Raw genomic sequence first — 132,683 nt, 5'->3', positions numbered from 1 at the left:
ATCAGAGATCAGACTAGAACATGACTTTATAAACTTACATTCGTTATCATCATTTTTTAGGAATTATGCAAATACAGGTGCACAACCTTTTATCCGAAGATCCAAATAACGAAAACCTCCGAATAGCGGCCATTTTTTCGGTCCTTGAAGAAAGGTCCTTGAAAACGTTCACCGAGGGCGGCCCGCAGAGGTGACAGCGGAACCTCCGGTCGGTCCTCGAAGAAAGGGGAACTAAATCCCCATTCATAAAAGAGAAGGTGAGGGTATATTGCGCGGGAGGGTTAATAATTGACAATATGCTGCTGCCTGCCCGCTGAGTTAAAAAGTTCCCACGGTAGACTCACGATACACAGTGTTTCGTGAGTCTTGCGTGGGAACATTTTAACTCAGCGGGGCAAGCAGCAGCAGATTGTCGCTCCCTTCAGTTTCACCCCACCTACACCCCTCTGCTTCCCGGCCATGTGTGTGACCCCTTCCCTCCCCTCTCCAGCTCCCCGCTCATTGCACCGACGCGGGGGCTTTGCACTGTCTTCAAGTCGGCGATGCCAGCAGGACCAAAGATCTTATAGCTCCGCTATAGGATCTTTGAGCAGGACCGTGCCAGTCACCGGAGACGTCAGGACCAACGGGACACCGACCCCCAGGCCCACTGCAAGCACGGAGATCCCAGAGACCCACAGCCAGCAGCAGCCCAGCCCCGTTCCAACTCCAGAGGAAAACTGCAAACTGGCCGGAGACGTCAGGACCACCAGAAGCCGTTCCCCGAGCTGCGCCCCCTCATCGGGACACCGACCCCCAGGCCCACTGCAAGCACGGAGATCCCAGAGACCCACAGCCAACAGCAGCCCAGCCCAGCCCCACTGCAACTACAGAGGAACCTGGGTTGCGGATGATGGGGCGCAGCTCGGGGCGTCGTAGGGGCCCATCGGGGAGCGGGTTCCTGTTGGTCCTGACGTCTCCGGCCACCTGCCATCCTCCGGGAACTGTACCGCCCTTGCAGGAGAGTGGGGTTGTTTGTTGTTGCAGAGGGAGGGGGCAAGGGCGGTACAGTTCCCAGTCTTAGCTCCAGTCCAGGGGGGTGGCCGGAGACGTCAGGACCAACGGGACACCGACCCCCAGGCCCACTGCAAGCACGGAGATCCCAGAGACCCACAGCCAGCAGCAACTCCAGCCCAGCCCCGCTCCAACTCCAGAGGAACACGTAGGGGCAGAAGCTGATGGTGTGCAAGGTACGTCTTGTTCTTGGGGTGGCGGATGAGGGGGCGCAGCTCGGGCTGTGGGCAAACTGCCACTTGTCGCCGTAGCGGCCCATCGGGGAGCGGATTCCTCTGGAGTTGGAGGGGGAGGTGGGGGGGGGGTATTGTGCTGTTTGATGCCCCTGCTATCCCAGGGACAGGGAGACACAGCGGCTTTTTAGACTGGTGGGCAATCACTTCCAAAGTTCTGCCCACACAGTCAGTACACCTCTCCTACACTGCATTTCATACAGACATTTATTCTGCTAGAAAAAACTACATTGAAGACGCAAACTCGCGACCGAGTAACTGCCGGGATCAAGGCGCAAACTCGCGACCTTGCGGATATGAGCCGAGCACTCTACCACTGAGCCAGCCATTAAAATCTACGCTAAAAAATTTCCATTCCGAAGACCGACAAATTCTGAATTACGAAAAGTGTCTGGTCCCAAGGCTTTCGGATAAAAGGTTGTGCACCTGTACGTTGATGGTTGTTCGGAAAAAATTTGCCGGACTGAAGTCTGGAATAGACTCATTCTCTTATGGGGCAAGCTATGCTTATACAATATCTGCTGGCACTATAAACAGTAAAGTGACTTCATTGAAACATAGAGCAACTCATCCATTCCTTCTCTCTAGAAATGCTGCCTGTCCCGTTGAGTTACTCCTGCATTTTGTGTCTATCTTCGATTTAAACCAGCATCTTCAATTCCTTCGTACACAACAATAAATATTGTTATTGTACCTGTCTCTCCTCAGGTAGCTTGTTCCATATACCCACCACTAAGTTGCCCCTTGGGTTCCTCTCCAATCTTTCCCCTCTCATCTTAAGCCTATGGCCTCTGGTACTGATTCCCCAACCGGGATAAAATAATCTTTTATTTTCCCTTGATTCTTTTATACACCTCTATAAGATCAGTCTCTTGCACTCCAAGAAATAAAGTCCCAACCTCTCCCTATAGTTCAGACCCTCTGTTGCAGTCCTGGTAATATCCTCAAATCTTCTCTGCACTCTTTCCAGCATAATGATGTTCTTTGGTATAGCAGGATGATCAAAACTGAAGACTACTCCAAATGTGACCTCACCAACATCTTGTACAAATGTAATATAACATCCAAATTCTATACTCAATACTCTGATTGATGGAGGTCGATGCACCAAAAGCTGCCTTTACCACCCTATCTACCTGTCTTGACCGGGTGGATGTGGAGAGGATAGTTCTTCTTGTTTGAGAATTTTTTAATTAAAAAGTGGTGTCCCTTTAAATTATTGCAATGATGTTAGTGCAATCAAGAAAGCCAAAGTAACTGCATGGTTTTATAAGCTTTCTTGATGTTTAATTTAATCTTGGCTGATTTGTATCTAACTGCATTTATCTGCCTTTAAGTCTTGAGTTATTGTCTAAGAATATTCATTGTTTTTTATTTTGAAAATTCATATAATGATAAATCTACAGCCTTTCTCAGGAGGGAACATTTTCATTGTTCCGTTTTGTGACATATGACAAACAAATAAAACACTTGAAATTTATGTTGGGGTGTGGGTGGCAGGGGAAGTGCCCAAATATTTCTCCAGCAAGACTAAATTCCAATTTTAAAATTGTCTCCCCTTATTGCACTTAAGTGCTAGTGGTAGTCAGTTCTGTGTGGTCTTTGTTCTTTCAAAAAATAATTGACTCAAAACACAAGCAGTCTGCTGGAGGAACTTAAGGGCATGTCCCACTTTCAAGACCTAATTCACGACCTTTTGTACTCGTGGACATTTTGCATCATGTTAAAAAAATGCCCCGACATACTTGATGCCACGAGTACCTACAACTAGCGTCATGACCTGCTACGACCTACCTACGACCACATGACGACCATGCTGCGAGTATGAGTCAAGGGCAAACTCGGCAGAGGTCGTGAATTAGTGGGACAGGCTCTTTAGCTGGCCAGGCAGCATCTGTGGAGATATATAGACTGTGGGTGTTTGGGGTCAGGAAAATTTATCAGGATGAATTTCTCAGAATCTTGACCTGAAATGTCCACTGTTCATTTTCTTCCACAGATAATGCCTGACCTGCTGAATTCCTCCAGCAGATTGTTACTCCAGATTCCAGTATCTCCAGTCTCGTGTTTCCATTTGACTAGGTCACCTGCTTTCACCTGCATGCTCTCTTTTGTATGTGCTGTGGGGACATAATCCACATTTATGAAGCCGGTCTCATTCTAACCCAATAAGTTCTGGTATTAGTGTGGCACATACTTCCAAATCAATATAAATTGTTTGATGTGACAGAGAAATGAACTGCAGAATGGAACGGTTTGGCCAAAGTTGATAAATTCTTCCCATTTGTAACCCAGCCCTCTTGCAATGATAGCAACTATTTGGGACTGATGATATTGAATTGTTATGTGTGCTATTCATCCATTATTTTTCTTTTAAGATTGTGCTTTCAGATATTAATGCTATCAAGTACATATTGAGCATAGGATTTTTGAAATATGACTGACCAATGTTTTCCTTTAAATTTCAGAAAAAGAAGGTCCTGAGAAAAAGAAAATGAAAAGGGAACCTGTAAACAAAAAATCAGTTCCGATTTGCAAGGCCACACTTGGCGGCATACTTATTGGGTATCCACTGTCGGAACGTCAACAGATGGCTCTAGTGATGCAGATGACTGCGAGAGATAACAGTCCAGGTCATACCAACCATATTTTTGATTTTTCTTGTCATCTTGTGCAATAATTCGTAAGGGGCAAAATTTCTAAAGTTTTTCAAATTTTTCTTTGTTGAAATGGTATAACTAAAATAATGCTTTGCTATTTCTGTTCAAATAAGTAAACATGGTGTCCTGTGTAAATGCACCAATTTGATCAAACAGGAGTTGAATTGAAAATGAAATCAAGTGAGAAAAAGCTTATTCTTTATAAAATAGTAAGCTTTTGGTAAACTCAGATATTCTGGTTGATATATTATCATTTTTATTCTGGGGTTATCTAATGAGTCCATGTTTGCTTCATTGACTTCCATTTTCTTCCCTTGTGAAAGTGCTGATTCTCTCACAGAGGTACTGTCCTTAAGCAGCCTTTGGTTTGGAATTTAAATGCCAGTTAAAGTTCCTTATCTTAATTCGCTGATGAAACGTGGAATGTTGTATCTTAAAGCTATGGGACCTGCAGTCATCATGAATCAGCAATTTCAACCATTGTTTTATCTTGCAAGCATTTTTGTGAAAACTTTGTGGTTTATTCAATTTACTATATGCTTCTTGGAGATAACTGAGTTTTTATTCCTAGTGTGAGCTCTCAATTTCATACATCATTGATTCTTGAGATCAAATTACTGCAATGTGGGAGGGATATCCTGTTTAATTTACTGCTATCATTTTAAAGGGGCAGGCCAACTTCTCTAAAATTTAAGGCTTACAAAATATAGGTCAAAAGGAAGAAAAATGCAGATCTTTAAAGAGGAGGTGATTGAGGGTAGGGCAGTGGATGTTGTCTCCATGGACTTTCAGGAATTTGATATGATCCCTTGTGATCTAGAAGATTAAGATACATGAGATCCAGGGTAACTTGGTAGTTTGGATTCAAAACTGGCTTACTCATAGAAGACAGACAATAAAACCCTCTTGACTCGTGAGAGGAGTGGTGGAAGGATGTCTTTCTGCCTGGAGATCTGTGACCAGTGGTGCTCCACAGGGATCAGTGCTCGGACATCAGCACTGAACAGCCATGATCACAATGAATGGCGGTGCTGGCTCGAAGGGCCGAATGACCTCCTCCTGCACCTGTTTTCTATGTTTCTATCTGCTATTTATGATATAGATAAATGACTTAGAAAAAATATATATTTAGGTTAGTTATTAAGTTTGCAGACGACGCAAAAATTGGTGGAGTTGCAAACAGTGCTGAAGGCTATTAAAAATAAGATATCGATCAATCACAGATATAGGAGCAGGAAAATGGTAGATGGAATGTAATCTGAGCAAGTGTGAGGTGTTGTACTTGGGGAAGTCAAATGGAAAGGGAAAGTATATAGTTAATTGTACAGATTAATGATGTACAGAGGAAAATTTGGGTCCAGGTGCATAACTCCCTGAAAGTGGTAACACAACTAGATAGGATGGTAAAGAAGGCCTATGATGTGCTTGCCTTCGTCAGTCAAGCCTTTGATAATATGAGTCAGAAAGTCATTGCAGCTTTATAAAACTTTGGTTTGATGCAGTTGAAGAATTTGTGTGCAGTTCTAGTCACCCCATTGCAGGAAGGACATGCAGACTTTGTAGAGGGTGCATGAGGTTTACTAGAATGCTGTTTGGATTGGAGGGTATTAACTATAAGGAGAGGTTGGATAAACAGATTATTTTCTCTGGAACATCAGTGGCTAATGGGAAACCATAAATAGAAGTTTATAACATTTGAGGCATTGATAGGGTAGATGGTTTGGAAACCTTTTTCTCAAGATGCAAATGTCAAATACTATAGAGCATAGCTTTAAAGTGAGAACAGGAAAGTTTAAATGAGATTGAGGGGCAATCTTTTTGCAAAGGAAGTGATGGGTGCCTGGAATGCACTGCAAGGGTTGATGGTGAGTAAGCAGATAAGACGGTGGCTTTTAGATAAACACCTGAAAACACAGCAAATGGAGGGATATTGGTAGAAGCGATTAGTTTAATTTGGGGTTGTGTTTGGCACAGATATAATGTGCCGTTCCTGTGCTGTACTGTTCTTTGTCTGATTTGAATAATCCTTCTGAAAGGGCTAGGAAACAGTAGCAATTCACACAAACAACTGGAGAGGGATTGAAATTTAACAATCCATTGAGCTAGCTTCTGTCACTTAAATATTTCACACACTTCATAGATGCAGTTATTATTCTGGGCAACCAAGTCAGTGACTGACAAAAATAACATTATGGATCTAGTCCATTTGTCAATGTTTACAGACTGGTGAATACACAAAGTAAAGTGAAGTTTGTACAGAATATTTGGTATTGACCTTCATTAATGCTAAAAGTTTAGGAGGTTAAAGAAGGGATTCCCTGTGAAATCAGTACCACTTAATCTGTGTCTTACATAATTGGGGAAAAATAATTGCCTTTTCCTGATTATGTAGATACAGATTTTTGTGTCGCACTTGGATCTCTTGTAATATTGATTCTTGCTCAGCCAGGCTTTGATTCTTAAGTTCTTTATCGTCCATTATCATTTGTTTTTATTTTGGTGCCAAATTGTGTTTTCACTTTTTTCATTGCGCTCACTCTCCGCATTCTTTACTGGACCTGCATTGTAATAATGATCATGTTTCTTATTGAGAAAATATTCATTTACCACAAATGTTTTCTGATATTAGGTAGTGTTTGCTTGCTTATTTACTTTCAATTATGACTTCAGCTTACTGGGTTTTTCAAAACTCAGTTCCCATGCTTATAAACTAATAAAGTTCACCAAAATTACTGGAAAATAAATATAATTGTGAATGTTCAGTTCATGAGTCTATGTCAATGGGATATGAAATGTTCTATGAATACTTTGTGTACCATTTAAATTACATTCAAAGGTGCATGACTTTGTTTTGACTGCTGAAGAACAAAATATGGAGAAAAGGGTTCACAATTTCCACAGTTGTTACTGAGAGCTGCTTTAAATTTGGTGTGGCCTGGAGACAAAAGGAGCCAAAACAGGTAGTAATATGTCACAGTGTAAATTTTGAACTGCACCTAGTTTGGTTACTGTGCCAGTGAAGGATGTCCAACATTATCCAAAGATTGCATGCATTACAATCTAAAGTTATTAGCATTAGTACTCAGATAATAATGAACATCAACCCAGAACAATGGCCACTAAATTCGATAAAGCCAGTATATGTAATAATAAAACTTAATTAACCTTCTTTAAGAAATTTCCGCTTTTAATTTATTTGATCGAGGAACAGCAGGATAATTATGATTGCTCATCCAACTCCCGACTACACTGAGCACAAATTTAAGATTGCTTCATTGTATGGGGTTCAGTGAAGGTTATTTCCAAGAAACTACTTAAGCCAATCTATATATTTTATCACTTCACTAATTGTCTATTCAAGGAGATTTGTGCTTAAACCAGCTATATTTATTTTGGTAAAATGCTGGTCACTTTCATAGGATCATACAGAATGGAAAGGTCTTTGACCCAATTCATCAAAGCTGACAAAGATACCCAATCTAAGCATTTGCCTGCACCTCGCCCATATCCCTCTATACCATGCCTATCTATGTACCTGTCCAAATGTCTTTTAAATGTTATTGTACCTGCCCTATCTACTTCCTCTGGCAGCTTGTTCCATATACCCATCACCGTATGTGAAAACGTTGCCATTTGGGAGCTGATTAAATCTTTCCCCTCTTATCTTTAATATATGCCCTCTAGATCTTGATTTCCCCCAGGCAGAAAGATGGTGCATTCATCCTATCTATGTTCTTCATGATTTTGTAAACCTCTAAGATTACCATCAGTCTCATGTGCCCCAAGGAATAAAGCCCTAGCTTGCCCACCCTCACCCTATAGCTCAGGCCTTGAATCCTGGCAACATACTTAGATCCCTTTCCAGCTTGCTGGGATCTATCTGAGAGCAAAGTGACCAAAACTGAACATACTATTCCAAGTGCAGCCTCTTCAACATCTTGTCTACCTGTGATACTACGTTCAGGTAGCTATGTACCTGTATTCCTATATCCCTCTGCTCTGCAACACTCTCTTGGTGCTCGATCGTTTACTTCAATATAATATGGTATTGTGGTAAATGTGCTGAATGACTGAGGAAGAAATATGTTGATTGTTATCAGAGGACAGACAGCCTGAATCTTTTTCCCCAGGGTGCAAATGTTGAAGGCTAGAGGGCTTAGCTTTAAGGTTAGAGGGGCAAAGTTTAAAGGAGATGTGTGGGACAAGTTTTTTTACACTGAGTGGTGGGTGCCTGGAATGTGCTGCCAGGAATGGTGCTGGAGTAAGTTACAATAGTGTCATTTTAATGACCTATGGATAAGCAAATGGATACGTAGGAAATGATGGGATACGGATTGCATGCAGACAGAGGCGACTAGTTTAATTTGGCATCGTGTCTGACAAGGGTGTTTTGGGCTTAAGAGCCTGTTCCTGTGCTATACTGTTCATTGTTCAAATACACAAATTTGGCTGAAACCCAATCTTCCTTTCTTTCTCATCTGATACAACTTCAAGTAGTATTCGTAATAGAAAACCCCTATTTGTACATCGTATGAACATAAATGGAAGTAAGAAGAGGGCATTTAACCTCTTCTCCAGTTCTGTCGTCTGATACAATGCCAATTTCTTACACTAAACCCAGATTCCATGATTCCATCAATGTCCAAAAAATTACCCATTTTTGTCTTAAATATACTTGCAGGCTGAGTCTTTAGAACACTCTTGGATAGAGAATTCTTAAGATTTACTATCCTAATAAATTTCTTCCAATCTCAGGCGCAAATTGTTATCCTCTTATTTCAAGAGTGACATCTGGGACTGTACAATCCACCCAAAGGAATGGTCAACCATTTATCTATCCTATCGATCCCTCAATAAATCGCTACTCGTTCCTCTAAACCAGGGGCCTCCAAACCTTTCAGCATGAGGGCCACATTATAAATTTCGCACATTTTTGCTGGCCGTACGCTCACGCTCACTCACTCACTCACTCACGCACGCACACCACACGCACCCGCACCAGCGCGCACACCCGCGCACTCATCCACACACACCCGCACACTCATCCACACACACACACACACGCACACCCACTCACACGCACACCCCCCCCACTCACACACCCCCCCCACTCACACACACACCCCCACTCACACCCCCCCCCCTCACACACACACCCCCCCTCATACACACACACCCCCCCCTCATACACACACACCCCCCCCTCATACACACACACCCCCCCCTCATACACACCCCCCCCCCCTCATACACACACACACCCCCCTCATACACACACACACCCCCCACCTCACACACACACACCCCCACTCACACACACCCTACTCACACACACCCCCCCCACTCACACACACCCCCCCCCCACTCACACACACACCCCCCCACTCACACACACACCCCCCCACTCACACACACACACCCCCCCACACACACACACTACGCCCACTTACACACACACATGCCCACTTTCACACACACACACGCTCACTCACACACCCACACACACCCACACACACGCCCACACACACACACCCCCACTCACACACACACACACGCCCACACACACGCCCACTCACACACACACCCCCCACTCACACACACACACACGCACACACACACACACACACACACTCGCTCACTGGGGCTGCCGCTGTCGCCAATCTTCACTGTCTCCCCGGGGCCATCGACGGTAACCTGTCAGCAGCTGCACACAAAACCTCAACTTGATAGCCTACGGCAAACGAACGTGTAAGTTCCCGTGCTACCACAGAACCCGCTAAATCGCCCGCCGCATGGAACGTGTTAAGGGCTTGCTGCGGGCCGGATAAAATCTTGTGGCGGGCCGAATGTGGCCCGCGGGCCATAGTTTGGAGTCCCCGGCTCTAAACTACAGAGAGTATAGGTTCTGTCGCAATCTTATCTCGCAGGATTCTGTGAATATTTTGTGTACGTCTGTTGTATCTAAATCCATCTTTCATTAGGGAGAACAGACCACGTGGCTTAGGCTTAGGCTTAGGCTTAATGAATTGGGTCAGACTATTCTCATCATTGGGCTTGAGGATCCTGACCTGCTGCTGTATAATTTAAAGCTTAGGCCCAGCTACGTTGTTGGGGAATTTCTTGATCTCAAATATGAAATTCCAAGGAATGCTGAAGATTAGACTTCTGATAAGCAATTCTTAAGTAGGTCATTTGACCAGCTGATTTTAAGTCTGTTCTCTCTGCTATTTTTTGCATTGTAACTTTTTAATATAACTCCATTTATATTGTTTTTGTCTTGATCTTGACATTTGTTTTTGCATAAAAACAATGCCTTAGCAAATTTAGAAAATGTAGTTCCTCTTGTATTGGAAGCATCTTTCAAGACACCTTTTTTTTAAAAGCATGTGAAAAAATTAACATTGTTTTCAGTAAAATATTATTTGCAGAATGGTAGAATTGCAGTTGAATACTGTAGTAACATAGCCAGTTCTGGTAAAGGTAATCAATGTACAAATAGCTTTACTTGTGCCTTTGAGTCTTTGTAAAACTGGATCCTGTCATCGACCTTAAGCCCACATGTCTGACTGCAGAGCAAACTACATCATCCCACTGTTTGTTGCATTTACTAACGCAGACGGGCCAATCTTCCCCCAGGAGTCAGTCTTCCTTCAGGCTAGTTAATGACAGCCTGTTTATCTCTGTAGTAGGGAATGCAAGGCTACAGTGATAGCAATTGAGACTTCAACAAAGTTTATAATTAAAAAGGAAAGGAACTACAAGGAGGCATATTGGACTGGGTTTCAACACTGGTAAACTCGTGTGTATCAACATATGGAATCATGTTGGAAGAAGTTAAATATAAAATGTTAAAATTTGAGAATTTAGCTTTCTAACTTGACTCTAAAAGTGATAAGATGTGCATTTTAACGTGTGCAAAGCATTTGACAAAGTGTCAACCACACAAGCTTAAAGTGCCTTGGGATGTTTCATTGTGATAGTTTCATTACATTTTAATGGAAATGTGTGTCATTATACAATAATTAGAAATCTCAACAAATTTGCAGGCATTGTCAAGCTGGGAGTAGTAGTTAAACATGAGGCTGTAATTGGGGATCTACAAAATGACATCAAAAAGTCCAAGTGCTGGTAGCGCCAGATAAAATGTAATATAGATAATTGTTGGGTACCACGCAAAAATGAGCAATTATATTCTCCACTAAATGGTATTCATTTTGTTTGGTTGGGATAAAGTGTTTTACCATATTTCAACCGTGGCAATCACTGAGCTGTAACCAAAATAAAAACCCTGCAAATCGAAGAGAACTAGAACAAACATTTTAGTTTAATTTAAAGAATTTGCATTCAAACAGACCCTTCGGCCCACCGCCCACACCAGCCATTCACACTAGTTCCAGGTTGTCCCACTTTCTCATCCATTTTCTACAAACGATGGTTAATTTACAGAGGCAAATTAACCCACAAACATTCACGTCTTTGAGTTGTGGAGGGAAAAGCGGAGCACCCGGAGGAAAGCCACAGGTGGGAATGCGAGTACTCCATACAGACATCACCCAAGGTCAGGATCGAACCCAGGTCTCTGGCACTGATAGGCATTCCTGATGACAGAAAGGTTAAATTACAGCCGAAAGATTTGGACTTCTCAGCATTTGATAGAAGCAACAAAACAATGATATAATCAATAAATAAAGTTATGTAAAGTCCAAGGAGCAATCATCAATTTCCTGTTCCAGCATTATTCAAATTCAATGCTAAAAATACGTTATGTGGGATTTTTTTTCCTGATAAACTATAGGGTAGAACATTCTGAACTATCATACCTTCAAAGAGAAAATGTATTATGACAAGAAAGTGAAAATTCTCTCATTTAGGTTGTTTTTATTCCGTTGATATTTAATTAAAATAATCCTGAAATTAAAATTACAGTTAGAGTTGCCGCTGTTATAGTAAGAAACAGTATGAATATGTATTAACATATCTTTTAACTTGTTCTTTGTTAAATACTGCAATTAGAAGTTACAGTAATGTATATGTGCAATCTTTATTACAGTAAGACCTCTTGCTCACTTACTAAATGACAAAATCTTAATTAAGTAAACTTAATACCAATATAATCTCACTCTGATGATAATGAACCTCAAATTGTTCCAAGGTTCATCTGCATGGGAAAGTCTTTCAAAGGCCTTTGGATATAAATTCTAAATGGATCTTTTGTTTCATGAAGAAATTCCTTCTGACATCAGTCATCTTTTTTGTACAAGAACAGTGCAGTAAAATCTGATTTCTCAGTTCTGAATTTTTTAGTACAAATCCAATTAAATATGTTCTTATTTAGCAAATTGGTTTTCATTTTGACCAAGTAATGATTTATACAGTATATTGTTATAAATTGGGATGTGTGGCACATCAAAATCACTACAATAACAGTTGGAATGTTGCATGCAATTTGAGCAGCAGGCTGCCTAAAATAGTACTTTGGTAATAGCCCTGTCCCACATTACGAGTTCATTCAAGAACTCTCCCGAGTTTAAAAAAAATCAAACTCGTGGTAAGCACAGAGAATGAACGTAGTGGTTACATCGGAGCTCGGGGACGTCTCTTACCGGCTCGTAACGCTAACGGCAGGTACTCGAGAAGACTCGCTAACGGCAGGTAAGCACCGGAAGACTCGTGAAGATTTTTCAACATGTTGGAAAAATGTCCACGAGAGCCCCGAGTACCGAAGATTGGCCATAACCGTAAATCTCCCAGTTCGAATCAGGGCAAACTCGGGAGAGCTCTTGGAATGAACTCGTACTGTGGGACAGGGCTTTAAAGGAGCATATTAGAGCAACCTTTACCTTTTTCAAAATGTAATAAACTGTGCCATTCTATCTTGCACAACCTCCACTTTACCTTCTAATTTCCCCAGTCAACTAGTCAACTGTTGTGTGTGCTCCTCTCTGTGAGCTTGTTGAATATTGGTCAATTATTAAACTCCCTTATTCACCTCCCCCCCCCCCAATGTAAATCCATGGTTGATTTCTTACCAATCAGCAAAGGTAGTGCGATCGGACTGAGTACTATACATCCGCACTAGAGTTCCCATGTAGATCTTTTTAATGCGCCACTGGAGAATCATTAAGAATAATTGCTGTGAATAATTCACATTTCTTATTGGCTCAATGCCTTTCTACTGTGAATGACTGTGCAAGAGTTATGGAAACTAGTGTACTTATGTCAACAGTTCATGTTCCTTCTTCAGAAGAACTTTACAACTGGCAAAGTAAGGAGATTTTTGTGCCTTCAGCCTGAGCTGAGTTTGAACTCGTTTTCCAGAATTGACACGACAGCATGCTCATGTGCAGCACAATTTAATTATTGGTATTTCAGCTTTAAAAATAAGCATTGTGTAAGAAAATCTTTTTGTATTTGTGGTCCTAAATGATTCCTCTTGTGTGCCTCTACACCGCTGTGTGCTTCTTGTGTTACCTTTCTGCTTTTGCGGCATATTTTCATTGACCATCCAAATTTAGAAATATGTATGAATTCGCATATTTACAATTCAGTCCTTTAATTGTTTTATCTATGAAATGTTATTGTTTCATTTATGAATTTTATTTTCTAGGCAGCTGGTATTTTGCTGGTGTTAGCATTTCTAAACAAATGTATATCTTTATTAAAAAGCAGAAGAATGTAGTGACAACAATCGACTTAATTTGATGAAATGTGGTTTACACCTTCATTTCACTGAATCCCCAATTTCAGATAGTTTTGGAACATTATTGATGTATGTTTATTATCTGTTCTATTGATCATTGGTAATGCAGATGCTGGGAAAATAAATCTGCTGGTAAGGTTGAGTAAAAAATATATGCTTTTGAGAAAAATTTTAATGGGCGGCACGGTACCTCAGCGGTAGAGTTGCAGCCTTACAGCGCTAGAGACCTGGATTCGATCCTGACTATGGGTGCTGTTTGTACGTTTGTTTGTATTTTCTCCGTGACTGGGTTTTCCCTGGTGTTCCGGTTTCCTCCCACACTCCAAAGATGTACAGGTTTGTAGGTTAATTTAGCTTTGGTAAAATTGTAAATAGTCTTGAGTGTATAGATAGTGCTAGTGTAAAGGAATCACTGGTTGGCGCAGACTCGGTGGGCCAAAGGGCCTGTTTCCGCGCTGTATCTCTAAACTAAAAACAAATAGCTTTACAGTATAACCATCCTGCTAACTTTTCTAAGCTTCATGTTGGAACTTAAATCTAATAGTATTAATCTTGCATTTGCGTAATTTATAACATTAACTGATCAAATATTTGTATTTATTCTTAATAGATTCTACTCCAAACCACCCATCTCAGGCAACACCAGGACAGAAAAAGACTCCAAGTTCCTCATCTCGACAAAAAGACAAAGTTAATAAACGAAATGAGAGAGGAGAAACACCATTGCACATGGCAGCCATTCGTGGTGAGACTAAGCAAGTCAAAGAGCTTATTAGTCAAGGTGCTGATGTTAACGTTAAAGATTTTGCTGGTGAGTCAAAGAATGGCCTTAAATTTTATTATGTGAAATACCTGGAGGATTTTTGGCATTTTGTTTCTATGATGTCTTTCACTTGCTTTCCTCTCTCAATGAGTTTGTCTCAGTGATAGCTGAGTCTGCAAGTTCAGTTTTTGATCAGCTATGTTGGCTGATCTCAGTTACAGCAGTATTTACCCAACCTTTCTCACTATTAGGGAGGAAATAAATAATCAGCCAGTTCCCATTTCTTGTGATGCAGATTCCTATAAGCAAGTTCGGTATTCCGACTGCGCATGCTCAGATCATGGGTCACAAGCGAAACACACACTCGGCAGCCGTGCCGCGGCATGCACATAGACCTATGCCTCATCCGCAGCCAGGATTGATCCCGGGTCTCCGGCGCCGCAATCTCTGTCGAACCTCCACTGGACAATCCCTGTCGCCTCCCGAGTGCCACACCCTTGCCCAGGGGCGGCCAGAGACGTCAGGAGTTAGACAGGTGCGGCGCCCACAGCCAGCGCGGAGAAGCAGCGCTAAATCCAGTTCAGCTCTGCCTGTTCTGCCGGGTTAACCTATAGCCCTGCCTGGACTTACGGGAACGACGGCCCAGGCTTACAGCCGGCACGGAGAAGCAGCGCTAACTCCACGGCTCCGGGCTGGTGGCCCGTCAGTCTAGGCGAGGCTGTAGGTTAACCCGGCGAGACAGGCAGAGTTGAGCTGGATTTAGAGCTGCTTCTCCGCGCTGGCTTTAAGCCTGGTCCGTCGTTCCCGTAGGTCCAGGCAGGACTGGTGGGTTCACAGGCAGATTTGAGCTGGATTTAGCACTGCTTCTCCGTGCTGGCTGTAAGCCTGGGCCGTCGTTTCCGTAAGTCCTGGCAGGGCTGTAGGTTAACCCGAAAAACAGGCAGAGTTGAGCTGGATATAGCGCTGCTTCTCTGCGCTGGCTGTGGGCCTGAGGGCACCGCTCCCGTCTGACTCTGGGCACTCTCGGGAGGGGACGGGGATGGTCCAGTGGCGGTTCGGCAGCGATTACGGTGCAGGAGACCCGGATTCGGTCCTGGCTGCAAAGGAGGTGCAGATCTGTGTCCATGCCGCAGCACGGCTGCTGAGAGTTTTTATCACTTGTGACCTTTGACAAATCCCATGATTCCTTGCATTTTTCGGAATACCGAACTCACTTATTGGAATTTGCACGTTAATGACAATAGGATCAGAATCGCTTGTCCACTCCTATGGTAAAGCCTCTTTTCAAACTTGCACATGAATAGAAACTGCATATAAAAGTTAATGGAGACCAACCAGTCTCTTTGGAGATTGCCAAAGATTGGGATAGACAAGTCTAGTTCAAAAATGAGTTGTTACATTTGAAAACCAAATTCAGTGACAGTTTTCTCCCAGCTGTTATCAGGCAACTGAACCGTCCTATCACGGACTAGAGGGCGGTCCTGACCTCCCATCTACCTCATTAGAGACCTTCTGACTACCTTTAATCAGATTTTTCTGGACTCTATCTTGCACTAAACATTATTCCCTCTATCCCGTATCTGTGCACTGTGGGTGGCTTGATTGTAATCATGTAGTCTTTCCGCTGACTGAAAAGCACGCAACAACAACAAAAAATCATTGTATCGTGGTACATGTGACACTAAACTAAATTAAAACAGAGTAGCATAATTGACTTCACCTTTGAATCATAAATGAGGCATAGACCTTTGGGCATGGGTGGCTAAAAGTCACACTTTTAAAACCTGATTGACTGTGATGCATTAACAATGCACATCAGTACATTAACACAGTTTATGCCACAGTTTATTCAACACAATTCGTCCAGTGGTATAAACTCCATTTGTTAGGATTCAAAATGCTTTTTGCCCTGGACAATGTTTGTGAAATTTGCAACTGGTTGCATGCTGTTGGTTTAAAAAAAAAACGTATTTATTGGATTCAAAGCGGCATTGAAAATGCTCAACGCTTCCCAAACACTCGTTTGTGTTCATATTCATTCAAACGGAAGGTGTTATTGGTAAACGCTGTGTGCTCACTTTGTCTTGCAGATTGTGTACATAGTTAATATGTCTCCACTGTAAACTGCTTGAACTTAGAATTTCTGACGATAAAATAAAGCTGTAATGAAGGTCTCAATTCTTCTATGAACATCTCCATGGCACCCTCTGCAGGCGATAATAAAATTGAATTCTTCCAAATTTGAGCTTTTGAAAGATGCAAGTGGTGTGGAGGACGTCAGACCTGTATTTAGGACACAGATGCCAAAAATATTTTGTTCAGCAGGTGATTCTAGTAGGAATTATTCCTCATCCCCTTCTGATTGATAGGATGGCTAAACTGCACATGATTAATACCTGAGGAGTCTGCAGTAATATAAATTGGGGGGAAATTTGGAAAATAACGTTCACTTTCACCAAGCCATTTATATGGATATTTTGATTCTAGTAAGGCTGAAGTGTGACTACATTCCAGAGAATCTCAAACTTGGTGGTTAACTTCTGACATTTACAGCAGAATCAAAGTAATATGGAGCATTGTAATGTTACGATAATAAGATTTTTAATGAATCATAAACTGGCTTTGTCCCTCTGTTCTGCCTCCCTTCTTCCAACCGGTAACCATATTCAGTTAAAGCCAAGGCAAGCCAACATTAATTCGCACAAAACTTTGATTACCCCTAACCCCAGTCTTTGCCATCCTGTCCCTCATAAACCCCTCTAACTTACCCACCCCTGATAACCATACTGTAGTCACCTAGCTTCTCCTTGCTGCCCCTGTTAAATAACATTAGTCACCCTTCTGTCTTCTAAAACATCACCTATGCCTAAAAGATGAAGCCGATATCTATGCTAGACGATATCCATGCAGTTGGCCTCGGCAATTTCTTCCCTCGGTTTCCCACAAGGCCTGAGTATTCACAAGGTCAGGCCTTGGGCATTTATATATCTTAATGCACTCTAAGACTGCCAATCCCTCCACTATAGTAATCTGTATATGATCCAAGACATCACAGCTTATTTGCCTCAATTCCTTATCCTCCATGTTCTTTACCACAGTAAAAAACGATGAAAAATATTAATTAAAAATCTCACCCATCGCTTCTGGCTCCACACATGGCAAACATGCTGATCTTTAATAAGACCTATTCTCTCCACAACCATCTTATTAATATACCTTTGGAGTGTCGAGATTTTACCTAGCCTGCCAGATCCATTTCATGCCTTTTTAACCTCATGATTTACCTCCTGCATATCTTATACTCGGCAAGAAGTGCAGGAGCTGATGCTCACATGGTTTAAAGGCTCAACAGCAAGCAATATTTCCCTACACTGAAAAGCAGTGTGCAGATTTAATCAATTTTGTGATCCTTGCCATAATTCTTCGAGTTAATCAGAATGTATTTGTCAAGCACTGGATTCACAAAGTCAGTAATTAAAAAAGTGAATTAAGGTTTATTTTTAAATCCTCATTTAAACTGTGTAAAATAATTGTTTTTTTCTTGTTTGCTCTAACCCCATGCAATCTTAGACTGGACTCCACTACATGAAGCTTGCAATTTGGGTTATTATGAAGTTGCTAAATTGCTGATACTTGCAGGAGCTGATGTAAATACCCGGGGTCTTGAAAATGATACTCCATTGCATGATGCTGCAAGCAATGGACATAGAGATGTACGTATTGCCATTTGTTAGCTACTTATTTTGTTGCATGAAGTTGAATTTTAATGTAATAGAGTCAGGAGTGTCGTATTGTCATATATCCTGAAACAGAACAATTAAATTCTTACTTGCTGCAGCAGCAGCACAACAGATTTGTAAACATAGATACAAAACCCTTCGAAGGGTTCTGAACCAAAACATCTCTTATTTTTATCCGGAGTTGGTGCCTGATCCGTTGAATTACACCTGCATTTTGTGTCTATCTTTGGTGTAAACCAGCATCTTCAGTTCCTTCCGAGACAGATATGTAAACATAGTACTCTGTAAACACCATAATAAACAAACAATTATAAAAAACAAACCATTACAGTGCCGTCCATAATGTTTGGGACAAAGACCCATCATATAATTTATTTGCCTCTGTACTCCATAATTTGAGATTTGTAATAGAAAAAAATCACATGTGGTTAAAGTTCACATTTAATAAAGGCCATTTTTATATATTTTGGTTTCACCATGCAGAAATTACAGCAGTGTTTATACATAGTCCCCCCATTTCAGGGCACCACAATGTTTGGGACACAGCAATGTCATGTAAATGAAAGTAGTCACGTTTAGTATTTTGTTGCATATCCTTTGCATGCAATGACTGCTTGAAGTCTACGATTCATGGACATCACCAGTTGCTGGGTGTCTTCTCTGGTGATGCTCTGCCAGGCCTGTATTGCAGACATATTTAGCTCTTTAGCTTATGCTTGTTTTGGGGGCTAGTCCCCTTCAGTTTTTTCTTCAGCATATAAAAGGCATGCTCAATTGGGTTCAGATCGGGTGATTGACTTGGCCACTCAAGAATTTACCATTTTTAGCTTTGAAAAACTCCTTTGTTGCTTTAGCAGTATGTTTGGGATCATTGTCTTGCTTTGGAATAAACCACCAGCCAATGAGTTTTGAGGCATTTGTTTGAACTTGAGCAGATAAGATGTGTCTATACATTTCAGAATTAATTATGCTATTACCATCAGCAGTTGTATCATCAATGAAGATAAGTGAGCCAGTACCTTCAGCAGCCATACACGCCCCACCACCGTGTTTCACAGATGAGGCGGTTTGCTTTGGATCTTGGGCAGTTCCTTCTGTCCTCCATAGTTTGCTCTCGCCATCATTTTGATATAATTTAATCTTCGTCTCATCTGTCCACAAGACCTTTGTCCGGAACTGTGGTTGCTCTTTTAAGTACTTCTTGGCAAACCGTAACCTGGCCATCCTATTTTTGCGGCTAACCAGTGGTTTGTATCTTGCGGTGTAGCCTCTGTATTTCTGTTCATGAAGTCTTCTGCAGACAGTGGTCATTGACAAATCCACACCTGACTCCTGAAGAGCGTTTCTGATCAGACGGACAGGTGTTTGGGTTTTTTTCTTTATTATAGAGAGAATTCTACTGTGGAGGTCTTCCTTGGCCTGCCAGTCCCTTGGTGATTAGTAAGCTCACCAGTGCTCTCTTTCTTCTTAATAATGTTCCAAACAGTTAATTTTGATAAATCTTGGTTTTGGCCAATAACAATTTTATTCTTGTATCTCAGTCTCATAATGGCTTATTTGACTTTCATTGGCACAACTTTGATCCTCGTGTTGATAAACAGCAATAGACGTTTCCAAAGCTGATGGAAAGACTGGAGGCAAGACTAGGTGCTGAGAGTCTCTTATACCTGCATAAAGGAGGCAATTAAACATACCTGAGCAATTACAAACGCCTGTGAAGCCTTGTGTCCCAAAAACAATGGTGCCCTGAAATGGGGGGACTATGTGTAAACGCAACTAATTTCCACATGGTGAAACCAAACTGTATAAAAATGTGCTTTGTTAAAATTTGACTGTGCACTTTAACCACATGTGATTTTTTTTTTCCTCCATTACAAATCTCAAATTGTGGCAAATAAATAAATGATGGGTCTTTGTCCCAAACATTGTGGAGGGCACTGTATGAACTTTAAGTGTAAAGTGCTCCCACAAATTATGGTCTACTCAGTTTTACAGCAGTCTTGCACCATTTTAAAATGTAGTTTTGCTGAGCATGTGGTTCTTGAGAAAAGGAGCTCTTAGTTGTTCACCTTGATGCCCTTTTCTTTTAGATTGTGAAATTGCTTTTGCGCAATGGTGGGGATGCATACCAGATGAATCATCGTGGAGAGCGTCCTGTGGATGTGGCTGATTCAGATGAAATGGTGCAGCTTCTGAAAAGGTTGCTTCCGCTTTCTGATGATGAGGATGATGATAGTTGTACAGGTAGTAAGATAACCTTTCAGAACATTCCAGTTTAATGTAATAGGAGGTGCACACAAAAGCTGGAGAAACTCAGCGGGTGCAGCAGCATCTACGGAGCGAAGGAAATAGATAACGTTTCGGCCCGAAACGTTGACTATTTCCTTCGCTCCATAGATGCTGCTGCACCCGCTGAGTTTCTCCAGCTTTTTTGTGTACCTTCGATTTTCCAGCACCTGCAGTTCCTTCTTAAACACTTAATGTAATACACATCTTAGGAGTACATATTGAATTCTGCTCTCATCTGGCAATTGTTTTTTAAAGCATTTTTGGAATTATGCTGCAATCAACAGTAATATTCGCCATATATATTCTCTAAAGTCTGAGGGCTGTCATTGGGCTACAGCTCGTTTTATTTCCATCGCTGTCATTTCTAAAGTCTCATACTTTATCCAAGATCCAAGATGGCACTTGTCTGTGGCGACATGTTGCCGGCATGACAGCAGCGAATCATCAAATATAGTAGTGCTCAGCTTACCTGTATAAAAGAAACAGCAGAAACCAGCACTGTAACTGACAAGCTGCTAAATGCATTAAAACGCATTCGCGCGATTGCGATCTACCGGCAGCAACGGAGCTGCCGATTGTTAGGTAATCCCCGATCACAGGTCAGTAGACTGGGCAATGTTCAAGGACATGGCAACGGACCTGAATGAACACGTCACAGTCATCACAGACTTCATAAGGAAATATGTGGAGGACTGTATTCCTACAAAAGCCATCCGAGTGTTTCCTAACCAGAAGCCTTGGATGAACCAGGAGATCCGCATTCTTCTGAGGACCAGATCCCGGGCATTCAGGTCTGGTGACGCAGAGGTTTATAAGAAGTCCAGATACGACCTTGACAAGGCCATCAAAAAGGCCTGCTCAAAGCTGGAGAATGAGGTGGATATTCGGCAACTGTGGCAGGGCTAGAATGCCATCACCTCCTATAAGGGAAATTCGGGAAGCAGCTCAAGTGATGGCAAAGCATCACTCCCTGACGAGCTCAATGCGTTCTACTCACGCTTTGATAGGGAGAATACTGACGTGCCTTCCCGAGCCCTCATATGACCTGATGATATTGCATTCACAGTCACAGAAGCCGACGTCAGAAAATCCTTCAGGAGGGTGAACCTGATGATACACACGGTCGAGTTTTCAAAACCTGTGCAGACCAACTGGCTGGAGCTTTTGCAGACATTTTCAACCTCTCATTACTGAGGTCTGAGGTTTCCACCTGCTTTAAGAGGGTGTCAATAATACCGGTGCCCAAGAAGAGTAAGGTGATGTGCCTCAACGACTATCAACCAGTGGCACTAACGTCGGTGGTGATGGCGTGCTTTGAGAGGGTGGTTCTGGTGCATATCAACTCCTACCTCAACAAGATCCTCGACCCACTACGGTTCGCCTACCATCACAGCAGGTCAACGGAGGATGCGATCTCACTGGCTCTCCACTCCGCACTGGACCACTTGGACAATAAAAACACGCGTCTGGCTGTTGTTTGTAGGCTACAGCTCGCCGTTCAATAACATCATCCCATACAAGCTGGTTACCAAGCTCAAGGAACTGGGTCTCTGCGCATCCCTCTGCAATTGGATCCTCGACTTCCTCATCCACAGACCAGTCTGTTCGAATTGGCAGAAATACTTCTTATTAATAATCAGGACGGAAGCACCTCAAGGCTGCATACTCATGACTAGTACTTTTGGTAGCAAAAACAGGAAGGCAGATTACTATCTAAATGGCGTCAAGTTGGGAAAATGGGAAGCACAACGGGATCAGGAGGTCCTTGTTCATCAGTCTATGAAAGTAAGCATGCAGTATAGCAGGCAGTGAAGAAAGCGAATGACATGTTGGCCTTTATAACAAGAGGAATTGAATATAGGAGCAAAGAGGTCCTTCTGCAGTTGTACAGAGCCCTAGTGAGACCACACCTGGAATATTGTGTGCAGTTTTGGTCCCCTAATTTGAGGAAGGACATTCTTGCTATTGAGGGAGTGTAGCGTAGGTTTACAAGGTTAATTCCCGGGATGGCGGGACTGTCATATGCTGAGAGAATGGAGCAGCTGGACTTGTACACTCTGGAGTTTAGAAGGATGAGAGGATATCTCATTGAAACATATAAGATTGTTAAGGGTTTGGACACGCTAGAGGCAGGAAACATGTTCCTGATGTTGGGGGAATCCAGAACCAGGGGCCACAGTTTAAGAATAAGGAGTAAGCCATTTAGAACGGAGTCGAGGAAACACTTTCTCACAGAGATTGGTGAGTCTGTGGAATTCTCTGCCTCAGAGGGCGGTGGAGGCAGGTTTTCTGGATGCTTCAAGAGAGAGCTAGATAGAGCTCTTAAAAATAGCGGAGTCAGGGGATATTGGGAGAAGGCAGGATTGGGGATGATCAGCCATGAGACGGGACGAATGGCCTACTCCTGCACCTATTGTCTATTGACTGTGTAGCCGGTCACTGTGCGAACCTCCATCTTCAAGTTCGCCGACTTCACCACCGTTGTTGGATGAATTACAGATGGTGATGATTCAGAGTACAGAAGTGAGATTGACCGATTGACCAAATGGTGCCAGCACAACAACCTAGCTCTCAATATCAGTAAAACCAATGAACTGATTGTGGACTTTGGAAGAGGAAGGATGAGGACCCACAGTCCTGTTTATATCAGATGGTGGAGAGAGTCAAAAACTTCAAATTCCTGGGTGTGCATATTTCTGAAGATCTTTCCTGGATCCAGCACACTGATGCAATTATAAATAAAGCACATCAACACCTCTAGTTCCTGAGAAGATTACGGATAGTCGGTATGTCAGAGGATTCCCTTGAACTTCTACAGGTGTACAGTAGAGAGCATACTGACTGGTTGCATCGTGGCCTAGTTCGGCAACTTGAACGCCCAGGAGCAAATAAAGACTGCAGAAAGTTTTGAACGCTGCCCAGTCCATGACCTCCCCACCATCGAAGGAATTTATCGGAGTCACTGCCTCAAAAAGGCAGCCAGCATCATCAGAGATCCACACCTTCCTGGCCACACACTCATTTCACCCCTACCATCGGGAAGAAGGTACAGGAGCCTGAAAACTGTAATGTTCAGGAGCAGCTTCTTCCCAGCAGCCATCAGGCTATTAAACACTGAACTACAATAGATTATTATTATTGTTGCACTAATATTGTTTGTTTTGTATGTGATCGTGCACCTTCTGTATTATTCCCAGAAATACCTGTAATTGTTATTCCACTGTCATCCCTTGTAAGGTATCTTTCCAGTCAACATTGGCCAGCTTCTCCCTCATAGCTCCATAGTCCCCTTTATTCAACTCCAACACTGACACCTCCGCTTTACCTTTCTCCCTCTCCAATTGTAGATTAAACCTGACCATATTATGGTCACTACCTCCTAATGGCTCTTTAACCTAATCACGGAGGCACTCCACAAACTCCCTTTCTTGGGGTCCAGTACCAACCTGATTTTCCCAGTCTATCTGCATGTTGAAATCTCCCATAACAACCTTTGCCTTTACGACATGCCAATTTTAACTCTTGATTCAACTTGCACCCTATATCCAGGCTACTATTTGGGGGCATGTAGATGTCCCATTAGGATCTTTTTACCCTTACAGTTCGTTAATTCTATCCATACTGACTCCACATCTCCTGTTTCAATGTCACCCCTTGCAAGGGACTGAATTTCATTCCTCACCAACAGAGCTACCCCACCCCCTCTGCCCACCTGTCTGTCTTTTCGATAGGGGGTATACCCTTGAATTGATACAGTGCCCTCCATAATGCTTGGGACAAAGACCCATCATTTATTTGTTTTGCCTCTGTACTCCACAATATGAGATTTATTTATTTTTTGTTTCTTTTATTAGAAGTTAATACAGTACAAAACAATACAGTGGGACCTAATTTTAGGTGCCAACTATGTCATAACGTAATACATTCTATGTACAACCTCTAGTTTTATGTTTTTGAAAAGGAAGTAAAAAATAAATTTAAAAATAGAGAGAAGAAAAAGAGGAAAAATAGATAGTAGAAAATAGAAAAACGTGAAGTGTGTATATAAGAAAAGAAAAAGTAGAAAGTAGAAATAGGTTCGGAGATGTAAATCTATCCACGACCTGACCTGAAATCAGTAATCTTTACGGTACTGCTGCATCACATGATTCCAAAAAGTCGATGAAAAGGGACCAACTCCTTAAGAATTGGTCATATTTATCTATTAGGCGGAGTCTCATTTCTTCAAGATGTGCTATGTCCGTCATATTCCTAATCCACATTTTAATAGTTGGTATAGCTGTATTTTTCCAAAATTTAAGTATCAATTTCTTTCCAAATATTAACCCATAATTAAAGAATACTTTTTGGTCTTAGTTTAAATTGATATCTTCTACTATTATTCCAAATATAATCCATTCCGTATTAGGTTCTATTCTTGACTTGAAGAGCTTTGTAAATATATCAAATATATCGCTCCAAAATTTATTCAACTTTGTACATCCTACAAATGAATGTGTTATATTGGCATTTTGAAACAAACATTTATCGCATCTGGGAGAGACGTTTGGGTAGAATTTATTCAACCTCGTTTTTGAATAATATAGTCTATGTAATAATTTAAATTGAATTAAATTATGTCTTGCATTAATGGAACAATTATGTGTGTTCATCAGATACTTTTCCCATCTATCTTTCGGGATCTTTATCATTAGTTCGTTCCCAATCTTCTCTTAGTGCCTCTGTTGAGGGTAATTCTCTATGAGATTTGTAATAGAAAAAATTCACATGTGATTAAAGTGCACATTGTCAAATTTTATTAAAGGGTATTTTTATACATTTTGGTTTCACCATGTAGAAATTACAGCTGTGTTTATACATAGTCGTCCCCCCCCCCCCCCCTTTCAGGGCATGATAATGTTTTTGGACACATGGCTTCATGGTGTTTGTAATTGCTCAGTTGTGTTTAAATGCCTCCTTAATGCAGGTAAAAGAGAGCTCTCAGCACCTAGTCTTTCCTCCAGTCTTTCCATCACTTTTGGAAACTTTTATTGCTGTTTATCAACATGAGGACCAAAGTTGTGCCAACGAGAGTCAAATAAGCCATTATGAGACTGAGAAACAAGAATAAACCCCCCACCCTCACATCAGTCTGAAGAAGTGTCTCGGCCCAAAACATCGCCTATTTCCTTCGCTCCATAGATGCTGCCATACCCGCTGAGTTTCTCCAGCATTTTTGCCTACCAACTGCTGATGGTCGTAGTATAATGAATTTTGAACTGTATAGACATAGAAACATAGAAACATAGAAAGTAGGTGCGAGAGTAGACCACCAGGTCCGTCGAGCCCGCACCGCCATTCGCTCATGGCTGAACACTAAACAGACACACTTACCCACAAACAGTAGACACAAGACACAGAACACAAGACACTACCCTCCCCTTTATACCACTATCACCCCTCTCCACCCCAAAAACCTCGTGATCTCCTGGGGGAGGCAAAAAACCGGATAAAAACCCAGGTCCAATTCGGGAAAAAAATCCGGGAAATTCCTCTCCGACCCCAATCCAGGCGATCGACACTTGTCCAGGAGATCACTCAGGTCTTACTATACTAACCATACCTAGGTCCATATCCCTGCCCTCTCCCCGTAGCCCCTTATCCCCTTGGCAGCTAAAAAACCATCTATTTTAGTCTTAAATATATTTAAAGTTTCTGCTTCCACTGCTCCCTGGGGCAGTGAATTCCATAAATTAACCACCCTCTGGGTGAAGAAGTTCTTCCTCATCTCAGTTTTAAAAGAGCCCCCCCTTATTCTGCAACTATGTCCCCTAGTTCTAGTTTCCCCGATCATTGGGAACATCCTCGGTGCATCCACCCGATCAAGGCCCCTCACGATCTTATATGTTTCAATGAGATCGCCTCTCATTCTTCTAAACTCCAAAGAGTAGAGTTCCAGCCTACTTAACCTTTCCTCATATGTCAATCCCCTCATTGCAGGAATTAATCTTGTAAACCTTCGCTGCACTGCCTCCAGGGCTAGTACATCCTTTCTTAAGTATGGACCCCAGAACTGTACACAGTATTCCAAATGTGGTCTCACTAATACTGTGTACAGCTGCAGCAAGACCTCCGTGTTTTTATACTCAATCCCCCTAGCAATAAAGGCCAAAACTCCATTGGCCTTCCTGATTGCTTGCTGCACCTGCATACTAACTTTTAGTGATTCATGTACTAATACCCCTAGATCCCTTTGCGTTGCATTACAACGCAGCTCCTCCTCATTTAGAAAATAACTTGCCCTATCATTTTTTTTCCCAAAGTGAATGACTTCACATTTATTAGTATTAAACTTCATCTGCCAAGTTGTTGCCCACTCACCTAGCTTATCTATATCCTTTTGCAGACTCTTCCTATCCTCCTCATCCCCTACTTTTCCTCCCATTTTTGTATCGTCCGCAAATTTTGATATATTACACTTGGTTCCCTCCTCCAAATCATTTATATAAATTGTGAACAACTGGGGTCCCAGCACCGACCCTTGCGGAACCCCGCTAGTTACCGGTTGCCATCCCGAGTATGAACCATTTATCCCCACTCTCTGCTTCCTATTTGTTAGCCAATCTTCTACCCATGCTAATATATTACCCCCAATCCCATAATTTTTTATTTTTAGCAATAGTCTCTTATGTGGCACCTTGTCAAAAGCCTTTTGGAAGTCCAAGTATACCACATCCACCGGTTCCCCTTTATCCACCCGGGTTGTTACTTCCTCAAAGAATTCAAGCAGATTCGTTAAACAGGACTTCCCCTTCACAAAACCATGCTGGTTCTGTCCGATGAAGTCATGTTTATCCAAGTGCCCCGTTAGTGTTTCTTTAATAATTGTCTCTAACATTTTACCCACCACCGATGTTAGACTAACCGGTCTGTAGTTACCCGCCTTCTGTTTACTTCCTTTTTTAAATATAGGTGTTACATTGGCCATTTTCCAATCCACTGGGACCGTTCCTGCCTCCAGGGAGTTTTGGAAAATTATCACCAATGCATCCACAATCCCCACCGCTATCTCCCTCAAGACCCTTGGATGTAATCCATCAGGCCCAGGGGATTTATCCTCCTTCAGTCTCATTAATTTCCCTAATACCACCTCCTTGGTGATCTTAATAGTATTTAGCTCCTCCATTCCTACCGCCCCCTGTTTATCCAGCGTTGGAATATTTTTTGTGTCTTCTATGGTGAAGACTGATACAAAATACTCGTTTAATGCCTTTGCCATTTTCATGTTCCCCACCAACAACTCTCCAGTCTCTCCCTCCAATGGACCAACGTTCACCTTAGCCACCCTTTTTCTTTTTATATAGCTATAAAAACTCTTACTATTAGTTTTTATGTTGTTTGCTAAATTCCTTTCATAGTCTATTTTCCCCGTCTTAATTAATCTCTTAGTTATTTTTTGCTGACCTTTAAATGCTTCCCAATCCTCTACCCTCCCACTATCTCTGGCTACCTTATATGCCCTTGCCTTCAGCCGAATACTATCCTTTATAGTTTTACTGAGCCATGGCTGACTGTTCTTACCCTTACCCCTTTTTTTCTTCATAGGAATAAATTTTTCTTGAAGGTTATACAGTAGACCCTTAAACGTACACCACTGCTCATGTACCGTCTTATTCTTGAGTCTGCTATCCCAGTCAACTTTGATCAGCTCAGTCCTCATACCTTCATAATCCCCCTTATTTAGACTAAGCACCCTAGCCTGAGTTTCAACCTGCTCCCCTTCTATTTGAATATGGAATTCGACCATATTGTGGTCACTTGTTCCCAACGAGTCCCTAACTATGACATTTTTAATTAATCCTGCTTCATTACACAGGACCAGATCCAAGATTGCCTCCCCCCTTGTCGGTTCTGTGACATACTGTTCTAGGAACCCGTCTCTAATACATTCTATAAACTCTTCCTCTAGTCTATCCTGCCCAGTTTGGTTTGCCCAATTAATATGAAAATTGAAGTCCCCCATGATTACAGCAGTTCCCTTTTTACATGCGTCAACTATTTGCAGATTTATGTTCTGACTAACAGCGTCACAGCTATTTGGAGGTCTATAAATTACACCCACTAGTGTTTTTTTCCCCTTGTTATTCTCTATCTGTACCCAAGCTGTTTCACTATCCTGATCCTTCAACGCAATATCCTTCCTCTCTATTGCCGTTATTCCCTCCCTTATTAAAAGGGCCACCCCTCCTCCCTTTCTTTCCTGTCTATCTTTCCTAATTGTCGAGTACCCCTCTATATTTAACTCCCAGTCCTGATCCCCTTGCAGCCATGTCTCCGTAATGGCCACGATATCATAACTATATATACTTAATTGCACCGTTAATTCATTTATCTTATTACGAATACTCCGTGCATTTAGATAAAGCACTTTCAGATGATTTTTACTACCCTTCCTTTCCGTTTTTGCCCCTTTTACATCTAGAGCTTTATCTTCACACATTCTGTCTCCTGTCACATTTTGACTTTCCGCTTCCCCACTGATACCCTGCTCTATTTCCTCTACCCCTGCCGTTATTACCCCCCTTGATACCTCCCCCCCGCTACTTAGTTTAAAGACCTCTCTACTGCCCTAGTTATATGATTTGCCAGGACCCCAGTCCCAGCACCGTTCAGGTGAAGTCCGTCCTTACAGAACAGATCCCCCCTGTCCCAGTACTGGTGCCAGTGGCCCAAGAAACCAAACCCATTATTCCCACACCAGTCTTTGAGCCACGCATTCAGCTTTTTAATTTTACGTACCCTCGCCGATTTGGCCCGTGGCTCAGGTAGCAATCCGGAGATCAGTACCCTCGAGGTTCTGCTTTTTAATTTATTCCCTAACTGCTCAAACTCCTTCAGCAGATCCTCCTTCCTCGTCCTTCCTATGTCATTGGTCCCCACATGGACCACGACCACTGGATCCTCCCCCTCCCACTGCAAATTTCTCTCCAGCATCGCAGAGATATCCTTAACCCTAGCACCGGGTAGGCAACACAGCCTTCGGGACATGTTCTGCTGGCCGCAGAGAACCTTATCTACCCCCCGAATAATACTATCCCCTATCACTACGGCATTTCTTCTAACTCCCCCCTCTTGAATGGCCCCCTGATCCACGGTGCTGCAGCCAGGTTGCTCATCCCTCCCACAGCCCCTGATCCCGTCCTTACATTGAGTAAGAGCCTCGGTCATGCTCGTCAGGGACAAGGGCTGTGGCTCCTGCCGCATCTCCTCCTGGTTCCCCCTACCTGCCTCGCTTATGGCCACACCTTCCTTTCCTTGCTCACTGCCTACTGAATTAGTTAAACTGGTCGGTGTGACCATCCCCTGGCACAAAACATCCAGGTAATACTCCCCCTCCCTGATGTACCACAGCGTATGAAGTTGGGTCTCCAGCTCATCAATGCGGAGCTGGAGTTCCTCTAGCCTCAAACACTTACTGCAGCTGTAGGGATCTTCTACATCAATGGTGTCGACAAATTCCCACATCTCGCAGTATTGGCACATCTCCTGACCGCCCATCTTATATAAGTAATTAACTGGTCCTATTTAAGAATCCCCTACTGTATTGATACACCCCTTATTTATATAATCCTACCTCCTATAAATGGGAAAGTACTCACCCCAGCCGTAAATTACCTACTGGTTTGGCTGTCTAGTGGTAATTCCGTCCGCTCTTCCTGTCTGGTCCACTGCTCCCTTGCAGTGCGTGGCAAACCTCTTTGCCTCTGTTAGTCTCTGTTAGTCTCTCGAGCCACGGCTCCGTCCGTCCTCCCTCGGCGACAGCACCTGTGGCACCGCGGTCGTGACGTCCCTTCCGTTCCTGCAGAGCCTTCCTGTCCTGGGCGGAGTCTGCAGCTAACTGTGTGCTCACGTCCGGTAGGTCAGCCTCACATCCTATCTGCTCAAGTTTAAAAAAATATGCCTCAAAACATATTGGCTGGCAGTTTATTTTACAGCAAGACAATGATCCCAAACATACTGCTAAAGCAACAAAGGAGTTTTTCAAAGCTAAAAAATGGTAAATTCTTGAGTGGCCAAGTCAATCACCCGATCTGAACCCAATTGAGCATGCCTTTTATGTGCTGAAGAGAAAAGTGAAGGCATCTAGCCCCCAAAACAAGCATAAGCTAAAGATGGTTGCACTACAGGCCTGGCAGAGCATCACCAGAGAAGACACCCAGCAGCTGGTGATGTCCATGAATCACAGACTTCAAGCAGTCATTGCATGCAAAGGATATGCAACAAAATACTAAACATGACTACTTTCTATTACATGGCATTGCTGTGTCCCAAACATTATGGTGTCCTGAAATGGGGGGGACTATGTATAAACACTGCTGTAATTTCTACATGGTGAAACCAAAATGTATGAAAATGGCCTTTATTAAAATCTGACGATGTGCACTTTAACCACATGTGATTTTTTTTAAATTACAAACTCAAATTATGGAATACAAGAAGCAAATAAATAAATGATGGGTCTTTGTCCCAAACGTTATGGAGGGCACTGTAACTAACATTTCAATTTGTTTCCTCTGTTTTCCGCTGGTAACTTACTTATCTATTCGTACCACTCTCAATGCAAGCTTTGTTCAAATTTCTTTCTGAGAATCGCATTCTTTGACATTAGCACTTTGCCCTTGGATTCAGGTCAGGTTAGTTTATGGTCGTATACACCAGGGTGCAATGAAATTCCATGAATGATTGAGCTCATAGAGCACACAGCATACATAATAATTATGAAATATCAATATATACAACAGCGAATGCAAAACAGCAGAATGGTGGAGTCAGTATTAGTAGCAGCATCTCTGTAAACGAGATTGATTCAGGACTCTGGTAGCAGTGGACAAGAAGCTGTCCTTCAGTCTCAACATCTGGGCTTTCAGGCTCCTCTATCTTCTCCCAGAAGGTAGAAAGGAGATAAGACTGCACAAAGTAAAAATTCCTATCGGCTACTTAAATAATTACCATTGCCAATTTGTGATTTTTATTAACCGATTCTTGTTCTATTTAGTCAAGAAAAATATCACTTTTAATCTTTTTACTCTATTCATGAATTGGACTATATTAAGTCTATGTTCAGTGCTATCCATTTTTGTCTATTGTGGCGAAGCAGTACATGTGGTGTTTCCTACTTGGAGTTTCATCCTACGGACTAAGAAAATAACCCAAAACAAAAGTAATAAAATAAGTTCCTCTCTTTCATAACATTTTCCATATCCCAATCCAATTTTGGATGATTTATATCTTAAATCTGATTATCTGTTGATGCTGTTCTTGCCAGCTTACAGAAGGAGACTGAGGTAATAATAAGTGAGGAATACAGCTGTGTTCTGAGGAGACAGAGGATCTATTTGAAGACTGTCTTGACTCAATGGATGGAAAATGTTCAAGACCACTTCATCCAGCCTGAATGAGAATGTCACAGTCATAACCAGTTTCATCAAGAAAAGTGTTAATGACTACGTTCTGAAAATGACAGTTTGGATGAATGGGGAGATTCACTCTGCTAAAGTCCAGGTCCAAGGCTTTCAAGAAGGAAGACCCCATACTATACAAAACGACCAAGTATGATCTCTGCAGGGCCATCTGGGGTACTGAAAGAGAATTGTAAAACAAAGCTGGAAGCTCAATACAATTAAGTGGATGCCCTGCAACTATGGTAGGGCTTATCACTGGCTATAAAATGAAATTGGTGACAATCTCTGGCAACTACACATATCTACTGGATGAGCTCAATGCCTTTTACACCCATTTTGAACAAACAAAGTTCAACCAAGCTGTCCCATACATCTCATTGGCAGAGGTCAGATCTGCTCTCACAAGGATAAACTCTTGAAAGCTGACGGACTTGAATGGCATCCCAGAACAGGTTCTGAAATTGCGCCAATCAGCTAGCTCGTCTTCAGTCTTCACCAACGTCTTCAATCTCTCAATTCTACGGTCCCCATTTGCCTCAAGGTAACCTCCATCATTTCAGTCCCCAAGAAAGGTAAAATGCCTTGTCTCAGTGATTACCATGCAGTAGCTCTAACACTGACCATAATGAAAGTGATATGAAAGATTGGTTATAGGGCCAATCTCCTGGACAATCTAGACCCCTTGCAATTTTTGTACAGCAAAAATAGATTGGCTGAGGATGTCATCACCCTTGTATAACACTTCAATCTTGGATCACCTTGATGATAAGAACACCTATGTCAGGATGTTGTTCAACTCGGCCTTCAACACCATAGTACAGAGTAAGCTCATCTCTAAACTTCTGGATCTTGGTATTACACCCACAATCTGCAACTGGCTTCCGGGCTTCCTAACCACCAGACCTTACTTGATTACAATTGGTGATAACATTTCTTCCACCCTGACCGTAAACACTGGTGCTCCTCAGGGTTGCGTGTTCAGTCTCTACTACCTGTTCACCAATGACTGTGTGGGTAAGTTCAGCGCCAGGTTGACCTTTAAGTTTACCAACGACTGCTGTTGGATGGGTCAGCAATCACAATAAGTTCTAGGAACAGAATTAGACCATTCGGTTCATCAAGTCTACACCGCCATTCAATCATGGCTGATCTGTCGTTGCCCCTCAACTCCATTCTCCTGCTTTCTCCCCGTAACTGTGTCCCAGAAATGCAGGAAAGCGATCACGATGTTTGTATCATGATGTCAGAACAACAACTAGCCCCTAACATCAGCAAGAAGAAAAGTTGGCTGTTGACATAAAGAAGCAAGAGGGTGAACAAAATCCTGTCATCAACCAAGCTGCTATAGAGATGTTTGACAGATTTCAGGTTCATGGCGTCCATATCACCAGCAACCTAACCTGGTTCTTTCACACTGATGCAGTGATGCAGAAAGCACATCAGCGTATTTACTCTTGAATATGAGAAGACTTTGTTTGTCCACGAGGATTCATTTGAATTTCTACAGATGTGCTAACACTTTCTACAGATCAAACACTTTCTGGCAACTGGTGCTCCGGCCCCTCCTCTAATCCGGACAAAATCACGAGAGTGCACTTGAAAATCTCCCCCCCCCCCCCTCTCCAGGAAGTCCCCATGACATTTTTTAACACAAAGGCTGGGTGAGGCAGCCGATCATGACCTCATTGGCGCTTCCGTGCTGATCAGCAGGTCGAATTTTCCCCATGTGCCTAGGGCTCTTGAACTCTGGCCCAGCCGAAGTCGGCAAATCCATTCCCATAGCCGACTTCCACCGCCGATCGATGGGTTAAATTTACTGCCTTCGACCAGGGCTCTGGAATTCTGGCCCGGCCGGAGCCGGCAGATCCGTCACCGTAGTCGACTTTGCGGTCCAGTTTCTTCATTGGCATAGGCATTCCGGTACCATTGGACTCCCCTCGAGAGACCCGCGTCTGACAGCAGGGTGGCCGGCATGCCCGCATTACCACCTTTTTAACAGATTTGGAAAACCTCGGCCCTGCCACGAAAGTGGTGACTCGGCCCGTGGGCAGCCGTTGATCCAACCCGCATCGAGACTTCCGAGGGCAGCTTATTAATTGACGTTCGTGCAAGAACTAAACTGGCAGTCCTGGTCCTTTAGAGACACGGAAGGCTGGAAGTATTGTCAAGGTACCTGCAACCTTATCCATTCCCTTTTGTCTTTTATGACTTCTAGAAGCAGTTGCAGGAACTTAAAAGCCCAGACATCTAAATTTAAGAACAGCTTCTTCCCCACGGCTATCAGACTCCTGAACCAATTACCTCTTTCACACTCTCTTCCTGGAAGTGCTGCCTCTTATTCTTAACTCCACATTCAGTTATTCTGTTATTGCAGTTTAGTTTTTTGTTGTGCTACTTCAGATCGCTTTACGATCTTTCTACCATTCAGCTCTTTCGAATTAGTCATTATATTTATTGTAATATCTCTTCTTTTTATTATATACTCGGAGCTTCATGTGAACCAAGAATTTCAGTGCACCCTGGTGTATATGTAATGATCTAATCTTTCCTATTTTGTCTACAAAATCAATCCACAGTGTTCTTGGTATTTTATTTTAGAACATTTCTAGTTGTGCAGCTGATCATTTTAAAATTTGTATCATTAATTGAAAATAATTGCCTTTTGAACTATTATGTAATCTGGTATTATAGTCTCTGTTTTGCTATTTTGTGGATTTTGGAAAATATATATTTTGGTTATGTTGAGTTCCAAGAGCAATGTACCTCTTGCATGAAATATAAAGGGAAAAATGTCTGATTGTTACTAGGTAAATACAAATATTTTCATATGCTATTATACGAAGCAGGCCGGAAGGGAGAGTGGACGCTGGCGCGCTTTAGCTGCCGCTGCTCTCTCTTCACATTGTGTTTTTGATTTTTTGTCTTTGGAGCGATTTCTGTCTTTAATTTGTGTATTGGTGATGTCCTTATTATTTATTTTACTCCGACTATATGTTTTTTCTCTCTTGTTAATCTCTGTAAGGTGTCCTTGAGACTTTGAAAGGCGCCCGCAAATAAAATTTATTATTATTATTATTATTTCAAAATCTTTGCAATATGAATTGAAAATATGTCTTTCTTACAATAAACTAATTTTGTTTTTGTACTTCTAGAATCAGAAGAGTTACCTTCTGTGAACCCATCTAGTGTAGATGATAATGTGGATGATTCTGAAGCGGAAAAAGAATTAAAAAACGATGCTAACCAGCAATTGACACCGTGCAAATCGATTGCATCATCTGCCCTGGATGAATATGAATTCAAGGATGATGATGATGATGATATTGATGAAGAAGAAGACGAAATAAGCAAGCTAGTAGATCAGAAACGGATTCGAAGAGGAGATGGTAAAAAGAGCGTTGTAAAAGAGAACAGCAGCTATTTAACACCTCCAAAGCTGGAATTTCAGAAACCATTCAAAATTAAAAAGCAGAAGTCAGCAAGAGTTCTTGTTTCGTCTAGCTCCGATAGCTCAGATGATGAATTGCATCAAGAGAAAAAAATATGTTCAACCAGCTCGCTAGAAGTTGTTCCAGATTGCAGCAAATCAGATGCACGGACAAAGAAAGAAAACCCAGTCACTCTTGAGCAGAAAGAGAAAGGAAAAGGGAAGAAAAAACAGAAGAAACAAAGTAAGAATAAAGAGAACCAGGAGTTCAAGGAGGAGAAGGAAGAAAAGGAAAATGCTAAACTGATGCTTTTTTCCACTTGCTCTGCTCTGGACTCATTAGACCACTCAAGAGAAGAGGATTCATTTAGAAAGTCTTTGAAAGATGATTCATCAGGTCATCAGTTCCACCTTTCAACTGCAAAGTCTCCAAAGCATGCATGTAATTTACGAGGAAAGCCACTTAAACAGGAAAATGCTAAAACTGTCCCGTCTTCAGGAGCATCAGAAATAACTTTCCAATCTGAGGTGGTTCGATTTGATCACCTTACAGATTCTGACTATACCTCTGAGAGTTCCAGCAATAAGTCTTTTAAATACAATACAAAGACAAAGCATCGCAAAAAGGATCCAAGTGTAGAATCTGGTGAAAATTCTGGACTGAGAAGCAAAGAGGAGGAGACGAGCGTATTTGATAACATGGAAGAGGTTTTTAAGAAGACTGACAAGGATGGCAAAGTAATAAAAAAGCATAAACTAAAGCAGAAAGATAAAGAGAAAAACAAAATTAAAAAGGAACATGAAAATGAAAAGGGAAAACATAGACAAAAAGAGAGTGAAAAAATATACCCTGAGTTTGATAGAGAATATTGGAAAGAGAACTTCTTCAAAAATGATGACACTAATGAAACATTCAAGGATGAAAATTCAAACATGGCTCTTGCAGAAAAGTCATTGAAAGATAAAACTATTAGGGAAGAAAAAGTATCTAAGGAGAAGTATTTTAAGGAAGAGAAAGTCTTCAAAGAGGAGAGAGAAAAGGAAAAGTCTAAAAAGAACAAAAAGGAAAAGCACTACAAAGAAGAAAAAGAAATTAAACTTACAAATCTAGAAGAAAGGAAGGAAATTGTACTTGCAGACAAAGATGATTCACTTTACTCAAGCGTTTTTCTGAAGAAAGAGCATACAGAGTTGTTTGAGAAAGAAAAAGGTGCAGATAAAGATAAATCTGATACTCCAGATAAAGAAAAGAAGGAAAGCAAGGAGAAAAGTGAAAAGAAATCCCCCACCAAAGAAAGGGACTTGGAAAAGTTAGAGAGAAAATATTCCGACAGGGAGAAGAAAATAAAACACGAGAATAGGATGGAGAAAGAGAAATCAGAGACTCATGAGAAATCACAGGAGAAATCATGTTGTAAATTACAAGAGAGTGGAGAAAGGACAAAAGAGAAAGATCGATCTGGTAGCTTGTACTCCACTTCAGAAAAAATCCACCGGGAAAATGATAAATTGAAGAATGTTTTCTCTGTCAAAAAACCTGAGGAAAAAGAAAAGAGCAAAGAAAAATTGGACAAAAAGCATGAGAGAGAAAAAAATGACAGGGAGCGTCATTCTAGTGGCATAAAGGACAAAGGGGAAAAAGAGAAGCATACTAATGAGAAGAAGGCTAAGTTTTCAGAAAAAGAGTCACAGGACAGCATTCTGAATAAATCTGATAAAGTTAAAGTAAAGGAAAAGGAAAGAGATATAGAAAAAGAGAAGAAGAAAGAGAAATCTCGGGAAAAAGATGGTGACCCTGTGACAAACACCAAGCATGATGAGAAGAGACGCAGCACACTTGAGAGCAGCAAAGGATCTCACGATAAATCATTTTCCTCAAAGGATAAAACCAAGGATGATTTTCCGAAAACTCCTGAAATAAAAGATAGGGAAAAGAAGGAAAAAGACAGGCAAAAAGACAAAGTACCCATCAATGCTTCTGTTAAAGCAAAGCTGAAAGAACCAGAAGCTGACAAACTGAAGTCTAAAGATTCTGGTGCCACAAAGGACGTGCGACCAAAAGAGAAGAGACTTGTAAATGATGACTTGATGCAAACCAGTTTTGAAAGAATGCTAAGTCTAAAGGATCTGGAGATTGAGCAATGGCACAAGAAACATAAAGAGAAGATAAAAATGAAAGAAAAGGAAAGACAGAGGCATCGGTCTGGCATTGATCTCTCAAAAATAAAAGAAAGAGAAAAACTCAAGAGTTCGACCACAAGCAAAGAACTTACAAGGTCAAAAAGTTCAGATCCATCAGAGGTACATTTGAAAGACAAACAGCTAAAAGATGTTAACAATGTGAGATCATTGACTGCTGATATAAAACCGAATTTGTCAGAAACTCCAAAACCCCTCATAAGTTGTGAAAGTAATTTAACTGCATCTCCCAGACAAGAGCGTGATCGTATGGGACTGACTTCAAGATCCATTTCAATGATTTCTGTTGCAAGTTCAGAAGATTCATGCCAGACTTCGGCTGTAGCAACACCACGGCCTTTAACAGACTATGATTCGGATTTCACCATTGAGGGTTCTGAATCTCAGTCTTCCTTTTCACAGTCCGTATTTCCCTCCAGTGCCAAATCCCCTGCCGTATATGACCGAGACTCTGATGTTTTGGCTGATTTGCCAGATCGACTTAAATCACCACATTCCAGTAAACTTCCAGGATCTTATTTGCGATCAGTGTCTGCTGACAATGCTAGAGGTGAGAATGAATGCCGATCTGTGGGTGATGTTCGGAGATGCAGTGTACCAGCTGTGGCAAATGACCATGATAAACTGTTACACAAGCAGCTCGAAGTTAACCTGCCACTTTTGAGTGAAAAGCAATATAGTTTTTCACCAGCAGCACAAAGCCAGGCTTGCACCTCTCCTCGATCGGAACCACTTCCGGACAGTGGCCCTGAAGAGGGCACATGTAATAGCACTTCTTGTTTACAGTCTCCTGCTGTAATTGTACCAAGCGACACTAATTATTTATCACAGAATACAACTCCCAACAGCATAAACGTGCAAAGTACTTGTCAGCAGATGCCTGTGGTACAGCCACAACTAAACTGTTTGAATAGTGAAATTCAGCCAGATAAACCAATGGAAATATCATATGATAGGCTTGATGTTCCTTCGCACAGTAGCACTGATGGCTACACAACCACAGCGGCATGCGAGAAAAACAATTTTAGCCCTTTACAGCATGTTCCTCAAGAGTGGGGTTGTTCAGACCAGATAACATCAGAACAACTAGCCAAGTCTCCACAGAAACTTTGCAGTGAGTCTTCCCAAGTGACAAATCTCCTTGAAACACCATCGTATATTTCGCCTACACATTCATCTAATTCTTCGTGCACGCGATCATCATCGGACAGTGATGTTGCCCCTCGGCTGCTCTTTTGGCCAAAATGTGGAGGAACTCAAGAAGACTTACCACAAACTCAAACTTTGCAAGATGCAGATCAGAGTCCCATTTCATGCAAACCACATACAGAATCTTCGGGGCTAGCTGATGACCAGGGTGTTAAATGTCCTCATATTGATGTAAATGTTGATCTCGTAAATCAAAAGACTATGGAAGATCCATCAAATGATTGCAAACCAAGTGAAATGCAAGGCTTGGAGGAAAACTCCTCTCCGCCATTATCAGTTGGCAGCAATATTAATGAACATATTGTGGACCAAACAAAGACTGTACAGAGTTTATTTATTGAACCACAGGAAGAGGTGGAAGGTACAAAAGTGACTGTTATAGCTGGTCATGAGCCAGCTTGTAATCAAGAGACCTCTGCTTTGGACAAAGTACCAGGAGCCTCAGTTGATGAAATGCAAGCTGAGCCAAAGGAAGAACAGCCCGAAGTGACACCTTCCACTGAACATGGACACCAACATTCAGTGAACGACCAGCCTCAGTCTTTGGAAAGTAAAGCTCAGGACCAAGATTCCTCACTAGAGATGGAAGTCTCCCAAGATTTTGCAACTGCTGGTCAGGACCCTGAGGTGATGCTTGAAGCAGCATCAGATGACCTAAGGCAGTCCACTGAATCAATAAAGGAGGAATCAGAAGAACGAATGGAAGCCGACCGCGCAGAACAAGATATCCCTCAGAGGATTACTCGCAACAGAGCAAGCTTATTAGCCAATCAAAGCAAACAGTCTGCAGTCAACTGTACGCAGGTCTGTGATAAGGACACAGAATCTTCAATGCCTGCTAAAAGTAAATCTAAGTTAACAGAGGAGGAGGAAGGTCAGGTACACCATCCACATAAGCGAAAGTTGTCACGAGTTCCGCATCCCACGCAAGTGAAATCCACCTTGCAGCAAGCTAAGGAAAAGACACAGCAGTCACTGGCAGCCATTGTAGATTCTTTAAAATTAGAAGAGATTCAACCTTACCATTCGGAAAAGGCAAACCCTTACTATGAGTATCTCCACATTAGAAGGAAAATAGAAGAAAAGCGTAAAGTGCTGTGTAGCGTCACGCCACAAGCACCACAGTTTTACGATGAGTTTGTCACCTTTACTGGATCATATCTACTGGATGGAAACCCTTTGAGTAAACTTTGTATACCAACTGTAAGTGTTATCATCTAAAGTAATTGCATTGATATGGTTATTCTATATGATAAAAGCCATAAACTCAGTTTTGTGAAAACGATATAACAATCTTGCTTGAATTGTGTATTCAAGTGAGTTTATTGAGATGATAATGGTGAATCCTTAATTAATGACATATTCACCATCCAGATCAGGCAAGTTACCCATTCTATGCATAGTCAGATTCAGATTCAAACTTTATTGTCATTGTTCAGTGTCCAGTACAGAGACAACGAAATGCAGTGGCCTTTGTGGCACATCCTGGCTATCAGTTTTTGCCTAATTTACTCTCCATCTCTTCTAACATTGTGTCTGAATCCTCTTCCTCAGCAAACATCAATAAGCTGATGTACCAGCTTGATGTATATAAAACATTTTGCCTATAGCAATTTTTCCTGTCAATGTTTGATTTATTTTTACCAGCTAATTCCCTTCTCATCTCAATGAAGTTGGCTCTCTTTCAGTTTGGAAGTTATACTTTAAATTGATCCATGCTCGTCGCCATTACTGCATTACATTCACTGCATTAATTACTGCGATACGTCATTACATTTCATGCAACAATAATCACTTTTCCCTAAGTGTTCTTCCACAGACACTTGACCTCACTCCCCATCTCCACTTTCAGCAGTGCTTTCTTCCTCTTCCTTGATGGACTAGGAATCCACTGGTCAAAGAACATATTTCAGAAATTCTCCCTCCTCTATTTCCCTTTAATCTTGCACAATACCAATCGACAATTTGGAAATTAATGTTGCCCAATTTCATCAGTTTGAAGGAGGGTCCCATCCAAGAATGTCACCCATCTTTTTTCTCCAGAAAGCACTATCTATCATCAGTCTAATTGTTGCGTAACATTGTAATTTCGCTGCAGATTTGTTCCTTTGTTCCATGCTCACTACTTAGATGCTTAGATTATTTATTATTATTATTTGAAGCTTTATTCTTCACAACTACAACCAAATAGATTTTTTCCTGGTCCCCTCAAGGACACCAACTATTTCCAACACCACGTTGTGTACCCAAATTAGAACTGTTGCCCCATCTTCCTTTTTGTCTTCCCAATACATTGAGTACTTTTTATTCATGAATATTGGGTTTAGTCCTGCCCCTTCTAAATCCATGTATGTTATTATTTTTACTACATTATGTTCCCAGAAGGCAGTTTGGCTTTGTGGATCACAACTTTTATTCACCGCACTCTGCATTCTAAATCTGTGTACTCCATATTAGGTCACTGTAATGTAATGTGGTACTGCTACAGTCCTATGCGAGGGAAGACATAGGGGCTGACGAGGTAGAGTCACTGTGGATTGAGTTGAGGAATTGTAAAGGCAAGAAGACACTAATTGGTGTTATCTACAGACCCCCAAATAGTAGCCCAGATGTAGGGTGTAAGTTGCAGCAGGAGTTAAAACTGGCATGTAACAAAGGTAATGCCACTATGGTGATGGGGGATTTCAATATGCAGGTAGACTGGAAAAATCAGGTTGGTTCAGGACCCCAAGAAAGAAAGTTTGTAGAATGCTTCCGAGATGGATTCTTAGAGCAGCTTGTAATGGAGCCGACCAGAGAAAAGGCAATTCTGGATTTAGTGTTTAAGAAGGAACTGCAGATGCTGGAAAATCGAAGGTACACAAAAAAGCTGGAGAAACTCAGCGAGTGCAGCAGCATCTATGGAGCGAAGGAAGAGAAGGGTTTCGGCCCGAAACGTTGCCTATTTCCTTCGCTCCATAGATGCTGCTGCACCCACTGAGTTTCTCCAGCTTTTTTGTGTACCTCTGGATTTAGTGTTGTCCAATGAACCAGATATAATAAGAGAACTCGAGGTAAAGGAACCGCTTGGAGGTAGTGATCATAATATGATTAGTTTTAATCTGCAATTTGAGAAGGAGAACATTAAATCGGAAGTGTCAGTGATGCAGTTGAACAAAGGGGACTATGAAGGCATGAGAGGGGAGCTGGCCAAGGTAGACTGGAAAGGGATCCTAGCAGGAATGACGGTGGAACTGCAATGGCAGGAATTTCTGCGCATAATCCGGAAGACGCAGGATCATTTCATTCCAAAAAGGAAGAAAGATTCTAAGGGGAGTAGGAGGCAACCGTGGCTGACAAAAGAAGTTAAGGATAGAATAAAACTAAAATAAAAGATGTATAACACAGCAAAGAGTAGCCAGAAGCCAGAGGATTGGGAAACTTTCATAGGACAACAGAAGGAAACAAAACGAGCAATACGGGCTGAATAGATGAAGTACGAAGGGAAGCTGGCCAGGAATATAAAGAAGGACAGTAAAAGCTTCTTTAGATATGTTAAGTGAAAAAGAGTAGCAAAGTCAAATGTGGGTCCCTTGAAGGCAGACACGGGTGAAATTATTATGGGCAACAAGGAAATGACAGAAGAGTTGAATAGGTACTTCGGATCTGTCTTCACTAAGGAAGACACAAACAATCTCCCAGATGTACTGGAGGACAGAGGATCTAAGGGGGTAGAGGAACTGAAATAAATTTTCATTAGGCGAGAAATAGTATTGGGTAGGCTAATGGGACTGAAGGATGATAAATCCCCTGGGCCTGATGGTCTGCATCCCAGGGTTCACAGGGAGGTGGCTCTAGAAATAGTGGACGCATTGGTGATCATTTTCCAATGTTCTATAGATTCAGGATTAGTTCCTGTGGATTGGAGGATAGCTAATGTTATCCCACTTTTCAAGAAAGGAGCGAGAGAGAAAACGGGGAATTACAGACCAGTTAGCCTGACTTCGGTGGTGGGAAAGATGCTGGAGTCAATTATTAAAGAGGTAATAATGGGGCATTTGGATAGCAGTAAAAGGATTAGTCCAAGTCAACATGGATTTATGAAAGGGAAATCTTGCTTGACTAATCTTCTGGAATTTTTTGAGGATGTGACAAGTAAAATGGATGAAGGGGTGCCAGTGGATGTAGTGTATCTAGACTTTCAGAAAGCCTTTGATAAGGTCCCGCATGGGAGACAGGTGACTAAAATTAGAGCGCATGGTATTGGGGGCAGGGTGTTGATATGGATAGAAAATTGGTTGGCAGACCGGAAGCAAAGAGTAGGAGTGAACGGGTCCTTTTCAGAATGGCAGGCAGTGGCGAGTGGAGTGCCGCAAGGGTCGGTGTTGGGGCCGCAACTGTTTACCATATATATTAATGATTTGGAAGAGGGAATTAGGAGCAACACTAACAAGTTTGCGGATGACATAAAGCTGGGTGGCAGTGTGAACTGTGAAGAGGATGTTAGGAGGTTGCAGGGTGACCTGGACAGGTTGAGTGAGTGGGCAGATGCTTGGCAGATGCAGTATAATATAGATAAATGTGAGGTTATCTACTTTGGCAGCAAAAACAAGGGGGCAGATTATTATCTCAATGGGGTTAGGTTAGGTAAGGGGGAGATGCAGCGAGACCTGGGCGTCCTTGTACACCGGTCACATGTTGATAGAATGGAGCGGCTGGGCTTGTATACTCTGGAATTTAGATGGATGAGAGGGAATCTTATTGAAACGTATAAGATTATAAAGGGTTTGGACACGCTAGAGGCAGGAAACATGTTCCCAATGTTGGGGGAGTCCGGAACCAGGGGCCACAATTTAAAAATAAGGGGTAAGCCATTTAGAACGGAGATGAGGAAATACTTTTTCACCCAGAGAGTTGTGAGTCTGGAATTCTCTGCCTCAGAGGGCGGTGGAGGCCTGTTCTCTGGATGCTTTCAAGAGAGAGTTAGATAGAGCTCTTAAAGATAGCAGAGTCAAGGGATATGGGGAGAAGGCAGGAACGGAGTACTGATTGTGGATGATCAGCCATGATCACATTGAATGGCGGTGCTGGCTCGAATGGCCAAATGGCCTACTCCTGCACCTATTGTCTATTGTCTATTAAATCTACCAGTGAAAAAATAATGTTTTTAATATGCAAAATTTATCACAACAGTGAGCACTCGATACCTTTTTTTTTAAAGATAACTCCTCCTCCATCACTGTCGGAAGCTTTGAAAGAACTCTTCAGGCAACAGGAAGTCTTTCGAATGAAGCTTCGATTACAACATAGTATTGAACGGGTACGGTTTTGTTAAATTTCTCTTTTAACTATGAATCTGTCCAGCATTTTAGAACATATCTGAAGGATTCGCTTGAAATCAAATCCTTAATTTAAAATACCTTCCAAAAATGTGGCAGCATTTGCTTTTTTTCAATATTATACTATGTAGGTGATATAAACCAGAAACTGTACCTGCTTACACAACTGTCTATAAATAAACTTGAGAATATAATGAGATGGATGGATTTTTGTGGGTGGCAGCTGCACATTTCATTCGCTGACAGACTAGACTTTCTTGCATGCTTTGAATAGGAGTTTGTTGTGATGAGAAAATATTTTGGCACACTGCCCTCTGCAGGGGATCTGAGAACAAAATTAACAATGTCTCTCCTTACCCAGTCGTGTTTACGGACGGAACTCACATAAACAATACAGAGCCTGAATCAGGCGGCTTCTTGTTATCGAGAAAGCTAAATCAAAAGGGAGAGAGAATTATGGACGAGAGAAATAAGAGAGAGATTGTAAAATTATCATTTCTTTATCTATTAAAAATTGTAAATAAAACAACTATGCTTGTAAAGGTGAAGCTTCAAATCAGTAAAGATGTTTGGCAGTAATAATATGTATCACAGATTTACAACTTTATTTACACTGGAATGGACACGTATCTATTTTAGAAAATCAAAAAATGCAGATGCTGGAGACCTGAAGCAAAAAATGCTGAAATATTCAGCATGTCAGGCAGCAGCTGTTGAAAAACAAACAGAATTAAAATTTTCTCTTTTTAACTTTAGTGTGTTTAGGGTATATTATGATGCAAATATGTCAATATAAACGTCATTGATCTATCCAGTCTCTCAACAAGAAACTGATACAGTCCAGCCTTTAAATGCAATTGTACAGTTGTCAGAAGCATGGTCAGAAATCCCGGGGGGGTACATCCCCCCCGCCCCCACCACATGTTTTGAGAGGTGGGGGACAATCCCCCATGTTTTGTAATCCGTATTTTGAAATTCGGTGGAAAAAAATCTATTAAAAATCTGAAGAAGGGTCTTGACCCGAAATGTCACCTATTCCTTCTCCATAGATGCTGCCTCACCCGCTGAGTTTCTCCAGCATTTTTGTTGACCTTTGATTTTTCCAGCATCTGCAGTTCTTTCGTAAACATTAAAAATCTCCGCTCTCTGCAAGACAGTGGGGGTGGGACTGATGATCGAGGGTATGGATTGGACGGGAGAGACGTCCGTCAGCACGCAGTGGGGTGGGGCGGGGCGGGACATGATGATTCCGTGCGATGATTGGAGGAGGGAGACAGAAGTAGGGGCAGGACTGAGGATAGAGCACGGTGATTGGAGGAGGGAGACATCCGGAGGCGGGGCAAGACGTCCTGGTAGAGCGAGGCGCAGGTAGCAGTGGCCCCGGGGGAGGGCAGTGGGAGAGTGGGCACCAGGCTGGGATAGGCAGCGGTGTGGCTGCAGGGCCGGGGCCTTGTCGGTGTCAATAGCGTTTTTAAAGGGGTGTGTGTGTGTGTGTGTTCCCTGTGAGTATGAGTAAAGGTGAGTGTGATTAAAGGCCAGGAAATTGTGTCCGCCCCATGTTTTAAAAGCGATGACTTGAGCCAACAGACAATATCAATGTCAGCAAGAAAACAATCCACACATTAAGAGAACAAAACCCCCATGTTTTGAGAGATGGGGGACAATCCCCCCCATGCTCATCCATTCCACAGACATACAATACTCGAGCAATTGGAATTGTTTATCACTTGATTCGGTCATTGTTAAGCGCTTGTTAAATGTCACTATTAACATCGTATTAACACGATGTGTCACCAATTGTGTTTTGACGTTCAAGTATTACTGAAGGTATTCACGGAGAATTTCTTAAAACTGTCTGATGTGGGTACAATTACCATTTGAACTAATTGGATGTATTGGTGGATGGGAAAGATTTAAATGGGTATCGGATTTAAACGGGTCAGGTCATTAAGGGCTCCGGTTGAACGGGTTTCCTGGCTGGCTTGCAGGTAAGTCCCTCATTCACGGTCACTCACGTTATTTAGTATTTTTTTCCTTCCTCCCTCCCTCTCTCTCTCTCACTCTGTCTCTGTCTCTCTCTGTCTCTGTCTCTGTCTCTTTCTCTCCCCTCCGGTTGGTTCTTCTGTTTGCCTTATTTATCACATTGCAGCATTTGAAAGATTCAAGCGGGTATCAGACGCTTTCTAAGGGCTGAATCTGACCGTTCGCAGGGTCTTTCATTGCCAGACGCGGCTTAAAATCGGCTGCAGGATCTTCCATCGCCCCGCGGTCAGGCAGTCAAAGTGCTGCGTCGAGGCGATCGAGGTTACCGATGTTGAAGCCCCCGCCGGGCAATGGAAGAACACGCGGCCGATTTTAAGCCTCTCCCGGTGATGAAAAGCCCCACAAACGGGCCGATTCAAGCCCCACGATTCGGGGCCGACGAAGCTGCTGTTGCTGGAGTTCGGAGTCGGTCACCAATCAGGTCAGCTCCCGGTGCTACCATCCACAGGGCACATCGCCGAAGCCTCGTGTGTGTGCGTTTGTGCGCTTGCGTGTGGCCACCAAGAAATTGTGTATTTCCCCCCCCCCCCCATATTTTGATAGCAATTTCTGCCCCTGGTCAGAAGATATTGTTCAATAGCACTGAGGATTGACAGCTACACTCTGTTTTTACAAGTTGTAGGCAAATTCCTACTGCCTGATAATGAACTAGCTAAAACTATTTCAAATCAATTGAAAAATTGTTTGAACTTGCACCACTTCTCAATTGATAGCCTTTGTATATATTATGTGCCTTACTTTCTTTTGAATATATTCTTTGTGTTTACTTGCAGGAGAAGCTTATTATGTCAAATGAACAAGAAGTTCTGAGAGTCCATTACCGTGCAGCCAGAACACTAGCAAACCAGACTTTGCCTTTTAGTGCCTGTACTGTGCTTCTGGATGCAGAAGTCTACAACATGCCTCAGGACCCTCAGGTACATATAGTTCTGTAGGCATTCACCACCCTGTGGGGGGGGGGGGGAAATTGCCCTGCATATCTCCTTTAAACTTCGCCCCTCTCCCTGTAAACCTATACCCTCTAGTATTTGATTTTGTTTCCATACCTGGAAAAAGATTTTGACCGAGTTCCTCCAGCAAATTTGAGAAATCTGTTGTCAGGGACGGGTAAAATAAAGCTTTGTATCTGGAACATCAAAGCTGTTCTGTTAGCACAGGTGGACATTGGCATTCAGAGATGCTATGCACTGATGAGCTGGGAATCATGGTGTCACAGTAAGATTGCACCTTGGATGGTGCTGAAATACAATGGCAACTAATCTCAGGGCAGGAAACGATTTTCCCCAATGTTTTGGTTAAAAGTCTCTGAAATTGTTACTCATATTGTTGTAAAATCTTTGCCTCAGGGTGATGAAAACAAAACATCAGTGAGAGATCGATTCAATGCACGCCAGTTTATGTCCTGGTTGCAAGACGTAGATGATAAGTTTGACAAATTGAAGGTAAGTTTCCCCTTGGGAAATATTGAAATACAGTACAATAAGTATATATTAATATAATGCTATAATACCTAAAGAAATCAATAGTCCAAATAATAATTTTAGGAGTCCTTATGCTTGTGAGTTCTCACTGGAAGAATGTAAGCTGTTGGGCAGTCAGAAATGAACCATATAACATACAATACAATACAATACAATACAATACCTTTTATTTGTCATTTGAACCTCACATGAGGTTCAAACGAAATTTGGTTTCTGCAGCCATACAAAAAAAGAACCAAGACACACACCAACACAATTCAATTCACATAAACATCCATCACAGTGAGTCTCCTCCTCACTGTGATGGAAGGCAAAGACTTGTCTCTCCCCTGCTCTCCATTCCTCTCCCGAAGTCGAGGTCAAAGCCCCCCGGCGGGCGCTAGCAAGTCCGCGGCCACTCAAAGCCACGCCGGGCGATGTAGGGCCCTGCCCCGGGTCTTGATGTTGGAGCCCCCGGTGGGCGCTAGCAAGTCCGCGGCAATTTACAGCCGTGCCGGGCGTTGTAAGGCCCCCCTCCAGGTCACTCTCAACCCCGCAATTCGGGTGGGAGAAGTCGCCGGTGCCCCGCAAAGCGGTCTCCCACCGGGGACCCGCGAGCTCCCGGTGTCACCATCCACCGGAGTCGGGTCGCAGCAGCTCGCCCCCGCAGCTCTCCACGCTGCGAAGCTGGCTAGCTCCACGGAGGTAGGTCCGTAGGTCCACAGCTCCACAGGCTCCACATCTCCACAGCTCCACAGTTCCACGGAGGTAGGTCCACAGCTCCACAGGCTCCGTGACTTGAGCCCCCAGGTCGCTCCGGTTGGAGGCCGCTCCACGGCGCTAGGCCCCAACGGCAACGGAGACCCGACAGGGAAAAGGTCGGGTCTCCATGCAGGGAAGAGATTTAAAGGTTTCCCCCACCCCCCACACATACACATTTAAAAACCCATTACAAACAAAACCCTCAACAGGACATTATATAACATATAACCATATAACAATTACAGCATGGAAACAGGCCATCTCGGCCCTTCTAGTCCGTGCCGAACACTTACTCTCACCTAGTCCCATCTACCTGCACTCAGACCATAACCCTCTATTCCTTTCCCGTCTATATACCTATCCAATTTATTTTTAAATGATAAAAACGAACCTGCCTTTACCACTTCCACTGGAAGCTCATTCCACACAGCTACCACTCTCTGAGTAAAGAAGTTACCCCTAAACTTTTGTCCCTTAATTCTCAAATCATGTCCTCTTGTTTGAATCTTCACTACGCTCAATGGAAAAAGCTTATACACGTCAACTCTGTCTATCCCTCTCATAATTTTAAAGACCTCTATCAAGTCCCCCCTTAACCTTCTGCGCTCCAAAGAATAAAGACCTATCTTGTTCAACCTTCTCTGTAACTTAGGTGCTGAAACCCAGGCAACATTCTAGTAAATCTCCTCGGTACTCTCTCTATTTTGTTGACATCTTTCCTATAACGTGGCGACCAGAATTGTACACCATATTCCAGAATTGGTCTCACCAATGCCTTGTACAATTTTAACATTACATCCCAACTTCTATACTCAATGCTCTGATTTATAAAGGCCAGCACACCAAAAGCTTTCTTTACCACCCTATCTACATGAGATTCCACCTTCAGGGAACTATGCACAGTTATTCCTAGATCCCTCTGTTCAACTGCATTCCTCAATTCGCTACAATTTACCATGTACGTCCTATTTTGATTTGTCCTGCCAAGATGTAGCACCTCACACTTATCAGCATTAAATTCCGTCTGCCATCTTTCAGCCCACTCTTCTAAATGGCCTAAATCTCTCTGTAGACTTTGAAACTCTACTTCATTATCCACAACACCACCTATCTTAGTATCATCTGCATACTTACTAATCCAATTTACCACACCATCATCCAGATCATTGATGTATATGACAAACAACAGTGGACCCAACACAGATCCCTGAGGCACCCCACTAGTCACCGGCCTCCAACCTGACAAACAGTTATCCACCATTACACTCTGGTATCTCCCATTCAGCCACTGTTGAATCCATCTTGCTACTCCACTATTAATACCCAACAATTGAACCTTCTTAACCAACCTTCCATGTGGAACCTTGTCAAAGGCCTTACTGAAGTCCATATAGACAACATCCACCGCTTTACCCTCATCAATTTCTCTAGTAACCTCTTCAAAAAATTCAAGAAGATTAGTCAAACATAACCTTCCAGGCACAAATCCATGTTGAATGTTCCTAATCAGACCCTGTTTATCCAGATGATTATATATATTATCTCTAAGTATCCTTTCCATTAATTTGCCCACCACTGACGTCAAACTAACAGGTCTATAATTGCTAGGTTTACTCTTAAAACCCTTTTTAAACAATGGAACAACATGCGCAGTACGCCAATCCTCCGGCACCATTGCTGTTTCTAATGACATTTGAAATATTTCTGTCATAGCCCCTGCTATTTCTACACTAACTTCCCTCAATGTCCTAGGGAATATCCTGTCAGGACCTGGGGACTTATCCACTTTTATATTTTTCAAAAGTGTCAGTACTTCCTCTTCTTTGATCCTCGTAGTTTCCATAGCTACCCTGCTTGTTTTTCTTACCTCACATAATTCAATATCCTTCTCCTTGGTGAATACCGAAGAAAAGAAATTGTTCAATATCTCCCCCATCTCTTTTGGCTCAACAGATAGCTGTCCACTCTGACTCTTTAATGGACCAATTTTATCCATCGTTATCCTTTTGCTATTAATATAGCTGTAGAAACCCTTTGGATTTACTTTCACCTTACTTGCGAAAGCAACCTCATATCTTTTAGCTTTTCTAATTTATTTCTTAAGATTCTTTTTACATTCTTTATACTGCTCAAGCACCTCATTTACTCCATGTTGCCTATAATTATTGTAGATCTCTCTCTTTTTCCGAACCAAATGTCCAATTTCCCTTGAAAACCATGGCTCTTTCCAATTATTACTCTTTCCTTTCAAATGAACAGGGACATAAAATGTCACCTTTAAATGTCCTCCATTTCTCTACTACATTCTTCCCATAAAACAAAATGTCCCAATTCACTCCTTTTAAATCCTTTCGTTTCTCCTCAAAGTTAGCCTTTCTCCAATCAAAAATCTCAACCTTTGGTCCAGTTCTCCATAATTATATTGAAACTAATGGTATTGTGATCACTGGACCCGAAGTGCTCCCCAACACATACCTCCGTCAACTGACCTGTCTCATTTCCTAACAGGAGGTCCAGCACTGCCCCTTCTCTAGTAGGTACCTCTATGTATTGCTGCAAAAAACTATCCTGTACACATTTTACAAACTCCAAACCATCCAGCCCTTTTACAGAATGTGTGAATGAACCTGGAAGTTTCAAAATTACAGGGGCACTCTCCAACTATGGAAAGGACTTTAGGCCATTGAACAAATTTGTTCATCTAATACTGACAGATGATTAGCATAGATTAAATAGAAAAATTCACAGTTCATTATCAACTCCATGGAACCTTAACTGTTTGGTTCAAGTTTGTTTGTACACATATTCCCCTAGCATCCATGATCCTGGGGGGGGGGGGGGGTTAAATTATTACATAGATTGCAGTTGAGAATTATTTTTTTGGAATAGAAGTTGGTGATGAATGAACAAATGGATATGTGATGCAATTTATTTAGGAATATGACAGCTTAAATAAACTCCCAACAAAAACAATGTACTGAAATAAATACAAAAAATGCAATAAATATTCAGCAGGTTCTGATGAACCCATTAATCATGATTATCTCCACTGTATCTCCCTGCTTTCCTGAATATTTCCAGGACTTTCTGCTTTTATTCCAAATCTTCTTGTGTCTAGAACGTACTGTGTGAAATTTGAAAATGCGTTGCTTAATGAAGTCTGAGGCAAGGTCTTCAATTTTCAGAGTACAGGTCCATCACAGATTTCCTGGCAACTGGTGCCTTTACCACCACCCCCACCCCCCAATCCAGACAAAATCCTCCCCCCAGAAGCCCCCCCAAAAATTGGCGCCTAGGCTGGGTGAGGCAGCCAATCTCTACCTCATCGGGACTTCTGCTCCAATCGGTGGGTCGAATTTATCCCCTGCTTCCAGGGAGTTGGAATTCCGGCCCGACTGGAATCAGCAGGTCGGTTTTCATGACTGACTTCCAAGGCCAATCGAAGGTTGAATATGACGCCTGTGGCCAGGGCTCTGAAACCCAAGTCTGGCCAGAGCAACAGATCCATTCCCATAACCGATTTCCACGGCCGACTTTGCGGGCCAGTATCTCAGCCCTCTCAAGGGCGTGACTTCTGTAGGTCTGGCAAAATGGATAACCTAGAAATGCTCTGGAAACTAGAGTACTGGAAAATCAGTGGTGGACCTGTATTGTTAGTCAGTTTCATCTTACGATTAATTCTTCTTAATTCATTGCAGACATGCCTTCTTATGAGACAGCAGCATGAAGCTGCGGCAATGAATGCAGTGCAAAGACTGGAATGGCAACTTAAACTACAAGAGCTTGATCCTTCCTCGTACAAATCATTGAGCATCTTTGATATTCCTGAGTTTTACATCCCACTTGTTGATGTTAATGATGATTTTGACTTGACACCAATATGATTGTGCATCTGTTCTGGAAGTTTTAAGCTAGTGCTTAATGATATAGTTAGTCACTGCTGAATGACACAGGACAGTTGCAAATAGGCTTGTGTATTTGGTTCCAGAGCACTTGGAAGAAAAGTGAGGAATTGAGGATATGGGTGCGTGTGGTAAAGAAGGTGCAGTACCATTCCTGCATGATGATGTGAGATTCAGCACTAACGCACTGTGACTTCCCATCACTGTTTACCAATAGCCACTACTGTTTTGCAGTAGTATAACAGTTGTAGCTGACAAATAGATGTAATTCCCTATTAATATTTGCCTGTAATTTAAAGTTTACAAGATGGGGGCATTTGCTACATTATGTTCGTACCAGCAGCGCTGGAAGCTGCAAGGTGATGGGGGCAAAGATACTCTGTTTTCAAGAAGGAGTTCATGGTACAGTTAGAACCTCATCTTTGCACTCTCAGCTTGAGTGCTGCCTCATTTAAAAAATATTATACATTGGCTCCTAATATCGAGGCATTTCACCTTCCAAGTATAGGGATCTGTTTCTGGGTAACATTCTAACACAAACCCAAATCTATCTATCTAAAATACCATTTTCTTCATCACTGTGTGTATTCCTCACCATTCAAAACAGAAACTACTGCATCAAGAGGCACTTGCTGGTTATGTAAATGTTTCAAGAATTAATGGTATTTAAAAATATTTCTGTTTACATGCCTGCACTTTGTTAAATTTAATCACCTTATAATTTTGAGCACTTCAGAGTCCTTTCACCCACAAGGTATAAAAACACTTTTCAGGCCTCTGAAACCAGGTGTTTGTCCCCGAGGGACATTTAGATACATCTGAATGAACCTTGAGTGGTCAAATTTTACCTTTGTCTTCGTAGTAATGTCCTTGTATCTCAAGTTGCTGGCAGTAACTGCTCTGTTGGAGTATATATTTGGATCAGCCAGCATTGTTGAGAACAATCCAGGCTCTCACATTTGGGTAGTTCAAACCAACAACAATAAATTAAACTAAATGGGGCTTTTATTGGACATGCAGCCCGATGGACTATATTGGACACATCTTTCTTAAGCTAGCTGCTCTGTGTATATGTTTATCATTTGTTCAGTTTCTCAATTCTCTTTTCAGTGATAACTTGATAATTTAAAGCAAAGCATTCTCCAGTGCTATTCAATATCTTGCTCCACTGCTGCCACATTATTCAGTATCACATTGCTTTATCCACACATCCACAGGTTTAAAGCTTCTGTAAGTAGCTTATTTCATGTTTCTTCCCTCTCCCTCATCCCCCTGGGATTCTTCTACATGTCGTCACTGTAAGCTACTCTCTGTCTGACTCCAAAGTAGTATATTATAGCTAGGCTCTAATCCATTTCCTAATAAGCAGATAATCATAATAAATTACACCTTGGGCCTTTTATTATTTTACTGCCATGAAGAGGCAAGCACTGTACTCTAATTTGAATTTATAGAGAACAAGCAAATTGGTTCTTAAAAATAAATTAATCCCATCATTCTTACTTCTGTTTTCAGGTCTGATCCTAGATACTGTACAGAATGTTTTTGTTTTTGGGGGTGGGGGGAATTCTGCACAGATGTATTATTTTGTCTTTTTTTTTTTTAAATAAGTTATTTTATACATATCATTGCGCAGATGTAAATAACATTGTATTTAACAATATTGTTTAAAATATGTATAAAGGAAATTATATAGTTATTTTGATTGTATAGCCCATTAATTGTCTAATGTTTCAATGGACCAAAGTTGCAATTGATAGTTGGTTTTATATTGATTGTAATGTGCCGTGGTTTGACCTTGTTTGTTAGGGCATGTGTTTGGTTTGCTTTCTACATTGCAGCAACTGTTCAAGATTACAATTACGATGCAATGCATGCGTTACCAGGTTATCTTGTGTCCTGTTCTCCTCCTCCCCCTCACCTCACATCCTGAAGAAAAATCTGCAGCAGAACCTATTTTTTCAGCACAAATGCTTTTTGAATTATCGTTCTAAAAGTGTAAATTGTTTATTTTAATATTTACCTGTTGATTAATATGTAAATACATGTAAATATATTGTTAAATAAATTTTAATGGTCATGTTAATTAAATAGAGTTGCATCAATGGCTGTTCAAATGGAATGGGATTTGTTTCATTGTCTTTCAGTGTCTGCTTTTGAATCACAGATAACTAATTCATATTTGTTTTGGTAGGAAGAACACTATTTTTAACTGCACTTAAATTTGGAAAGTTACCATTCCTTCACTCCATAGATGCTGCCTCACCCGCTGAGTTTCTCCAGCATTTCTGTCTACCTACCATTCATTAATGATCGTCATTTAGGTTTGATGGACCTAAAAGTATTTTCTTGTATTGTACTTTGTTTTGTAATGATAATCCTTATCTAATAAAATTTGATTTCCGTAGAAATTGCATAGAATTTGCATAGGATTCAAGATGGTGATAATTCTGTCTGAAGAAGGGTTCCAACCCGAAACATCACCCGTCGGTGTGAGCCGAGACACACAGCCCAGACCATCGTACAAACCAACCTCCCTTCCATTGACTCCATTTATACCTCACACTGCCTCGGCAAGTCCAGCAGCATAAGCAAGGACAAATCACTGGCTGGCCACTCCCTCTTCTCCCCTCTCCCATCGGTCTAAAGATATAGAAGTGTGAAAATGCACACCTCCAGTTTCAGGGACAGTTTCTTCCCAGCTGTTATCAGGCTACTTAACCATCCTACCACAACTAGAGAGCAATCCTGAACTTCTATCTACCTCATTGGAGACCCTCGGGCTAGCTTTGATCGTACTTTACTGGCTTCATCTTGCACTAAATGTTATTCACATTACTTCCTTTATCATGTATCTGTACAGTGTGAATGGCTTGATTGTAATCATGCATTTACTTTCTGTATTTACCTCGCATCAGTCTGAAGAAGGGTTTCGTCCCGAAACGTTGCCTATTTCCTTCGCTCCATAGATGCTGCCTCACCTGCTGAGTTTCTCCAGCATTTTTGTCTACCTTTACTTTCTGCTCACTGGTTTGCATGCAACAAAAGCTTTTTTCTGTACCTTGGTACACGTACACAAAACTAAACTATTGTTTTTCTCCAGAGATGCTGCCTGACCCGCTGAGTTACTCCAACATCTCAAGATGGTAACAACTATTTGACCCAACGAGTCAATGTTGGAAACAAAAATAGGATTCCAGGCGGCATCTGTGAAGAGGGAAACAGAATAGATGTCAATGACTGTTCACAATGAGTTTCTGTTTTCATTTCAGAAATTCAACATTTACAATTTTACTTTTGGTTTTTCGGTCTATGTTATCTTTCCACCAGCAGCTCTAATGCCAAGTGCCCATTCTGTTTGAAACCTTCATTTCACCCATCAAACTCACTCGGCCACTTAATCATCCTTCATTTTTCATTTCAGATTTTTTATCTTTAATTGGCACCTCTGGGAATTTATTTATCGACAGCAGATTCTTAATTTAATTTTTCCCTATTTACTTGACAAATAGGTCTGTTTAGGTGACCGAAGCTTGCATTTTATTAAAAGCACAAAACGTTAGTTGTGCAATTCTCTGCTCCTGATGAGGCTATAATTTGAAATAAATATCACATTTGCCAGCCTTCCATTCTGTTTTTTCAATATACTATATTGTACTCTAGAGCTGACATTTCTATTAACCTTTTCTGATGTCACCTCAACATTTTGAATACATGCAGGAATATTCTCAAGTTTCTCCAACAATTCCACACTGGGTGACCATGTTCTGTCCACTCAGTGTTGTGAGGTTAGATGTAATCCCATTCTGGGTCATGCTTCGGTTGCGGGGAAAAGGTAAAAAAAATGGTTTTAGTTTCAAGAACAGTTGATTGCAATTTTGATGTGAAGCCAAAATAAACATAACACTAGTGCTCCTTAAATCAAGTTGCTAGTTTCTACAAATAATTAATTGAGTGCTCCAATTATATAAAGAACTCTATATCTAGGATGAGGGACAACATAAAGATTCTACCATTCAATGGATCTTGATTTCTGCCTGGTGTGTTGTCCCCATCGGATTCACTTCAGCGACTCTACAATAAATGAAGATGGGGAATCAGGAGTTTATGCTTATGGTTGATGACCCAACGACAGCAACAGGGTATGGGAGAACGATTGGTAATGTTTTGAACCCCAAAACAAAATACATATGATGTCTGGTCTCCAAGAAGACACACCAGGTAAGCATGGTCCCCCTCAACTATCATATAGCACACATGAAGCCTCCAAGTAAAATATTAATCTATACAAATGAACTACTAACCCTAACGTTTAGCAATATTTTCACAATCTTGCAAGAAACTACCCTTTTAAGATCGTTTCTCCCTAGCTGTTATCAGGCAACTGAATCATCCTACCACATTCAGAAAGCAGTCCTGAACTGCTATGTACCTCACTGGTAACCCTTGGACTATCCTTGATCGGACTTAGCCAGCTTTACCCTTGCACTAAACGTTATTCCTTTCTCATGTTTCTATACATTGTAAATGGCTCGATTATAATCATGTCTTTCCACTGACTGGATGGCACGCAACAAAAGCTTTTCACTGTACTTCGATACAGGTTACAATAAACAAATTTAAATAAATAAAACTAAAAGCGTTTAATGCCAGGATGAATTTGGGAGATTGCCTTTACGATCCGATTATTGGCACATGACAATGTAATTGATAGCACGTGATGTGAAGTTACTGCAGCTCTATCAATTATTTCCCAGTCTACGTAGTCCATGTTTTTGCATTTGTGGAATTAGAATGATTCTAGTATACGGACAATACTTTATTGGGAGCAGATCTGCTGATCTTATTCTCTTGTCCAGGTGTATCTATTTTGCATTAGATTGGAGGACAGGGTTATGCCAGTTATAGTCAGAGTGACATACCACAAACGGGCCCTTAGGCCTGCCATGTCCATGCTGGCTATCATTTACTAATCTATACTAAACGCTAACCAGACTGAAGAAGGGTCTCGATCCGAAACGTCACCCATTACTTCTCTCCAGAGATGCTTCCTGTCCCGCTGTGTTACTCCAGCTTTTGTGTCTAAATCCATTTACAAGCACTTCGCAGGGAGCCTTCCAAACCATGGCAAATTAAGCGCTTATCTGGATAAGTAATATTGTGAGATGACCGGTTTCCACTAATCAATGTACCAGACTCCAATCGCCCTGTAGCTGAATGCATTGTTCCTCAAATGCCGTTTAAACCTATAAGTCCTTACCCAAAACTATGTGCTCTCATTTTTGATACATTTGTTATGAAGGGGAAAAAAATCATACTATCTCCCCTGTCTATGTCCTGCATAAATGTTGTACACTTGTATCAGGCCTCCACACCATGGCATGCAAATGCAGTCTATACAGTTTCCCATAAGTGAAATTCCCATCCTGGTGAGTCTCCTGTGCATCTTCTCCAGTACCATCGCATCATTCTTACTGTGTGGTGACCAGAATTATGTACAATATTATGGCTGTGGCCTAACCAAAGTTGTATAAAGTCGTATCACAACCTTCCTGTTCTTGAATTCTATGCCCTGGCTCATGAAGGCAAAAATCTCATGTGCTGCCTTCATCTTATCTACATGTGCTGTCATCTTCACTGATTCTTGGACACATGCAGCAAGGCCCCTCTGTTCTTCAATATCCCTAAGGCCTGTACACTTTGTTTGCCCTACCTTTATTAGTCCCCCCCAAAATGATCACCCTGCACAAGCCAGGATTAAATTTTATCCGCCATTCCACTTGTTTTACCAAAGGACAATATCCTGTGGTCTCATTGTCAGCAACACTGGCAGCTGCAAGCTGACTAATCATACTTTCCACATTCGTATCCAAATTGTTAAGCTATAGAGAGAAGACTCGAGCGGCCTGAGCTATTAGGGGGAGGTTGGGCAGGCTAGAACTTTATTCTTCGGAGTGCAGGAGGCTGAGGAGTGATCTTATAGAGGTGTATAAAATCCTAACAGGAATTGATAGAATGAATGAACATAGATGTTTTCCCAGGGTAGGGGAATCAAGAACTAGAAAACATAGGTTTAAGGCGAGGGGGGGGGGGGGGGGGGGTGGAATTTAATAGGAACCTGAAGGACAACTTTTTCACATGGTAGGTGGTGGGTATGTGGAACAAGCTGCTATTGGAAGTACTCGAGGCAGGTACAATAACCATATTTAAAAGACATCTGGATTGGAAAAGTTTAGAGGAATATGGGCCAAATGCAGGTAAATGGGACTAGTTTAGCTGTGGGATCTTGGTCAGTATGGACGTTGTGCCAGAGTACCTATTTCTATGCTGTATATCTCTGACAATATAACAAACAGTAAGGGTTCTAGCACTGAACATCACCAGTTACAGGTTACAATCACAATACCAACCCTCCACCATGACCCTCGGCCTCCTATCACCTAGCCAATTTTGATTCCAATTTGCCAATTTACCTTGAACTGCAATCCTTGATGAATAAATGTACTACGTCTGTTGTCTTCCAGTCTGGTACCTCACTGGTAGCTAATGCAGATTTAACAATGTCTTATCAGGGCTCCAGCAGTCCCCTCTTATGGCAATTCACCAGCTCTGAAGAATGATCAACCTTTAACCCTGAAAAGACATCCATTACCACCATCATTTTAATGCTAATGTATTCTAGAATGTCACCATTGTTTTCCCTAAATTCTCCAGCTACAATCTAATGTCCTTCTCCTATTTCAATGCAGATGAGATGTGTTCATTTAAGACCCCACCATTGTTCTTCGGTCCCAGCTGTAGATGGTTACTTTAGTTCCTAATGGGGCCCCCACTCTTGGATGATCAGCCATGATCACAGTGAATGGCGGTGCTGGCTGAAAGGGCCGAATGGCCTACTCCACCTATTGTCTATTGTCTTTCCCTAATAATGCACCAGCCCTTAATAGAGATATAAGGCACTTTGGGATTGTCCTTAATCCTGCTGCCAGTGACAGCTAATGCCTTCTCTTTGCCCATTTCTGCTAATTGCCCCTTTACACTCTGTATGCTTTTAAAATGGCTCCTCTGTTTTCTGTTCTCTACACCTGTCATATGCTTTATTTTGTTTTTAACTAGAACTCTCAATAGCCCTTGATATCCATGGGGTTAATTGCCATCATTATGCTCTTTACAGGAACATGTTAGCTCTGAACTCTCACTACATCACATTTAAAAGTTTCCACTTGTTCATTATAGCCTTGTCTATAACCTACTGCTCCCAAATTATTTTTGCTGGGACCTGCCTTATAATGCTGAAATTGGGTTACGCTCAAAATTTCAGCCCTTTTAAAATTTCAATCTAAAACACCCCGGTTAATACTGGGGAATTAGTCCTTGCTGCAGATTAAGCAGGATTTAGGACAATCTTCTACTAATATTAAGCATCTCTGATTTCTGTGCTCCTCTGTCTCCTGTGATTTTCTGTTGCACATTAGGACAGCACAGTGGCGCAGCTGTAAGGTTTCTACCTTACTGCCTCGGAAAGGAGTGGGCAAATGCATGGCAGATGCAGTATAATGTGGATAAATGTTATCCACTTTGGTGGCAAAAACAGGAAAGTAGACTATTATCTAAATGGTGGCCGATTATGAAAAGGGGAGATGCAACAAGACCTGGGTGTCATGGTACACCAGTCATTGAAAGTAGGCATGCAGGTGCAGCAGGCAGTGAAGAAAGCGAATGGTATGTTAGCATTCATAGCAAAAGGATTTGAGTATAGGAGCAGGGAGGTTCTACTGCAGTTGTACAAGGTATTGGTGAGACCACACCTGGAGTATTGTGTACAGTTTTGGTCTCCAAATTTGAGGAAAGACATTCTTGCCATAGAAGGAGTACACAGAAGCTTCACCAGACTGATTCCTGGGATGTCAGGACTTTCATATGAAGAAAGACTGGATAGACTTGGCTTGTACTCGCTAGAATTTAGAAGATTGAGGGGCGATCTTATAGAAACTTACAAAATTCTTAAGGGGTTGGACAGGCTAGATGCAGGAAGATTGTTCCCGATGTTGGGGAAGTCCAGAACAAGGGGTCACAGTTTAAGGTTAAGGGGGAAATCTTTTAGGACCGAGATGAGGAAAACATTTTTCACACAGAGAGTGGTGAATCTCTGGAATTCTCTGCCACAGAAGGTAGTTGAGGCCAGTTCATTGGCTATATTTAAGAGGGAGTTAGATGTGGCCCTTGTGGCTAAAGGGATCAGGGGGTATGGAGAGAAGGCAGGTACAGGATACTGTTGGATGATCAGCTATTCTGTATTTATGCACTTTCCTGACACAAAATGCAGGAGTAACTCAGCGGGACCGGCAGCATCTGGAGAGAAGGAATGGATGATGTTTCAGTCTGAAGAAGGGTCTCGACCCAAAACGTCACCCATTCGACCCGAAACGTCACCCTGTCCCACTTGATCGTCATTTACGCGACAGGCCGGTGGTGCGCGAAGATTTAGTGCAGCACAAAATCGTGGTGCGCTGCGCGATACCGCGAGCAACTCCACACTCCTTCACGCCACACCATGCGCCCGTCCCACGGTTGCAAGTTTGCAATTAGTCATTTTTCTAGGTTGAATTTAGGTTACTCCTTGCATTTTGTTTTGAATTTGAAACCCCCAAACAACAATTGTGCTGCCAAAAAGGTTGACCTGTTCAATTTTGCTAGTTTTTCAACCCAACAGTGAAAAACATTGTAAATGGAATAGGAATACTTTATTGTCACATGTGACAAGGCACAGTGAAATTCTTTGCTTGCATACGCAACGTATACAAATAGCGGCCACCTGCGGCGCTGACAACGTTACAAAGCACGCCAGCTCCTCCTTTTGTTCTCTCTCCTCTCCCCTTATAGTGGTCACTCTCACATGTTGTTCTGCTGTCAGATGCTGTTCCATTGGTTTGGTTGAGGGTGGTTGAAAGTTACATCACAGGAGGTGGGTTCTGAGGACACACAGACAATGCAGTCTGGTACCATGGTCGACAAACCCAATGGGGTCATGAATACGGAGATGATCTGCGAGGCCCCTCACCCTATAATCCGTAGGCCAGTCATAAGACTTTCAATTGTTCCATTCTAAATCTGTCGTCCATTCATTAGGTCCATTCATTTGAAACTAGATAATCGCCACAACCGACACACCAAATCATAACATGTTCGTATGACATTACAAAAATATGTCAGCATCATTGCCCTCTCTCTGACTGGTAGCACAAAGGCGGAAAGACTGGGACTTTGGTAAGAGCATGCGCTTTTCATTAAAATCGTGATTTCTAGAAAGAAAATGTAGGCCACAAACAAGCAGCCCTTGACATCGTGGGTGTTTCAGATTATATACCATCTTTGGAAATGAAGTTAAAACATGAAATAGTAGCTGCCCATTCAATCCACCATTTCAATCCGCCAATTAACCCACAAAATCGCACGTCTCCAGAATGTTCCTTCCCACAGATTAATTTGATCTGCAGCTTGCTACTTTTCAGTCACATCTAATTGCTAGCACCACTCAAGAAACTGGAACATTTTAGAAAATCACCATAAATAATAAACTGGGTATTCAGATGACGTCACGCGCTCCAGACGGCTGTGCGGATGCATGTTGACGCGAGCGACAGTCACGCAACCGTCGCGCGTCAGTCACTACCTGCTTGTCGTGTAAATGACGGCCAAGTGGGATAGGCCCTTTGCAGTAGCAGAGACCTGGGTTCGTTCCTGACTATGGGTGCTTGTCTGTACGGTGTTTGCATGTTCTCCCCGTGACCTGCATGGGTTTTCTCCAGGTGCTCCAGTTTTCTCCCACACTCCAAAGATGTAGAGGTTAGGTTAATTAGCTTTGGTAAAATTGTCGCTAGTGTATAGGATGCTTGTTGGTCGTGGTATCTCTAAAATCTTAAGCGACCCAATCAGTATCCCTCTACTAATAGTGTTCAAAAGGGAACTGCAGATGCTGGAATATCGAAGGTACACACAATTGCTGGGGAAACTCAGCGGGTGCAGCAGCATCTATGGAGCGAAGGAAATAGGCGACGTTTCGGGCCGAAACCCTTCTTCAGACTGGGTCTGAAAATTGAACGTTTCGGCCCGAAACGTCGCCTATTTCCTTCGCTCCATAGATGCTGCTGCACCCGCTGAGTTTCCCCAGCAATTGTGTGTACCTTCCCTCTACTAATAGTCTCCTCTAACTGGCGGAACCTGTCCTCACCCTCAACAACTTATCTTTTGACTCCTCTCACAATGAGTCTGAAGAAGGGTCCCAGCCCAAAACATCATCTATCCAGGTTCTCCAGAGATGCTGTCTGAGCTGCTGAGTTACTCCAGCACGTTGGGTCTTTCTTTGTAAACCAGCATCTGCAGTTCCTTGGAGTTACTTCGGAACTTTGTATTTCGGCACCTGCAGTTCCTTGGGTGTTCAAGTCAAGTCAAGTCAAGAGAGTTTATTGTCATGTGTCCCTGACAGGACAATGACATTCTTGCTTTGATGGTCTTCTTCCATGGTTGGGAGTTTCTCACACATGGGGGATAGGGGGAGAGGGGGGGGGGGAGCCTCATTATTTTGCTGAATGCTCGGAGTCTTTAACCCAGAGTAGAGGCGTCGTGAACCAGAGGACATAGGTTTATGGTGAAGGAGGAATGATTTAATAGGAACCTGAGGGGCATTTAGGAGTGTGGTAGGTATGTGGAACGAACTGCCAGAGGAGGTCGTTGAGGCAGGTACTATCACAACGTTAAGAAACATTTAGACAGGTACATGGATAGGACAGGTTTGGAAGAATATGGGCCAAATGCAGGCAGGTGGGACTAGTGTAATTGGGGCATGTTAGTCGGCGTGGGTAAACTGGCCCGAGGGGCTTGTTTCCACGTTGTACGAAAGTCCACGAAAGTGGAACAGGTATATGGGTGGGGGTGGGGGTGGGGGATCGGGAAAGTGCATAAATACAGAAGATGTTTGAATGGAGCTTAGGGTTATAGAGTACATCCTCTCTCTCCCCTGCCTGCATTGTTCCCAGCTTGTGTTGGTGTGTGAGAGGGAGGCGGGATTTCCAGCCACTCGGTTCCCTCCCCCTCCTGCGCTGCGCAAACATATGCAACCTCCACCGGCGGGCACAAAAGAGGCGCTTTGATTTTTGTTTGAAATACACATATTATTGTTGCACTGACTTTTTAACCAAAACACACACAAAAAAACCCAGAAAGAACGAGACGCCCCGGGACTGCAAAGGGGTAAGTTTGGGAAAGGAGTGAAAGTTTGGTGAAGACTGAGTTGAGCACGAAGTTTGCGCGCTCGCTCTGCCGATCCGATGGTTGGGTGTTTGTTTGGGAGAGTTTTTTTTGATGCGAGGATCGGGGGAGGGAGAGTGATCCGCGGTTGTGGGAAGGCGGGGGGTTGTCGAGCAGGTTAGGGCGATGATTTATTTGGGCGGGGGTGCAAGAGGATGGGTGGGGAGATCTGGTCTCCAAAAGCCACGAGTGACCCTCACTCCCTCCCCCAAGGGTTAAAGATTCCCCCTCCTCTTGTTTCCATAACTTTTTGTATTTGTTTTAAAGTTTCCCTACAGTAAGTTAGTTGGGTGGTGGGGGGGGGCAGGGCTGCAGGGCGCTCAGTCACAGAAACTCACCGTCCCAAATAAAAACACCCGCAAGGGTAGTAGGGGAGGGAGGGGGGGGAGGTATCTCCGGCCGCCGGCGGCGCTGCCTCCCTCCCTGGTGGTTCTGGTGGGGAGGAAGCGCCGCCAGTGTGGGAGGCAGGAGGGAGCCGCTGTTGGGGAGGGGGTGGAAGGGTCCCCGTGTTTTTTTGGCGTGGAGAAGGAGGGAGCTCTCCCCTCAAACACTCAGTGCAAGGCGTGATGCCGTCGCCTCCACTAAACGCCCTTTCCTTCCCTCCCCCCAATTAGCACCCATACTCCGCTCTCTTCGTCCCCCCTCAACCCCTTTCACACCTCAGCTCTCACTCACTCCACCCTTAGTGCCTCCACCGCCACTCCCTCAGCCTCTCCTCTCTACGGACACCCCCAACTCCTCCTTTAGTCCCTCTTCCCCCCCATCCCCTCCTGATTGCAGACTCCCTCCCCCTCCCTTCTACAATCTCCTCTCCACACCAGCCCACCCCCCTCTCCAGACATTCCCCTCCCCACTCACCGCCAGATCCTGCCCCTTCCCTCTCCCCACTGGCCTCTCGCTCCCTCCGCCTCACCTATTAGCCCTCCGTGCCCCCTCCCCACTGGGCCCTTTCCTTTTCCCCCTTGCCCCCTCCCTGCCAGCCCCTTCACCCCTCCCCACCAGACCCTCTTCACATCCCCTCTCCCCACCCCTCCGGTGTCAGAGATTATGGGGAGAAGGCAGGAGAATGGGGTTGGGAAGGAGAGATAGATCAGCCATGGTTGAATGGCAGAGTAGGCTTGATGGGCCGAATGGCTTAATTCTACTCCTATCCCTTATGGCCAGTTCCTGTAAGGAGGGTGCAGAGAGCATTGCTCCTGTGACTGAGGCTCATATCACCAGGAGTCACTTTCTCTAGTCTAGACATGATTGAGTGGCAGAGCAGACTCGATGGGCTGAATGGCCTAATTCTGCTTATGATAAGTCGCAGCCGGTCAGGACTGTGATGAAAATAATTTTTTGTCCACACGATAACTACATCAGAGGCTACTGAATATTTGGTGCTCGTTAAAGACAGAAATTGGTGCATTATAAAAGGAATTGAGGCATTTGGGGATCGGGCAGGTAGCCAGTGTTTGGGGTGGGAGATCATCACGGTCTCTTTGAAAGACGGATGAGGTTTGAGAGTGTGAGTGACTGCCCCTTCCAGATTTTTCCTCTTGTGCACCCACCTTGGTGCCTCTCCTGCCCCTTCTCGCCTGTCCACACTTGTGTGTTCTTTGTGTATCTTGTACCACGTGCCTGTGCACCAGGGTCAGGTAGGTAGGAATGTGTGCCTGGAATCTGCTAATCCCTGTTTGCACTTCAGATGGCACTCTGCAGTAGGGGCCAGAGGCAGGGAACAGGGTCATTCGCTGTTTGCATCTGAATATCATTTGACGGATGTTGAAAACTGTAGGATTATATCACATGCAATAACTCCCTAACTAACGCAGTTCATATGTCCCTAAAGCACAACTATGTTCAATTTAAGACAAGAAACTGCAGATGCTGGAATCTTGAGCAAAACCCAAAGTGCTGGTGAAACTCTGGGTTTCAAGGCATCTGGTCAGGGAATGGACAGGTGATGTTTAGGGTCGGGACCCTTCAGAATGACCTAATAGGTTCCTCACTTTTGCATCTTGCTTATGTTCAATTTAAAATGTGTGACATGCGTTGAAATCGAATGTTTTATTTTACTTGTGCATTTTTGATTGCAACCTTCGACCCGAAGCGTTAACTCTGTTTCTCTTCACACGGCCTGACCTGCTGAGTGTTTCCAACTTTTTCTGTTTTATTTTAGATTTTCAGCATCTGTGGGTTGTGAACTAAAAATCATATGCTGTTTACGAATTTTCAGGGTCCTTTTTAAAATTGAACTTTCCTTCCACTCCCTCCAGCGCAGCTTGGCAGTCCCAGGCACTGATAGCTCCACCTGAGAAAGATGAAGCAATCCGGTTACGTTGCAGTATTCGTAGTTGCTGCAGTACTCCTCAGTTGGATCACCTGCACCCGTGCATGCAACAAGGCTCTGTGTGCGAGTGATGTAAGCAAGTGCCTCATTCAGGTAGGTTGCTTGTTGAATCACTAAGCCGAAGGTTGATGGTAATTGGTATAAAGTCTCCTCATCTTCAATTTTGAGTTTAGTTTACTGTCACGTGTATCAAGGTGCAGGGAAAAGCTTTTGTTGCTTGCTAACCGATCAGTGGGAAGACAATACATGATTACAATCGAGCCATCTACAGTGGACAGATACACGATAAAGGAAATAATGTTTACTACAGGATAAAGCCAGTGAAGTCCAATCAAAGGACCACAAAAATGCTGGAGAAACTCAGCGGTTGCAGCAGCATCTATGGAGCAAAGGAAATAGGCAACATTTCGGGCCGAAACCCTTCATCAGTCTGAAGAGGTCTCCAGCATTTTTGTGTTCCTTCGATTTTCCAGCATCTGCAGTTCCTTCTTAAACACAAAGTCCAATCAAAGATTGTCCTAGGGTCTTCAATGAGATAGATAGTAGCTCAGGACTCCTCTGTTGTTAGTAATAGGATGGTTCAATTGCCTGATAACAACTGGGAAGAAACTGTCCCTGAATCTGGACATGTGTGTTTTCTCACTTCTATACCTCTTGCCTGATGGGAATGGAAGGGAGGTTGGATTGTGTGGTGGTCTGGGCTGCGTTCACAATCCTCTGCAATTTCTTGCGGTCTTGGATGAAGCTGTTCCAAAACCATGCTGTGATACATCCCAATAAAATGTTTTCTGTGGAACATTAATCCAGTTGAGTATGTTCTGGGCTCTCCACTCAAATTTCTATTTCATAATCAAAATAAACAAATGTTTTTTGCAGCTTGTGTTAGCATCAGGCATTCTCCACTATATTAATTTGGGTCAAATGCAATGTTAAAATATCATATTTTCTGACCCATTTTCGTGGCTGAGCCTCAGAATATCCCCATGTTGAATTAATTTGGTTCCATTGCACTGTTTGAAGAACAGAGCGGTATAGTTGGTGTCCTGGTTAACATTTATCTCTGAACCATCATCACCAAGGCAGATGATCTACCAGCTTCATTGAAAAGCACAAAGTGCTGGAGGAACTCAGCAGGTCAAGCAGCATCTGGGGATGGAAATCGACATGACGTTTAGGGTGGGCACTTTTCTTCAGACTAAAGGGTGAAGGTTCAGTCTGAAGAAGGGTCCTGACCTGTCTCGCCGTCTGTCCATTCCCTCCACGGATGCTGCCTAACCCATTGAGTTCGTCCAGCATTTTGTGTTTTGCTCAAGATTCCTGCGTCTGCAGTCTCTTGTCCCCAACTCTGCACCACTTGTCTGCCACAACAGTGGCTACGTGTACAATACACTAAACTCACGTTGTTACGGACCTCTTTACAACAAATATTGGTCATAGTGGACGGACCTTCTGACCTTTAGCTGGTCTGGGGCTGCCGACGCCATCCCCATCCTGCACCGCCTCCCCTGCCACTTCCAGGCCGTGCCTGCCACCGCCGACCCTTACCTGTAGTCCAGCGGGCCGTGACCATCGACTCCGTTGATCCTCGCCTCTCCTCCAGGGCCGTCAACCCACCTGGAGTGTGAGTCTGAAGAAGAGTCTCGACACGAAACATCATTTATCCATGTTCTCCAGAGATGCTGCCTGACCCACTGAGTTACTCCAGCTCCTTGTGTCCTTTAGTGTACTAACCTGCATCTGCAGTTCTTTGTTTCTCCTACTTATACAATGATACTATTTCTTGGTCATTCCTCACTTTGTTTTAGCAGACAATGGACATCAGCAATAATGGATACCCCACCTCCCACCTCATTCCCACCCTCATGGTCCATTATAATAAGGGTTTACTGTACTTCATAGGATGTGAAGCAGTTTGTGTGGTCCCGAGGATGTGAACAGTGCAATTGTAATGCTTTGCGAGCAGGCTGAGCCCAACAGTATGAGGACTGAGCAGAAATTCCTGTTGTGCAAATCTAAACATCACATGTGAGGAATCACAGCTGACCCTAATCATGTAACATGTTGCAGCCAAGATACACAGCTTCCAATGGACGGGGATGTGGAGGGAATGAAGTATTTCTATTTCATAATCTGGAAATGAAACAAATGTTTTTTTGGGGTTTTTTGCAGCTTGTGCTAACATCAGGCATTCTCCACCATATTAATTTGGGTCAAATGCAAAGTTAAAACATTGTCTTCTCTGTCCCAGTTTTGTGATTGAACCTCAGAATAGCCCTATGTTGAATTAATTTGGAAGTTCTAGTGAAATGTCTGTGGTCTTCTCCACCTTTCCTTGTGTTGGTTACCGCTCAGCTGTGTGAGCCTCCAGTGTTGTATAGTCAGGCCCAGCAGGAAATTAATATACAAACTCAATTAACTTTGGACATTTGGGAACTATGAATGGCTTGGAAGCCAGCTTTCCACATGAAGTAGTAGAAACAAGGAACTGCAGGTGCTGGTTTACTAAGGAAAGAAGCAAAGTGCTGGAGTAATTCCGCAGGTCAGGCAAGCAATCCTGGAGAACATGGATTGGTGATGTTTCTGTGTTAGATGTAATCTACGGGGCAAGCATGTGAGATGTTTCAGGTAGTGGAGCATGAGGAAACATATTTTAGTTTTAATTTAGTTTAAAGACATGGCGGGGAAACAGGCCCTGCCCCAGCCCTCATCTCCCCTTTTCTCCATAACCCTTAATTCCCCACATTTTCAAAACTTTATCCACTTGCTCTTTAAGTAATCCAGACGCCACAACTCTCCTGGGTAAATAATTCACTACCCTCTGCGAGGAAAAAAAATCTGTTTTAATTGACTGTCCCCTTACTCTAGTCTACAACCATGTTCCCTTGATCAAGACCCTTCCATTAATGGAAACATATTGACATCTATTCTGTCATAGTTATACAGCGCAGAATCAGGCCCTTCGGCCCATCCTGACTGCTAACAAAGATGCCCCATCTACACAAGTGTCACCAGCCTGCGGTCAGCCCATATCAATCAAAACCTTGACCAAATATGTACCTATTCAAGTGCCCTTCAAATTGTGATATAGTACCTGCCTCAATCTCCTACCTCCTCAGGCAGCTCCTTCCATACACCCACCACCCGCTCTGTGAAAACGCTCCAGGTTCCTAGTCTAAAAGCTTTTCACTGTACCTCGGTACATGAGACAATAAACTAAACTATCAAATCTCACCCTAAACCCATGTCCTCAGGTTGTCGACTCCTCTACCCTGGGGAAAAAGACTGCGCATTCGCCTTTGGAATAGACTGTCTGAGTCACGAGTCGAGTGTCAGGCATGCAAACAACATAGCCTGTCATGCCCTTTTGGGGTCTTGTGTATTTCAATGAGATCACCCCTTATTCGTCTAATCCCCAAAGAATACAGATAGATACATTTTAGCTTCTCGTGATGGTTCAATCCTCTCTTCTCAGAAATTAACCTGCTGAATCTCTTGGACTGCCTCCAGTGCTATTATATCCATTATACTATTGGGTGGCATGGTGGCTCAGCGGTAGTCGCTGCCTTACAGCACTAGAGACTTGGGTTCACAAGTTAGAGGAGTAGAATTGGGCCATTCGGCCCATTGAGTGTACTCCCCCATTCAATCGTGGCTGATCTCTGCCTCCTAATCTCATTTTCCTGCCTTCTCCCATAACCCTTGACATCCGTTCTAATCAAGAATATATCTATCTCTGCCATAAAAATATCCACTGACATAGCCACCACAGCCCTCTGTGGCAATGAATTCCACAGATACACAGATGTTCCTCCTCACCTCCTTTTTAAAGAGCGCCCTTTAATTCTGAGGCTATGACCTCTGGTCCTAGACTCTCCCACCAATGGAAACATCCTTTCCACATCCCCCTGCACAATTCTTTCCACATCCACTCTATCTCTGCCTTTCATTATTCTGTAAGTTTCAATGACGTCCCCCCTCAATCTTCTAAACTCCAGCGAGTAGAGGCCCAGTGCTGTCAAACGCTCATCATATGCTAACCCACTCATTCCTGGAATAATTCTTGTAAACCTTCTCTGGACCCTCTAGGGTTCAATCCTGACTCCAGGTGCTGTCTGTACGGAGTTTGTATGTTCTCCGCATGACCACATGGGTTTTCCCTGGGTGCTCCAATGCCTCACACATTCCAAAGACATACAGGTTTAAATCGGTAAAAATTGGAAATTGTCTCCAGTGAAGAAGGATCTCGACCCAAAACGTCACCCATTCCTTCTCTCCAGAGATGCAGCCTGTCTCACTGAGTTACTCCAGCATTTTGTGTCTTTTTGTGTGACAGTGTTCCAATATCCTCATCACAACAAGCCCTCCCATCTATTGTAGTGTCATCCACAAACCTGGAAGCGGTGAGGAGGGATCGGGGTGTTATTTTTGAGTTGGAAAAAGGATCACAAGTCATTGATATGTTCAAGTTCACATTTGTTGCCACATGCACCAATTGAAGTACTGTAGAATTTGATTTACCATGCAGCCACATAATCAACAAGAGCACAATACACAATAGAATACAACATGAACATCCACCACAGTGGAATCAACATTCTTCACTGTGGTGGAAGGCAATAACGTTCAGTTAGTCCTCCTCTGTTCATCCGTGGTCGGGGCCATGAACCCTCCGCAGTCGCCGCTACGGACGGCCCGATGTACAGGCCCTCTCATCGGTATGCTCGAAACTCCGACATCGGGACGGACGGACACTTCGTGGCTTGGAGTTCCCGAATCAGCCACTTCCGACCGGAGACGATGTTATAGGCCGCAGGCCGGTGGTCGGAGCTCTTCTCCGGCGAGGGATCCCAGACTCCGCAATGGAATGTCCACTCCGCGCCCGCGGCTAGAAGCTCCGCAGCCCACGGCTTCAGGATATTATCAGTGTTGACCATGATATCAAATTAAGATAGTTTCATCTGCCTGCACGTGATCCATGTTCAATTCTTTGCAAATTCATGTGCTTATTTAAATCGCTTCCTGTCTGCTTCCATCGCCTCCCTGGCAGTGTATTCCAGGCACCTACCATTCTCATGTGAAAAAAAAACTTGCCATGCACATCTCCTTTAAACTCTCCCCCTTTCAGTTTAAAGCTATGCCCTTTGGTACTCTCAAATTTGACATTTCCACTCTGAGAAAAAGACTGAGCACCTACCCTATCTTCTAAGGTAGACAAAAATAGCATAATCTATGGAACGACGGAATAGGTGACGTTTCGGTTCGAGACCCTTCTTCAGACTGAAGTGGGGGGGGAGGGGGGGGAGACAATAGGCTGTGGAAGAGCTGGGAAGGGGAGGGGAAGGAGGGAGAAAACAAGGACTACCTGCAATTGGAGAAGTCAATGTTCATACATTGAAGTTGATGTAAACTGCCCAAGCGAAATATGAGGTGCTGCTCCTCCAATTTGCGGTGGGACTCACTCTGGCCATGGAGGAGGCCCGGGACAGAAAGGTCGGATTCAGAATGGGAGGGGGAGTTGAAGTGCTGGGCCACCGGGAGATTGGGTTACTTAGTGCAAACCGAGCGGAGGTGTTGGGCGAAGCGATCGCCAAGCCTACGCTTGTTCTCACCGATGTAGAGCAGCTGACACCTAGAGCAGCGGATGCAATAGACGAGGTTGGAGGAGGTGCAGATGAACCTCTGCCTCACCTGGAAAGACTGCTTGGGTCCTTGGATAGAGTCGAGGGGGGAGGTAAAGCGACAAGTGTAACATTTCCTGCAGTTGCAATAGAAAGTACCAGGGGAGGGGGTGGTTTGGGTGCGAAGGGAAGAATTGTTCTACCTATCCTCCCCTCTCTCTCCAACAGTCTTGTGAAAACAATTAAAGTGTGTCCAACCTCTCCTCCTAGCTAAGAACAAGACTGCTGGAGGAACTGTGGGGTGGCACTATGGTGCAACAGTAGAGTTGCTACCTTACAGCACCAGAGACCCGGGTTCAAACCTGACTACGGGTGCTGTCTGTACGGAGTTGTATGTTCTCCCTGTGGCTGCGTGGGTTTTTTCCGGGTGCTCCGGTTACCTCCGATAGAGAAATGTGAGGTATTGCATTTTGGGAGGTCTAACATGGCCGGACCTGCATAGTGAAGGGGTGGGTTCTGGGGAGTGTAGAACAGAGGGATTTAGGAGTACAGGGATTCAGGGATTGATAGGAGGAGCCATCTTGGGGAACGGCTGCTAACCAGCAGCCGTCCGTTTTAATTCATTTTTTTTTCAGTTTTTAGTTAGTTTTGTTCGTCGTTTTTTCGGAGAAATTTACTTCTTATTGTGGGGGGAAGGAGGTAACCTTACTTCTAGGTCCCTACCTGGTCGGTGAGGCAGCTTTTTCTCTTGGCTGCCCGTCGACCCGTCCTCGTGGCCTACCAACGGGCGTGGAGCGCCGTTTCCTGGTGGGGACCGCCCAGCACCTCGGCTTCGTTAGCGGCACAGCACTGGAGCGCTATCGTGGAGCGGAGCGGGCGATGCCTTGCCTGGGTCGCCGCGCTGGATCGACGCGCTTGAGCTCCGGTGAGCTGGACCGCCGAGAGCAACACCTCCGGGCTGTGGGTCTGCGGAGCGGAGCGGGCGGCGCCGACATTAACATCGGGAGCCTGGGAGCTCCAAGGGGAAGCCGACAATCCCCTGCTAGGAAGCGGCTGTTCCAGGTGGCCCAGCCGCTGTGAGGACTCTCCCGATGCTGGGGCAACAGTGGTAACCACTGTGGGGGGATGATTTTTCTGTGTGTAAGGTACTTTGTTAGTCTGTGTCCAAGATGGCTGTCGGAAGAGAGAGTGGACGCTGGCGCGCTTTAGCTGCCGCTGCTCTCTCTTCACATTGTGTTTTTTATTTTTTTTTAATTTTGTGTCTTTGGAGCGATTTCTATCTTTAATTTGTGTATTGATGTCCTTATTATTTATTTTTCTCCGACTATATGTTTTTTTTCGCTTCTGTTTAATCTTTGTAAGGTGACCGTGAGATTTGAAAGGAGCCCGAAAATAAAATTTATTATTATTATTATTAGTACAGGTGCATGGTTCCATTGAAGGTGGTCGCAGGTAGATCGGGTGGTCAAAAAAGCTTTTGGCACATTGTTCTTCATCAGCCAGGTATTGAGTATAGAAGTTGGGCGGTCATGTTGCTGTTGTATAAGATCATTGTTGGTGAGGCCACATTTAGTATTGTGTACAGTTCTGGGCAACGTGTTATAGGAAAGATGTTGTTAAGCTGGAAAGGGTACAGAGAAGATTTACGAGGATGTTGCCAGGACTAAAGGGTCTGAGCTGTAGGGAGATGTTGAGTAGGCTGGGACTCTATTCCCTGGAGTGCAGAAGCATGAGGAGTGATCTTATAGAGGTGTTTAAGACCATGAGTGGAATAGATCGGGTAGATGCACACAGTCCCTTGCCCAGAGTAGGTGAATTGAGGACTGGAGGACAGAGGTTTGAGGTGAAGGGGAAAAGATTTAATAGGAATCTGAATATTTCACATAAAGGGTGGTGGGTGTATGGAACAAGCTGCCAGAGGAGATAGTTGAGGCAGGGACTTTCCCAACTTTTAAGAAACAGTTAGACAGATTGTTGGATAAGACAGGTTTGGAAGGATATGGACCAAATGCAGGCAGGTGGGACTAGTGTAGCTGGGACAAGTTGGCTGGTGTGGGAAAGTTAGGCCAAGGGGCTTGTTTCCACACTGTAAACATGACTAACCTAAAAATGTACGTATTTGTATGTTAATAGGCTTCAGTAAATTGTCCCTAGTGTGTCGGATAGTGCTTCTGTACGGAGCTCGCTGGTCGGTGCGGACTCGTTTCCAAGTTGTATATCTAAACTAAACTCAGCAGGCCACACAGCATCTGCGGAGGGAAATGGATAGGTGTTGTTTCAGGTCGAGACCCTTTTTCAGACCGATTGAGTAGAGGGGTGGGGATAGCTGGTAGAAAGAAGTAATAATAATAATAATAATAATGTCTTTATTTATATAGCACATTTTTAGTCAACTTGCATTGACCCCAAAGTGCTTCACATAATTACATCCACACACACAGGCAAAGGTGGGTGAAGTGTCTTGCCCAAGGACACACACAGGCAAAGGTGGGTGAAGTGTCTTGCCCAAGGACACAACGACAGTATGCACTCCAAGCGGGATTCGAACCAGCTACCTTCCGGTTGCCAGCCGAACACTTAGCCCATTGTGCCATCTGTCGTCAGGGGGAAAAGGTGGGGCAAGAGCTGGCAAGTGACAGGTGAATCGGGTAGAGGGGTTTAGTTTAGTTTAGAGATACAGCACAGAGCCGGGCCCTTTGGTCCACCAAGTCCACACCATCCAGTGATCACCTGGTACACTAGCACTATCCTACACGCTAGTGACAATTTCCAAATTTTACTGAAACCAAATTAACCTATAATCCTTTACGTCTATGAAGTGTGAGAAGAAAGCGGAGAACCTAGGGAGAACTCATGCGGTCATGGGGAGAACGTACATGCTCCATACAGACAGCACCCATAGTCAGGATTGAACACCAGGTCTCTGCCACTATGAGGCAGCAACTCTACCGTTATGTCACTGTGCCGCCCCTTGTTGATTTGCCTTTCGTCTTCATATACCACCTCCACACTCAGTTACAATTTCCACTTCTCTCCCAACTCTCTCATCTACCAATCAACCACTCTACCTGGATCCACCTATTACTTGCTAACTCTTTCCTGACCCCTTCCTCCCATTTCTTATCTCCCCTTAACTCCATCAGTCTGAAAAAGGGTCCTGACCTGAAACATCAATTGCCCATTTCCCTTTGCAGATGCTGCCTGACCTGCTGAGTTCCTCCAGCAGTCTGTTTGCTGCTCAAACATCCAGCGCCTGCAGTCTCTTGTGTCTCTCTTTATAGCTAATATCCTCTAATTCAGGCAACATCCTGGTAAACCTCTTCTGCACCCTCCTAAGCCTCCACATCCTCCCTTCAATAGGTTGACCAGAACCACCCACGCTATTCCAAATGTGGCCCAAACCAAAGCTGAGTGAAATGATCTTATAAGGTCATAAGACGTGGAAGCAGAATTAGGCCATTTGGCCTATCGAGTCTCTCTGCCATTCGATCACCTCTCAACCCCATTCTACTCCCTTCTCTCTGTAACCTTTGAAGCCCTTATGAATCAAAAACCTATCAATCTCCGCTTTAGAAATATCCAATGACTTGACCTCCACAGCCGTCTGTGGCAATGAATTCCCCAGATTCACCACTCTCTGACTAAAGAAATTCCTCCTCATCTCCATTCTAAAGGTACGTCCTTTTATTAAGAGGTTGTGTCCTCTGACTCTGCCGCTAGTGGAAACATCCACTCCACGCCCATTCAATCCAGGCCTTTCACTGTTCTGTAAGTTTCATTGAAGTTACCCTTCATCCTTCTGAACTCCAGCGAGTACAAGCCCAGAGCCATCAAACACTCAGCATATGTTATCCCAATCATCCTCGGGATCATTCTCATAAACCTTCTCTGAACCCTCTCCAACACCAGCGCATCCCTCCTCAGAAATGGGGACCAAAACTGCTCACAATACTCCCAAGTGCGTTCTAACCAGTGCCTTATACACTCAGAATTACATACCTGCTTTTATACTCTAGTCCTCTAAAAAATGAATGCTAACATTGCATTTGTCTTTCTTACTACCGATTCAATTTGCAAATTAACCTTTTGGGAATCCTGGACCTGCACTTTTAAGTCCCTTTACCCCTTCAATTTCTGAATCCACTCCCTACTTAGAAAATAGTCTACACTTTTATTCGTACTACCAAAATGAGTGAGCGCGCACTTTGCTACGCTGTATTCCATCTGCCACTCCTTTGCCCACTCTCCCTACCTGTCCAAGTCCTTCTGCAGACACCCTGCTTCCTCTACCCCACCTGCCACTTCATCTAGCTTTGTATCATCTGCAACCTTGGCCACAGAGCCAGCAATCTGTGCCGGGGACAGAGTTAATCATATCACTGTGGGTTTGAGGTCACATTGAGACGAGATTACATTAGGACGCCAGCTTCCATCCCCTCAAGGGCATGGTGAACCCAGCAGCCTTTTTATCACAATCTAGTGGTTTTGTGGTCATCTTTATTTTTTCGTTTTGTTGACATTGCAGATGGCTAACTACATTTAAATTCTCTCGATGCCTCATTACTAGTCTCATAATTGAACCACCACACTACCATCCGACCCTCTGATACAGGTCATGACGACCCATCCCTTGGATCTTTTAAGGGTTTTAATTTATCTTTTGAAAGGTAACCAGCTTCTCTTCTATCCTTCTGATCCTCCTCCCATCCTCACACTTGTCTCGCTTTCCCATAACCCACCCCCATCACCGCTTGTGGCCTACAACCCCTCTGTGTGAGCTCTTTTAAGGAATCTCGCCCCCTATGGACTCAAGTCCCACTTGCAGGACAATATAGGCTGAAACCCCTGTGGGTTATGGAGGCGGTGCCACACTGCCAGCCGTGCTGACTCTTGCATGAAATATTCAGCTGAGGTCTGGTCTGCTGCTGAGGGTGAATGTGAACATGCTGTCCCGTGATGCCACTGTGCAGTGCCCTCGGTGCCACCAGATCACTAAGGGCGACACTGTGGCACAGCTGGTAGAGCTGCTACATCATAGCACCAAACCCAGGTTCGATCGTGACCTCTGGTGCTGGCTGGCTGTGTGGAGCTTGAATGTTCTCCCCAGGACTGTGTGGGCTTCCTCCAGGTGCTCTGGTTTCCTCCCACCTCCCACAAGATGTGTGCGTTTGCAGGTTAATTGGCCTTTGTTTAGTCGCCCCCAGTGTGTGGGAAGTGGATGAGAAAGTGGGATGACATAGAACTAGTGAAAACAGGTGATCGATGGTAGGTGTGGACTCGGTGGGCTGAAGGGCCTGTTTCCATGCTGTATCTCTAAACGAAGAGCATTGTTGATAAATTGCCTGCAATAGAAGCAAGACTCAGATGCTTTGGCCCTTGAGCTTGGTGTGATTTTCAGCTGGTTGAAGGCAACTTTGTGCATAACAGCAGTGTCTCCACTTCAAAGGCACTTCCTTGGTTGTGAAGTGGTTTGGGCTTTCTGAAAGAGATGCAAAGGGCACATATAAACACCAGCCTTTATACCTGTATAAAGGTATATTACAACAGGTAACATTACAACGTGTTTGATCAGGCTTTGATGCATGTTATGGTAAAGAATAATAAATATGCTGGAAAGGTTCTGAGGGATATGGGCCAAGCACAGGTCATTCTGCATCTGCAAAGTGTTTAGTTTAGAGATACAGCGCGGAAATAGTCCGTTCGGCCCATCGAGCCTGCGCTGACCAGAGATCGCCCCATACACTAGCGCTATCCTACAAACTAGGGACAATTATAATTTTACCAAGCCAATTGGCCTACAAACCTGTACGTCCTTGGAGCATGGGAGGAAACCAGAGCCTCCGGAGAAACCCCATGCAGGTCACGGGGAGAACGTACAACAGCACCTATAACCTACCGAATAGTGAAAGAGGCCTGGATAGAGTGGATGTGGAGAGTGGGCGAGTCTAGGACCAGAGGTCATAGCCTCAGAATTAAAGGATGTTCCTTTGGGAAGGAGATGAGGAATTTCTTTAGTTAGAGGGTGGCGCTGACTTTAACATCGCGGAGTCCTGGGATCCTTTGCCGAGGTTCGCCAGTGTTGAATCTCCGCCCGGCTCGGCCTGTGGACTTTGGGAGCTGTGGTCCCGGTAAGCAGCGACCGATTCAGAAACTCCAAGCCGCTGAGAGTGTTCTTCTGTTCCAACGTCGGAGTTCCGATCATCCCGGCCAGAGGGCCTGAACATCGGGTGAACAATAAGGAAGATGACTGAACTTTATTGCCTTCCCTCGGAGTGCGAAACGTTGATTCTACTGTGTGGGGATGTCCGTGTTAAAATCTATTGTGTATTGTGTACTTTTTATTCGTATGGCTGTGTGGTAACTCAAATCTCACTACCAATTGGTGCATGTGGCAATAAATGTCACTTGAACCTGAATCTGTGGAATTCTTTGCCAGAGGGGGCTCTGGAAGCCAAGTCAATGGATAAGGCAGAGATAGATAGGTTCTTGATTAGTACGGGTGTCAGGGATTATGGGGAGAAGGCAGGAGAATGGGGTGGAGAGGGAAAGATAGATCAGCCATGATTGAATGGCGGAGTAGATTTCGGTGACTTCGGATGATGGGCCGAATGACCTAATTCTTCTGCTATCACTTATGAACTTAAGAGCACCCGTGGTCAGGTTTGAACCCATGTCTCTGGTGCTGTAAGGCAGCAACTCTACCGCTGCACCACCTTGCCACCCAACAACAACATATGGTCCGTTGGTTGGGTCAGGGGGAGGTGCACTTAAGAAGGGAGCTGGATAAGTTTCAGAAGGAAAGAAAATGCAGAGGAGACTGTAGGGAAGGGAGTCTGAGCTATAAGGAGAAGTTGGGCAGGATAGGACTCTGTGGAAACAGGCCCTTTGGCCTAACGTCCATGTCGACCAGCGTTTATTCCCGCACACAGTGGACAATTTACAGAAGCCAATTAACCTACAAACCTACACAACGTTACACCTTGGAGTGCAGGAGTCTGAGGGGTGATCTTATAAAATCATGAGGGGAATAGAAAGGTTGAATGCACAGAGTCTTCAGAGGAATCAGTACTAGAAGATTTAATAGGAACCAGGGGGGAAACCTTTTCAGTCGAGGGGTGGGAGGTATATGGAACAAGCTGCCAGAGGAAGTAGTTGAGGCTGATTCATTGGCAGCATTCAAAAGTCAGTTGGACAAATACAGGGATAGGAGAGATTTCGAGGGGAATGGGGCAAAAATGGGAAAATAGGACTAGCTTAGATGAGGAATCTTGGTCAGCATGGGCGGGTTGGCCTGAAGGGCCTGTGTCCGTGCTGTATGAGTAGATTGCACCAGAATAAAGATTGAGAATGCAAAAATGTGAACGATCTGCTTCCACGCCGTTCCGTGAATTACTTGTCAAATATACCTCACAGCTGTTGCCTTTGACCAGGCAGCTGGTGCATTGTACAATACACAAACAAAACCATGACTCGCATTACATCTGAGGTACTGCCTGCCATATCTATGAGCCATGACTAATGCTTTAAGTACATGTTGCGTGACTAGTTCACTGAGTGTTTGCCAAATGTTTCAAGACTCTGCTCGAGACATATGGGTCCAGGTGCAGCCCTCCGAGGACGGAGACGCACATGAAAGACGCAGTATATCACGCAGACGTGTGGACTGACAAGATAAATCCCCAAAGCTGCAAGCTGCAGCAGCTCCAGGTTTCTGGCGAGATCCCGGAATCCAGGATTAAAACGCTGGCGACCGGCTCAGTTCTGCTGCAGCCACGAATCTCTTTCCCGTGCTAGACTCTCATCCCAACTTGGGAGGGAGGCTTTTGCTGTTCGCTGGCCTGTGGAGATTTGGCCTGCAATGAGTCTTGGAACAAAGTAGAGATTTTCTTGCTCATCTGACAGAGCGTGCGAGTGAATAAGATGGATTTTCATTGAACACTGAATCATTGATTGGAAGGGGGAAGTGGTCCACCCACTGCTGCTTTCCAGCAATCTCAACCCAGTGCAGACTGAGCCTAGAGAGGGTCGCTCAGTAAAACTTCTATCACAGTAACAGCACAAAAGAAGCTGCCTCCCCACCCCACCTACTTCCCTGTCGGTGCCAGCTCTGCACAGCTGGTCTCACTTCCCCCTTCCTCTCCTGCAACTACAGAATATTTTTCCTTCCTTTGCTGTTCCAATTCAAATTTGAAAACCGCAATTGAATCTGCCTTCATCAACTTGTCGTTCAAGCATTCCATCTGCAAACCACTTGATGTGTTTACACGTTGCGAGCTGCTTCCCCCCCCCCCCCCCCCAACCACTGGTCATTGCCTGTTAATCTTTCCTCTCCAGTCCTCGTCCGTTGCACCAATGAATGCATTTCTTCCCTGTTGGAGGCCCCTCATAATTTTAAATACCTCTATCATTTTGGGAAGGCACAGTGGTGCAGTGCTAGAGCTATTGCACTACAGCGCCAGAGACCCGGGTTCGATCATGACTACGGGTGCAGCGTGGCCATTCTCCCTATGACCGTGTGGGTTTTCTCCGGGTGCTTCTGTTTCCTCCCACACTCCAAAGGTCATAAGGAATAGGAGTAGAATCCGGCCATTTGGCCCATCAAGTCGACTGCCATTCAATAATGGCTGACCTATCTCTCCCTCCTAACCCCATTCTTCTGCCTTCTTCCCATAACCTCCAACACCTGTACTAATCAAGAATCTCTCTATCTCTGCCTTAAAAATATCCACTGACTTGACCTCCACAGCCTTCTGTGGCAAAGAATTCCACAGATTCACCACCCTCTAACTAAATAAATTTCTCCTCGTCTCTTTTGCTAAAAGAACTGCCTTTATTTCTGAGGCTAAGACCTCTAGTTCTAGACTCTCCCACTAATGGAAATATCCATCATGAAAAGATCTGCAGGTTTGTAGGTTATTTGGCTTAGGTAACATTGTAAATTGCCCCATGTGTGTAGAATGGAGTATGGGGTGATCGCTGGTCGGCATGGACTCAGTGTGCCGAAGGGCCTGTTTCTGCACCACATCTCCAAAGTCTAATCACTCCTCTGCTTCGAGCCAGTCCCCACACGCGTGTTGCTCGCCCAGAGGGCTTTCTGTGATGGGAAGTGTGCACTAAATCTGCTTGGAATTTCCTGGCTCCATGCTATCAGAGGGAGCTGTAATGTTACAAAGTTTTAAATTGAACGCTTTAGGATTTTGGCGGGCTCTTGGGCAGGAAGGACGCTGGGAGCTGAAATGTTGGGGTTCAGAAAGAGACACTGAATTGAATCATTGACAGATTCAGCATGAAACGGGCCCACCGAATCCATGCTGACCCATCAATTACCCCATTCAAATTAAATCTTATTCCACTTTCTCATCCACTTCCTACATGCACAGCGGCATAACTGGTAGACCTGCTGCCTCACAGCGCCAGAGACTCGGGTTCAATCCTGCCCTGGGGTGCTGTCTGGGTGCACAGTTTGCACCTTCTCCCTGTGACTGCTTGGCATTCCTGCGGGTGCTCCGGTTTCCTCCCATATCCTAAAGATTTACTAGTTGGTTAATTGGTCTTTGTAAATTCCATTCATAAGGAGTGGATGCAAGATTGGGATAACTTTGAACTAGTGTCAATGGGTGATTGATGGTCAGCATGGACATAGTGGGCCGAAGGGCCTGTATCCGCACTCTATCTCAAAGCTAAACCCAAGGGAATAATCTACAGAGGCCATTAACCTACAAACCTGCAAATCTTTGGGATGTGGGTAGAAAATGTAGCACCTGGAGGAATCACAGGGAGAACCTGCAAACTCCACAAAGACAGCACCCGAGGTCAGGATCAATCCTCCGTCTCTGGCATTGAGGGGCAGCAGCTCCACCACCTGCTCCACTGATTGGTAGCAAATAAATATAGCAAATGCTGGAAATACACAGCAGGTTAGTCAGCATCTCTAAAGGGAGAAGACAGTTTAATGCCCCTTACATTTGTGTGCCAGTTCAATGAAGATTGGTTTTCCAGTATTTTGCTCTTATTTGAGTTATAGTTAAAGCTCATGTTCGTGGAGTTATGGAATAGTATACACGTGAACCTCAGCAAGTGATGCTCTTGAGTAACTACTGGATAGAGTGGATGGGGAGAGGATGTTTCCACTAGTGGGAGAGTCTAGGGTCAGAGGTCATAGCCTCAATAAAAGGACGTACCTTTGGGATGGAGATGAGGAGGAATTTCTTTAGTCAGAAGGTGGTGAATCTGTGGAATTCATTGCCACAGACGGCTGTGGAGGCTGTCAATGGATATTTTTAAGGCAGAGATTGATACATTTTTGATTAGTATGGGTGTTATGGGGAGAAGGCAGGAGAGTGGGGTTGAGAGGGAAAGATAGATAAGCCATGGTTGAATGGCGGAGTAGACTAGATGGACCGAATGGCCTAATTCTGCCTCTATAACTCATGAACTTGCAGTGTTCAGGTGACGTTGTCTGTTTCAGTCTTCTCTGTCAATCAAGCTGGAAATCTCTGACCTTCCTCTACCCCCCTCCCCACAACGTACCGCAGAGTTGGAGATAGCTATAGAGTCGTACAGCACGGAAACAGTCCGCTCTGCCTCCCCATGTCCACGCCAACCATTAATCACCCATCCGCTTTAGACTTTACATTTAGATACACCGCAGAAACAGGCCCTTCAGCCCACCGAGTCGGTGCCGACCAGCGATCACACTGTGTACTAGGGACCATTTACAAATTTACCAAAGTAAATTAACCTACAAACCTGTACGTTTTGGGGGTAAAACCTGAACATCTGGAGAAAACCCATGCGGTCACAGAGAGAATGTGCAAACTTCGTACAGACAGCACCTGTAGTCAGGATTGAACCCGGATCTCAGACACTGTAAGGCAGCAACTTTACCACTGCGCCAGTGAGCTGCCCTAATACTCCGTGAGACTATCTGCCTCTACCATCCACACTGGAGTCACAAAGCATAGTAATAAGCCACTCGGCCCACCACATCCACCCTGACGTGGGCATCCATCATTGATCCCATTTTCCAGCACTTGGACTGTAGCCTTCAACACCTGGGCAAGTCAAATCCTCATCTAGATACCCTTTAAAGGCTCTTAGTGAATCTGCTTCTACCCCTCTGGTTTCATGGTATTTACCCTATTCGAGTTTTACAGTATTTACCATATCTGTGCTCCTGATGAATTTGTACCTATTAGGAACCTGCTCTGCAACAAGGAGAGAAATCCCAGGCTCGCCAGCCTCTCCACATAACTGAAGCCTCCATCCCAGGCCACATCCAGACCACAGATGGACACAAAATACTATCTGAAGAAGGGCCTCGACCCAAAACGTCACCCATTCCTTCTCTCCTGAGATGCTGCCTAAGTTACACCCGCTAAGTTACTCCAGCAATTTATGTCTATCTTCGGTGTAAAACGGCATCTGCAGTTCCTTCCTCCCTCCCTCCCTCCATTCCTCAGGACTTGGTGGGACGCTCTCATCCATCATGTAGGCTCTGAATGAGGGCCTCAACCCGAAACTTTACCCTATTCCGTTTGTACAGAGATTCTCCAGCATTTTGTGTCTATTGTTATATCCGATGACCTTGTGTCTGCAAAGGCCTGTATTTCTTCCAAAACCGTTAACTTTTGCGTTGTTTTTGCTGGGCATTTAGCTTTCAACTCATTACAGCATCTGTTACTGATTATCGTCCAGATTTGTCCTTGATTTCATTCTTTTTCCTTAATTCTAAAATCCTCCCACCATCTTCCTCAGTCCATACATGCGACTAGTCTTTCTTCATAATAAAATTTAATGAAACACTTTTTTCTTAGTTTAACGTTGGCTTGTTCTAATATATTTGCTCTTTTTGCTACGGTTGGTTTTGCTTTTGTCATTCTCTCCCACGTGACTGCAAGATGACCTCTAATAAACTATTTCCATATGGGAATGATGTTCATTTGTTTGCAGCCAATGTGTTCCCTTAATGTTCGGATTGTTACTTTAAACCAGCCTGTCCCATCTTGAGGAGGGGCAACTCTCCCTGCCCCCCCCCCCCATCCACCACCTCCTAGGTCTGCTGAGAGGGAGGGGAGGGGGAAAGGGAGTTGTGTTGTGGGGTGGCCATGGGTCAAATATTATGGGCAAGTAGGTGTTGGCAAACAGTGCCTCTGACTCTTTAATCATGTTGGACTTGATATAGATGTTCATAAAGAACAAAAATAAACAAGAAATACATACCGCTGTTATGAGTGTAGAACTGGCCCACACCCCCATAAAGGGAGGTTGCAATTCTATTGTTCCGGGCATTTGTAGGATGGAGCGGCATTTGAATATGTTGGGAACCATTGCTATAAACAGGAAGGTTTATAACCCATGACTGGATACCACTGCACCATGCATCTAGATTGATTGAAAGATACAGCATGGGAAGAGCCCTTCAGCCCACCGAGTCCACGCCGACCAAGGACACTGTTGTACAGAGAGTGTTGTGCCGACACTGGTACTATGTTATCCTACTTTCGTGTTCTCTCCCTAAGCACCAGGGGCTATTTACAGAGGTCAATTAACCCCTACATACCTCTATAAATCTTTGGGATGTGGTAGGAACTGGAGCACCCGGAGGAAACCCATGCGCCACAAGGAGAATGTGCTAACTTCACACAGACAGCACCCGAGGACAGGATCGAACCCGGTCTCCGGTGCTGTGAGGCAGCAGCTCTACCAGTTGCACCACTGTGCCGCCCTATATGTATTGCTCGACTTTGTTTATGACCAGATCTTTTAGTTTTCTTTTGCTGGCTGTTTGGAACAGTCTTCAATCCAGTAGCCCCTAACAAAACCTGTAGAGCTACAAAGGCCCTTCAACCCAACCCTTCCCTTTTGTCCAGATTGTCTTGAGTGAACTTGTCCCACTTGCTTGCACCTGGTCCATATCCCTCCAAATCTTTCCTGTGCATATACCTGTCCAAGTGTCTTTTAAATGTTGTAATAGTGCCGTCTCTACTACTTCCTATGCATTGCAGTTTGTGTAGTTAAAAATAAAAGTTGCCCCTCTGGTTCCTTTAAAATCTGTCCTCTCTCACTTTCAAACTTTGCCCACTAGTTTTTGACTTCTACACGGGGTTTAGACCTTATCAAGGCCTCTCATGATTTGATATACTTCTATGATGTCAGAAGTTGGATAGGCACATGGAAAATGGAGAGATAATGATCACATGTAGGCCTAGGAGATTAGTTTAATGGCGTTATATTCGGCACGGACATCGTGGACCAAATGGCTAGTTCCTGTGCTGCACTTTTCCCTATGTTCTTGTCCCTCCAAGTTAGCAGAATATTATGTTGTTATGCTGTTGCAAGTAGAAATTTTGTTGTTCCATTGTTGGTACATATGACAATTAAACACTTGTGGGAATTACATTTAGCCCAAGGAATAGAGGGCAATATCTACCCTGATATTATTCATCCAACTCAAGTTGTAGCGTCTATTGTCCGATGCACAAGTACAGAGATGTACAGGTACAATGAAAATCTCGCTTGCTGCAGCATCGCGGGCAACGCACCAAACATAACTTACACATAAATTCTACAAGATGGTGCAAAGGAAAAGACTGCAAAGAAATAAGATATTAGTGTAAAACACAATTAGAAACGACTCCGTCGTGTTCCGTTGCTGAGGTGCGATAAAGGGCCTGTCCCACTGTACGAGGTAATTCAAGAGTTCTCCCAGGTTTTCCCCTGATTCAAACTCGGAGAATGTCCGTAGCGGGTCTGTAGGAGTTTGTGGATGTCTCGTAGCGGCTCGTACGAGTAACGGTAGGTACCCGGGAAATCAGGTAAACTCGTGACGTTCTTTCAACACTGTGAAAAATGTCCACGAGTAAACAAAATACTCGTGATGAAAAATCTTTTTACTTTTTACTCGTACGAGCCGCTCCGAGACATCCACGAACTTCCCGCTACGGACAATCTCCGAGTTCGAATCAGGGGAAAACACAGGAGAACTCTTGAATTACCTTGTACAGTGGGACAGGCCCTTTAGGGTTGTGCAGGTCGGTTCAAGAACATGATGGTTGTAGGAAAGTAGCTGTTCCTGAATTTTATGGTGTGGGGCTTCAGGTTTCTGTAGCTCCTGCCAAATGGTATCGGCAAGAAGAGGGCACTGCCCAGCTGGAGGGGATACGATATTGGCCTCTTGATGCTGTGCCCATGATGGACCGGGCTGGGTCCACTGCTCTCTGCAGCTTCTTCCGCTCCTGTGTGTTGGAATTGCCATATCAGGTCATGATGCAACCGGTTAGAATACTTTCTTCAGTGCATTGGCACAGCTGGTAATGTTGCTGCCTCACTGTGCCAGAGACCAGGATCAATTCTGACCTCGGTCTGTGTTCTCTCGACAACCACGTGGGTTTTCTCCGGGTGCCTCTGTTTCCTCCCACATTCCAAAGACGTGTGGGTTTGTGGGTGAATTGGCCTCTGTGAAATTGCCCCAATAATGTAGGGAGTGAATGTGAAAGTGGGATAACTTAGAACCAGTGTGAATGCGTGATGGATGGTCAGCGGGAACTTGGTGGGACGAAGGCCCTGTTTCCACGCTGTATCTCTAAAGTAAAATAAAGACTTGTTAAAGTATATCGCCATTATTGGGATCATATTCAAAGATGGTACCACAATTCATTCATCCTGTTCCATTAACCATTAGGGTGACACAGTGGTAGAGGTGCTACCTTACAGCGCCAAAGACCCAGGCTCGGACCTCACTTTGGGTGCTGTCTGTACGGAGTTTGTACGTTCTCCCTACGACCGCATGGGATTTCCCCGGGTGCTCCAGTTTCCTCCCACACTTCAAAGACGTACAGGTTTGTAGGTTTATTGGCTTCGGTACAGATTATAAATTGTCCCGAGTATGTATGATAGTGCTAGTGTTTGGGGAAGATGTATGGCTGGTCGGCACAGACTCGGTGGGCTGAAGGGCCTGTTTCCACGCTGTATCTCTAAGCTAAAGGTCTAAAGTGGCCCAGTCATTACCCTGGCAGCTCGGAGCACTAACACATGGGGGACCGCGTTCCAGGTGGGCCATTAAGGTACCTTCTGCCACAGAGGGTAGTTGAGGCCAGTTCATTGGCTATATTTAAGAGGGAGTTAGATGTGGCCCTTGTGGCTAAAGGGATCAGGGGGTATGGAGAGAAGGCAGGGATGGGATACTGAGTTGGATGATCAGCCATGATCATGTCGAATGGCGGTGCAGGCTCGAAGGGCCGAATGGCCTACTCCTGCATCTATTTTCTATGTTTCTATTAAATGCAGCTGCACTTGCCTTTCCTTTGTCTCAGCTGCATGTTTGAACATCAGTGTTTCCTGATCTTCTCCCAGTTTTTTACCCCAAAATACATTCCGAATCAACACCACTTAAAAAGAATAATTGGTCGGTCATCTGGTAGTGGAATTCCACAATATGGCTACAAAGTGGCGTGTTATTTACTGGTAACTCTGGCAGTTAAGTCCCTTCACCTCTTCTACAGTGCCTCTGGGTGCTAAGTCTGAAGCTCACAAGCTTATTAAAGGGGTGGGTCCAGGATTAGGAAACAGCTGTGTGCTTTTATTACCGTTTACTAAAGTTTGAAATCCCATTTGTGAAAGGGAAGAGAAGGCTTATCCCAGAACAGCACCTTCTTCTACAAGGTTGTGCTACGATGCATTGATATTATGCCAAAGATTCATTCCAAAATGCCTTCTTTGAATTAAACCGTCATTTTTTTTGTAACCTGATAGGTTGTTATCGTAGATAGACACAAACAGCTGGAGTAACTCAGCGGGACAGGCAGCATTTCCGGAGTTCCTCATGGTAGGCTGCTCTGGAAGGTTAAATCTCATGGGATCCAAGAAGAGATACAGTGCCCTCCATAATGTTTGGGACAAAGATCCATCATTTTTTTATTTGCCTATGTGCTCCACAATTTGAGATTTGTAATAGAAAAAAATCACATGTGGTTAAAGTGCACGTTGTCAGATTTTAATAAAGGCCATTTTTATACATTTTGGTTTCACCATGTAGAAATTAAAGCAGTGTTTATATATAGGAGCCCCATTTCAGGGCACCATAATGTTTGGGACACAGCAATGTCATGTGAATGAAAGTATTTTGTTGCATATCCTTTGCATGCAATGACTGCTTGAAGTCTATGATTCATGGACATCACCAGTTGCTGGGTTTCTTCTCTGGTGATGCTCTGCCAGGCTTGTATTGCAGCCATCTTTAGCTTATAGTGTTTTGGGGGCTAGTCCCCTTCAGTTTTCTCTTCAGCATATAAGAGGCATGGTCAATTGGGTTCAGATCGGGTGATTGACTTGGCCACTCAAGAATTAACCATTTTTTAGCTTTGAAAAATTCCTTTGTTGCTTTAGCAGTATGTTTGGGATCATTGTCTTGCTGTAGAATGAACCATCAGCCAATGAGTTTTGAGGCATTTGTTTGAACTTGAGCAGATAGGATGTGTCTATACACTTCAGAATTCATTATGCTATTACCATCAACATTTTTATCATCAATGAAGATAAGTGAGCCAGAACCTTCAGCAGCCATACATGCCCAGGCCATAACATCCCCACCACCGTGCTTCACATGACGTGGTATGCTTTGGATCTTGGGCAGTTCCTTCTCTCCTCCGTACTTTGCTCTTGCCATCACTCTGATACAAGTTAATCTTCATCTCATCTGTCCACAAGACCTTTTTCCAGAACTGTGGTTGCTCTTTTAAGTGCTTCTTGGCAGACTAACCTGGCCATCCTATTTTTGCGGCTAACCAGTGGTTTGCATCTTGTGGTGTAGCCTTTGTATTTCTGTTCATGAAGTCCTTGACAGTGGTCATTGACAAATCCACAACTGAAGAGTGTTTCTGATCTGTCGGACAGGTGTTTTGTTTTTTTTTCTTTATTGTAGAGAGAATTCTTCTGTCATCAGCTGTGGAGGTCTTCCTTGGCCTGCCAGTCCCTTTGCGATTAGTAAGCTTACCAGTGCTCTCTTGCTTCATAATAATGTTCCAAACAGTTGATTTGGAACTGTTTGGAACCTAAGGTTTGGCCTTAATCTAACAGATTTATTCTTTTCTTCTCAGTTTCATAATGGCTTCTTTGATTTTCATTGGCACAACTTTGGTCCTCATGTTGATAAACAGCAATAAAAGTTTCCAAATGTGATGGAAAGACTGGAGGAAAGACTAGGTGCTGAGAGCTCTCTTTTACCTGCATTAAGGAGGCAATTAAACACACCTGAGCAATTACAAATGTTTGTGAAGCCATGTGTCCCAGACATTATGGTGCCCTGAAATGGGGGGACTATGTATAAACACTGCTGTAATTTCTACGTGGTGAAACCAAATGTATAAAAATGGCCTTTAATAAAATCTGACAATGTGCACATGTGATTTTGTTCTATTACAAATCTCAAATTGTGGAGTACGGAGTTGGATGATCGATCAGCCATGATCATATTGAATGGCAGTGCAGGCTCGAAGGGCCGAATGGCCTACTCATACTCCTGCACCTATTTTCTATGTTTCTATGTTTTCTTACAATGCTCCTAGCATTAAAATATACACATTTAAGAAACCCACCACCTCTTATTCTCTGTTTATTATCTTTTTCTTTTTTCACCCCTACATGTTGGATCTGAGTGCTTCCCTTCTCTGCCTCCTGCCTCACACACTGTCTACTAGCTTTCTCTATTTGAGTACCTCCCCCCAACCATTCTAGTTTAAAGTCTCCCCAGTAGCCTTTGCAAATCTCAAAGATAAGATTTCCCCTTTATCCTTAAACTGTGACCCCTTGTTCTGGACTTCCCCAACATCGGGAACAATCTTCCTGCATCTAGCCTGTCCAACCCCTTAAGAATTTTGTAAGTTTCTATAAGATCCCCCCTCAATCTTCTAAATTCTAGCGCGTATAAGCCGAGTCTATCCAGTCTTTCTTCATATGAAAGTCCTGACATCTCAGGAATCAGTCTGGTGAACCTTCTCTGTACTCCCTCTATGGCAAGAATGTCTTTCCTCAGATTAGGAGACCAAAACTGTACGCAATACTCCAGGTGTGGTCTCACCAAGACCCTGTACAACTGCAGTAGAACCTCCCTGCTCCTATACTCAAATCCTTTTAGGTAAGAAAGGTGGATAAGCTTAGAGCCTGGATTGACACCTGGAAGTATGATGTTGTGGCGATCAGTGAAACATGGTTGCAGGAGGGCTGTGATTGGAAACTAAATATTCCAGGATTTCATTGCTTCAGGTGTGATAGAATTGGAGGGGCAAGAGGTGGAGGTGTTGCATTGCTTGTTGGGGAAGATATTACAGCAGGATAGATTAAAGGTCTCGTCTAGGGAGGCTGTTTGGTTGGAACTGAGAAATGGGAAAGGTGTAGCAACACTTATAGAGGTGTATTATAGACCATTTAATGGGGAGCGAGAATTGGAAGAGCAAATATGTAAGGAGATTGCAGATATTAGTAGTAAGCACATGGTCGTGATTGTGGGAGATTTCAATTTTCCACACATAGACTGGGAAACACATTCTGTAAAAGGGCTGGATGGTTTGTAGTTTGTAAAATGTGTGCAGGATAGTTTTTTGCAGCAATACATAGAGGTACCTACTAGAGAAGGGGCAGTGCTGGACCTCCTGTTAGGAAATGAGACAGGTCAGGTGGCGGAGGTATGTGTTGGGGAGCACTTCGGGTCCAGTGATCACAATACCATTAGTTTCAATATAATTATGGAGAAAGTCAGAACTGGACCAAGGGTTGAGATTTTTGATTGGAGAAAGGCTAACTTTGAGGAGATGCTAAAGGATTTAAAGGGAGTGAATTGGGATATTTTGTTTTATGGGAAGGATGTAGTAGAGAAATGGAGGACATTTAATGGTGATATTTTAGGAGTACAGAATCTTTATGTCCCTGTTCGGTTGAAAGGAAAGAGTAATAATTGGAAAGAGCCAAGGTTTTCAAGGGAAATTGGACACTTGGTTCGGAAAAAGAGAGAGATCTACAATAATTATAGGCAACATGGAGTAAATTAGGTGCTTGAGGAGTATAAAGAATGTAAAAAGAATCTTAAGAAATAAATTAGAAAAGCTAAAAGAAGATATGAGGTTGCTTTCGCAAGTAAGGTGAAAGTAAATCCAAAGGGTTTCTACAGCTATATTAATAGCAAAAGGATAACGAGGGATAAAATTGGTCCATTAAAGAGTCAGAGTGGACAGCTATCTGTTGAGCCAAATGAGATGGGGGAGATATTGAACAATTTCTTTTCTTCGGTATTCACCAAGGATAAGGATATTGATTTATGTGAGGAAAGGGAAACAAGTAGAGTAGCTATGGAAACTATGAGGATCAAAGAAGAGGAAGTACTGACACTTTTGAAAAATATAAAAGTGGATAAGTCTCCAGGTCCTGTTGAGGGACATCCCTGGGACATTGAGGGAAGTTAGTGTAGAAATAGCAGGGGCTATGACAGAAATATTTCAAATGTCATTAGAAATGGGAAGGGTGCCGGAGGATTGGCGTACTGCGCATGTTGTTCCATTGTTTAAAAAGGGTTCTAAGAGTAAACCTAGCAATTATAGACCTGTTAGTTTGACGTCAGTGGTGGGCAAATTAATGTAAAGCATACTTAGTGATAATATATATAATCATCTGGATAAACAGGGTCTGATTAGGAACAGTCAACATGGATTTGTGCCTGGAACGTCATGTTTGACTAATCTTAAATTTTTTGAAGAGGTTACTAGGGAAATTGATGAGGGTAAAGCAGTGGATGTTGTCTATATGGACTTCAGTAAGGCCTTTGACAAGGTTCCACATGGAAGGTTGGTTAAGAAGGTTCAATTGTTGGGTATTAATGGTGGAGTAGCAAGATGGATCCAACAGTGGCTGAATGGGAGATGCCAGAGAGTAATGGTGGATAACTGTTTGTCAGGTTGGAGGCCGGTGACTAGTGGGGTGCCTCAGGGATCTGTGTTGGGTCCACTGTTGTTTGTCATATACATCAATGATCTGGATGATGGTGTGGTAAATTGGATTAGTAAGTATGCAGATGATACTAAAATAGGTGGTGTTGTGGATAATGAAGTAGATTTCCAAAGTCTACAGACAGATTTAGGCCATTTGGAAGAGTGGGCTGAAAGATGGCAGATGGAGTTTAATGCTGAGGTGCTACATCTTGGCAGGACAAATCAAAGTAGGATGTACATGGTAAATTGTAGCGAATTGAGGAATGTAGTTGAACAGAGGGATCTAGGAATAACTGCATAGTTCCCTGAAGGTGGAATCTCATGTAGATTGGGTGGTAAAGAAAGCTTTTGGTGTGCTGGCCTTTATAAATCAGAGCATTGAGTATAGAAGTTGGGATGTAATGTTAAAATTGTACAAGGCATTGGTGAGGCCAATTCTGGAGTATGGTGTACAATTTTGGTCGCCAAATTATAGGAAAGATGTCAACAAAATAGAGAGAGTACAGAGGAGATTTACTAGAATGTTGCCTGGGTTTCATTAACTAAGTTGCAGAGAAAGGTTGAACAAGATAGGTCTTTATTCTTTGGAGCGCAGAAGGTTAAGGGGGGACTTGAGTAGGCTGGGACTCTATTCCTTGGAGCGCAGGAGGACGAGGGGTGATCTTATAGAGGTGTATAAGAAGATCATGAGAGGAATAGATCAGCTAGATGGACAGAGTCTCTTGCCCAGAGTAGGTGAATCGAGTACCAGAGGATATAGGTTTAAGGTGAAGGGGAAAAGATTTAATAGGAATCTACAGCAGGACTCAGAACTGCTGTAGCTTTGGGAGCAACAACAGCAGCAGGAGATTAGCAAGAGATACGACTGATTGGCTCTAGCCCAAGTGGGAGGAGAGAAGTGAGTCACTGCTGGGAAAACAGTTGAAAACTGAGGAATTTGGTTTGTAAATTGGTAAATCAGGCAATTTATCAGTCAATTTAAGCAAGACTGCTCTTAGCGAGCGGCAGTGAGTGAAGTGCCCTGTGATTAAAGTGCGAGTCTTTGGCTCGAGAGTCTTCGGAGAGGAGGCTGAGGAGAGGAGACTACGCAAAACACTGCAGAGGGAGAGACGAAAGAAGGAGATGTCAGGCAAACTGATTCAGTGTGATGCTTGCAGTATGTGGGAGGTCAAGGACACCGCTGGTGCCTCTGGCTGCTACAAATGCGAAAAGTGCATCCAGGTAGAGCTCCTGAAGGGCCGTGTTGGGGAACTGGAGAAGCAAGTGGATGACCTCCGGTTCGTCCGAGAAACGGAGTCGTTCCTCGACAAGTCCTACAGTACGATTGTTACACCTAAGGTACTGGAAGAGAGAAGGTGGGAGACAGTGAGAACGGGAGGGAAGCATGGAATGCCAACGTCCCCGGGTGTTGTACCTCTTGTGAACAGGTTCACCCACTTAGAAGCTGTCGGGACAGAAGAGGTGTTTACACTGGGCGGCGGACTGGCTTGTGATGCGAATAGGGCTGTTGAGCCAAAACCAAAAAGGCCTAAGGCAGGCAACGCCATTGTAGTAGGAGACTCCATTGTGAGAGGTACGGACAGGGGTTTCTGCGGCAACAGACGGGATGCGAGGATGGTGTGCTGCCTTCCTGGTGCCAGGATCCAGGATGTCACGGACAGAGTGCAGAAAATCCTCAAGGGAGAAGGTGAACATCCGGAAGTGGTAGTGCATGTCGGCACAAACGATGTCGGAAAGAAGGGGATGAATATTCTGCAGCGTGACTTTAGAGAGCTTGGAAAAATGCTGAAAAGCAGGACCTCCAGGGTTGTTATCTCCGGTTTGCTTCCAGTTCCTCGTGCTGGCAAGAGCAGGAACAGGGAGATACGGGACCTGAACGTGTGGCTGAGGAACTGGTGCACGGGGCAGGGATTTAGATTCTTAGATCACTGGGATCTGTTTTGGGGTAAGGGGGAACTGTACAAAAGGGACGGATTGCATCTTAACAGGTGTGGGACCAGCATTCTGGCAGGCAGGTTTGCCACTGCTACACGGGTGGTTTTAAACTGAATAAGGGGGGTGGGGTGTCGAATGGGCTAGTGGAGGATGGAGTTAAAGGGAAAGGGTTTCTTAAATGTGTGAGCGTAGAGACAGAGGGGTGTAAAATGAGGGTAGAAGCAATAGGTAGCAAGGTGAAAAGTAAAAGTGGCAGGCCGGAAAATCCAGGGCAAAAATCAAAAAGGGCCACTTTTCAACAAAATTGCATAAGGGGTAAGAGTGTTGTAAAAACAAGCCTGAAGGCTTTGTGTCTCAATGCAAGGAGCATTCGTAATAAGGTGGATGAGTTGAATGTGCAGATAGCTATTAATGACTATGATATAGTTGGGATCACGGAGACATGGCTCCAGGGTGACCAAGGCTAGGAGCTGAACATCCAGGGATATTCAATATTCAGGAGGGATAGAGAGAAAGGAAAAGGAGGTGGGGTAGCGTTGCTGATTAGAGAGGAGATTAACGCAATGGAAAGGAAGGACATTAGCTTGGAGGATGTGGAATCGGTATGGGTAGAGCTGCGAAACACTAAGGGGCAGAAAACGCTGGTGGGTGTTGTGTACAGGCCACCTAACAGTAGTAGTGAAGTTGGAGATGGTATCAAACAGGAAATTAGAAATGCGTGCGACAAAGGCAAAACAATTATAATGGGTGACTTCAATCTACATATAGATTGGGTGAATCAAATTGGCAGGGGTGCTGAGGAAGAGGATTTTTTGGAATGTATGCGGGATAGTTATCTAAATCAACATGTAGAGGAACCAACGAGAGAGCAGGCTATTTTAGACTGGGTATTGAGTAATGAGGAAGGGTTAGTTAGCAGTCTTGTTTTACGTGCCCCCTTGGGCAAGAGTGACCATAATATGGTTGAGTTCTTCATTAGGATGGAGAGTGACATTGTTAATTCAGAAACAATGGTTCTGAACTTAAAGAAAGGTAACTTTGAGGGTATGTGACGTGAATTGGCCAAGATTGACTGGCAATTAATTCTAAAAGGGTTGACGGTGGATATGCAATGGAAGACATTTAAAGACTGCATGGATGAACTACAAAAATTGTTCATCCCAGTTTGGCAAAAGAATAAATCAGGGAAGGTAGTGCATCCGTGGATAACAAGGGAAGTCAGGGATAGTATCAAAGCGAAGGATGATGCGTACAAATTAGCCAGAAAAAGCAGCATACCGGAGGACTGGGAGAAATTCAGAGACCAGCAGAGGAGGACAAAGGGCTTAATTAGGAAAGGAAAAATAGATTATGAAAGAAAACTGGCAGGGAACATAAAAACTGACTGCAAAAGTTTTTATAGATATGTGAAAAGAAAGAGATTAGTTAAAACAAATGTAGGTCCCTTGCAGTCAGAAACAGGTGAGTTGATCATGGGGAACAAGGATATGGCGGACCAATTGAATAACTACTTTGGTTCCGTCTTCACTAAGGAAGACATAAATAATCTGCCGGAAATAGCAGGGGACCGCGGGTCAAAGGAGTTGGAGGAATTGAGTGAAATCCAGGTTAGTCGGGAAGTGGTGTTGGGTAAATTAAATGGATTAAAGGCCGATAAATCCCCAGGGCCAGATAGGCTGCATCCCAGAGTACTTAAGGAAGTAGCTCCAGAAATAGTGGATGCATTAGTAATAATCTTTCAAAACTCTTTAGATTCTGGAGTAGTTCCTGAGGATTGGCGGGTAGCAAACGTAACCCCACTTTTTAAGAAGGGAGGGAGAGAGAAAACGGGGAATTACAGACCAGTTAGTCTAACATCGGTAGTGGGGAAACTGCTAGAGTCAGTTATTAAAGATGGGATAGCAGCACATTTGGAAAGTGGTGAAATCATTGGACAAAGTCAGCATGGATTTACAAAAGGTAAATCATGTCTGACGAATCTTATAGAATTTTTCGAGGATGTAACTAGTAGCGTGGATAGGGGAGAACCAGTGGATGTGGTGTATCTGGACTTCCAGAAGGCTTTCGACAAGGTCCCACATAAGAGATTAGTTTACAAACTTAAAGCACACGGCATTGGGGGTTCAGTATTGATGTGGATAGAGAACTGGCTGGCAAACAGGAAGCAAAGAGTAGGAGTAAACGGGTCCTTTTCACAATGGCAGGCAGTGACTAGTGGGGTACCGCAAGGCTCAGTGCTGGGACCCCAGCTATTTACAATATATATTAATGATCTGGATGAGGGAATTGAAGGCAATATCTCCAAGTTTGCGGATGACACTAAGCTGGGGGGCAGTGTTAGCTGTGAGGAGGATGCTAGGAGACTGCAAGGTGACTTGGATAGGCTGGGTGAGTGGGCAAATGTTTGGCAGATGCAGTATAATGTGGATAAATGTGAGGTTATCCATTTTGGTGGCAAAAACAGGAAAGCAGACTATTATCTAAATGGTGGCCGACTAGGAAAAGGGGAGGCAGCGAGACCTGGGTGTCATGGTACACCAGTCATTGAAAGTGGGCATGCAGGTGCAGCAGGCAGTGAAGAAAGCGAATGGTATGTTAGCTTTCATAGCAAAAGGATTTGAGTATAGGAGCAGGGAGGTTCTACTGCAGTTGTACAGGGTCTTGGTGAGACCACACCTGGAGTATTGCGTACAGTTTTGGTCTCCAAATCTGAGGAAGGACATTATTCCCATAGAGGGAGTGCAGAGAAGGTTCACCAGACTGATTCCTGGGATGTCAGGACTGTCTTATGAAGAAAGACTGGATAGACTTGGTTTATACTCTCTAGAATTTAGGAGATTGAGAGGGGATCTTGTAGAAACTTACAAAATTCTTAAGGGGTTGGACAGGCTAGATGCAGGAAGATTGCTCCCGATGTTGGGGAAGTCCAGGACAAGGGGTCACAGCTTAAGGATAAGGGGGAAATCCTTTAAAACCGAGATGAGAAGAACTTTTTTCACACAGAGAGTGGTGAATCTCTGGAACTCCCTGCCACAGAGGGTAGTCGAGGCCAGTTCATTGGCTATATTTAAGAGGGAGTTAGATGTGGCCCTTGTGGCTAAGGGGATCAGAGGGTATGGAGAGAAGGCAGGTACGGGATACTGAGTTGGATGATCAGCCATGATCATATTGAATGGCGGTGCAGGCTCGAAGGGCCGAATGGCCTACTCCTGCACCTAATTTCTATGTTTCTATGTAATCTGAGGGGTCACACAAAGGGTGGTGGATGTATGAAACAAGCCTTAAAGTAGAGACTATCCCAACATTTAAGAAGCAGTTAGACAGGTATATGGATAAGACCGGTTTGGAAGGATATGGACCAAAGGCTGGCAGGTAGGGCTAGTGTAGCTGGGACAAGTGGGCAAATTAGACCAAAAAGCCTGTTTCCACTCTAAAAGGAATAGGTGACGTTTCGGGTTGAGACCCTTCTTCAGATTGAGAGTCAGAGAAGAGGGGAATGAGAGATACACGGTGATATAGAGAGATATTGAACAAATTCATGAATGAATGATCTGCACAAAAGTAGGGATGATCAAGGAAAGGTGGAGCCCACAATGGTCCATTGTCAGCTGTGGACTAGGTGATAACGAGTTATACAGACAGTGAAGCTCAACAGGACGACTGTGAAACTAGTACAGTGACTAGGGTGGGGAGGGACGGAGAGAGAGGGGATGCAAGGGTTACTTGAAGTCGAGGAAATCAATATTCATATCGCTGGGTTGTAAGCTGCCCAAGCGCAAGTGGCGGCTGCACTTATTGAAGGAGTTCAATGCCTAAGACAAAGGCTCTTCCACCTCTTAAGAGCCCTCATGGACTATTCAAGTTGATGAAACCCGATCGTTATGCCTTTTGGCAAACCTAATATCTGACTTTGAAGCTTATAAGGACTTGTGGGTTTCAAACATGTAGAATCCGGAATAACATTTCTGTAGGGAATTCTTCTGCAGAAATTTGACCAGCAGATTGTGAAGTTAGTGCACTGAACCCACACTGTTCAAAAGAAGGAGCCCATTGTTTGCGAAGGAAGAGATTAGGCTGCGTTCAAATTGAAAGAAGATTTAGAACAGTGGAATTGTTGTTCTTCCAGTCTTGTTGCTCTAACTGAGAGTTTTTCGCATGATCCACTGCAAATTTAGTCGGACACAGATATAGAAACCTGCATGCGTTTTGCTTTTACAACTTCTGAATCTGAAAATTATGATCATGCAATGTGCTTATTTAGAAGTGCCATATCTTTACGTTTGTGTTTTGAGTTTATTTAATGTCACATGTGCCGAAGTACAGGGAAAAGCTTTTGCGATGTGCTAACCAGTCAGCGGAAAGACTATACATGATTACAATCAAGCCACCCACCGTGTACCGATATATGATAACAGGAATAACAGGAAAAGGCTTTAGTGCAAGATAAAGTCGAGTAAAGTCCAGTCAAAGATAGTCCAAATGTCTCCAATGAGGTGGATACAAGCTAAGGACTGCTCCATAGTTGTCGATAGGATAGTTCAGTTGCTTGACAACAGCAGGGACAAATGTAGTTCCATATCTCTTGACTCCTTACAGAATTGTTGTAGATCTTTTCTCCATTGTAAAGGAATCGATGACGTTTCACAGAGCTACAGTAGAAAAGCAGCCTAAATTTCAGGTTGGAATCTACTCTGAATACCAGTGCAACCTGTGTTGTGTTGTATTGAAGCCACCTGCATTGGGGCTGTTGGTCTCCTGTAATTAATGCTCTGCTGTATATTCCACTGTCCCTGCAATCATTATTGCATCGCACAGCAATAGAACATAGAACGGTATAGCACCGGAACGGGCCCTTTGGCCGACAATGTCCGTGCCGAAAATGATGACAAGAGCAACACTTATCTGCCTTCATGTACTCCATATCCCTCCCTTTTCTTTATAACCATCCAAAAGTCTCTTAAATCCCACTCTTGTATCTAGCTCCACCACTGTCGACTTATCCTGTTGTGCTCTTTGGGGTGGGGACACAGCTCCAGTTAACTTGTCTATCCCGGCGACAGTGTGTCGCTTCTGTGCTTGCCTGCACACATCTGTTCAAAGGATGCATGAACACTTTCTCTGAGAAATAGAGCCCGTCATTTTATCCTTTCTTCTTTTAACAGCTCTTTAACCCCTTGTTCCATAAATCTGATCTGGTTGCCTTAGAAATGTTGGAATGTCTTAAAATCCTTGGGAATGAGCAGTTAATTAAAACCACTGCTCTTGGCAGAATCTGGAATGTGTTGCAAAGTTCTGTTTTCAGTCATTGGAACCAGCAGGCACTATTCCCCCACCCCCTCCTCCTCCTCCTTCTCTCACGCTGCCCTGACTTTCTCCCCCACAACTGTTGACTGGCACCACGACTAGTGACTACCCTTGACACCTTCCCCAATACTAACACATTGATCTTTTCAGGGTTTATGGATGGAATACATGTTGGACAATAAGCAGAAGTGTCTCTGCTTGTCATCACTTCCTGTTCCAGCAGGAAGTGGTGCATAGCAATCTGCCATGGGAACAAAGCTTTGTTTAAAAGCTGAATTTGGTAAAATCATGTTTAAATCTATCCAACTCTCTTCCAACCTATTGTCAATTTAGATTGTGTAGAAGGGGGATAGAGCCATACAGCACGGAAATAGGCCCATCAGCCCAACTTTAGTTTAGTTTAGAGGTACAGCGCATAAACAGGCCCTTCAGCTCACCGAGTCTGCGCCGACCAGCGATCCCCATACACTAGCACAGTGGTTCTCAAATGGGGGTACGCGTACCTCTGGGGGTTGAGAACCACTGCACTAGCACTATCCTACATATTAGGGCCAATTTACAATTCTTTCGCATTTTTTTATTTTGGCTTTGCAGCTTATTAATCGCCAAACTAAGGCATTAAATAAAAAGCAAATTAAATAATTGAAAACAGAATTAAAGCATGAACTAAAAGACTTGCATGTTCCTACTGTCCATCAACTCGCCTCTTGCATGCTGAAACATGCACAACAGCTGCAAGAATGCGCGTCAGCCATGTCAACAACTTTAGCCCGAATCTTCCACAATTTATTTATTTTAATGTGGAGCCTCTGACGGCCCGGATTCAATCGTTCTCAACCCAATATTGGGCCGTGGCGGGAGATTAAGAGCCAGTGGAGTAAAAGGAGCAAAGGCTAGCCATAACTATAACATGAGAAAAGACTTGGGAATTCACACTCTCTGACTCGGCCCAGCACAGATGGCTTCAAATGTTTGAAGTAATCCAAGACATTCCAACACTTTCTTTAAAAAAAAATTCAAGAATTTTTTTATGTTTTGCTTAAAACAAATAATTAAAAATCAAAATTAACACGCCATTTTGTTTTTATATTCTTGAAAAGAGATTTACTAAAATAATAATAAAACAATCCTTGTACGAGGCGCACCATGGCCCTATCCCCGAACTCTACCTCCGCTACATCGACGACTGCATTGGTGCTACCTCCTGCACCCATGCAGATCTCACTGACTTCATCCATTTCACCACGAACTTCCATCCGGCACTCAAATTCACCTCGACCATTTCCGACATCTCACTACCGTTTCTAGACCTCACTATCTCCATCACTGGCAATAGACGTCTGACCGACATCTACTATAAATCCACTGACTCACATGGCTATCTGGACTACACTTATTCCCACCCTGCTTCCTGTAAGGACTCTATCCCCTACTCCCAATGCCTCCGTCTACGCCGCATCTGCACCCAGGATGAGGTGTTCCAAACCAGGGCATCAGAGATGTCCGTATTCTTAAGGGAACGGGGGTTCCCCTCTTCGACTATAGATGAGGCTCTCACCTGGGTCTCTTCTATACCCCGTAACTCTGCTCTCACTCCCCATCCCCCCGCTCCCCCTTGTCCTCACCTTCCACCCTACCAGCCGTCACATACAACAGATAATCCTCTGACATTTTCGCCACCTCCAACGGGATCCCACCACTGGCCACATCTTCCCATCTTCTCCCCTGTCGGCTTTCTGCAGGGACCGCTCCCTCCGTAACTCCCTGGTCAATTCCTCCCTTCCCACCCAAACTACCCCATCCCCTGGTACTTTCCCTTGCAACCGCAGGAAATGCTACACTTGTCGCTTTACCTCCCCTCTTGACTCCATCCAAGAACCTAAGCAGTCTTTCCAGGTGCGGCAGAGGTTCACCTGCACCTCCTCCAACCTCATCTATTGCATTCGCTGCTCTACATCGGTGAGACCAAACGTAGGCTTGGCGATCGCTTTGCCCAACACCTCCGCTTAGTTCGCAATAACCCACCTGATCTCCCGGTAGCTCAGGACTTCAACTCCCCCTCCCATTCCGAATCCGACCTTTCTGTCCTGGGCCTCCTCCATGGCCAGAGTGAGTCCCACCGTAAATTGGAGGAGCAGCACCTCATATTTCGCTTGGGTAGTTTACACCCCAGCGGTATGAACATTGACTTCTCCAATTTCAGATAGTCCTTGCTTTCTCCCTCTTTCCCCTCCCCTTCCCAGCTCTCCCACAGCCCATTTTCTCCGCATCTTCCTTTCTTCTTCCCGCTCCCATCCCCTCATCAGTCTGAAGAAAGGTCTCGACCCGAAAAATCACCCATTCCTTCGCTCCATAGACGTTGCCTCACCCGCTGAGTTTCTCCAGCATTTTTGTCTACCTTTGATTGTTCCAGCATCTGCAGTTCCTTCTTAAACAATACTAAAATAATAAAGTGATCCTAAATAGTCAAACGTCTGATGTACTCTCAGCTGTTCCCTCTTATTCAAAACTGTTTCATATCATGGGGTGGCACAGTGGTGCAGCAGTAGAGTTGATGTCTTAGGTTCTCGGAGGCCCAGGTTTGATCCTGACAATCAGTGCGCTCTGTGTGACTTTTGCATGTTCTCGTTGTGACTGCATGGGTTTTCTTTAGCTGCTCCGGTTTCCTCCCACATTCCATAGGCATTTAGATTTGTAGGTTAATTGGCTTCTGTAAATTGTCCCTAGTGAGTAGAATAGAACAAGTGATTGTTGGTCGGCGCGGACTCACTGGGCCGAAGGGTCTGTTTCCACGCTGTATCTCTAAAAGTAAAAATCTAAAACTAAAAACAAAATCCCTTCCACTTCCTCAAACCTGGTACAGAATCTGCTGGTAATAATAGTGCTGCAAAGTTAAGCCAAATTCCTGCTTCCAGGCAGAACCCTATGATAAATCCAGCATCGATGAGCAGCCCGCAGTCTTGCAGCAAATTGCATTCATGTGCAGCAGTTAATGCTGCTGTCTTACAGCTCAGGAAACCCGGGTTCAATCCTGATCTCCAGTGCCATAGGTGTGGAGTTTGCACATCAGCCCACTGATGGTGTAGGGTTCTCCCACTTCCTCGTCCATCCCAGAGATTGTATATTAATTGGCCACATTAAATTACCCCCGCAGTTAGAGGAAAAAACAGAACTATCTAAGGGGAGTCGATGAGCATGTGAGGGAGAAGTCGGTGCAGAGTTACAAAAGAGGAGGGATTAGACCAGAGGCCTCCAAACTTTTCAGCATGAGGGCCACATTATATATTTAGCAGATTTTTGCAGGCCATAGGAAAAAATTACGAAAGTTTTATAGATTTAATGAACTCAAAAAACAACAAGTAAAACAAATGGAAGAAATTCAAAACAATGTAGCCATCAATCAAGGTTAACCAACAAAATCATAAAGTTTTATGCAACCACGTTAATGGGAAGGGTGGAACTGCTTTTTTGATTTCAAAATTTCATTGAATTGAGGATCCAATTTTGAGGAACCAATTATGAGGATAATAATAATGATAATGGATGGGATTTATATAGCGCCTTTCTAATACTCAAGGCGCTTTACATCGCATTATTCATTCACTCCTCAGTCACACTTCAAATGGACTTCAAATGCTCCAGTGAATAATTTGTTAAGAATTCTATGTTGTTGTTGTTGTTGTTGTTGTTGTTGTATTTAATTTATTGTCATTATCTCATAAGAGACAACAAAATGGATTTTCCTTACAGTCATGTAACATAAAAATAAATAATAAATAAATACATAAATAGATATTTAAAAAAAAGCACAAACACAGAAGTCCACGACACAACATAGCAGCGGCACCAAAGTTGAGGAAGGTACCATAGTCCAGCCAGCCTCCCCGCCGATCTTCCCAGATGTTCGAGGCCTCCCGAGCACCCGCAGTCGCCGCCACGGGCGGCCCGATGCTCAGGCCCTCTCGCCGGGAACGATGGAACCCCGACGCCGAACCCCGACGGAGAACATCCTCAGCGGCCCGGACCTCCAAATCAGCCACCTCCCACCGGAGTCTGCACAAATACTGCACAAATACATTAATGAGCTAAAATAAGAGTCAAGAATCAAGAGTGTTTCATTGTCATTTTTCCCAGATAGAACAATGAAATTCTTACTTGCAGCAACACCACAGAATATGTAAAACCCCGATTCTATAACGTCTATCCATGTACTCCAGGTGCTGCCTAATCTGCTGGGCTACTCCAGTATTTTGTGCCCTTTTTTTGTAAACCTGCATCCGCATTTCCTGGTTTAGACTTTGGATTTTAGAAATACAGCATGGAAACAGGCCCTTCAGCCCACCGAGTTCGCACTGACCAGCGATTACCCTGGACACTAGGGATAATTTATAAATTTGACCAAAGCCAATGAACCTACAAATTGGGAGGAGTGTGTGGGAGGAAACCGGAGCACCCGGAGGAAACTCATGAGGTCACAGGGAGAAAGTACAAACTGTATAGATAGCACCTGGTCTTGATCAGGAACTTGGAAGTCGGTATGGAGATGGTGGGCTGAATGGTCTGTTCCTCTGCTGTTTGGCTATATGGCAAACGGAGCGAGAGAGTATTGAGAGAGCATGAGAAAGAGAATAAAAATAGAGCAACATTTTAAGAGAAGATAAGGGGGAAGTAGAATGAGAGAGAGAGAGAACATACACGCAAATCAGTCGGGGAGACAAAGGAACATAGACAGGATTGGAGAGTGACAGTGGTGCAGATTGTGAGGCAATTGTAGTGTAACAGAACTGAACCAAATGAAGATAGACACAAAATGCTGGCATAACTCAGCGGGCCAGGCAGCATCTCTGGAGAGAAGGAATGTGTGATGTTTCGGGTCGAGACCCTTCTTCTGAAACGCCACCCATTCCTTCTCTCCAGAGATGCCTCCTGGCCCGCTGAGTTACTCCAGCATTTTGTGTCTACCTTTGATTTAAACCAGCATCTGCAGTTTGTTCATACACATACTGAACGCAATGAAGACGCACCCCCATTTTGAGTTGCTAAATTTTGCTGGCGGGACATAGAATTTCTCACGCTCAAAAAAATAAAAATAAAAAATAAAAATAAAGAAAATAACAATTCAATTTGCCCAAGCCTTCCAGATCTCCTCCATTCTGGGGGGGGGGGGGGGTGGGGGTGAAGGCAAGTGGAGAGATGGTGGGAACACACCAGGACAACTTGAATCAGCTTTGATCTTATTGAATGACAATACTAGTTCAAGGGAACAATTGGGGGGAGAGTTCCTTTCACAGCGTGTGGGGAGTCTGTCCCGGGTCAGCAGGGGCAGGAGCGTTGAGAAGGAAGGGGTCGGGGATCATGCAAGCAACGCACACACAGCCGCTGCAATGCTCCGGGCGCGGAGCCACCGCATTGTGGCCGGGGAGGGAAGTAGCTCGGGTGACTGCGAGTGGCCGCCGGGACCGGACAGCGGAACCAGCCGCCGCCTCAGCGCTTTCTGCCGGCCCGCTCACCTCTTTACATTCCGACTGCCGCCGGGAGCAGGACATGGCCTCACTTGCTGGGTGACACTGCATGGCATTCACTGCTCCGTGTCTTTCAAGAGCAAAGATGATAGAGTGGAGCGGGTCAGCGGGCGATGGATAACAGGACAGCAGGAGGTGGAGCTTAATCCTGTGTCAGCGCGAGTAACCTCAATTGGTCCCTTGATTGCGCTGACACAGGAGTAAGCTCCACCTCCTGCTGTCCTATTATCCATCACCCGCTGACCTGCTCCGCTCTATCATCTTTGCTATTGAACTGGTCCACTCACTGTCCGGTCCCACCGGCCGCTCGCAGCCACCCGAGCTACTTCCCTCCCCTGCAGCAGTCGGAATTTAAGGATTTGCGGAAAGCGGCTGACATGAGCACGGCAGGCGAGCGGCTGGAGAGTGGTGTTTAGACGGAGAGCACTGCCAGAGGTGAGCGGGCCGGCAGAAGGCGCTGTGGTGGCCGGTTCCGCTGTCCGATCCCCGCGGCTGCTCACAGCCACCCGAGCTACTTCCCTCCCCAGCCACAATGCGGTGGCTCTGCGCCCGGAGTGCCGCGGCAGCTATGGGTGAGTGAGTTAATAGACAATAGGTGCAGGAGTGGGCCATTCGGCCCTTCAAGCCAGCACCTCCATTCAATGTGATCATGGCTGATCATCCCCAATCAGTACCCCGTTCCTGCCTTCTCCCCATATCCCCTGACTCCGCTATTTTTTAAGAGCCCTATCTAGCTCTCTTGAAAGCATCCAGAGAACCTGCCTCCACCGCCCTCTGAGGCAGAGAATTCCACTGACTCACAACTCTCTGTGTGAAAAAGTGTTTCCTCGTCTCCATTCTAAATGGCTTACCCCTTATTCTTAAACTGTGGCCCCTAGTTCTGGACTCCCCCAACATCGGGGACATGTTTCCTGCCTCTAGCGTGTCCAAACCCTTAATAATCTTACATGTTTCAATAAGAAACCCTCTCATCCTTCTAAACTCCAGAGTATACAAGCCCAGCTGCTCCAACCTCTCAGCATATGACAGTCTCGCCATCCCGGGAATTAACCGTGTAAACCTACGCTGCACTCCCTCAATAGCAAGAATGTCCTTCCTCAAATTAGGGGACCAAAACTGCACACAATACTGGCATGATCCCCGACCCCCTCCTTCTCAACACTCCTGCCATGCTGACCTGGGCCAGACTCCCCAAACGCTGTGAAAGGAACTCTTCCCCCCCGCCCAGTGGCTCTGTCCTTTTACAGCCGCATCCCACTGTACAGCTGCTTCCCATCAGCTGCCAGCCATGAGGGATAGACTTGGCTATCCCTCAGTACAGCAATATCGTTCTTGATGTTGCTGTACTGAGGAATAGCCAAGTCTTTCTTTCTTGCCAAACAACCTAACCTTCGATCTCCTAGATGCAGGTACATTTTGGTGCCTTATTTTTGGGTAAACAAATTGTGTCTTCATTGCCGGGAAATACAGTAAATGAATGCAGATAGACAGAAATACTGTGATATAGAAAACCCATAAATGCTGGAAATATCCAGCAGGACGGTACGGTGGTGTAGCGGTAGAGCTACTGCCTTACAGCGACAGAGACCTGAGTTCCACCCTGACCTTGGGTGCTTGGCTGTACGGAATTTGTACGTTCTCCCCGTGACTTGTGGGTGTTTTCTCCAAGATCTTCGGTTTCCTCCCACACTCCAAAGATGTACAGGTTTGTAGGTTAATTGGCTTGGTATCATTGTAAAATTGTGGATGATCGATCAGCCATGATCATATTGAATGGCAGTGCAGGCTCGAAGGGCCGAATGGCCTATTCCTGCATCTATTGTCCTTAGTTGTATGTAAGGTAGTGTTAATGTGCGGGCATTGCTGGACTGTGCGGACTCGGTGGGCCAAAGGGCCTGTTTCTGCACTGTATCTCTAAATTAAACTAAATTGAAAAAATAATCTCTCAGGTCTCCCCTGCAACCTCTAGTGTTTCCAGAGAAAACAATCCAAGTCTGTCCAACCTCTGCTTGTAGCTAATACCCGCTGATAATAACTAATCTAGGGCATCATTCTGGTAAATCACCTCTGCATTCAATGGATTAAAGGTTGTTCTGATGCATTTTTCTATTGCAGGAACTGTGTCAGTGTCGTCCTGTAGATGGGAACTGTTCCTGTTGCAAGGAATGCATGCTTTGCTTGGGGACTCTGTGGGACGAATGCTGTGACTGTGTGGGTAAGTTGTCTTTTTACCCTCAGGCATTTGTCAGCTCAATTTCTGCACCACTGCTTATTAAACTGGAATTGTAAAGAATAAAAAGGTGGCACGGTGGCGCAGCGGTAGAGTTGCTGCCTTGCAGCGCTTGTAGCAGCTCTACCGCAATTAGAGACTCGGGTTGGATCCCGACTACGGGTGCTGTCTGTACGGAATTTGTACGTTCTCCCCGTGAACGCGTCGTTTATCTCTGAGAACTTTAGTTTCCTCTCACGCTCCATTACATACTGGTATGTAAGCTAATTGACTTGGTATAAATGTAAATTGTCCCGAGTGTGTGTAGGATAGTTAATGTGCGCTGATCACTGGTCGGTGCGGACTCGGTGGGCCGAAGGTCCTGTTTCCGCGCTGTATCTCTAAACTAAACTAAAACTAAAATTAAACTAAATAAGAAACATGCAATGTACCATTATCTGGGTCATGTTGTTATTGGCTTCAAGGCAGCTTGTTTATATTTATTTTGGCATTCCTTATATCCATCTATCTATACTATTACTAAAACTCTCATCTTGACCACTTCCTCCGGTCTGCGTTGTAATTAGATTTGCTCAAAAATGCTACCCTATATCGCTAGGATTATTTCGCCACCTTACTCACTGCTCTCCTCTACTCCAAGACACCAAGTTTTGTTCCGATTGGTGAAATATGAGAAAAGTTATGAAGGTTTAAAAAATTGTTAGATCAGCAGTTTGGTCTTCTCGCCTGTCAGTCACCATGAAGGTAACGCCCCCATTCCGGCACTCGCTGGAGAATAAAATCCCGGAGGCGGGGCTGAGTAAACAAGCCGTGCTAATTGATTCCGCAAGAGTGGAGTCTGGAAAGCTGCTGTGTGGAGTAGGGAAAGTCGCTATGTGGAGTCAGGTAAGCCACTGTGTGGAGTCGGGAGGTGCTGTGGGGTGCCGCAGCCGGTGGCCGCTGAGTGGAGTCCCTCTCCCCCCCCACACCCCCCTTTCACCCCTCCCCCCTTCTCCCCACACACCCACACCCCACCTTTACCCCTCCCCGTTCCCCCCCACATCACCCCACCCCCCCCCCCCCACACCACCCCCTCCCCCTCCACACCACCCCCTCCCCCGCACACCACCCCTCCCCCCCCCACCACTCCCTCCCCCCCCCCCCCCACACCAAATGTATTTTGACAGTTGTTATGGTACCTTCCACATCTCCACCACTCTCTGAATCAAAAAGTAGCCCCTCAGATTTCTATTAAATCTTTCCCTTCTCACCTTAAGCCTATGTCTTCTGGTTTTTGATAAACCTCTATAAGATCACTCCTCAGCCTCTTGCGTTCCAAGGAATAAAGACTTAGCTTGCCCAACCTCTCCCTATATTGCAATAAGCACCAATTTCCACTGGTTATACCCCAACCCATTTTATCACCTTCCCTTCCCTATACCCGCTGGATTCCACCTGCACTAGGGGCCTTTAGAATACCTATTTAACACACAGGCTCGTACATTCTTCCACATGACAGAAAATGTGCAAACTCCACACAGACAGCATCAGAGGTCAGGATTAAACCTGTGTTGCTGTAGCCGTGAGGTACCTTGGGAAAGTCCGCACCTCCAACAGCAACAGACTTTATGTCACTGCAGAAGGCTGCGTTTAATTCTGCGGGGCGAGAATGTTACCCGTTGTCTTTAAAATGTGGGAGGAAACGAGCACCCAGAGGAAACCCTCACAGTCACGGGGAGAATCACACCCTGACCACTCACTCTTCTCCCCTCCCCCATAGTGTGTTGCCAGCTGTTATCAGGCAACTGAATCATCCTACCACAACCGGAGACAAGTGCTGAACTACCAACTGCCTCTTTGATGACCCTTGGACTATACTTGATAGGCTTTACTTTGCACTAAAAGTTATTTCCTTATCATGTATCTACACACTGAAAATGGATCGATTCTAATTGTGTATTGTCCCTCCGCTGACTAGTTAGCACGTAACAAAAGCTTATCACTGTACCTCGTGACAATAAACTAAACTGAACTGAGAATGCGCAAACTCCTCACAGACAGAACTTGAGTTCAGCATTGAATCTGTGTCACCGGCACTGTGAGGCTCCATCAACAGCTCCACTGGGATAGCCTAGGATATTAAAAAGGAATGGAGCTGTTGGAACTGATGGTGGTTCTAATGGCCTGAAATTAGCCGTCAATAGCAATATTGATGGTGTTACCTCCTTTCCAACAAGGGTTGCTGTCAACAGGATCTTGGTCATCTGGCAGCTGTGTGCTGTTGTCACATTGGCAGAATCATCTTGAAAAAAAACAGTGAAGAACATTTGGGGTTGTACTGCAACAAATGACTAACTCCAAAGCAATGGAAAGGAGGCAGGGCAGAGCTAGTCAGTGGGCTTGCAGTCATGTGTAGCAGTTAATGATGCTGTCTCACAGCTCGGGAAACCTGGATTCGATCCTGACCTCCGGTGCCAAAGGCGTGGAGTTTGCGCTTCAGCCGACTGATTGTAGGGTTCTCCCACTTCCAGAGATTGTACATTTATTGGCCACATTAAATGACCCCCTCAGTACGAGGAGGAAGCAGAACAATCTAAGGGGAGTCGATGAGCATGTAAGAGAGAAGTTGTTGCAGAGTTACAAAAGACAGTGGATTAGACTAATGGTCATTGTTTTGCAACAGATGGGATTGAATACAGAGAGAAAAGAGATGTTGAGCTGGGAGGATTTATCAGAGCTTAGAACAATTGCTTAACCCTGGCCTTTACACTTTAGACTTCAGAGATACAGCGCGGAAACAGGCACTTCAGCCCATCGAGTCCTTGCCGACCAGCAATCACCTCATATACCAACACTATCCTACACTCATGGGATAATTTACAGTTTACGGAAGCCAATGAACCTACAAACCTGTACGTCTTTGGAGTGTGGGAGGAAACTGGAGCACTCAGAGAAAACCCGCAATGTCACGGGGAGAACGTACAAACTCCGCTTCTACAGCACCCGTAGTCAGGGTCAAACCCGGTCTTCTGGCGCTGTAAGGCAGCAACTCTACTGCTGTGCCACTGTGCCACCCCATTGGGTTGGTACCTTCTTCATTGAAGATGGGTCCCGACCTGAAATGTCACCTATCCACGTCCTCCAGAGATGCTGCCTGACCCGCTGAGTTACTTCAGCACTTTGGGTCTTTTTGCCTAAACCAGCATCTGCAGTTCCTTACCCCCTCAAATTACTAAACCTTCCTGAATATATAATTTAACAAGTGCACCAATTCTTAACAGGGGCATAATTCCTAATTAAACCAAGCCCTAAAATACATAGAAAATCATGCAGTAAGTCAGGCTCCATCTGCTGCTGAACAAAACAACGTTTGTGTGCAGGTGGATGACTTTTTAGCATTAGAAGCTCTTAAAACTAATAAGAGTTTTCAGGATTTAAAAAATGGAACTACTTGGAAACGGTGTAACAGAAAAACTGTTTCTGCCTAAAATTAGAATATAAAATCAGGAAACACGTGCACTGGTGGTAAAAGTTGGTAACACTTTTCCCAAGAGGTAGTTGATACTATGTCGATTGTTCATTTTAAACCTATTGATCAAAGATATGAAGTAGTCATATTACAGATCGGCGACCAGTTTAAGTGACCGACTCCTGTTCCTCTGGTGAATCTTTTGTCTTCAGCCCTTGTAAGTGTTCTTTCATTTATTCTCTAGCCCTTGTGCTTTGATCACTCCTTCAATGTAGATTTGTATTTTCCTATTCATTGCTTTTCTGCCTGGGAATTTGTAATGGTTCCCTCTCATTGTCTCACAATGGCTAATGCAATAAGAGACTACCGATCCCAGTGGACCAGTTTTCACCTTCAATCTGCTTCTTCTAGAAAAGTGAAATCTGGTAGGATAATGTTGTGATGGTAATTGTTATTTCTTGAACTTCTACAGGTGTCAGAAGTTATGGGGAGAAGGCAGGAGAGTGGGGTTAGGAGGGAGAGATAGATCAACCATGATTGAATGGCGGAGTAGAATTGATGGGCCAAATGGGCTAATTCTACTCCTATCACTTATGGCCTTATGAGGTGTACAAGAGAGCATATTGACTGGTTGCAACAACTCACGGCCTGGTGCAACAACTCAAACTACATAGCTCAGAGGGTGGTGTGGAATTCATCACCACAGACGGCTGTGTAGACCAAGTCAATGGATTTTTAGGGCGGAGATTGACAAATTCTTGATTAGTAAAGGTGTCAAGGGTGATGGGGAGAAGGCAGGAGAATGGGGTTGAGAGGGAAAGATAGATCAGCCATGATTAAATGGCAAAGTAGACTTGATTGGCAGATTCTGCTCCTATAACTTGAAATACATAGACATGGGGCAATGTTCTATTTTTTACTGTTATTATTGTTTCTGAACTTTTTTTGTTATTTATTACGGTTTTTATAAAGTACTATGTTGACATATCTGTTATGCCGCTGCAAGTAAGTTTTAGTGTTCTGTTTTTGGGGCATATATGACAATAAAATGCTCTTGACTCTTTCATTCGTAGGAATGTGCAATCCCAGAAATTACAGCGACACGCCACCCACGTCCAAGAGTACCGTGGAGGAGCTCCATGAACCCATCCCTTCTCTCTTCCGCGCTCTGACGGAAGGGGAAACTCACCTGCACTGGAACATTGTCTCATTCCCTGTCTCAGAGGAGCTCACCTATCATGAGAACTTGATCTCCTTCTTGGAAAGCCTGGACCTATCTCTGCAAAATGTATCCCTGCCCGCACAAAGTCCCCACGTGGAGCTCGCCAGTGAGAAAGGTAACCTGTTACCAGTGTGTTGTTAGTATGCTCAGGCCAGTCTGCTATAATACACATTTCCAAACGGATATAATGCCATCAACGAATTAGGGAGCACAATCATTATTGTGCAAAAAAAGACGTGAAGAGTTAGAGTGACTCAGCAGGTCAGGCAGCATCCCTTGAGAACGTGGATAGAGCAATAGCGCGTGGAAACAGGTCCTTTGGCCCAAATTGCACACGCCGACCAACATTAGTACGACACTAATAGTTTTGCTTCGGGACCCTCCTTCAGAGTGGCTGTTCATGGGGAGAGGGTGAAATCTAGGAGAGAGATGGGGCAGGACTTGATTAGATAGTTTGACAAAGGTTGCAGGGAGAAGGCAGGAGAGGGAAAAAATAGATCAGCCATGATTGATTGGTAGATGTGCCAAATAGTCTGATTCTGCTCCTATGTCTTATGGACAAAGCATGGCAGGTAATAAGTGAACACAGGCGTGAGGGGAGTTTGATAGGTAGATGTAAGAAAACCCACGTGGTCACAGGGAGAACGTACAAACTCTGTACGAAAAGCACCCATCGTCAGGATCTAACCCAGGTGCCACTGTGCCATCCTCCAACTTATATTGACACTTACGCAATAAATACTCTGTTAAACAATCTACTATATAGCCTTTCATATTTTTAGGTTGTGGTCACAATAAACAAAACATGGGCATTAAAAAAAGGCCGATATTTTTGAAAATGCTGTGGGGAAAACAGCCATGTTATTGTGAGTCTGAAACTCGAGTCTTAAACCCCTTTTTTCTTATAGGCACAATTGTTTTTATAATGTGATTCTATGATGCAAAGGCCCTTGGAATTACACGTGTTGTGTTATAGCAGAACTACGTGTAGTGAGCTGGGTACCTTGTGTTTTTTTAATGCCATTTATGTCTGTCATCCATCAGTGCTTTTGGCCCAGTTTATTACTCTTCATAAAGGCTGGCCCACTGAACATGAACCACAGCCCTGCTATTGGCAACACACACAAAACACAAATAAAGGGCCAGAATGCAATCCTAATTGCCACATGACCTCATTTGGTCCCTAATGAGAGTCACTCCCTTTATTCTACTCATCCTCGTCTCATCTTCTCTGCCAATGAAAACTAACTCGACCCTCTTTCCCAATTCTGACAAAGGGTCTCAGACCTGAAAAGTTGATGCTTTCTCTCTTTCCACAGACCTGCCAAAGATTCTTGTTCCTTTCATTTCAGTTTTCAGCCTTTTGATACGGCAGATATGAAAAATGTGCTTTCAATCTGAAGAAGGGTTCTGACCCAAAACGTCACCCATCCGTTTTCTCCATAAACGCTGCCTGACCCGCTGAGTTACTCCAGCACTTTGCTGTAAACCAGTATCTGCAGTTCCTTTCGACACATGAAAAATGTAACGACTGATACAGCCCAACTTTCAGCCTCTGCAGAGTTTTTGATTAACAAACCTTTCCTGTAATTCCAGTTATCAACTGATTATAAAACAAGAGTGTTCAGATTATTTTGAGTTATACTCTTTCTTTCCCTTTGGCTATCAGAACAAAGGGTGTAAAGCCTGTTTTTCTGAAGGACTATTTGCTTTGGCTCAACCACAATGCATAATAGGAACTATTTTGCTTCAGGTGCTTGTTGTTGAGGGGTTGCTGGGTGGAGACGACAACTGGATAATAGTGGTTGGACAAAAACTTTACAATGGGAACCTTTTGCAGCAGGATATTGGAAAGGGCACTGCTGCAGTTATCTGACAGGTTAAGACAAGGAACTGGTATATGCTGATTTACACTGAAGATAGACACAAAATGCTGGTGATTCAATGAATCAAGCAGCATCTCTGGAGAAAAGGAATAGATGCCGTTTTGGGTCGAGACCCTTCAGTCTGAGAGTCAGGGGAGAGGGAAGTTTGAGGTATGAAAAGGTTAGGAATATTTTCTACATGTTTTCATGCCTCTAGTTCCCATCTAGTTTCGCTCTCCCCTCACTCTTGGTCTGAAGAAAGGTCCTGACCTGAAATATCACCTATTCCTTTTCTGCAGAGATGCTGCCTGACACAAATTACTCCAGCATTTTGTGTCTATCTGGCGCTGTAACGGAAATACACTCTTCTCAAGGCACCTTCTCAAGAAAGCACAGGTTTTAATAAATTTAAACCTTAAACCTTAAACTTGAACCTCTTTTACCTTCATGCCATTCAGGGACTTGCATTCCTTGACGCACGTGCTTTTTCACACAAAGGGTGATGGGTGTATGGAATGAGCTGCCTGAGGAGGTAGTTGAGGCGGGTACAATAACAACTTGTAAACTTGGACAGGTACATGGATAAGAAAGATTTAGAGGGATATACGAGGGAGTTTCGTCCCTTTTCTCTCAACTGTCCTTTAGATGCACTTTAAAACCTATCTCTTTGAGCCAGCTTTTTTGCCTCACTTTTACGATCCCAGTTTGGGTATCTCTCATGCAGACCAGCATCACGTTTAGCTTGCTAATATACTGTATGCATAAAGCATTGGTAATATACTGTATGCGTGAAGCTTTGGATGTTTTGTCATATTGAAGGCATATTGTTCATGTGTTCTTAATATATTTTTTAAACTTATTTTAATTACAGAGCCTCAGTGCACGGTGGTCTACTTCAATGACTGCATGTCAATCCACCAGTGTAAAAATTCCTGTGAGTCCATGGGTGCCTCAAAGTACAGATGGTTTCACAATGCCTGCTGTGAATGTATAGGCCCGGACTGCATTGATTACGGCAACAAAGTGGTCAAATGTATGAACTGTGCCTTTTAAAGCCAGGGCTATAATGTCGCGAGGTAATTCTGCGTAATCACCGTAGAGTTACAAACCGGTGACTTTTTACATGACCTATTGTGCTGTTTTCCTTTTTTTATTTCCTTTTGTTAAAAGTTCTGCACTTCATGCTTAAGAATGTATGCAGATGTTGGATCTTCAAAGTGGATGTGAAAATTGAAACTGCAGCTTTTTTATGGTGTAATTTACTGCTGATGTTTTGTAATTTAAAAGAAAAAGGCATTCCTTAAAAATCATGCTGACCTGTAGATATATAGAATAAAGCTGTTGTATCTTCTCTTTTTTAATTGATATACTCCTGCATCTGCTTACATACGTTTATGAATTAATTATTTTTGTTGGGGACGTTTAGTTGTTAGCTTCTCTGTAGCTTATGGAGTCTTAGAGGCTTATAGAGTGTGGAAACAGGCCTTTTGGCCCAACTTGCCCATACTGACCCTTACTTAGCACTAATAATAAAATGAATCTACCTGTGGACCATGATGGAAATCATCGAGTGGAAATATTCAGGTTGCATTATGAATTCTGTTGATTTGGGTAAGTCTTGTTCTTATCTTAGTAGAAACAAGGAACTACAGATGCTGGTTTACCAATGAAAAATACAAAGTGCTGGAGTAACTGAGCAGGTCAGGCAGCATCCCTGCAGAACATGGAAAGTGATGTTTCAGGTCGAGTCCCTTCTTCAGATTGTGATCAGCTGGACAAGTGCTGGACATGAAACGTCACCTCTAAATGTTCTCCAGGGATGTGGCCTAGCCTTTGGTAGAAGATAGGAATTAACCAGATTGACACAGAGACACATCGTGGGCACAAACAAGACGAAGACTGTTAGTTATACAGTTTCACAATCTTTTATCCGAAATTCCGAAAACCGAAAAGCTCCGAAAACCGAACATTTTTAACTGCCGGGATCGAGGCGCAAACTCACGACCTTGCAGCCACGAGCCGAGCACTGAGCCACCCGTTAAAAGTTAAAATCTACGCTAAAAATCTTCCATTCCGAAATCCGAAAAATTCCGAAATCCGAAAAGTGTCTGGTCCCAAGGTTTTCGGATAAGAGATTGTGAACCTGTATAGAGATTTCCTTCCCCTCATTTTACGCACATATTCCCTATATTAATGGACTGGCTCACGTGAATAGTGTGTGCTGTGGTTCATTTGGACTCTGAGATAAAAGAAGGTGGCGCAGCAGTAGAATTGCTGCCTTACAGCGCCAGAGACCCGGGTACAATCCTGACCATGGGTGATGCCTGCATGGAGTCTGTACATTCACCCTGTGCATTCATCTGGTTAATTGGCTTTGGTAAAGATTGTAAATTATCCGTAGTGTGTAGGATAGTGGTAGTGAATGGGGATCGCAGGTCGGCACAGACTCTGTGGGCCGAAGGTCATGTTTGCACACTGTATCTCTATACTAAGAAAGTTTCAATATCCAATACAGAGGCTTGAGCCTAACAGTAGTAGATTTACGTTTGAGTGTAGCACTTGGGAAGTGCTGGGTCGTGAGAGGTTTTTACTTCTTGTTTGCTCTCTCAGGTGAAGTATTTTGTAGAAAGGTTCAGAGCCCGATCAGTCTTTTATCAGTCAGTGCAACTAAAGGTGGTCATTTGCAGCAGCCCATTGAACAAATCAGTTGCCATGTTTCCTTCACTACCAGAGTGACTAAAATCACAGCAAATGCAGATCTTTTTCAAACCCTAAGCAATACAGTGTGGAAGAGAGTTAATGACACTTTGTTGGAGGATTGTGCGGGCAAGTAAAATGGACTGGAAGACTGAAGTACTTATCGACTGGATTCCTCCCACACTTAAGACAAGGCAGTCTTGACATGGACACCTGCAAAACCTAATACAAAACTGCTGGTATTGGTATACGTTTTGATTCACAGTGCCCTCCATAATGTTTGGGAGAAAGACCCATCATTTATTTATTTGCCTCTGTACTCTACAATTTCAGATTTGTAATAGAAAAATTCACATGTGGTTAAGCTGCACGTTGTCAGATTTTAATAAAGGCCATTTTTACACATTTTGATTTCACCATGTAGAAATTACAGCAGCGTTTATACACAGTCCCCCCCATTTCAGGGCACCATAATGTTTGGGACACAGCAATGTCATGTAAATTAAAGTAGTCATGTTTAGTATTTTGTTGCATATCCTTTGCATGCAATGACTGCTTGAAGTCTGTGATTCATGGACATCACCAGTTGCTGAGTGTCTTGCAGTTGCATCTTGCAGTGTAGCCTCCGTATTTCTGTTCATGAAGTCTTCAGAGGACAGCAGTCTTTGATAAATCCACGCCTGACTCCTGAAGAGTTTTTCTGATCTGTCGGACAGTTGTTTGGGGATTTTTCTTTATTAAAGAGTGAATTCTTCTGTCATCAGCTGTGGAGGTCTTCCTTGGCCTGCCAGTCCCTTTGCGATTAGTAAGCTCACCAGTACTCTCTTTCTTCTTAATGATGTTCCAAACAGTTGATTTTGGTAAGCCTAAGGTTTGGCTGATATCTCTTAACAGTTTTATTCTTGTTTCTCAGTCTCATTATGGCTTCTTTGACTTTCATTTGCACAACTTTGGTCCTCATGTTAAAACAGCAATAAAAGTTTCCAAAGGTGATGGAAAGACTGGAGGAAATACTAGGTGCTGGGAGCTCTCTTATACCTGCATTAAGGAGGCATTTAAACACACCCGAGCACTTACAAACACCTGTTAAGCCATGTGTCCCAAACATTATGGTGCCCTGAAATGGGTGGACTATGTATAAACACAGCTGTAATTTCTACATGGTGAAATCAAAATGTGTAAAAATACCCTTTAATAAAATCTGACAATGTGCACTTTAAACACATGTGTTTTTTTCTATTCCAAATCTCAAATTGTAGAGTACAGTCATAAATAAATGACGGCTCTGTATGTTCTGTCCAGGCAAATCAAATCATACATGAGTACAACAGGTATTGCAAAAGAGAAAACGAACAGTGCAGAATATAGTGTCGCAACTACCGAGAAAGTACAGATTAAAAAAAAGAACAAGGGCTGCAACGAGGTAGATTGGAAGATCGGAAATTCACCCCCAACATATGAGAGGTCTGTTCAAGTGTCTGATAACAGCGGGGAAGAAGCTGTTCTTGAATATGGACGTACCTGGTTTAATGTTCTGTCAATGCTGCTTTAACAGAGGGAAGACTATTCTTAAACATTCTCTCTCCCCAACCCTCATCCTCCTTGGTGCAATGTTTTTTTTCTGTTCACAATGTTCTAAAAACTGGCAAGACTCACTTGTATTTATTGGTTTATGTATGATTGCTGGATATTGATTTTTGCTTCAACATTCTAGTTTGTAATATCACTGGTCATAGAAACATAGAAAATAGGTGCAGGAGGAGGCCATTCGGCCCTTCGAGCCAGCACCACCATTCATTGTGATCATGGCTGATCGTCCCCTATCAATAACCCGTGCCTGCCTTCTCCCTATATCCCTTGATTCCACTAGCCCCTAGAGCTCTATCTAACTCTCTCTTAAATCCATCCAGTGACTTGGTCTCCACTGCCCTCTGTGGCAGGGAATTCCACAAATTCACAACTCTCTGGGTGAAAAAGTTTTTTCTCACCTCAGTCTTAAATGTTCTCCCTTTTATTCGAAGACTGGGGCCCCTGGTTCTGGACTCGCCCAACATTGGGAACATTTTTCCTGCATCTAGCTTGTCCAATCCTTTTATAATTTTATATGTTTCTATAAGATCCCCCCTCATCCATCTAAACGCCAGTGAATACAAGCCTAGTCTTTTCAATCTTTCCTCATATGACAGTCCCGCCACCCCAGGGATCAATCTCATGAACCTACGCTGCACTGCCACAATCACAAGGATGTCCTTCCTCAAATTAGGAGACCAAAACTGGTACTATAGGTCCACAGGTACTATACTTTCACTGTTGCAAACAGAATTCTTCTACTCATGATTTTTTATGAAAGGTCTTAAAATTTAATGGTATTTTAATTCCATGTTACAGTAAATTTCATCAACAATGCTAAATCAACATATGGCATTTAAATGAATTCCATTCCTCTCTCTTTGTGACCAGACTATTTGCTGTATTCTGATCTGAGGATCTAGATCACTAGTTAATGCTGCAAATTTTAAGGCAATTCACAGTCACGGTATTAACAGTGATTTTATTAAGGAATGCAGATGGAAAACAATTTAACTTGATTTAAACAGGATGCAACATCAATTATTAACACTATAAATACAATACAGGAAACCAGGAAATATAGAATTGCATTAAAAATATCCCACCGGTTCACAAAATCTGACTGAGTGATGCTGTTTTCGTGAAAGTTTTATTTAAACAAGATTTTCATACCTCTACTCATTATAACAAAGAAACAGAAAATAGGACAATTCCTCAATTTATAAATGATTATTTTACAAGTTTTTGCTAAAACATCATTGACTCTTTGGGGTCCGTGAACATAGTTGCTTTTGGCTATAACAAATAATGGACATACTCTCCAAGCATGTGCTGTACTATCGCCAAACCGCCCTTCATGTATGTTGCTCATTCTTTTTGATTTGTGAAATTTGACTAACCAATTTTCAGGTAAGCATTCCTTTTGTAAATCAGGTGGCTGTAGAGAGCTTGGTTTGCATTTTTCTGCATGCAGCTTACCTCTGACCTTTCACTGCCTATGATGATGTCATTGATGGGTAATCAACTGTATTTATATCATACCGACCGCATGTAATCCCAAGACCACCTGTACCACCAACATGTGCTTGACAACTAGACTGAGACACACAGATATAGGGACAGGCGACCATAATGTTTGTCGAGTTTAAAGCAGCATCTGAAAGAAGTTGTGCATTTCCTGAGAGGTAATACTAGAGCTCAGGTTTGATACCTGAAGACTCCATTGCCAATGATGGAGCATCTCAGCTTCAGGTGAGCAGGAGATCAAAATTAGAGGTGCACAGTGGTGCAGCGGGATAATTGCTGCCTTACAGAGCCAGAGACCCGGGTTTGATCCTGACTACTGGTACGGACTGTAGGAGTTTGTACATTCATCCTGTCCCCACTTGGGTTTTCTCCGGGTGCACCATTTTCCTCCCATGCTCCAAAAGACGTACAGGTTTGTAGGTTAATTGGCTTCTGTAAGTCTGTAAGGTGATCGCTGGTCGGTGTGGAGCCGGTATTTTCTGTATACCTCATTATCACCTTCCCCACAGCCAACAATGGGCCATTGTGGACTCCACCCTTCCTTGATTATTGGTGCCTTGTGCATATCTTTCATTAATTTTTTCTATATACCTTCTGTGTTGTATCTCTAAAGTCTAAAGGTGTCTCAAAAGGTTGTGAGCGATTTGCAAGTGGAAGGAATGGAGCATAAGAATGAGAATTTCGAATATGAGTTGTATAATGAGCAGAGAATTTAAGTCGGCCAGGACAGTCCTGATGGGTGAAAGGTACTTGGTGTGAGTTAGAACCAACGTAGCTGGTTTGAATGATGGGTTTACAATGTTGTGGGAGGCTGACAAGGTCCATTGGAGAATGTAATCCAGAGGTAACAAAGTCATGCACGGCCACAAAGGAGCTGAGGGAGGAGGGAAGAAAGTTGTGCAATGTCACTGAGGTGGAAGTTAGAAGTCTTAGTGATGATACAAATATGGAACCGCACCTCATATTTTGCATGGATAGCTTACAACGCAGCCGTATGAATATTGATTTCTCTAACTTCAAGTAACCCTTGCCCCCCCCCCCCCCCCACTCTCCATCCCTCCCCAACCCTAGTCTTCGTACTAGTTTCACTGTCGTCCTGGTGAGTTTCATTTTCTGTATACCTCATTATCACCTTCCCCACAGCCAACAATGGGCCATTGTGGACTCCACCCTTCCTTGATTATTGGTGCCTTTTGCATATCTTTCATTCATTTTTTTCTATATACCTTCTGTATCTCTCGTTTCCCTCTCCCCTGACTCTCAGTCTGATGAAGGGTCTTGACCCGAAAAGTCACCTATTCTTTTTCTCCAGCGATGCTGCCTGACCCGCTGAGTTACTCCAGGTTTTTGTGTCTATCTTTGGTGTAAACCAGCATCTGCAGTTCCTTCCTACACATGATGTAGTTCCAAGCTCGTGTCAGGGTAAAATATAACATCACGGTTGTAATTCGGGTTGAATTTAGTTTCAAATGGTTGATGGGAGAGAGATAGAGACAATAATGGAGTGGACAAGATCCAAAGATTTGAAGATGATGGATTCTGTCTTCCATTGTTTATTTGGAAAGAAAATCTGCTCATCCAAGTGCTGGAAGTGATCCAAATAAAAACTCTCTTTGAATTCAGCATGTAACTTGGTCACTTGAGTTTGAAGCAATTGTTTTAGTTTTTAGTGTTAACTTTAGAGATACTGCTTGGGAACAGCCCTTTGGCCCACAGAGTCCATACTGAACCGTTGATCACCCAGTCAGACTAGTTCTATGCTATTCCACTTTGCATCCACTCTCTAACACGAGGGACAACTTACAGGAGCCAATTATGGTTGGAATGTGGGAGGAAACCGGAGCACCCGGAGGAAACCCACGCGGTCCCAGGGAGAACATGTTGATTCCGCAAATACAGCATCCAATGTCGGGGTCAAACCTGGGTCTCTGGTGCCGTGAGGCAGCAGCTTTACTAGCTGTGACATCCATGAAAGACACTAAATACTCCCTTGGCTTTGCTAAACCTATCCGGTACCGGTCCAAATGGTTTTTAAATGTTGTGATAGTACCTGCCTCAATAACTTCCTCTGGCAGCTTGTATATGTGTGTGTTCCATGTACCCGTCACCCTTTGTGTGAAACAAAAGTTGCCCCTCATGTTCCTGTCAAGGAATCCTTTCAGCCCACTGAGTCCATACCTGCTTTGCACAGCTGTCCCGACATTGTCGCCCCCTGGTACATCCAGTTTCCCATTTAAAAGCCTTGATTGATTGTTTTCATCACCTCTAGAGGGTGTGAGTGCCTCTGAGGTGATGTGTAATTTTGTGTGCTAAAATACCTTCCTTTAACATTAATTCTATGCACAACACCCTGAGGCATGTATAGTGATTAATGTGCAAGGAAAGAATGAAGATTCCTTTGATCAAAGCCATCTGTACGCTTGCTGGTTAAGTTTTGCTGCACATAGTGGGTAATATTTCAGCGGAACACAGATGCCTGGGAGCCATTTCAATTGTTGGTTCTTTCTGTTGATCGTTTGGCAACTTTTACAAGCATGCTTCCGGGATTAAAGGGGTTCAGCTACAGGGAGAGTTTGGATAGACTTGGTTTAGTTTATAGTCATATGTGAAAAGCTTTTGTTGTATGCTAACCAGTCAGCGTCAAGACTACAGATGATTATAATCGAGTCATTCAGTGTGTACAGATTTGGATTGTTTTCTCTGCAAGGTCGGACATTGAGGAGAGACTTGATTGAAGAATATAAAATTATGAGGGGCATCGATAAGGTAGACGGTCAGAACCTTTCTCTCAGGGTGGAAATGACCAACACTAGAAGGTATAGATATACGGTGAGAGGGAACGCTTAATGGAGATGTGCGGGATAAGTTTTTTTATACAGAGAGCAGTGAGGGTCCGGAACGCATTGCCAGGGGTGGTGGTGGTGGCAGATATACGATGGTGGCATTTAAGAGGCTTTTCGATAGGCACATTGGAGTGCAGGGAATAGAGGGATCTACATCATATACATGGAGATGGGATCAGTTTAACTTGGCATCATGTTCAGCACAAACATTGTCTTAATTATCAAGAAATGTTCCCGGTACCTCTGAGTACTGGTCATTACAGCATGATGACATTGGCGTCCTATTGGTTGTGCAGCTAATGATGCCTTCTGGAGATGCAAGAAATTGCAGATGCTGGAGCCTTGAGTAAAAAACAAAGTACTGGAGGAATTCAGCAGGACAGGCGGTATCTGCAGAGAAAATTAACAGATTACATTTTGGGTCAGAAGTTAGACACAAAATGCTGGAGTAACTCTGCGAGGCAGGCAGTATCTCTGGAGAGAAGGAATGGGTGACGTTTTGGGTCGAAACACTAACATTTTGGGTCAGGATCCTTCTTAAGACTGATGGAGTAGGGAGAGGAAACTAGGAAAGAGAGATGGGTATAGGGCAAAACCTGGTGAATGATGGGTGGATCAAGGAATTGGCCTAAAGCCTCTGAATACAATTCATCATCCCAACAGGGGCGCCACACGATTGGCAGCTCCGCCAACAGTCTGTCTGTTTTTTCGTCTTTTTAAATTTTAGTGTGTTAAAAGTTTGTGTAAATGTTCTCCGATTTGTTTTATGTGGGGGGAGGGGGAGGGGGAGGGGGATTTTTTTTCTTCAATTTCTTACCTTGTCGGAGATGCGGTTGTTTTCCGGATTACATCTCCGGTCGCTCTGCAACTTAACATCGGTGGAGCTGGAGGCCTCCTCGGACTGACCTTGAGCCCCACCGCAGGCATGGACTTAACATCGGAGCCGATCTCTTGCCTGGGATCACTCCGAAGGCGGCCTACGGACTTTACCATCGCAAGCTCGCAGTCTCGGTAGAGGCTAGTCGGGAGCTCCAACGCCGCGGAAGGTTCGACCAACCCCGACCCGGGGTCCGATCGTCCAGCGCAGGGGAGCTGACATCTCCCCGATGCGGAGGGTCCGACCGCCGGCTAGGGGAGTCAAGATTGTCCCGTCAACGGACTGCTCGAGGCCCCCGACCGCGGGAGAACAATGAGGCGAAGCGATTTGAACTTTTATTCGCCTTCCATCACAGTGAGGAGTGTGGAGGAGTCACTGTGGTGGATGTTTATGTTAAAATGTGTTTTATGTGTTCCGTTGTTTTTATTTTTTATGACTGACTTGGCAAATTAAATTCCTCGTACGTTGTAAAACATACTTGGCTAATAAAGTGTTATTGTGATGAAGACATTTGGCTTGTATCAGCTATGCAGCTTTTGATACAATGTAGAGGCATAAAGTGAGGGGGCTGCCTCTGAAAGCTAGAGTCACCTCTAGTCTTGTCCACCCATCTGCCAACCACCCCTTGCCCTCCCCAACTCACCTGTATCCACCTATCACTTGCTAGTGTAGTCTGGTGTGCGTTGGCCATCTTGGTGTTAAAAGTGCGACCCTTGATTTGTGTCGGAAAAGTACGAGCAGATTAGCAAGAGAATGTGACTTGATGGGTCCATCAATGCCTTTCCCTCTGTCTCTATCAGCCTTATTCTTCATTCATTACTGTGTTTCTGCCTGCAATTCAAGGTGTCCATTGTCATGTAACCACCCTTCACCAATTCACCACCAGGATACATTCTCTGGGAATTGGTCAGACACACTGAAGAAGTGTACCCTCTCCCCTGCCACATCATTTACTGCTAGGGTGGCACTTCCTACAATGGCAAGTTTTCTTTCTCTGACAGCTTCTTATGATGCAGCCGCTTTGATCTCTGCAGGCAGCTGCCATTGGCAAACATACAGGTATTGTTTTAATGTAAGGATCAGGTTGACAACCTCACTAGAATGGAAGACTCGGGGTGGATAATGTTGTGTTTTTACTTAAGAAGGACTGCAAAGAAAAACTTTGGTCAGTCGAATATCTGTAGTAGGTAAGTTATCGGAGGAGACTGAGGGATAAGTTGTACATGCATTTGGAAAGACAGGGTTTGATTTGTGAGGCATTGTGTGGGAGATCATGCCTCATGAATTTGATTGAGTGTTTTGAACAAGCAAGCAAGAAGGCCGGTTATGGAATTCAGAAAGACCTTTGATAAGATTCTGGTAGGCTACTCTGGAAGGTTACACATGAACACTTAGCTAATCGTTTACATCTGAAGAAAGGTCTCGACCTGAAAGGTCACCCATTCCTTTTCTCCAGAGGTGCTGCCTGTCCTGCTGAGTTACTCCAGCATTTTGTGTCTATAATCATTTCCATAATTGGTTTGATGGTAGGAAGCAGAGGGTGGTGGTGGAAGGCTGTTTAGACTGGAGGACTGATTATTGATGTGCCTCAAGGATCAGTGCTGGGCCCAGAACTGGAGGTGAGGAAAAGCCAGAACAAACCAGGGCCGGCAACAGATGATCTCTGAAAGAGTGGAGTCCATAATGGCCCATTGTTGGCTGAGAAGATGTACTAATGAGAGGGATACAAGGATGCGAACAATGGAACTAGTAGCACCACTAGAGTGGGGGAGGGAGGGAGAGTGGGGTAACATATATCCCTGACTGTGGCATTCCAGGTAGACAAGGTGGTGAAGGTTTTTGGTTAGTCAGGGTATTGAACATGGAAGATGGGATGTTACTTGCAGTTGTATAAGAGTTAGTGAGACAGTACTTGGAGTATTGTTTTCTGTTTAGGTAACCCTGCTGTAGGAAAGATGCAAAGAGTGTAGAGAAGATCCTCGAGGAAGTAGCCCGGTCTTGAGGGTTTGGGTTGTAGGACAAGGTTTATAAGTTCATAATAAGTGCAAAGAGCAGAATTAGGCCATTCGGCCCATCAAATCTACTCCGCCATTCAATCATGGCTGATCTGTCTTTCCCTCTCAACCCCATTCTGCTGCCTTCTTTCTCCCCATAACCCCTGAACCCTAGTTGGGCAGGTTAGAAGTGGTTGAGGCAGGAACAATACCGACATGTGAACGGTTTAGTTTAGTTTATTGTCACATGTACCAAGGTAAGGTAAAAAACTTTTTTTTGCCTGTGGAAAGGCTATATATGATTACGATTGAGAAAGTAAGAAATGCTGTTGTTGGAGTAGAGGTTTAAAAGAATGGAGCGATTGTAATGAGTAATTGCAGATCCACTTCTGGGAGAAGCACGCAGAGAGTCGCCTGACTTGGCTGCCCTTGGGGCATCTTAGTCAGCATGGACAAGTTGTGCTGAAGGACCTGCTTCTGTGCTGTATGACACTGTGGCACGATTATTTTTTGACCAATTTTATTTTGCCAGTTTTGTGAGGTTTATTTATTATTTTTGTACAGGTCATTTAATTGGGGCCACCCATTTAGTGCAGCAAAATGGAAGAAACATTTCTAGACAATTATTAAGTTTAAAAATATCTTGCCTGCTTACACTGCCCCAGTTTTGAAACGGAGTCATGGTTTTTGAAAGCTAAAGATCATCTAGTCCACCAAAGCATTTGTGGTGAGGTGGGGGGGGGGCTTGAAACAGTACTGACTAGGACCATCTGCCATGACTAAAGAATCCCACATGTGGTGTGGAGTTGGTGGCTGGAGGAATTCTTTGCCAAAATACTGTTTATATAAAATGAAGCAATGAGCATTATTATGATCGCTGCCAGCCATTTATTCCACCGTGTATTTATACAAGAACTCTTGTTAAAACTGCAATAGAGCATTTATTAAGTGAGGTACCTCAAAGTTGGTTAGCATTTTCTGGCTGGATTTGATGAATATAAAATCTTACAGGGCAGGAGGACATTACTAAGAGAGTGATGGATGTGACATGTGTTTTGAAGCATGTTGCTCACCAATCCAGTAGGCATTTAAATCTTGCCATTCCAAAATCAGATGAAGGTGCAATCAAACTCATTTGTACTAATGCTTCCTGCAGAAAGTAGCCTGCTGAGACTTCACAGCGCTTACTTATTCAAGAAGAAAAGGCAATGGAAGACTGCTTCCTCCAATGGAGCCATAAATCCCAGCATGATCAGAGCCGTTACCTTCCGGGAAAGGTGCAGATGGGAAAGAAAGGAAAATGCAGAATTGTTTTTATCTTTGAAGTTGTCTTGACTATATAATATGTTCAGAAAACCTTGTCCTGCCTGGATTTAATTAAAATATTTTCAGACTACAGGATTAGTGAAAGGCCTGGATGGAATGGTTGTGGGGAGGATGTTTCCACTAGTGGGAGAGTCTAGGACCAGAGGTCATAGCCACAGAATGAAAGGGCGTACCTTTAGGAAGGAGATGAGGAAGAATTTCTTTATTCAGAGGATGGTGAATCTGTAGGATCTACTGAGTCCCACGACAGAAAGCAAAGAACAAACGACACTTAGCTGAGCCAGACACCTTGTGTCACGTTTATTCCAGAAACCCCCTTAACCTACATCCTCCCCAATCTTAACCCGCGTGCAGAAAAGGCCAATTAGTGCATCTGACCTTGGAGTTGTTATTCAGCTCTTTTGGCTGGACCTTCTCGTGAGCTTGTTGGCGAGTCGCCAGCGGTGATGGGCTGTATGCAAAACCAACGGGGGCGTGAAGGCACCACAAATCTGGAATTCATTGTCACAGAAGGCTGTGGAGGCTGTTAATGGATATTTTTAAGGCAGAGATAGATAGATTCTTGATTAGTACGGGTGTCAAAGGTTATGGGGAGAAGGCAGGAGAATGGGGTTAAGAGAGAAAGATTGATCAGTCATGATTGAATGGCGGAGTAGACTAGATGAGCCGAATGGCCTAATTCTCCTCCTATCACATGATCTTCTGAAAATGACGCTCCAGCCAGGCGACTCTGTGTGTTGGTTCCAGAAGTGGATCATTACAATTGTTCCACTCTTTTAAACCTCTACCCAAAATTGTGGGTGGCTCAATTGTAATCATGTATAGTCTTTCCACTGACTGATTAGCACGCAACAAAAATGCTTTCCACTGCCTTGCAACACATGACAACAAACTAAACTAAACTAGACTAGATTGCACAGGACCACAAAAGAAGCTGGAGATGACAGGGAGATAAAAAGTGACACAAAGTGATGAAGTAACTCAGCGAGTCAGGAAGCATCTCTGAAGAAACATAGAAACATAGAAAATAGGTGCAGGAGTAGGCCATTCGGCCCTTCGAGCCTGCACCGCCATTCAATATGATCATGGCTGATCATCCAACTCAGTATCCTGTACCTGCCTTTTTCCATACCCCCTGATCCCTTTAGCCACAAGGGCCACATCTAACTCCCTCTTAAATATAGCCAATGAACTGGCCTCAACTACCTTCTGCAGGAGAGAATTCCAGAGATTCACCACTCTCTGTGTGAAAAAAGTTTTCCTCATCTCGGTCCTAAAAGATTTCCCCCTTATCCTTAAACTGTGACCCCTTGTTCTGGACTTCCCCAACATCGGGAACAATCTTCCTGCATCTAGCCTGTCCAACCCCTTAAGAATTTTGTAAGTTTCTATAAGATCCCCCCTCAATCTTCTAAATTCTAGCGAGTACAAACCGAGTCTATCCAGTCTTTCTTCATATGAAAGTCCTGACATCCCAGGAATCAGTCTGGTGAACCTTCTCTGCACTCCCTCTATGGCAAGAATGTCTTTCCTCAGATTAGGAGACCAAAACTGTACGCAATACTCCAGGTGTGGTCTCACCAAGACCCTGTACAACTGCAGTAGAACCTCCCTGCTCCTATACTCAAATCCTTTTGCTATGAATGCTAACATACCATTCACCTTCTTCACTGCCTGCTGCACCTGCATGCCTACTTTTAATGACTGGTGTACCATGACACCCAGGTCTCGTTGCATCTCCCCCTTTCCTAATCGGCCACCATTTAGATAATAATCTACTTTCCTGTTTTTGCCACCAAAGTGGATAACCTCACATTTATCCACATTATACTGCATCTGCCATGCATTTGCCCACTCACCCAGCCTATCCAAGTCACCTTGCAGCCTCCTAGCATCCTCCTCACAGCTAACACTGCCCCCCAGCTTCGTGTCATCCGCAAACTTGGAGATGTTGCATTCAATTCCCTCGTCCAAATCATTAATATATATTGTAAATAGCTGGGGTCCCAGAACTGAGCCTTGCGGTACCCCACTAGTCACTGCCTGCCATTGTGAAAAGGACCCGTTTACTCCTACTCTTTGCTTCCTGTCTGCCAGCCAGTTCTCTATCCACATCAATACTGAAACCCCAATACAGTGTGCTTTAAGAACATGGATAGGTAACTTTTCTGGTCAGGGCTCTTGTTCTGGACCTGGTCATTCAGCAGAGGTGGGAGAGTTAACAGGGAAATTAATCAATGAATGATGTGGTTGTGCTTTCAGAATCAGTGAAGATCAGACCAGTCCACATTCTGTTGGTCATTAGAGAACCTGATAGTTAATTTACAGCAATCTGTTTGTTGCTATGGTTTTATTTTTCAGTGCTTGTCCAGAAGCTATCAAGTTAATTCACTTTAATGACTTGCTGTGCTGAGATTTTAGGTAGTTAGTCTGTTCATTAACATTTAATATGTTCACCCTCCAGTGAAAGAAACCGACAAAGGACATACCGTATTGATATATGAAAGTTGCTTTTTTTTTTAAATCCACTCGCAACCTGATCAAAAAACATAAAATGGAACAGATGTTAATCTGTTGAGTGAAGTATATCCTTAGAGTTAAATCTGCAATTACATCACTGCATAGCTCACTCAGACCAGGCATCTGGAAGTGAAGGACTTTTGCAGTCAAAGAGAAAAAAAAATCTTTCCCTTTGCCAAAATCCAAAGCACACGCAAATTAAAAAGAGAAAAACTGGCATTGTTTGAACATTTTCAATGCAAACCTACGGTTTTGTAAGATCTCTCAGTAGCTCAGATGGTATCTGTCGATTTGGTGCCATGTCTAATATTCCCTACCGATGCTTTCAATGAAAGGCCTCATTCTTTTGCAGCCCTTTCAGTGAGGTTTGGGAACACACAGTGATTGGGAACTAGATCATTTCATAAAATGTGCCCTGCTGTATCTATAATTCCCCAAAGAAAAACAAAGACTATTTGTAAAGAATTTTCACTGCAAGTAGAAACAATTGCACAATACTCTCTTTGAAAAGGATGTCTGTGTGCACATCGTGTGAGTTCACATTACTAAGGCAGGGTGCCAGACTGCCAAAGGACATAGAGATATAGGATTATTTTTATATCCTGGATACTACAATGAGAATTTATGTATACATGAATTCTCTTCCTAAGTTATTTTGTTTTCTTGTCACTATTCTCTGCTCATAAGTTCATAACTCATTGGAGCAGAATTAAGCCATAATGCCCTTCGAGTCAATTCCGCCATTCAATCATGGCTGATCTATATTTCCCTCACATCCCCATTCTCCTGTCTTCTCCCCTTAAGCTTTGACGCTCTGTTCAGGCCTTTCACTTTTTGGGGAAGTTTCATGAGACCCCCCTCATCCTTCTAAACTCCAGCGAGTACAGTCCCAGAGCCATCAAACGCTCATTATACCTTAACCCAATCATCCCCGGGATCATTCTCGTAAACTCCGTTGGACCCTCTCCAAAGGCAGCACACTCCTCTTCAGATATGGGGACACAGGTTCCTCCAGCAGTGTGCTTTTTTCTCAAAATCCTCGCATCAGTGTCACGGTGGCACGGGTTTTCTCCGAGATCTTCGGTTTCCTCCCACACTCCAAAGACGTACAAGTCAGGCACATGCCGTCAGCTGCAAGGTGACTTGGATAGGCTGGGTGAGTGGGCAAATGCATGGCAGATGCAGTATAATGTGGATAAATGTGAGGTTATCCACTTTGGTGGCAAAAACAGGAAAGTAGACTCTTATCTAAATGGTGGCCGATTAGGAAAAGGGGAGATGCAACGAGACCTGGGTGTCATGGTACACCAGTCATTGAAAGTAAGCATGCAGGTGCAGCAGGCAGTGAAGAAAGCAAATGGTATGTTAGCATTCATAGCAAAAAGATTTGAGTATAGGAGCAGGGAGGTTCTACTGCAGTTGTACAGGGTCTTGGTGAGACCACACCTGGAGTATTGTGTACAGTTTTGGTCTCCAAAACTGAGGAAAGACATTCTTGCCATAGAGGGAGTACAGAGAAGGTTCACCAGACTGATTCCTGGGATGGCAGGACTTTCATATGAAGAAAGACTGGATAGACTCGGCTTGTACTCGCTAGAATTTAGAAGATTGAGGGGGGATCTTTTAGAAACTTACAAAATTCTTAAGGGGTTGGACAGGCTAGATGCAGGAAGATTGTTCCCGATGTTGGGGAAGTCCAGGACAAGGGGTCACAGTTTAAGGATAAAGGGGAAATCATTTAGGACCGAGATGAGAAAAACATTTTTCACACAGAGAGTGGTGAATCTCTGGAACTCTCTGCCACAGAAGGTAGTTGAGGCCAGTTCATTGGCTATATTTAAGAGGGAGTTAGATGTGGCCCTTGTGGCTAAAGGGATCAGGGGGTATGGAGAGAAGGCAGGTACAGGATACTGAGTTGGATGATCAGCCATGATCATATTGAATGGCGGTGCAGGCTCGAAGGGCCGAATGGCCTACTCCTGCACCTATTTTCTATGTTTCTATGTAGGCAAGGTAGGCAGTGCCTATCCTGATTAAAATTATAAAATGGTAATTATTAAATATAAATAGTAAAGGCATGGGAGAATCTCCTAGGTAGGCATAATTCTCCCGTGCCTTTCATCCGCTGTACATGTAACACGCGAAGGTATGTGCAACTCACGTGCCGTCGATGCTGCTTCAAGCCTTCAATGACAACGGTCTATAAAGGCAGCTGAAATTCTGCCATTGCATCATGGACTATGTGAATGTGCTGTGCAACATACTGCGCATGCGCAGAACAAGTTACTTGGCAGATTTTCCAAACATGGATTGTCGTTATCTTAAGAGTGTCTTAAGAAACAAATAGATAATAATGGAGTTCGTCTACAAATAATGTGGTAAGTAAATTTCTTTGAGCTATATGTTATTAAATACTTTAGTAAGAGATAAGGCTTTTGAAGACAAATTACTTTATAAAAGTCGACTGGCTGCCTACCGGAGAGGAGAACAATCTGCGCATGCACGGTTTTCAAGATTTTTTAAAAGCCGACTGACTGCCTACCCTGAGTAGTTACTCACGGCACGTGCCTAGTACAGGTATGTAGGTATATTTGCTTGGTATATATAAAAATATGTGTAAGATATTGTTAATGTGCAAGGGTTGCTGGTCGGTGCGGACCCAGTGAGCCGAAGGGCATGTTTCCGCAATGTATCGCATTGTGCTGACAGAGAAGAATGGGAAGGTCAGCAGTATTCTCCAAGGGACCTACCTGGTTAAGAAAGAAATCACCTCCGGATGGGTTGAACTGGTTTTGATGTGCGAGTCTAGAACCATGAGACAGACATATGGATAAAGGTTCAACCATTTAGGGTTGAAATGGGGAGAAACATCAAAGAGGATTGTAAACACTTTAGAACTGAATCACTTCCCTCTGGAAGGTGACTCCGGACTGTCAAAACTACCACAGCAGGACATAAAAAGAGTTTTTTTTCCACGAGTAGTAGCTCTACTCAATAACCAAAAATATGTAGCCTCCTTTTGCTCTGGTATTTTATTTAATTCACAAGTTTAATTGATAATGTTTAATGTTTTATGTGTCATTTCTAACTGTCACTGTATGTCATGTTGTCACTTGCGGGTGGAGCACCAAGGCAAATTCCTTGTATGTGAATACTTGGCCAATAAACTTATTCACTCCTTCATTCTTTCTGGTCCAGAGAGATTGCTAAATATTTGAATACTAAAAGAGTTAAAGGGAAAATGGAAAAGCACTGTGGAAAATTACCGGTGATCTCACTGACTGACAGAACATGCATGATGGGTCAGATGTACAATTATGTATAACCATATAACAAAAACAGCACGAAAACAGGCCATCTCGGCCCTTCTAGTCCGTGCCGAACACTTACTCTCACCTAGTCCCATCTACCTGCACTCAGACCATAGCCCTCCATTCCTTTCCCATCCATATACCTATCCAGTTTATTTTTAAACGATAAAATCAACCCTGCCTCCACCACTTCCACTGGAAGCTCATTCCACACAGCTACCACTCTCTGAGTAAAGAAGTTACCCCTAAATTTTTGTCCCTTAATTCTTAAATCATGTCCTCTTGTTTGAATCTTCCCTACTCTCAATGGAAAAAGCTTATCCACGTCAACTCTGTCTATCCCTCTCATAATTTTAAAGACCTCTATCAAGTCCCCCCTTAACCTTCTGCACTCCAAAGAATAAAGACCTATCTTGTTCAACCTTTCTCTGTAACTTAGGTGCTGAAACCCAGGCAACATTCTAGTAAATCTCCTCTGTACTCTCTCTATTTTGTTGACATCTTTCCTATAATTTGGCAACCAAAATTGTACACCATACTCCAGAATTGGCCTCACCAATGCCTTGTACAATTTTAACATTACATCCCAACTTCTATACTCAATGCTCTGATTTATAAAGGCCAGCACACCAAAAGCTTTCTTTACCACCCTATCTACATGAGATTCCACCTTCAGGGAACTAACTGCATTCCTCAATTCACTACCATTTACCATGTACGTCCTATTTTGATTTGTCCTGCCAAGATGTAGCACCTCACACTTATCAGCATTAAACTCCATTGGCCATCTTTCAGCTCATTCTTCCAAATGGCCTAAATCTCTCTGTAGACTTTGAAATTTTACTTCATTATTCAGTCCCTGTCCCAGTTTCTTTTGACCCTTTATTCCCTTAGGAAACTTCCAACTGGCATCATAAAATGGATCATCAGCTATCTCTAAGCTCCAAAGGTCTAATGTATCTGCCTCTACCACCACCGGTAGTGCGTTCCAGGGACCCAACACTCTCTTCCTATTGAAGACATCCACAAAATGCGGTTCAGGCAGCATCTCTGGTGACGTT

General features: G+C 43.8%; 2 protein-coding genes and 2 long non-coding RNA genes across 9 annotated transcripts in view; 3 read left to right on the top strand and 1 right to left on the bottom strand.

Annotated features, from left to right (window-relative positions):
- ankrd12 (ankyrin repeat domain 12) overlaps positions 1-54,610 on the top strand; it is a 194,479-nt gene extending 139,869 nt beyond the window's left edge. For 4 of the 5 annotated variants that reach the window (XM_033019837.1, XM_033019833.1, XM_033019834.1 and 1 more), the window contains 9 exons: positions 3,755-3,919; positions 14,257-14,457; positions 17,980-18,122; positions 20,240-20,393; positions 35,032-39,917; positions 43,915-44,013; positions 46,849-46,992; positions 47,422-47,517; positions 51,996-54,610. In XM_033019837.1, the coding sequence (XP_032875728.1) occupies positions 3,755-3,919; positions 14,257-14,457; positions 17,980-18,122; positions 20,240-20,393; positions 35,032-39,917; positions 43,915-44,013; positions 46,849-46,992; positions 47,422-47,517; positions 51,996-52,181 (6,074 nt within the window). In that variant the 3' untranslated portion in view covers positions 52,182-54,610. The remainder of the gene's footprint in view (positions 1-3,754; positions 3,920-14,256; positions 14,458-17,979; positions 18,123-20,239; positions 20,394-35,031; positions 39,918-43,914; positions 44,014-46,848; positions 46,993-47,421; positions 47,518-51,995) is intronic. The other variant, XM_033019836.1, reaches the window with a different exon arrangement.
- An 8,659-nt stretch (positions 54,611-63,269) lies between these two features.
- twsg1 (twisted gastrulation BMP signaling modulator 1) lies at positions 63,270-114,319 on the top strand. Of its 2 annotated transcripts, XM_033019832.1 has the most exons (6): positions 63,270-63,449; positions 65,765-65,931; positions 106,309-106,408; positions 110,945-111,208; positions 113,830-114,023; positions 114,058-114,319. In XM_033019832.1, the coding sequence occupies exons 2-5, from the start codon at positions 65,809-65,811 to the stop codon at positions 114,009-114,011; spliced, it is 669 nt and encodes a 222-aa protein (XP_032875723.1). In that variant the 5' UTR covers positions 63,270-63,449; positions 65,765-65,808; the 3' UTR covers positions 114,012-114,023; positions 114,058-114,319. The 2 variants fall into 2 exon arrangements, with proteins under 2 accessions (XP_032875723.1, XP_032875721.1); XM_033019830.1 differs by having other exon boundaries at positions 113,830-114,319.
- Positions 99,104-115,102, bottom strand: LOC116972329. The gene is made up of 3 exons (XR_004411776.1): positions 114,936-115,102; positions 105,221-105,223; positions 99,104-99,113 (listed from the first exon to the last, which is right to left on the bottom strand). It is a non-coding gene; the product is annotated as an uncharacterized LOC116972329 (long non-coding RNA).
- Positions 115,103-116,939: 1,837 nt separating this feature from the next.
- Positions 116,940-118,316, top strand: LOC116972327. The gene is made up of 2 exons (XR_004411775.1): positions 116,940-117,384; positions 117,941-118,316. It is a non-coding gene; the product is annotated as an uncharacterized LOC116972327 (long non-coding RNA).
- The last annotated feature ends 14,367 nt before the right edge of the window (positions 118,317-132,683 follow it).

Source organism: Amblyraja radiata, chromosome 4 (genome assembly GCF_010909765.2).
Source record: "Amblyraja radiata isolate CabotCenter1 chromosome 4, sAmbRad1.1.pri, whole genome shotgun sequence".
Taxonomy (NCBI): Eukaryota; Metazoa; Chordata; class Chondrichthyes; order Rajiformes; family Rajidae; genus Amblyraja; species Amblyraja radiata.
Note: the sequence above shows the minus strand (reverse complement) of the source record. Positions and strands in the feature narration are given on the sequence as shown.

What these genes read in the sequence shown, in the direction of transcription:
- twsg1 (XM_033019832.1), top strand. Translation starts at nt 65,809, where the DNA reads ATGAAGCAATCCGGTTACGTTGCAGTATTCGTAGTTGCTGCAGTACTC. An exon ending in TAAGCAAGTGCCTCATTCAG is followed by an intron (nt 65,932 to 106,308) that starts GTAGGTTGCTTG and finishes TTTCTATTGCAG; the next exon opens with GAACTGTGTCAGTGTCGTCC. An exon ending in CGAATGCTGTGACTGTGTGG is followed by an intron (nt 106,409 to 110,944) that starts GTAAGTTGTCTT and finishes TTTCATTCGTAG; the next exon opens with GAATGTGCAATCCCAGAAAT.